At 41.3% G+C, this 121,896-nt stretch overlaps 1 protein-coding gene across 5 annotated transcripts; it reads right to left on the bottom strand.

The window, feature by feature from the left end:
* Positions 1–1,689: 1,689 nt before the first annotated feature.
* On the bottom strand, positions 1,690–72,518 carry SHISAL1 (shisa like 1). Of its 5 annotated transcripts, none has more exons than XM_048301226.1 (6): positions 71,898–72,115; positions 39,684–39,782; positions 33,604–33,817; positions 26,683–27,000; positions 25,080–25,109; positions 1,690–5,590 (listed from the first exon to the last, which is right to left on the bottom strand). In XM_048301226.1, the coding sequence occupies exons 2-6, from the start codon at positions 39,748–39,750 to the stop codon at positions 5,578–5,580; spliced, it is 642 nt and encodes a 213-aa protein (XP_048157183.1). In that variant the 5' UTR covers positions 39,751–39,782; positions 71,898–72,115; the 3' UTR covers positions 1,690–5,577. The 5 variants fall into 5 exon arrangements, with proteins under 5 accessions (XP_048157183.1, XP_048157185.1, XP_048157182.1 ...); XM_048301225.1 differs by lacking the exons at positions 1,690–5,590; positions 71,898–72,115 and adding exons at positions 22,846–23,373; positions 72,435–72,518; XM_048301224.1 differs by lacking the exon at positions 1,690–5,590 and adding an exon at positions 22,846–23,373.
* Between the last annotated feature and the right edge of the window lie 49,378 nt (positions 72,519–121,896).

Genomic DNA, 121,896 nt, shown 5'->3' with positions numbered 1-121,896 from the left:
TTAGCTCTCTTTTCTCTCCCTGTCCTTCTGTATGTGTGAACAACCAGCAAATCAACGAGGTCTCTGCTTTCTAGTAAGAATAAACAGTTTAAAGGAACTGGCTGTGAGGCTCCTGTTTGGTTTTGACTTGGTGATAATGGCAGTCTGTAAGTGACTAGCAGCGTTTTAACATCTTCTGTGGAAATTCCAGAGATATTTAATTTTCTCCTTGGTATATAAAAGCTGTTCCTGCTGAGCATAATGTGGTTAATATAATTCTTACTCAATTACTAGAAGCACATCATAACAATTGTTGAAACTTGGTAAGGGAGCTGTAATAGACCCAATCTGTCGATTTACTTCCTTTGTCTTGTGTATTTAGATGTTTTCACAATTGCTAGTGCAGTTTGAGAAGGGGACTGGGTTGCAATTATTTCTAATTTTACATATTTATGTATTTTTAAAGCTGCTTTTTGTCCTCTTTCTTTCTGCAGTATGTTCCATAAATTTCAGCACAGTGGGATGCAATTGTAGTCTCCTACAGTCACAAACCCCCTAAGAATTACTGAAGTGTTGCTTTAATGAAAAGGATCCTTTTCTACTTTAGAGCTGATGTGCTTTGTTATGGAAACTCCAGAAATAAACCCTGGCACACAAAGTGAGTGACATTGCAAAGGATTTCCCATCCTTCCTTTAAAATTTGGCTTTAAAATTTCTCTATTTGTGACTGTTTAGGTCTATTCCTACAGCACAGTCTCCAGTCTGAGGCTAGTGATCTGATGCTGAAAGGATAATTTCTAATGTGAAAAGGTACCTGCTGTGTATAAATGCCAGAACTTCAGTCAGGTATCAAGGATTTGGGATGAGGACAGATGACAGCAAGTGCTGGACAGGACAACAGGGGAAAACTTAAGCTTGGGAGCAGCAGGACAGAGCAAGAACTGTTTCTGTCAAGGGAAGCAATCTGTCTCAAGAGGTGACGTTGTCAAAAACACTCCTTTTTACTAATGGGACAGTGGAAATTTCAGCTCAGTACCCTCAGTATTTTGGGAACGTAGGCAATGATGCCTCCTAAACAATAGGTGACAAAAGGACTCGAGAGACTGTTTACAAAATCTAAACCTTTCTGGGGAAACTGTCCAAATTCTTCAGCCTGGAAGCCAAAAGCAAATTAAATCTCTTTTCTCTGTGAATTGTTGGTCCTGCCTTTTTGTACAGAGCACGTTAAACTGTGTTTGCTTCAGCTGGGGGGGGGGGGTGGACCTACTACAAGAGCCGTGTGGGACAGAGTACTTTAAGTCTGAAAGACAAAATGTTGCTTTTTTTCTGCTCAGTTGCAGTTTGTCCTTCTTAGCTTACCTTGAGTAGTGGAAAGATTATGTTTATTTCTTAACAGTCTCTGTTCAGTATCCCTCACTCCCCTCTTAAACATCTGGTATTAACAACTGCTGGAAATGTGATGCAGACTAAATGGAACATGTATTGATTTATGCAATGGCCTTAGTGGTTTTCTTGAGGTGTGGTTTGGTTCTTGGGGCCCCTTCCCCCCCATTTCTAAATCCAGTCTTTGTACACTCTCTTCATTTTACCCTTGTACAGACTTTGGAATTCTGGTATCTGGGGATTTCCAGCAGATGGAAAGGAAGCCATGAGTTTTGAAGCTATTGAAACACTTGGAAGCTCAAATCTCTACAGCTATTCCACACAGCATTTGAAACACTAAAGCAAGTTTTATTACAGAGATTAGTTTACGTTACACTCATTTATTAAAACCTAAGGACATCTTTATAAAAACTACTGTGTATAAAGACGAGAGCAGTGCAATAGCAGTGTAAAACACATTTTTGGTTTACTTGGCAATCACTTTAGAAAGACAACATGGTTCATAATATGAAGTCAGAGAATGCTGCAAAAAATAGGACAGGATTAGACCAGAAACTAGATTAGCAAATCACTGGACACTGGCACGTATTGATTTCAAACATCAAGTGTTATGTAAACAGTATTATTGTCAATGTATCAATAAAGAGAAATCACTGCAACCCTAGAATTTCTAGTTAGCTTAATTAGCCTAAAATAGTCCGCTGACTATCGAAATAGACTATTGTACTGTATATATATTACCTTCTTAGTAATTTACTACTTTTGTAAAAGGAGGACTAGAAGAAATGTCTGTTTTACAGAAGAGAACTTTTGAGGCTAAGAAAAGGTGTTTCTTCCCGGCCAGTGGTTGAGGTTTTGTTTTTGTTGCTTTACTTTTCGTACACAATCACAGGTGTGGAATAGAACTGACTTTAGAAAATCATTTTGACGTGTTAACTTCGCTGCTTTTTCAAGTGGACAGTCCTCATACAGAAATTACAGCCGTAGTAAAACTATAAAAAACAGGTCTCTAAAACAGCTGCTACAATATGCTGAATTATACATTAAGAGGCCAGATTATTTTCACTCTGGTTTTTTGTAAAATCGATAACCAGGCACAAAAGATGGTTAAAGTACAACACCAAGTCCTGCACAAGCTTTATAACTTATCTTTTTATGTCCTACGTTATACACAGCAATTACTAAGAGGTTGGACACAGATCTCAGTGAAACAGAAGAGAGGAAGTTAGTTGGACAGGGGAAGAGGCTTCTGGAGCAGGAAGGTCACTAATAGCCACTGAGATAGACAGCTGCCATTGTCGCATAAGGGGTTATAACTTACACACTTTTGTAAGTCTTAATTTTAGATCCCTTATTTTTCCAACCAGATCAGGATGGACATGGAGGAAAATACAACTATTTTAGTCCAGATCGTTTCTTTTAGAGGAAGATTGTGTTTGAACCAGTCTCTTTTGGCAGAAGTAACTGAAAAATTCATTGCAGTTTATCTGGTTCACCGTAATTTTGATCAAGTAGATGCAGGGGGATACCAGAGCACAGCTACAGAGGTGGCTGAGGTGTTCAGGTGGCTGTTTGTGCAGCCAGTGCTCTTCTCCAGTGTCCCAACACCAAGAGAGAAGGGCTGAGAGAAATGGTGGTAGGGAAATTCGTGGTGCACTATTTCCCTTTAATTTAAGGCCCAACTAGCATCAGTCTTATTCAGTATCTTTTATTCTGCTGAAATAGAGAGACTATCAGGTGATTATAACAACACAATTGATGAAAAATTGTTCACTAGCTATGACATGGATTTCTCTCTAAATTAATTGGTAGGCAGAATCAGATTTTCAGCCAGAGAGTATCTACCTTATATTAACTGGCTCTGTATAGAGAACAAAAGAAAACAAACAAACAAAAAGCACATCCATTACCAGGTATAGATGTACTAGAAGTAAAGCATAAAACTGCTCATTAATAACGCACAATTCCCAAAGGGAAAAAAACCCTTAAAAAATACAGTAAGTCACACAAACCAGTATCTAATACAAATTCCTTTATGAACATAAGCTTTTTCCAAAGCTCTCTGTGGCAGTCATTACCTCACAATGAAAGCAGGTGCTGGGAGAAGGTAAAAGGACCAAGCAGTTACTGCAGAGCGCCACACTGGTTACTGTGGATGCTTTTTTGGGTGTCTGCAGGGGTTATGGATCTTGGAGCCAACGAGGAAGTGTGGAGGAGGCATAATGTTGGCATGGATGGCATCACCTCCAGCTATGCGGTTTCCTTTGCTTTTCTTGGGAGTTCTTCCCAGCACTGCCTTACAGCTCATGTCTCCCACCACCAGGAGCATGGATCCTGTCCCCATCGAGCTCTCCTCTTCAAGGAGAGGGCAGCTTGGACTGTCTGCCAGCATCTGCAAGCTACTTACAGCATGTCTTTGCTGGAGGGCCTTTGTGTTCCCAGCTAAAGTGCTTTGAACTTTAGCAGTGCTGATGACATATTCTTTTTAGGAAATGAGGCGAATCTCTCAGGTTCAGCGTGAATCTAAAGAATCTTGACTCTGTTTTATTTGAGGTGCTGTGTTATAACGTGCACTGTGGCAGCTCCCTTAGGCCTCTACAAGCTGGGAGTGTGTGCAGGAGCTTCTGTGATGAGTGAGAATGGGCCAGGCTTCACACTTTCCCGGGACAGGATGGAGTCTAATGCCTGCAAGGTGGCAGTCCCACCCATGAATTTGTTCTGCCTGCCACTACTCAGTGATACCCAGCATGTTTAGTTGCTGGTTTGCAAAGAAAAGGGGCACGTGCATGTTCATATCGTACGGAGATTGGGCTTTATTTGAAGACTGGACTTCCACTCCTGTGGTTTCCAGCTTTGTTGGGTCCTCCAACGCTACTTATTCCTGCATGGTTTTAGTCATGTGCCATCCTGAACTCAGCAGTCACGAATTAAATCACTGACAAGAGTGCCCCTTTTGAGTTCTTCAACAGAAGACTAAAATTTATTCAGCCAAAGAGGTACAAAAGGAACATTTGATTACTCTTTAACAAGGTACTCCTCATGTTGTGGTTACATGGTAAAATACACGATTATTTTAAAGTTACTCAGATTTGCAGGACAGAATATTAGACATGAAGGATTAAATTGGCATTATCATGGCTTTGTGTTATGACTTCCAGATGAAGTCCTCTGTTTGCTTGTCACTGCCAGGTTCTCCATGTATATATCTTAAAGAACTGAATTTCACAGGATTTGCTTATGTAATTGATACTGTATGATTTTAAAATAACCCCATCCCGTGGAAAGTTAAGCCAACTTATTGCAACCTAGTGACCAAGTGCTCCACATCCTTCTGTGGCAGAGTCCTTGCCTTTCTGGCTGCCAAATGGATTCTGAGATTTGAGTGGGGTAAACTCTGCAGCCAGTCAGTGGCTGAGGGAATTGGACTGTTGCTTTGTAAAGCAGAGGGACAATGGTATTATTGCGTTTGAAATATACAGTTTGTTGATTTTTCTTCTGTTTCAGCTTCAAGGAGTATGGGGGTGGAATGGTGTTGCATCCTAATAAAGTTGCCCTCTTCAAGAACCTGAATTTAAGATGGGCTCAGATGTTTGATGTCTTAGCAAAATCATTGCCAGCAATCTAAAACTGTGCATTATGGTTAAAATGATTGCTACCCTGCAGTCTAACTCAATTAAAGGGCTCTGCTTACCTTGCAATGCATAGGACAATACAGTTAACAGTGATGTGAATCACCAGCATCTACCCTATTGCGATAAAATGTTCACCAGAGAACTTTGGAAAAACTCACATTCAGGATTCTGACACTTAGATTAGGCTCAAATGGCAATTGATGGATGGGGAGGCAAAGAAAAGTTATCTACCAAAGGTTTGTCTTGTGGTTGTTTTCCACCTTTGTGTGGATTTGCCAGAGCAACTTAATTTTCCTCCTACTGAGCATTTTCTCAAATATGATGCTTCCTTTCAGAGATAATAGTGTCAGTCTAGAATTAAAATATTGCTTACAGACTACTTTATCCTGGAGACTCTTTCTATATCATTTGCCTGTACAAGTTGTTTGAATGGTGTCTTGTCTTCAGGTGACTTGCTCAATCTCCCTCTTGTAGTCTTTCTCTCTCCTCCTTATCCATAATTTTTTCAGCTCTTATAATTTAGTTGACTTTCTTGAAAGCTGCTCCTTGAAGTCTGGTCTTACCTCTCCCATCTTGAGGCACATCAATATAATTTTCTGGAAGACATAAAGCACAAATGGTTTCCATAATGTTTCAGTAACATGCAACACCGAAGTATTTCTGTGAAGAAAAACTTGTAGTATTCTCAATTGTAGATTTATTTTAATTCAGATTTAGGCATTTTTTGCAGTACTGTCATCCAGGGAGGACCTCCAGACAGAAATATGCGATTTTCTTACAACTCTGAGGGTTTTTAAGCTTTCACCCAAAACTCAGTCACAAACCTGCTAAGGTTTGACAGCTAATTCCTTTCTAACAATCAAAAAGCCTAAACAGCCTTATTCATATTAAAAAAAAAAAAAAAAAAAAAAAAAGGTTGTTTTGCTCTGTCACTGTCCTTTTCCGATATTGGTAGAAATGCATATTAACACAACATGCAAGGCCTCTTGTGAGGTCTGCACACAGATGAAGTTTAAAATGAGTTGTTCATATCGAGAAGAGAGTCTCAGGAGACTTAGCTATAACGAATTAAAAAAACACCTGGGGAGAGAGAAACTGAAGAGTATGAGCACGTATCTTGGCTTGCAGGCACCTCTGTCCTTCACAGCACCTTCAGCTGTTTCTTCCCACTCTTCTGTAGATTGCCACGTGTGGTTCACCTCCTGTGAAATGCTTTACTAATCTGCTATCTGCATAATCTAAATCACTAGACCATTTAACAGGATGCAGTTTCTTTTAGTTATCTACTTGCTTTTAAATAGATGTTTAGAGATGAAGCAGAGCAGGCATTTGTGTGTTCCGGGACAAAATGCAATTTTAAACGTGTTGGACCTATCAGCCTCTTTTCCTCTACCTGAGTGTCCCAAAGTTGCTGCTGGCCAGGTCCTTCTTCAGGTTAATGCAAAATCGAGAGCGTCACCAAGGTGGTGTAAAGTGAGTTACTGGAGTTCCTGGACCCAAATACCATAGCAAAGTTCATGAATATTTGTCTGCAGCACAGAAGCTAAAATAACACTCCTGTAAGTAGCTTGGATTTCCTGCCAATTCCTCTCATCTGTCTTAAGCTATGGGAGAATGAGTGGGAGAATGTGAACAGCAGAGCCAGCAACACATAGACCCCACTCAGCTCTGAAAGCCTCTTGCAGCAAGTAGGAAGTTATCACCCTGCCTTTTCCAAGCTGGATGAGTCTGATGCCGAGTCCACAGCCTCTCCCTGATACTAAATCCTGACAGGACAGTTGCTACTAAAAGGTCCTCTTCCCCTACAAAAAGCTAAGTGGGGCGTGTGCTTGATTGATTGACTGGTGGCTGGACCAGTAAGGTTGGGAGGAACTGCTTCAGATCATTTTGCAATAGCAGGATCCCATAAAAAACACCTGCATTTTCCTAAGAAAGATGAATGCTAATTTCTGTGAGCAAGGGAATATTCCATATGCTATATTCCAGTCTCCCAGCACAGTGCGCTTGGCAACAGAAACCCTGTGTTTGTCACTTCTGGTCACTTCTACAGGATTTTAATGCATGTAGAGCTGAAGGCAGTGCTCTGGAGGTGGCTCAGGTTGCTCCTTTTTTCCTTTGCAGAGGTTATTGTCACTGTACAGCACCCCAGGCTGCCACTGCTGCTCTTCCCAGAGGAGCTGTGGCTGGCCCATCCCTGGAAGTGTCCAAGGCCAGGTTGGAGCAACCTGGTCTAGTGGAAGGTATCCCTGCCATGGCAGGGGGTGGAACTGGATAAGCTTTAAGGTCTGTTCCAACCCAAATCATTCTGTAGTTCTATGATTTTCGTTGCCTGACAAGGCAGCAGCCAACTAAAAGACTGCCTCCTCTTTGACAGCAATAACTGCTTGGTGGCTCAGTTCTGCTGGAATGAAATGAAGGAATGATTCAGAGCCTCTGGAGGAAAGTTTTTTCAGAGATTTCTGCCATTTTTCTGACAAATGAGGTAAACAGTTGCCACATTCACCATTACAAGGCCTCTGGTTAAGTTGGTGTTGACATAAAAGCGCCATTGATCACTGCAGTCCCTTCAGGCCTCAGATACACCCTGGATCCATGACTTACACAAGTTGTGGCTCGTAGCTCCCACGAAAGCGACCGGTATCTGCAACTATTCAGGTTTTACTCTGGCATAAAATGGCACTACACTGATCTGAGCAGACCTGCTGTGATCTGCACCCGTTGAGGTTCTGCTGCAGTGCCTTCCAATCTGGTCAGTGGGAGAAAAGCTTTTGCTCTCTTTGGTCACAGGAAGAGCTGGGATGCCAGGCTAACAAACAGCTTTCTGCAATAAGAAGCCTTTGGTGGCTACACCAGTTGTTACAGGAAATAGGAATGCGCCCTCCTTCCCCAGAAATGAAAGGACAAGGGAGGACAAAGCACAAAGCACTAGGCTTTGTAAAAGCCCCACCAGATTGAAAGGAAGGATATGAGAAATTAATTGCAGGACAACCATTAATTGAAAAGCCATTCAGTTGTCTAAATATATTTCAGACCAGAAAGAAATAGAATATAATCTAACCCCTGTGCCTGTGGAGTCTGCCAAAGAGCAGGGAAATAATTTCCATAGTTTGGCATCTGTAGACTCCTATGGCTATGTTATACAGAGCATGTAACATTGTATCCAAAATAGATACTGAAAGGTTGCTTGGGTTACCAAAATTAATTCTCAAAGTTCCAAAATTTCAAAATGAATGCTGCTGGTTCAAGCTCAATTTGGCCATCTTATTTGCATGAAAGAAAGTGGAAAGTCTCAGACTTTTTAGGTGGGGCTCATCCTTTTTTTTTTTTTTTTTTTTTTTGGGAGAACATCAAAATAGCTGAATGATTCAGGTTTTTCCAATGCAGAGGAAACTTCAACAAGAAAAAATTGCTTCAGGTTGGCTCAGTACTGAAGAGATTGAATGTTTAGGTTTTTTTTAATTGACAAGGAACAATTCAGCATTAAGCAGTGGCCCTGGGTGCTGCCATCTTCAATAAAAGAGCATTAGATTTGCCTCTATTTTCCTCCCCAGGCTGAATAACCTCACTTTTGATGGATCACAAATTCTCATCTGGTCTAGCTGTGAAATGCATCCCGGCACCTGCATGAGGTTCAGATGAGAGGAGGACCTTAAGTCGTGACAAATTAATTTTGTCACAGCCACTGTGTAAAATGACCACCATCACTGATAGCTACCACTAATATTTCTGACTAATAGCTGGCTCGGGGAAGACAGACATCTGGTGCTTAAGAGTTTAAACAAAATTCAGGCACTGGAAATGTTCAACTTGAAAAACAGACTGAAATTTCAACTCCAGTGCTGTTCCTACCATAGCTGACAGTTCTGCAAGAACGGAGAGAAATGTCAAAATATGTTTGAAAGCGAATACCTCAGCATGGTGGTAAGGTTTAAATGGAATGAATGTGCAATACATGCCTGATTCACCAGAGTTAAACAATGTTGCTCTGCAGGTGGAGAGAAACCATTTGGATTATTTGAATTTCCCTTGCATTATGCTTACAGCAGTGTATTTGCTCACGCTGCAACCAGCTAACATCAGCACAACGCCTCTGAGGTCAGACACAAGGTGTGCAGGTCACCTGTCAAGCTGTTCTCCCTTCCACCTGGAAAATGCAGGTGGGAAACAGGCACCTGCTTACTTACAGTTCTCTTTCACAGCAGAATCGCTTGTCTGTGTTAATTATCACCTAAGGTCATCACGTGTTAAAAGGGTGATTGCTGTCAGCTGTCTCAGACATTGGAGCACTGCAGAATGTATTCAACAGTCGCAAAGACTGTTTCCAATGGATTACTAGAAGGGCTTGCTAGAAAAGATCAGCCTGTGAAAAGATCAACCTGTGAAGCAGCGCAATTTTAAAGAACTTTCCATCTGAACAGTTTGTTGTGAGTGCTGGTAAGTCTGCTTTTTAAATTGCTCTCTACATTTCCTAAGAATCTCAACTCTAATAGACCAATTTCAGCTTGTGCAACTCCCATAAGGGCTCGGGGGATATAAACCAAACAGCACATTGCATCACATCACTTCTGAGAGCTGCTCTCTGGATTTAGAGGAACTTTAGAAACTTTGGGAATATTTTGTGCTCCTAAGGGACAGGCTGGCTTGGGCAGAGAGAGCTGCTGGCAGATGTCAGGCAGGTACCTGCTCGCTAGGTCATGCTGCTGCCCTGCAGAGGAAGGTTGATGGGTCAAGGGAGGTGCAGTGTTGGTCTCTGTGCCAGAGGGAAAGACAAAAACTTGAAAGATTTAAACTCCACTGCTGCTTATTTTCCAGATAAATCTAAACCTGAGACCTTCTAATTAGTAACAGCTGTGTCCCCCCGTGTGCAGTTACCCATGAGATTGGGTTATCACACCAGTGGAGGAGCTTTGTTTGCCTCTTTAAATTACTTTTTAATTCAATTCCATGACTTTTTGTTGCTAATACTGAGCTCAGAGATGGTTTTCAGAGGAACACTTTGCATACACATGTGTTTGGGCTTCACACTGGTAGGCCCACAGGTTTGGACTTGTGTCTAGGACAGTACTGTGATCTGGAAGCCAGAGAGCTGGGAAACAAATTTCAACCAGCCAGGAACTGGTTTTGATCAGCCTGGTTTTGGTACAGCCCTCTGGTCACACTACCAAAGATCTGGCTGCTCTTTCAGTAAGTGAGGCTTGAGATCTGCTTGGATCCAAGGCCTGTCCCACAAACGGATGCAGGAGGAGGTCTGGCACTTGGAGGGGAGCCTGGAGAGCTGCTGCAGGCGAGGACTGGCTTCCTCCAGCTCTTTCCCCTGAACTGCGGGTATTAAAACAGCAGCTGGCTTAACTTTTGTTATTAATATGGCTGCCTGGCCAACAGACCAAAGCTAAGAGGGAAAACTGGTTTCCTCTAGAGTCTCTGGAATATCTATAATTGTATGAATTAAATACATCTTTTGTCCCATCAGCTGGGTTGGGTGGGAGAGGAATGAAACCACACAGGATACAATTTTCTCTCTTTTTTACTAATGGCCATCTTTTACAATACTCACTTGCAAAGAGCAGTGATTTGAAACCAGCTGGGTTGCTAACATAAATAAATATTACCTATTGTAAATAATGGTTTCTGAAGTAATCCTATGCTCCTGAAAGTCAAGTATTTTTCAATTAGTAGCAACGTTTTTCACTTGGTACTTCCTGAATTGGTTGATACTCCTGAACACTCTTCTGGAAAGTAAAAACATCCAGGAGAATTTCTGACGTTTGTTTTTATTTTAAATGGAAACATGAAGCATTCAAAATTTGATTTACAAGTTTTGAATGGAGGAACAGATGAAGGTTTCAGGACATAAACGGAAAGATAATCACTGAAAAGCTGTCTTTTTCCTCACTGAAGAGCTGCAGGCTGACTTTTCATGATGTGAAATTCTTCCTCCTAAGGTTTTCTTCCTCCTCTTAAGGTTATTTCAGAAAAATACTCAAAACACCCCAGACCTTCCAAAGAGTCTTAAAAGAGTGGATGACCAATTACAAGTAAAACTGAAAATTAGCTGGACTTACTAATTCTCCAGATATTTATGAAACCCTTGTGTCACTAGGCTGCCTGAATCAGATGTATTGCCTGAGGCTGGAATTCAGTCTGGGTGATTGTTGATGAATTTTCCTGCTAACATGTGGCAGCCATTAAACAGCTGATAAAACCTGAACCAAAATTTCTTTGTACGATTCACAAAGAAAACCCCAATCCCGATTTTGCTATGTAAACAGTTTGAGCTGCCTTCAATTTTTTTCAAGACCCCAAGGCATCATAATGCCAAACTGAATGTGGGTATCATGTAAGGAACTCTAGACTTTCTATTCCACTTGAGAATGTGCTCATTTTCACATATTTTTCAGGTAGCTGGAGTGACCAAATAGCTTTAATTGCACTCCTGTCATAGAGAAAGATATTTTAAAAGAGAGGAACTATTGCTAGAGGCAAGAGAGTATTGTTTTGTCTACTTCTTTAAGGTCCAAGCACGTTGTTTTGGAAAGGAGATTTATTGCTGTGTGTAGTGTAATTTAATGGCATAGATACTCCAAGTGGGTTTCATCCCACCTAACTGCAGACATCAGAATGGTAAGATGGCTTAATTTTGGAGAGGCACCTCAGGGTCCTTTAGAAACAGAAAGCAACAGGCACCTCTGCAGAGCTGCTCTACTCCTCCTCAGGCTCCAAAAGAAACCAGTAGTGCAGGAGCCTAAGAGTCCCAAGCCTAACTTAGGAAATGAGAAGCCCTACTACCCCCAAAAACTGAATTATAAAATGTGCAGCACTAGTACAGATTTCTCTTAACACCATCTTCACTCCCATATTGCCACATGCAAATATACAATTTTGTATGTAAATGTATGCAACTCTGTTTTACAGTCCAGTACCACTAAGTGGAAGGGTTTCTGTAGTTTCCATGTTCTGGTTAGAAACCTTCCTCCCTCATGTTTATTCATGACCAGATTTGATTAACATGTATAACAGACCCATAACATCCTAAAAGATTCTGATGGAGAACCCAAGGCCTGTAGGTATTTCCTCAAACACAGCTACCTCTGGAAAGAGAAGCAGATTCTTGTCCTACATCTACATGTGCAGTCCTAGATGTATTTTTCCCCCCTATCTCACAAACTCAGTGGCAGTAAGGATGAATCCCTGAGGCTCAGGACGTGTCAAGAGATGCTGCATGTTCCTGTGGGTGGGGTAATAGATGGGCACTTTCTGGAGCAGGGCTTGATCCTCCATTTGTTCTTGGTACTGCTGTAAAAGCTTTCCAAAAAATCTGTGAACTTGAATATTTCTGCATCTGTGGTAAGGACTGAGCTATCTCTGGTTTCAGCTCATCCCAATTTCCCAAAAGCTGCTGTCACCAGCTTTCAAAATCTGTTCCTAGAGAGTGGCTCTGACATACCCCAGATACTCAAATATTCTCCATGTTTGCTGAGCTCTTATACAGCAGTGCCAAACCATGTATCTTGGATCCAGGAGAGCACAGTGGAAAGCGCAGAAGGCTTTACAAGAGTGTGCCCTTCTGTGTTAAAATTCAGGTACATGATAGGAGAAAAAGGCCTCTTTTCATGCTGACTGACAATTTAAATTTAACAAATCCACTAGAAATTGAAAGTGAGGTATAAAGAATAAAAAGCAGTAAAACTTGCCATGTGGTTTTTGATGTAGCTTATAGGACACTGCCTTTCCCTGCTTACACAGTCCCCTAATGCACTGAAAATACTGACAGGGATATTTTTAACACCCACAAACACCAAAACTTCGGTTTAACAGTATTACCTGATTCAGAAAGAAGGGCACTTACAGAGCAGCCTGGTAACTTTTAATTTTTTACATCAATTTATTTATAAATGAAGGTCATAATTGAAAAGGCTATTTGTGTAAGCTATACTCAGTATAGCTCAGAGTACCTTTGCTTATGGGGATGGGCAATTCTAAGTGTTGTAACAGGTCTTTGCAAGTTACAGCTGAGGGTAAATGCAGCTCAGTTATACAGGACAATGTGGTTTGTACCTTGGCATTAAATGTACAGAAAAGTTAGTGAGTGCAGGAGAAATGTGGCCAGATATAAGGAATATTTATTATTGTTTATTTATGTATCTATTTATCTGGCCCACAGTTTCTGTATTTAATCTCTGACATTTTATATATAGGTATAGCTTAGCTTCTTTGTAAAATTCAAGAATAATCTACTGAACTAAACAACAGCCCAGGCCAGCCTACATCAGGTGAATATCCTGCTCTTTTTGCCCTAACAGTCTCTGCCATCTTGGCATTAGCAAAATCCAAGCTATTGAAATTGCTGCCTAGCATGTCCTGATGTCAAACAGAGGCTGAACCCAACCACTTTTGTGGAAATTGCACTGCTGAAACATACTGCAAGGGGAAAAGGGGTCAGCCAAATATTAGATTGGACTGTTCTGGTACCATTTGCAAAGCTTTGAGGTGCTGACTTCTTTCGAGGCCCACAGAAGTCAATAAAACTGAAAGCCACTGAGACGTCAGGGGACTTATGTTAGAAGGGGACAAGATGTTCAGGGGACAAGAGTTTCTCCCAGACTCTATTTGAAAGAAGGCAGCAGTGTTGGTTTACAAAGCAGATCAAATTAATATATTGCTTGAACTGGATCCCAGCTGGATCACTAAGAAATACTCCAGGCTCTTGTTCCCCTGGTAGGAAGGTGGGTGCTGCAGGGGCAGGGGGGTAGAACAGCAGAGGAGAAGGAAGGTGCCCAATTCCTGTGCTGGCCTCCAATAACCAGGGAGCCCCTCTGGGTGCTGGAACTGCTCCTCAGCCTCTGCACTTCATCTGACTAAGGAAGTTATTCCCCCTTTCTTTCTTCCATTTCCATTTTTCTCTCCCAAGTATGAACAGTCTTCTGAGACAAGATGCATGTGCTGCTTCCCTCTGCCTCGCCAGAGGCTCAAATTGCTCCAGCTGCAGCACAACCATCTATTTAGGAGGGAAGAATCACTTTCAGCACTTGAACTTTGAATACCAAACCTGTGGTTTAGTCCAGAGTTGCGTATTTACTCCAAGTTAAACTAGCTTTTTTATTTACCCCTGCGCAATACAGGAGATTCTGTCATTTCTGGGAAGAAAATGCATATTAATGACGTGAGAAAAAGTACTTTTGAATTAGTTATTCCTTTTACCAAAGAGCTTTATTTTATGCTCTCACTTTTCAGTATTAAGAGGGCTGGCTAGTCTTCTGACTCAGAGTTCAAGAGAAAATATGTAGTAATTACTGTGTTGAGAGCTTTCATTGTAGGATGAAACCAGTCGTGTTTCCTGCAACTGTTCTTTCTGTGTATGTTTTTCTTTTCACAACTGGATTTGTGTGGCTTTTCTAACAGCAGGAAAATTTGAACTATTTCTTTTAAAATAAGTTTCTGAAGATATTTCAAAAAACAACACTGAACTGCTTTTTAACGTTAACAAAAGTATCAACAGCTAAAACCAATAGGAGTACAGCCTTTGAAATTTAACCTGGTTCCTGTTTGGCTTCCTGTTGTAGATCCAGTATGTGTTTCCTTGCACATAATCATCCAAGCAATAAATAATTTTTAACTTTGTTTCTTTGCAGTCAGAAGCAGAAGGATAACAGCCACAACACCATTGTTGGTTACAGCACTGCACACTGGAGGCAGAAAGGCGGTTTTATGCACAAATGCTTCTTCCCTCTTTCCTCCCCGCCTTTCCTATGTAAAAAAGTGATAGTAGAAATTGAGCTGTGTTGTGATGTGGAAAGAGAAGAGGCCAAGGACCTTGGGCAATTTCAGCAGAGTGCAAAAGACAAGGAAACAACTTCTGTTCCGTGGTTATCTGAGCTGTATGGCTGGTTTTACACAGAAACGTGTTTTGACGCCAGTGCTGGAACTGTGACTGGTTTATTATTTTTATACTGTCTCACAGCCGCATCTAGATATGCGTCTGCTGGGGTATCAAATGTCCTTTGGCTGCAACAGGAACTTTGTGCATGGCTCAGTGACAGTGTATGACCCCTGCAGAGCAGCATTTCTTGAGTCACAGAGAAAGAAAAATGGTGCTTGGCTGGTGTCACAGGACTGAGGAATTCCACTTGGTATGGCATGGTTTGAATGATAATTTCTGAAGCATGGAAATTTTTTGTTGTGAACCATTATGACTGCCAGCTGGTGAGTTATTCTCGTTTTGTTCTACATTACTTTTCATTATTTGCCCTTTTTTTTGCATCTGTGTGCACATCTCCTATTGTGGATCTATTGTACGCTCATTTTTTCATGACAAGAATTTAAGCTTCTTACAGCTGCCCAGTGATAACTGCAGCTATCATGTGTGCACTTTGACACTAGAGGAGAAACAGAAAGGCTGTAATAATTCAGGATGATTAGTTCCACAACAGTTTTTACATGCACATGCTGTAACAGACCCCACTGCTGGATGCTCCTGTGTCCACTATAATCTCACAGCACTTCCACATGAAAATTTGGAAGCCTGTTACATACAAAAATAATCTTTACCACCAGTGGCTCCTTGCACCCCCAGAACCTGACAGATGAGTACTGGGCAGGTGGTGCTGGGATGAGGCTTTGCCCAGAGATTCCCATTCTCTGGAGTGATTATGCAATCACTGCACAGTCGCATTGGCATCAGCAGCTATTATGCAGCAGCTGCATAATCAGGCATTTATTAGAAAGAGGTGGGGAGGAAGAAGGCCACATGTTTGTCCCCTGCAGTCCTGAATGGCACAGGGTGATACAACTGAAGAAAAACATTGTGTGAGTTTTGATGTGCAGCTGCTGGTTTGTGTTTTCTGACTGCTCAGTAAGCATGATGAGCTTGCCATGCTGGGAAAATGGGATGCTTGGGTCTCACCAACCCCCTGCAGCTCCAGGCTGGGGCAGAGGGGCTGGAAAGCTGGGAAAGGCCCTGGGGCTGCTGGGGACAGCGGCTGGACATGAGCCCAGGTGTGCCCAGGGGGCCAAGAGGCCAATGGCACCTGGGCTGTGCCAGCCATGGGGTGGCAGCAGGGCCGGGGCAGTGACTGTCCCCTGTGCTGGGCACTGCTGGGGCCACACCTCAGATCCTGGGGCAGCTCTGGGCCCCTCCGGACAAGAAAGGCATTGAGGGGCTGGAGCGTGTCCAGAGAAGGGAACGGAGCTGGGGAAGGGGCTGGAGCAGCAGGAGGGGCTGAGGGAGCTGGGAAAGGGGCTCAGCCTGGAGCAAAGGAGGCTCAGGGGGAACCTTGTTGCTCTTTACGACTATCTGAAAGGGGGCTGAAAACAGGTGGGGGTCAGTTTCTTATCCCAGGTAATAAGCAATAGGGTAAGAGGAAACAGCCTCAAGTGGTACTAGGGAAGGTTTAGGTTGGATATTAGGAGAAATTTCTTCACTGGAAGAGCTGTCAAGCACTGGCGGAGGCTACCCAGGGCAGTGGTGAAGTCCCCATCCCTGGTGGGATTTCAAAGCCACGTGGATGTGGCACTTGGGAACGTGGGTTTGGCAGTGCTGCTGCAACGGTTGGACCTTAAAGAGTCTTTTCCAGTCCAATGATTCTATGAAAACTGATGTTGGTGTGAGTCTTCTGGGACTGCAGCCTCACCTGTTCCCCAGACAAGTCAGATTTTTGAAGAGCCATTCTCTTAGGGTGCTCAGTTTGGCCAGCTGTGCAGATCTAGCTTCCTGTTCTTCCCACTGTTGCTTATATTCCACAGGCTCCCTTGCCAATTTTAAATTTACAAGTAATGGGTGTTCTGCTGCATCTCAAGACACTTCCTTGACCAACTGCCAACTTTAGAAGAAATGCCTGTTTGGAGGAGATGAGTCTCACTGGCAAATTTCAGCTGGATAAACGACTTCTCTAAACTCATCTTCCAGCGTAATGTCAAAAAAATAAATCAAGCCAGGCTTCCAAGCAATTTCATCCATCTTAAGATAGGTGGAACGAATAACCCCCTGGAAATGCCTCTTTCGATGTGTTAGTGAGGATAACTAGTAGATACAGGACTTTTAGATGGCTACATTGACTGAGTTTAATCCTGCTCTTTATCACCAGTAAAGATTTGTATAATTAGATCATCCAGGTATTGGATCTTTTTCTTTGTTTGCTACAGCCCTCTGCTATCTTAAATCTCCTTACCACGAAGAATTTACAGACTGAGTTAAAATTGCCTTTTAGCCTTGAGCTTCTTAAACTTCTTAGTTTGACCAACTTTTGAGAAGTCATGTAAGCTCTACAGCTCTTTCAGAATGCTGTCCCATCTGTCACTAGGATTTTTCCTGCTACAGGCCTTAGGGAAGGTGGTGTTTCCCTCTAGCAATCTCCCCACTACTCGTGAGACAACAGCTCCCTACTTCGAATTGGCATCTCCTCTCTGTGCACTCCAGAATTCTATTTTCTGGTTTAGCCATCATACTGTGTAAGAAACTGATGGTAAGGAGTTACCTGCTGTATCACTGGGTATTTCAAATAGTTCCAGGATATTCTCTATCAGCAGTGCCTACAACAGAGCACTGGAGAGGGAGCTGTGCTGTTACCCAAACCATCACAAAATTGTACACATATTAGAACAATGGCAGTATTGCCAAATATTTTCAGTGTGGCCCTCACAGATAAAACCAGGTAAGTTCTCCATTTCCTCTGCCAAATGGAAGCACCAGGAGCTGACTGGGTCACCCAAGCACGGTGTAGATAAACACACCACAACCTACTAAGGAGTCACAGACTCCTGTGGTAACAACAGCACTAGCTCCAGCTCCAGCCAGCAGCCTCTGAGAACAATAAAGCCAGACAATCCCCTAGCTCATTTTTACTAAGTTTTTTAAACATTCCAGACCATGTCTGCACTTATTTAACTAGAATAAAAGGAGAAAAATTAAATGGAGGCAGCTATTGCCCTCACAGGTGAAATTTATTGTAACAAACACTGCAAGGTTAGGACTCAGAATGGGAAGATGGGGATTATTCCTCATCATCCCGATGCTTAAGGTGTTCTTTTCCTATTATCTCACTTGTCTCTTAACTCCTTCAAAACCCACCCCTTGCAGCCAAGTATGATTGTTGGACTGCTTCAGGTATTTCTACTTTTGCTTTATGTATTGCCAAGGAAAAGACAGGAAGAGTCAACCCAAGGCTGAACCAACCTTCCATTTTTTTCTTCAGGAGCATGTCAGCTAGGTAATATTTTTAAAACACCCACAAAAACACATTGACAGTTTTTTGTCTTCTTTTAGTTGTTCATGCAAACACTGGGGGTCTTTTTGAGATGCCTATTTTTGTTATGCTCTGAGAGGTTTCAGTGAATATTAAAAAAAAATATGGAGTCAACTCTCAGTTCGTCATGTAATTTCCTTTAAAATGTCTTAAAATGCAAATTAAGCAGGTGTTCTTCTGGTTGCTGTTAACTTCAGCAGCATAAGAGAAGTTTGGGAGGTTTCTGGTGAGTGAAAGGCTGATCTCTGGCTGCCTTCCAGTCACAATTTCTTCAGAATGTTTTTGGTGAAGCAGTGCTGGAGATGAGCAGGTAACAGGTGCTGGGTTCAGCAGCTCCCTGTGACTCACCACTTCCCAAAGACTGAACGCCATAGAAAATTACTTTGCCTCTGCGTGAGTGATTAAAATCTGTACCACTAATCAATGCAGAATATAGTTAATGACTGTTTAATTAATTTACTGTAATTCTTGATGAAGCAGTTCCTTTTCCACGTGACAGCCATGATTTCCAGCAGACAGGAGGGAGCCTGTGTGCCGTGTGCTCAGCACAGCTCAGCTCAGGGATACGATCAGCTCATTAATACACACAATTCCTGTAACTAGGACGACTCCTTTGTGCATAAAATCCTCCCTGATGTACTAGAGCACCAGTCCTTCACGAAGAAAAATTGTAGGTGGAGCTTGTTCCCTTCCAGATTTGAGCCCCACAGTCATTTTTCTGCTGTGAACCACTGTGCAAACACCTTTCCATTGCTGCCTTTAACGTTTACTGTCAATAGGTCTGTCTCCCCCATAATTCCACCTCTGAGATTCCGTGGAGCCTAAGCAAAGTTTCCCACTACCTAGAAACACCAGAAAACAGATAATCCTACTTGCTACTGGGAAGTGAAGTAGCCTATTTCCACGCATAACCACTTTTTACATGTCTTTTTTACCGTCCTGTATATTATGATGGGTGCCAAGTTTCAACCAGTTATTCCTCTGCTGCTGTTCTCTGGAGGCTACAGGATGTTGTGCTGATTAAACTCATTTCCACTTTGAAGGAATGTACCTCACCTGTTCTGCTTTGGGATCATGTTATCACCTGACGTGGGACTAACTTTAGCAGCATTTCTTACTGTGTTCCAGTGACGTGTCACATTCCTGCCATTTCATGTCCTAAGCTACTTTTATCTCCTCAGCATTGCACACTTCTGAGAAACTTTTGATGTGGATTTCAAACTCTCCTCAGAGGTGTTTTTTGTCTGCAGTGAATTGTAGACGCCTGTGCCGTATGTATTTATGACAGTGTTGATCATGTAACTTCCCCAAAACACTTTAAGTTCCTGAAAATTGTTTCCTGATTGACAACAGCATTCTCTCATGTCTCAATGAAGAGTAAAATGACTCAGATCTCAATGGGTCTTGATTTTTTTTTGCTTTTGAGACTGAAACAGCCAAGATATATCTGATATCTTGCTAATAATGAAAAACTGTGTCTAATTTCTGGTTGTTCAGTGAAACATTATTATAAAACCAAGGTCATACAGACATGTTTCAGCACTTCTCTGATGAAATGACTGCTGTGGTTGTTTTCATCATGATCTCATCAGGGGACAGGGACAATAAAAGTAATGATGTGGTAGATTCCTGACCTCAGCTCTCACTGAAATTAATTGTCTGACATTGTTACCATTTATGGTCCTGCCTTGAGCATAATCACGTAAGTTTCTGATGTTTTCATTAAATGCCTGGTATCCCATAATATGCCATCGTTTCACACGGAAATTTTAGCTTACTTAGAAGATCTTTTGCTACCCCATAGAAGGGTTATTTATTACATATGGCTTTTTGTTTAATAATAACTCTGAGAATAATAAATAGGTCAGCACAGGATCTTCAGCTCTATTACCCGTTTGTTCCTCCTCAAGTTTAGGGAGTTACTTGTTTTTTTGACATCCACAATATACATTGGGAGTTCATTCTCCAAGGTGAAAGCAATGGCATCTTACTTCAGAGACTCTTATCTTGTTTTTCCTTCTCCCTTCTCACTTCTGTTAAAAGCACAAAGTGTACATAGATAGTTGTTTTGCAGGTATTTTAAGTAGTTCTCTGGGGCTTAAACTACTGATGATGAGCAATATCCTGCCTATATATTTTTCCTTTTTTCTTTTTGAAAAGTGCTTTCTTTCAGTTCAGAACAATGAATTACACTAAATCTCCTACTCAAAAATCCTGTTGCCACTTTGCATAAAATAAGGCTTGTCCATTTAGATCATTAACTTCAGCTCCTCAACACCTCCCCTTTAATTCTTTCTACCACTGGAAATATCTTTGGCTGATGCTAAAGTTTCTCTGTCATACTTCAGAACCCAAGTGAGGAGGTTATTTTACTTTTCTGTGCATATTTAAAATATGTAAAACAGGTACAGGCTGTTAAAATTGCTATTGAGCATCTGGCACCTAAGAGGATGCAAGGGGCAGGACTTCTATAACTACCAAAATATTTACAGAGTCTTTTCAAGTTTACTGGTTTCTACTGGGACAGAGGAGATGGAATTGGTTGATAGAATTTGGGTTGTCACACTCCTTCCTGTGTGATGGTACAGTGTTGTGACATTATGCAGTGAAATTGTGGGTTTAATTGGAGCCTTCTGATTTCACATAAATTTTATGCTGCTATCTGACACTTCAGTGGTGTCATTCCAGATCTGTATCATGGAGATGAGGTAATGCTCTCACTGCAAAAAATTCTGTCTTGAGTGGATGAGAAAATTCAAATATGGAAGATGTTCAGATCTGGTTTCCAGTAATTTTACTAGATTTCATTTCTCAGTGTGCAGAGTTCATTCAGCAATTATATTCAGATAACCTTTTGGCCTAGTTACTATTTTCTCACAATTCATTACCATAATTAAGTTAAACTGCTTCAACTGTACAGTCCATTTAAAAGAAAGTCTTCCTTGAAGCTGATGAATGCAATAGTCCCAACTCGATGAAAAGGCTGAGAAACAGCTAAAATAGGGAGTATCAATCAGCCTGCATCCCATGAAGCTGAAGTTAGGAATACAGAGAAATCAGTGTGGGGTCTATAATTTATGGAGCCAAAGGAAAAGGAGAATATGGCATGAAATGAACAATATGTACTACATATGTATCAACAAAAGATGCAGTTTGTGCATATCAATGTACACAAAGATTTAGATTGAAGCAGACAAAAAACCTTGCATCTTGGCTTAACTTCACATCGTAACAGTTAATTTCTAAACACAAGGAAGGAAGCAAGCAGGCACTCAGTAACTTGAACTATTTAAATGCAAATGATAGAACCAAAATCACCCAATAATTTGCATGTTGTAGTATCGAGGCAAGCAAACAAGACTCGGAGCACTGCGGATTTTGAGGTGTTTGCTTCCAAGCCCACTGTGTGTTTGTGCTGTTGATTTCCTGCCCTGATGTGCTGGTTTGGGCTGGGGTAGAGCTAATTTCTATTTTTACAGTTATGTAGTTCCCAGCAAGCAAGGTAAGAATATTTAAAAGAAGATACTGCTGAATGTATCTGTTATTCTAACCCAATCGATTCCAAGGGGACTGGAGGCGCACAGATAATGGTAGATACTGCCTCACCTAATCTTTGTAAACAGATTTTCCAGGTGATGTCAATTCCCAGACAGTTCTTTCATAAAAGCACGTAAGTATTCAATTTTATTTCTTTACATCTTTTTAAAAAACCCAAACAAGTACTGGTGCTCTGATTTGCCATATTTAGTCTGAGTATAACATAAAAGTCTAGGTGGGGGCTCTACATAAAAAGTGTGCTTGGCCCTATGATGCAAAATTTTGCATCTTTAAAACAGCACCATTCTATTCCTGTTCAGTGATTTTGCAAATGTAAAGTTGAGATCTTTCTTATTTACTTAAAATGGAAAGAGGCAGCTTTTTTCCCCTTGGTTACTGCAAATAACTTGAATCAAGAGCAGCCCCTGCACAGACTCCTCTGTCACCACAATGGCTCATGATTGTGGTGGACTGTGTTTACAGTGACCCACTGCAGCATCAGTGTCCCATGACACAGGTAAGATTGCGCTCTTAGAAACCACTGAAGGAAGCACTGAAGTGATAGTCTAGATCCTCTTTCAAAATTTGGTATCAAAGCAAATTCTTTCACATAGTCTTTTTAGCCACCGGCAAAATATTTATGTGTTTTTAGTACAGCTGCTGTGGACATGGCTCAGTTACCTAAACTCTGGCTCCTAAACTCTGCCAGTATTTTTATAGGCTTTATTCTCTCAGGTGCTTTGGTAGTCATCTGAAGAGGTGTCAAGAAGCAGGTGAATAGTAGCAAGCTAAAAACTATTCCATTTGTTGTCCAAAAGACAAAGTGCCCCAGAGGAATTCACAGCAAAAGCAGATTCCAGCATTTTATAAGGGAAAGTAAAACAGACTTGCCTTTGCCTAATCCATTCCAGCTGTGTAAAGGAAATAACACGGGCTAACCCTGCTGGGCTGCTACCTTTCCTGATTCTACACAAGCAGCAGGTTTCTGAAACTGGGAGTCACAGAGCACGTGTGTGATCCCAGGCATTGCCTCTGCCTGCTGTGGTGCAGAAAGGCAGGGAACACAGAGGCAGGTGTTGGACTCGGAGACAGTATTTATTCCCTGTGATTTGCATCCTTGATGGAAGGGCAGGAGGAGTTTGACATCATCAGAGCAAGGCAGAGTGATCAGGTCTCCCTCTCACGCTTCTTAATGTGATCTTCCTTTCTAGTCTGACCATTTTAATTACTATTAATTAACAATATTCCCACAGTTGTGAGAACAAGTTGCTTCAGCAGCCAGAATTTCGATTCCCCAACTTGCGATGTTTCGTTTTATCACCGCCCTGGCTTTTACTTTGCTGAGCAGTAGAAATAATTTGCCTGCTGCTTGTTGCAGTTCCATCTCCAGCTGTTACAGCTTGCTCAGGTAACCAGGCTGCAGGTTCTCCCTCAGGCCAGCGAGTGTGGAAGAGCCCAGCTCGTGCCCCTCAGCCCACGAGGGAAGCCAGCGCTGTGTGAGCTCGGGCACGCGCGGGCTGTGACGGCGTTGGGGTTTCAGAAAGTACGTCCACCAGGACCTTCAGCCCACACAGGCCTTGGGCAGCCCTCAGATGCTTTTCATACTAAAGAAGAAATCAGCATTAGTTGGGCTGCACAATCCACACACTACAGGACGAAGCAACATTAGTCCAAACGGGGTTGTATGCTCCTGAGATTAATGATTTTCCTTCCTGTCCTTGCACAACACTGTGAGAGCAGGCAGCAGCTTTGCCTAATGGATTCCAGACCTCTTTACTTATAATAATATTATGGCTATACATGGCTCTCTTTGTCTCAAGTAAACAATGAAGTGATCCACTGTGACAAAATGTTTAAACATCATAGGGATGGTTCTACCCACTCTATACTACTACTTGCTTGATTTTTCTCTCTGACATACCCAATTCATTGCCAAGTCATGGCACTTAAAACTAGGGCAAGGAACGAAATGCTGAAATAAAAAGCAGTTACATAATTTTTAAAACCCAGGGAGATCTGAAAATTGCTTTACAAACTATAGGTTAATCCTGACATCCTTCTTGGGACAGCTTCTTACACTGTCAGTTCTCTGCAGTACTCAAGGCATTTGCAAGAATCGCTTTCCTATTATCATCATGTAGTGTCTTCTAGAATGGGCATATTTTTAATTGTGCTCAGATGAATGTAGTACAGGAAGTTAACAACTTCAACAACATCTGTCATCACGAAAACTGGCAAACTGTTTCGGAAAATGTCTTTAACAGTATTTAAGTTTTTTATGCCTGGGGGTATGTTCATACCTCTCAGGATTAAAAGATCTATTCTGCATTTTCAAAATGCTCATCTGTCCACAGGAACCATTCTTACGGTATGATATCACCTATATATATATATATACACACACACACACATATGGTGTTTGTGAGATGCTAAAGAAAAATGCTTATTTTCTCTTTCAGACTGAAAATCTGGGATAAGTTTAGGACACATTAAAATGGCAACATAAACTGAAAAGTTGATTTTTTTAGACTGGAAACCCGGTGTGTTAACAAAGCAGGTGTCATCATCTAGCATAATGGAAATTCAGATAGAAAATTTAAAACCAGTATTTTAACAGATTCAGTAATTTTGAAAATGGTGATGGAAATTATAAATCCAGTAGGTCCACTGCACTTCATCACTGATAGTATAGTTACATTTTGAGAAGACTGTACTGAGGTCATTCATCAAATATAGACTGCTGCAGAAAATCAGACTCTGAAACAAAGCTTAATTTCTGTAGGTCAAAATTACCATATTTTCATCTATATAACCTGCAGATTATCTAACAGAGAAATAAATATCCAGGCAACCCACTCCCCACTCTTTTAGCAATTGCTGTAGTACACAAATCTGTCATTTTCTGAGGGAGCTGTTTACTCAAAATCCTCTTTTGCATGCTAAACATCTTGCCTGTGATCACCAGTGCCTATTGCTATTTTTTCTGTATCCAACTCAGACTGAATCATCTGTGCTCTTGGTTCATGGGCTCTGAGTTCCAAAAGTTGCAGGTTACAAGAATGAAAATGTGGCACCTCCTGTAGTGTTTTACATGCTGAAATACAGGGGATAAATAGGGTTTTGACAGGGAAACATCTACTTTTTTCTTCCACTGAGCAAGGAGAGGACTAGGGGAAAAAAAAGGAACAATTTTATGGGAACTGAGGAGAGCACAAACAGCTCACTGGGGAAGAAGTGAGTGTTACTGGAGTGACTTATCAATGCTCATCTCCTGCCAATACAGGACAAGGAGCATATGGGATGCGCTCACCTGATCCTAACATACATTGCCCGCTTAACGCTTCGGGAAAAGCAAAGAAACAGAACAACAGGAGTCAGTCATGTGAAGTAACCAGCAATCAAGCCTTCAAGAACATTGAATGGTTTCAATTTACAATGTTATGGCAGACTAATAGTATATAAATTTGCAGATGCAGTCATTTTTGTACATGTACACATACACGTATTAAGCCAGGATACGATTACTTTACTACAAATGTAGTTCTTAACATACATGGCAATTTCAGCTGGAGACTGGGAAATCAGTGTGCAAAAAAGCTGGAAGACTTAGAGGAAAGAAAAAGGAAAGAGGAAGTGAAAAGAAGGATGCTTACAACAAAGCACAAGCAATTCTCTCTCTTAAGTACCAGCCTCAAACTCTTCTGTTTGAGCAAGAGCTGCTGGAATGGCCCTTAAGTCTGATCTCCACGGGATACATCCAGCACTGCCTCCAGTGCCAAGCAACCTCCTCTTTCACCAAATTAACCATCACTTCTTTCTCTATTGCAACAAATCTGCAACTCTATTTGCTCTGGATTTACACTTAAAATTAAGGGGCAAATGATGAAATCAAAGGACCATCACTGTTATCGTCCCATCTGCAACACAGCAATACACAGAGGTTTCAGACTGAGATCAGTGCTGAGGCTGTATGTGCTCCACATCTCCAGGAACTGTCATCATCTTTTTCACCCTGCACATTCTTAGATCACTTTATTTTGCCAAAACTCAAAGCTCAGCCTTCTGGAACTCCTCTAAAATACACTGGTGACTTGGTACTCTCTGCATCCTTCCAAATCCTAATGCTTTCTTGCCAAGAAAAAAGTCCCTGCCTTTCTCGACACCTTTTTCAGAGAAATGTTTAACTCAGCTCTCTCCCTTTGCTTTCCTTTTCTACAGCAAAACCAGTCCAAAATAATTCCATGTCATTTTTTCCCATGGCTATCTGTGTTTAATTTCTTCTATTTATACTGCAGGTTCTGCTTGCTCCCACAGATCTTTCTCCCTTTTGGTCTGAGGGGTTTTTTTTGGGAGGTTTTGTCTTGGTTTCATAGCATTTAACCTTACAGTAGCCTACTTGTGTCACTCTGTCAAATGAGATCAAGCAAAGCTTTTTTGGCTATGCATATAAAAAACTAACCTGGTTTTTATGTTTCTGTGTCTCATGCCACAAATAGAGTGGATTTGTGACATCTCACGTTGGAGCTATTCCAACGTCGCTATTTTTACAGTCTTTTAAAACCAGAGCAACAGATACACATAGCAATCAGTCTTTGAGACCAGATTAAAATGGCTTTTATAATGGTTGATGCAGATTTGTAGTTTATTTGCACTACAGAGTAGTAAAACTGTTTAAGCGCTGAAAGATGGCAGCACCTGTTTCTCTAAAAGGATTAAAAGATGTCTTAATATAGTCCAGAGTCAGACATTACTCCTAAGCAGTAATTCTGTAGGACAGGTCATGATATAATAAAGAATTATGTGCTAGAAATGGTGCTGCTCAGCCTGAATTCACAGGCACTTCCCAACACAGGTAATTGTTCACACTCCAAAACAGCAAAAGAATATGTGTCAGTATGGCTTAGCTTACTTACCAGGCAGATGTACTCTGAAAAGACACCAGGGGTGGGCTTAAAGCATCTCCTTTTAAAGTGTGTACTGTCTGTGATGTTCGGGGCTGGGGCTGAGTTTGAGGCTGTGTCTCTGGCTGAGGCTGTGTCTGTCTTGGGTCCTGAGCAGGGTTAATCCATCGTCTCTGTCCCTGTGTCATCCACTTTCCCTGGATTCCCCAGCGGGCCAGGTAAAATTTGCAAATGTCATAGTTCATTGAAGAGTAATATAAAAGGTCCAGTATCAGTAAGATCACCACAAAAAAGCCATAGATCCACACTCCTAACAGTGCGCTGTAGTTGCTGTGAAAGGAAGAAAAGGGACAACAAAAAAGTTCTCTCAGTAGTGGTCACTGTATTAGTTCATGAAGGTTGTTTGTTTCATTAATTATATATAGATGGCTGAAACAAAATCTTGTTCTAAGCACATGTCTTTTAAAATGAGTTATTTTTTCAATATGAATACTGCTATAGGCATGATTTTTAAAAAACTAAGGCCACCTCTCTTACAAGGATTTTTATTTGTCCTTCTCATCTGTGTATAGGCTTTCCAGAGTGGCTGCTAAAGAGCTCTTAATAAGCTGGTAATAAATTTAGGAAGGAAGAACATTGGCAAAATCGTGTTAGACAATGCATTTCACAGGAAGTACTCATTGAAATGTGTGTGTCAGTGTAGTTATAATGTGTATATATATATAAAGGCCATGAAAATTATATGGTGCAGAGAGCGGTAAAGCTGTGACAGGTGACTCAAGATACTAAAAGAAAGGGGGAGGAACAGGAGGAAAAGGTATAAGGGGTCAAAAATCTGGAAATCGAAAAGGGGAGGAAGTGCTAATACCCTGCTGGAGATGAAGTATTATTAAAAGAAAAATGACTGTCAGGAGTAAATGCAGTTTGGATTGGAAACTGTGTGAGTGGGGAGGATGAGGTCAGAAGTGAGAAGGAAAGAAATGTATAAAAATGAGATTGTTAGGTAGAAAGCAAAAAAAGGCTGATTTAGACCCATGAGCTGATGTGGAAGTACATGTACTGGAGACTGTAAAACCAAGAGGAAGCTGAAGGGATGTTAGTAAAAATGTCATTAGGAAGGCAGTCTCAGAGAAAAAATATATCAGAGTAATCGGTGGGCAACCCACATCTCCATGGAGCTGAACTCAAAACTGAACACACACTCAACCATGCTCTCCTTTCACAGCCAGTCAGAGAAACCAGTCATATTTTATCAGGACATTGATCACAATGGAAGTGCTGCAAGAAGAAAAGAAGGATGAGAAGACATTATACATGCAAGCCAGAAGGATATTTTGATATTTTAAAAACATGGCCCCCAGCCTTGCTGCATCAAAAGATTTCAAGACTCTGCTTTGAACTTTCATTTCTATTTAAACTACTGTATGACTCTTCCATTTTATACTTAAAAAAAATCAGGATTTGAAACAAGAAATCAGAATTTTACTTTCTGAGTTGCTGTCTGTCAGGACTTCAAGAGACTGATTCTTCCCTCCAGGGAATGATTTTTCCACTACACGGCTATAATGCCCTTACATTAAATGAGGTTCCATTTCAAATAACTAAGTAACAAGAAGAACGTCCAAGTTATTAATGGCTCTCTTCCTGTGTAACTTTATGACTATACAAGCCTAGAATTAGAATTAAAAAAAAAATAAATCAGTAAATTTCCAGGAGGATTGGAAGTAGGCAAAATATAATGCTTTTGAAAACCCTTAACTCCAGGTTCTTTGCCTCTGCTGAAGACTTACACATGCAAGCCTAACTTCACACAACAGAGGGTAGACCTTAATGTCATGCACTAAAATCTGCAGTTCAGGCACTTGAAAGTAGAACATGATCTGGTTAATCCAGGTTTCTCAGCAGTGCTGCTCTTGACTTCCAGTAAATTTATTCCTATCGGGGTAAACTCTTCTGTTTTCTGTTAATATTAAACAAACAGGGAAGTGAAGGCTGGAAAAGTCAGGAAGGAATGCACTTGGACAAATCCCATTCTTGCTCATCATTAATGCCAACAGGATCCATTTTGTATACAGGTGAGCTGTATTTGACCCACACTAAGAAAACATTTGTTTCGGCAACAAGGTGAGAGGCAGAAACCTCTTATCATGTTCCTTATCATGAACTCAAAAGAATTTGTTTGTATTTTAGGTATTTAATTTCATCCACCAAAATTTTGATTAGTGAAAATTAGAGCTATTTTGAGGGTTCCAATTAAAAGCAGTGCTTTTTTAATCATGCCAATATGTAAGTTACTCATCTACTCCTCCTAAATAACAGCTGTTCCTCACAAGTACAAAAATGAAAGGCTGCTTCACAGTAACTAACAATGGCACAACAGCACTATCAAAAGGGCCTTGTGAAAAATCACAAGCAAAAATAGTAAGTAGTATGTTCAGTACACGGAAGGATATTCCATACTTGGATGTTTTCTGTTTCTCCAACTATTAAGGTGGTAGAAAACATTAATTTTTCTGATGGCTACTAATTTTAGTAAAATTTAAAACTGTCCTGCAAATCAAGATGTCCTCATTAGAAAACAAACAATCTTATTTACACAGAAAACCAGTAAGGCCAGAAACACAGAACTCGGAATCCAAAAACTTCTAGGACTTGCTCTCATTTCACTGACCTGAATGATTTAATTGTCAAAGTTTATTCTTGCAATCTGGTTTTCCTCTTCTTTTAGGCAGAAGTTCAAATTTTATCAAAACTAAAGTGTGAACAGATTCCAAATTTGCTGAGATTCAAATTAAAGGGGTTTGTTCCATTACAGGGTGGATCAAGTTGCATCTATCTCATTCATTCACTTTTTGAGACAGATGACAAGCTGGTTATGGACTAGCCGATATCTTTTTAGTAGATTTTCTTGAGTTTTATGTGCAGCACATGAACAAAAAATAACTCATTTGGGAATTCAGGTTTGAAAAAAACCAACAAATCTAAACAATTGTGGGCTGAATTCTACAGCTGCAGAGTTTAAATGCGGGCACATGGTCACTGAAATGGTTTCTTCCCGTTCTCCCTAAAAGGAGCTGTTCCTTGGAGGAGTAACAGTAAGTGCTGCCCCTAGGAAATGCAAAGTTACATCCTGGCTACTGAGGAGACCAGTGCAGTTTTTGCATCTACACTTTAAATGAGATTTCCCCCTGCCTTATTTTTCTTTTATAATTCTCTCCAGGCCTTTGTCCAATCCTGAATTTTCCTGAGGAACCTGTTACTGCTCTACCTAAGAGGTCTTCCCTGCCAAATTACATATTTTTGCAACAGTTGGTAGTGGGATTGATGTTTGGTTTGTTGTTTTTTTTTTTTCCCCTCATTCTTGTAAAGATGATGCTCTGAGTGGTATCTAAGCAAATAGTATTCAGTACCATGGTGCTATGCTGTTCTCCCATTGCTTGGAATGAGGTGTGCAAAAGCCATTCCACTATGCAAAACTGGACTAAGAGATAAGGAAAAACACAGATACACCACAGACTACCAGAACATTGTTCCAGTATCAGATTAAGGACCCCTATCATAGCAGTACTGCTAATAATCCACCTAAACATGCACAACAGAAAACCTGACTCTGAAAACTAGATAAAAATAGTATTCACTTGAATCTAGTTTAAGAATAGTTAAACAATTTCTTAGACGGTTCTGAGGGAAAATACTTTGGATTACAGAGTTTTTTCTGTCTGTTAGACATAGCTTGTATTTCTATATTTAATACTAAATGAATCATTCACATTCAAAAAGATTATAGACTGATTAATCTGCATGGTTACAAGGATATAATACTCCCATCTTTTGCTCTTATAAAAACATAGAAATATTGTGTTACAGTAATGGAAAAACGTAAATAAACATGGTTATATTTGCACTGTGGGACTGGTGAAGACAAACATGCCTTTTCAGCTGTGCTATAACAAAGAAGTCACAAGTCACTTCATTAACTTTTTCCCCCAACTGTGTTATAAAACCAGAAATTTGTTTTGGTGATCACAAGAATGGCTAAGGGGAAAAATAAACCAAATAATAATACTGAAATAAACCAAGCAATAATATTGAATCAGTCTTCCCTGAAAACTATAATCCTTTTTTTCAGTTCATTGCTATTCCCATATCTTATTCTCCCCAGCCACAGTACAATTTCATCAGAATTTTTTTCAGTGGTGTGTGAAATTAGATCTAAACAAAGAGCTGACTTTGTCACTGTAAACTGAACCCTGGATGCATCAGAATCCAAACTATCGTGTACATTAAATAAAGTCAGAGTATTAAGTAAGAAGCTTTTTGCAATGTTTTTAATGTAGGCATGTAGGGTTCACTTCTTTCTGCTCCTTCTAAAAATACCAGGAAGTTTTCTACCAAAGTTACTGAGCTCAGGGTGAGGAGATCTCTCTCCTGTCTGCCTCACTCCATTGGTGGAGTTTTACGTAGGAAGCAGCATCTCTTCATTTTCCCGGTCCTGACAGATTTATCAGAAGTGATGTTTGAGGAACAAGGCAATACCAGTTCCATTCCTGAGCTTCTCTACGCTACAGCCCCAGAGGCTTTTTATTGTATCCAGTATGATGTCACACACCTTTGCAAAAGTTCACACACAGCTGATGTCCCCAGGAAATCCTGGACTGGGTGGTAAATAGTCTGCAGGTGGTTCTCAACCACAAATCTTACCAACAAAAACTACACAGGTACCTCTTTCACCATCACAGCTGAATAAGGTGACTTTTAAAAAACAGTTCTACATGAAAACTAATATAATACCTTTTGCTCTAAATATTTTTATCGAAATAAATGCTGTAGTTCACAGAGTATCAAACTCCTTTTTTTTCCAAACTGCTCACATACACAACAGCCCTGTGATATGATGAGCCCTGGATTTGTTTCTCTGGTGGTGTGTGCACATGTGCAGGTGCACTGTGTCTCAGGGCATCTTTTGCAGTCAGCCTGGATCTGTTCCTCTGCCTTGGAAAGGGGCTGGTTGCCCTCCACATTCCAGGTTGCTGGTGAAAGGAAGGGCAGAAGAGCCTTACCTGAGTAAGCTCTGGTCATGACTACACGGAGTAGCTGCTGAGACACTGAGAAAAGCCTGAAGCACTGTCTTTGTGCTTGTCTGAACTGCCTTTGATGGTAACATCCTGACCTCTGTGAGACAGGTTGGTTAGCACTGCTGGTGCAGGGTTTACAGGGGAATAAAACAAGTTTGCTGTGTGCAGGACAAAGACCTGGAAAAGTGTGCGGGCAGCAGCCACATGAGGCCATTCTTGAGGCTCTTTTTACCACTCTAATTGTGCAGCAGATTCTGGTTCTGTCTGTGACTACCTGCAGAGCCCTTATGCTCTGAGAGTCCTGTGAGAACCTCTCTGACATCCAGGGCTGCTGAGGGAGCAGGGTCAGCCCACTACTCAAAGGGGCAGCATATCCTGGTTTTTTAGCATGTGCAGAGTACACATTGTGTGGGAGCACTGGGGCTATAAACTCTGCCAGGTTGCCTGGAGCTATTTATGTGCCAGAACTGGGGAGCTCCAGGTGAGGGTGCTGCCAGTTGCTGGATTGTCTGGACTGCACAAAAGGTGGAGAAAGTGGATGGTCTTTAATCGACTTGGTACTACACTATCTTCCTAGTGTTCTGTGTGATCTGTTCTCATCATGATGTTCCCAGGTGCACTACAAAGTCAAGGCAAATTTCACCTGAAGGACATAACTGCACATAAAGTAACGAGACAGTAGAGATCCACATTGATTTAAAGCTATCTTATTAAGGGTCTAGTCTATTTTTGTCCATCTTTGTGGGTGATTGACACTTAACACCTGTAAATTTAGAGAATGCAACTTCTACATCTATGCAAGACTGAGATTTCTCTGGGCAGGTCTGTGTGAGGAGTGGTTGTTAGGGAAGGCAGTGCTTTGCTGGCTCCACAAGCTGAGCACAGCTGCACACAGTGAGTTAGACCAGCCAGCATCAGTATTCCAGCACCATCGTCTCCTAACAGCCCTGCACCTGCTTCCATAGGGATGAATACAACACCCCAACCGACTGGCACCACAGGAAACACCAAAATCCCTGCTGCAAACAGAAATCCATACACTGTGATTCCTCTTGTCTTTAATCTGCCCCTTCCTTGTCCTGGAGGGGCTGAATACCAGAATAAAATGACAGGGAAAGCAGATTGACCGGAATTCAGCCTTGGGGATTACGCCAAGGGAAATCACAGCAGATTAGGGTGGCCAGGATGTCAAATACTAAATAGGAAACTGACCCCAAGTGAAGATTTTGTCCCAGTAAATAGGCAATCAGTAAGAAAGATCTACTTGCTACTTCCTAGTTCTTTATAAAAAAAACCTTACTGACGTTTTTCTTGGGGGACAGCCCTCAGCCGAACATGGAAGTATCCCAGGTAACAGGCAAGGAGACCACACAGTGTTGGTATAAAAGCAAATACGTTCTGCTCCCCAAGGCCAGTGATTTGCTAGAAGAGATTTAGATCCAAAAACATCAGGGATTCCAAATAATGCATTTGGGTTGATACGGAAAATGTCAGCTCACTCCCTCTCTCACCTACGAACAGCTCTGGGATTTATTTTTACTGATGCACATTTAAACATAGTTTGGATCAAATTAGGGTCAGGGAAGAGACTTTTCTAACTTTTGTATGTAACCTTTTATTTGTCACATTTATATGCAACTTTTACTCTCCTTGCAACGTTTACAGCCCACGTCAAAGCAAAGAAAGCAAAGCTGAAATATTATTTCTTTTAGGAGCCCTGCAACAACAAAAAACCTTTCAGTAATGGTTTTCTGTATCTGCAATTATTCTAATTGCTTCCATCAGTAAGTGCACCTCAGACTATGTTATTAGACCAGGAACAGTTTGGGGAAGAGTATGTTAAAACTCATTTACTTACTTATGCATATATCCATCTGCATTCCCTGTTAAGTTCATCTGCATAACAGTCTGAAATTCTGTCTCATTGCAGCAATATTTAAACACTGTGTTGTTATGGTGACAGCAAAAGATGTAAGATTTGTTGTCAGAGAGACGGGGGCAGTGAAAACCAAAGTGGTAGCGACCTTTGTAGTCCGTGTACGGCTCGCAGACCCGAAAATGCGCGGACAGCACTGTAAAACAAAAACAACATTGGCTTTGTCAGTCACTTCTGTTATCTGGATGTTATCAACTCTCAGTTTTCAAGGCTAAACAATTGTTGGTTGGTTTTTGAAAAACATTAATATTTCAGAACTTTCAATGTTATAACATTTAGTACTTAAAGGTAATAATGTTCAGACTTCCGTTGTATTTTGAATTTTGTTGTTTCTATGTTTCTGATTACCATTGTTTGTTGTTTTAAGGGAAGGGAAAAAATGCCCTCCACTTTAAGAGGCACAGAAGTAGTTAGGGAAATGTTTTCATGCTGCTGTTCTAAATATAGGGATATCCATAACACACAACAATATTCATGTTTGATTCTCCTGGGACGACTTAATAAAAACAAAAAGTCTATGTAGAAACAGCAATAAAAGTTTGATGGCACTTGGTTTACTGTTCCTGATATCTTTTCTTCTTCTCTAAAGGTCAATCTCTGATCAGGAATATTCTATCAGAAACAGTCATTACAAACAGCATAACAAATCCGAACAACTCTGAATTGTAAATAGAACTAATAAAGTACAGGTGCTCCTGGGAGTTCTTATGTTTCTGCTGTAAGAAGTTCTCATGTAACGTGTTTATTACAGCTCTGAGAACATTTTTCTTTTTTACACTGATTTCAGCATCACTTTCACTTGGGGAAAGAAGAAGCTGTTCATAGATATACTTTTATCATCTTAGTTTCCCTGAGTTTTTCAATTGTGCAGAGAGGCAGGATGGAGATTCCTTCCAAAATGGCCATAAGCAACCACATGCAGCTTCCTGAAAGCCTTTTAGGAGACAACATTTGGTTCCACATTCACAGTTTTTGTCATGGTAGGCCTTACAGCGTCATTCAAGGGTACATGTACCCCACAGACACCCCAAAAGGCTTAAAGCTCTGAGGGAAGTGAAATGTAGAAGTAGCGTCTGAATCCTCCTAGCAGCAAAATGTTTTTCCTTTGCAGAACTGAGGCTCAGCAATGCTGTGGGCAGCTGCAGTTCATAAGGTTACACTAATTAATAAATGCTATGTCACTTTGGACTGGCAGAATTAACCCTTGTAATTTGGTGCATGAGTTTTCTGTCAGTTTACCAGTCCAAGAGGTTACACATGATGACTTGCACGGATTTAGCTGAACTGCGCTGTATCCCTCTGCACAGAGCTCCTGTTAATCTGCAATTGCATCTGTGCACCTTATCTGTCTAATTCTCTTTTTTTTCTACCTTGCTTGAAAAACAAAAGCCTATTCCTAACACTTTTATCAATTTTATAAAATATATTAATTTCAAGACAAATTTTAAGGATTATGACAGTGAAGATCACTTCTTTATTTGTGTGTAGAGAGAGAGCCTAGAAAAAGACCCCAAAGTATTAAACTGACAACAAGGTAATTTGTACTGCTCTTTGAGTCAAGAAAGCCCACTGTAAACATTTATGTATGCACACACATAGCTGGCATCTGTACTTTCATGAAAGAAGAAATCATTTTTGTAGATTAATTCAGTCAGGAACTGAAAGTGCTGGAAGACAGCCATTTCTAAAGGAATACATATATTGAGAAAAAGAATTACCTACCTGTTCTTGCCCTACCTGGGAAAAACATGTGTTTAGACACAGGTTTTCAACATCCTCTGCAACTCTTGTAACAAATCTGCATGTTCAAATTCTGTCACAAAATCCACAAAGGATGTAATTGCATAGAGATGAGTTTGTTTGAACAAGTGCTTTGCTGCACCCCTCCTTAATTAACACAGCAATAATGAAAGTGTGCCAGGTTGGATTATGTTGTGAAAAACCTCAATGTTTGCAGTTGGAAGGGACCTCTGGAGGTTATCTCATGCAAATCCTCTGCTCAGGCAGGGCCACCTGCAGCCTGTTGCCCAGAACCGCATCCAAATGGCTTTTCAGTACGTCCAAGGATGGAGACTCCACATCCTCCACGAGCAACCCATGGCAGTGCTCAGTCCCCCTCACAGTGAAAAAGCATTTCTTGATGTTTGGAGGGAGCCTTCTGGGTTGCAGTTTGTGCCCACGGCCTCTGGTCCTGTCACTACCCCTCCGAGGTTAAGCACTGCCAAGTGCTTTATTTAACTGCACATGTGGAAGCGTCCCCTGATCCCTACGTGGTCCTTTGCACTTTTTAAAAAGAAAACAATCGCCAAACTTCTCTGAGAATGAAAACATCATTACAGAAGGAAGGGAGAACTAAGATAACATCAGGTCCTAAGCAAATCCTTAAATAGCAAAATGTGTTGGTGATGAAATAAATGCATGATGTGGGACTGAATCACATTCTCAACTCAGAAGTCAGTGTGTGGTAGGTTACCCCTGCTGGGCAGCTGACACCACACAGCTGCTTGCTCACTCCCCCCTCCAGTGGGATGGGCCAGGGAATCAGAAGAGCAAAGAGAAAATTCAAGGGTTGAGATAAACACTGTATAATAAATAAGAAAAAACCTCACAACACCATCAACAACAAAAAACAAAGCACAAGTGATGCTAAAACAATCACTTGTTACCAGCAGACTGGTGGCCAGCCAGTCCATGAGCAATTTTTGGATAAACTCCCACCCCAGTTTTACTGCTGAGCATCCACCCCGTGGTATAGAAACCACCTTGGCCAGTCCGGGTCAGCAGTGCCAGCCTGTCACCAGCCACAAGAGTGGTGTGATACCAGCAGTGCTTTGGTCACCAGCCTAAAACACAGCCTTGACCCCATCCCAGCCAGACCTAGCACACAGTGAAAACACTTCATCAATTTATTGTAATCTGTGTAATTTCAATTGCTGTCTTTGCTTCTCTGTGGATCAGAGAGCCAATAAAAAAAGTGGGATTTATTTTCTTCCAAGTATTTTTTTTCTGAAAATAACTTTGCTTAAATCCCCAGCTTCAAAGGACCTTATTTCTATAGAAATACTTCAGATAAAAGTATTGTACCTGGAAAAGCCTTGTCTGTTGCAAAGGTGCAGCTGTGTCTGAAGTGGAGTTGCAAGTGCAATTCTCATGCTATTTTTGAAAACTGTTATTGAACAGTTGATACAGATACTCCTCTCTCTGCTCCAACTGATTTCAAGAGAATAGTCTGTCATGCTTCATCATCACAAGACTTGCCTACTTTACCTTAAAAACCACACAGCCAGGAAACATCAAACTGTTTCTTCCCTATCTGGTCGCAGTTAGAGATCTGCCTAATGCACATTTTTAATTTAGATACTAAATTTTTAAAGCCCCAAGACTCTCCGAATGGCTGGTGTTTATGAGCTTTCCATATGGAACCACAGAAATATTCATAAGTATGCATTTTACCACATGTTAACTTGCAGTATGGATGTTCATTTCCTACTTCAAAGAAAAAAATGCTGTAATGTGCAAATAATCTGACAATTTTTGCTTGTTAATATAAGTCTTGTTGTCATCACCGATTTTATAAATATGTTTCAATCTTTTAAATGAATAAGCATCAACATTTGCAAAGCCAGTCTAAGAGTTAGTGGTCAGAAAGTCATTCTTTCAGCATGACTGCATGGTGCTCCTCCCTTTATTATGCATTCCTTGTATGCCCAGTACAACCAGTAAGTGTTCACAACCCCTAAAATGTCATTGTGATCTTGCTGGCACTGAAATAAAATACCTCAAGTTTCAGTATTCTCAACCTAGAAATTGATTACTAAGATTGTGAATCTTAGTATACCAAAGACTTGGAAGTAAAGCAAGATCTTACAGATGGAAGCCTGTAAATCTGGGGCACTCGGAGGAAGTCTTGCCATTAGATTTTCATTTCAGCTCAGGTTAAAAATGATGCTCCTATCATTCCAGTGAGAGTAGCATCCTTTTTTTCCTCCCCCTGTCCTTCCCTACATAAAGCCAGTACTTCTTCTTTATGGAAACTGATCTGTCTTGGACAGAAAAATGACACTGGCTGGCTGAAAAATAATAATAAATTTCCTCCTGCAAAATGTGTTGTGAGTTACCAATGACCTAAACCCATTCCTACAGATGACAGTGGCAAAATTCCACAAGGAGGGAGCAGAGTTTGGCTGGCATGAAAGGCTTGTGATGATTTCAAATTAAGCCTGGACTCTACATGCTAATAATGGCCATCAGATGATAAAATTCCAATAGCCAAGGAGTAACAAAATGATAAGAAACACATTTACAAAGCCGATAGTTATCAACGATAAATTATGTAAGAAGTAAAAGCTGTGTGTAATTGGTTTCAAATAAAAACATTGCACTTCAGAGGCAGTACTCTTAAGAGAGAGAGAAAAAAAATCGTAACAGTAGTTTTATATCTGGGTTTGAGGGAATACACCAGTGGCTGAACACAGCTGTTTGCATACACAGTGCAATCAGAGTGTCCCACTCAACTCCAACATAAGTATTCCTATCATCTTGAGGAAATGGGTTGGAAGAGTGGGATCTCAGGACAGCTCTAGTAGAAGTCCCCTATAAAGAGTGGCAAAGGTATGAAACCTTAAAAATCAACAGAAGAGGCTGGAGCAGCTGGAAATTTTTGTGATGTTTGACCCCTGTTTGATCACTTCATTGAAGACTTTTTGGTAACTGACTTCATTCCTACACCAGGGAGGTAGATTTTTGAAATTTCTTTAGCCTAGAAGACAACAAAGAAGCACCTCCAGCCCCTGTGCCTGATGCCAGTCCATCAGAAGAGGAGGGCAGTTCCATAATTAGGAATGTAGTGCCAAACATGGGGATGTCAGGGGAAGGGCTCTAAAGGAAAAGAACAATTTAACACGAACAGAGGAGTGGTCTAATTGATGATATTATAACACTGTTAGCAAAAGGGCTGTGTCAGAGCTAAATAATGAGCTATCATTAGCAAGAATCAGCTTGAACACTGCAAACAAGTGATGAGACCGTGGGCAACAAAACACATGCTTGAACTGACTGGTGAGGATATGAATATTAATGTTTTATGAATATTAAAGACCTAGACTGAGTAGTAACAATTTTGGCTGGAGCACAAAGATACTTTAAGAAACATGGTGCCTGGTAAAGTTTTTACTGTGGTGGCTGGGGATGCAATGTACTACAAGGGAATAAGGAGCAGTGATTGAAAAAAAAGAAGTCTTTTTGTACTAAAAACTGCTTCAAGAATGGAGGATAAAAGAGATTGAACTGCAAGTTAAACACCTGTAGGACCAAATCTACTTAGACTGAGAACCTTTTCAAATTGTATTTTAAACATTCAATCACAATTACAGAAAACCCTAATGCCATAAATAACTTCTGAAGAACAAATACAACCAATAATCAGAGCACTCAGCTGATTCTCAGTCTAACAGCTGGCACATTTCCACACACACCTTTTTCTGTGTGCTAATAGCAAACATCTAGAGCAGAACTACCAAGCATCAGGAGAAACATCTCTGTTCCAGTCAATTCTTTAGATTCAGGAAAATTACATGGATTGCAAGTTCAATCCTTCAGATTCTCTGGTGTGCACGTAGAAAAACACACAACTGGAACCTGACTTGCTCTGCTTCCACTGGATGGTTACTTGGCAAAATGGATGTATTTTGTGGTGTTAGAGAAATTATTCTTTTCTTTTACGTGAGCTGAAAAAAAAGCATATCAAAAGAAATTAAGCTACTCTTTCAACTTTCCAGTCTGCTTTCTTCTTAAAGTGGATTTTCAATTCCATTTCAAATTCCAGCTTCCAGTTCTTAACTAGATGATCTTGAAGGTCCCTTCCAGCCCTAACCATTCTATGATTTATTTATTATGCAACTAACAATCATTTGGTCTTGTTTGTTTTGTAAGAAGACGGTATTAAATTGCAACTATATTTTCCCTGTGGCACACATCAGTACAAGATAAATTACGCAAGTTACCTGCTGACAGGAGTAATGAGAGCAGAACCATCAGCACATTCAAGGACTGTTGACCACAACTTGTCATCGTTGGCTTTCATTGGTCCATTAGAGAATTACCTGTGGGACAAGATGCAACATCGTGATTAAGTGTCTGCTTCATCTCCTCTCGTCGTTCAAATATTCACTTCCCCACAAAACTTTGGTAAAATGAGATGGCTTCAAACAGTAGGAAAAATATCATACTTTTTTCTGGACTTACAAGTGAAATAAATTCTCCTTTCTATGATTAAAATTCCTTTCTCATTTCACCATGGATATATACAGCTGTTTACATACTTTTCATTAACCCAGAGTAGAGATGAATCATATGAAGTCTTTACTGAATAGTCATACGTCCCCTGTAACCTGCATCCAGCAGAACTGTGCTTGTTTTACTGTCACACGAACAGGCTATTGTATTATATGTGTAGGGGCTGGAAAGGAATAAACAACAGAAAAATAAATTGGCTGCTTTGAAAGTCAATCTCTTTTACCCCATTAGAGGGTGCAGTCGCTCAGAAAGTGGGTCAAGCAACTGAGATGGTTGGAAACACTTCAAAAAAGTCTTTTCATTAGAATCAGAGCCTCTCACGGGATCATTACTTGTTGTTTTCCTAGGACGGGGAGTGAGAAGTGATGCATTTTGGTTTGACTGGCAGCCCTCCTACAAAGGCTCTCCTTGGTGTTTCCCAGACAGGGCGAGTCCAAACTCCTCTTCATGTTGATTCAACAGCAGCAGCTGCAGCAGAGACTGTCCCACGTGTCACCACCAAGGTGAGCAGGAGCGGGTGGTACCTGGTCCTGCTGTCACTGATAAACCCTTCTAACGCTGGGCCTTGGAGGTTTTCAGCATCCTGGACTCACACTGACTTCAGGGCACAACAAAGAGGCAATTTCTGCCTTTGTACACGAACATTGGGAGCTTGGGCCCCAGGCAGGATGGCCCAGGTGGTGCTGCAGCAAGCTGGTGAGGTGAGTCCAACTCCTGTGCTGCTAAAATTCTTCTAAGGTGTTTACAATGGAGCAGCTTGGGGAAAAAAAGGGAAATAGCAATTTCTGTAAAAATTATGCTGCTCCTGACACCTCAAGAGACACATTTTGCCAAATCCTTATGAAATAAGTGCTGTATCCTATAAATATTATGTGGTTTACTAGTTAGTGTCTGCTACAACCTACTGAATCAAGTTAAATCCCCAAACAATTGCACCTGCATGTAACAAAAGGAGGAGGGGGTGAAAATTAACACACCATGAGTAACTGAATTCTGAGTAACAGACGTGGGCACTGGAGGGGAGACACAGTGCTACCTACAACATGTTGAGAGGCAAAAGATTTCTCACAAACACAAAATGCTGTGTGTGGTGCAAGCAGATTCACCAAAAACCATCTTACATAAAAAACAACAGCTCACAAACCTAAAAGTCAGTGTAACTTTTAGAAGACATCATGACAGTTTGCACTGTTTTCTGCAAGCATGATTAACACCCAAACCACTGTATTTGTATCTTTAAAATAAGCCAGTTCCTCCGGAGGAAAATAATTTGAAACTGTAACCCTAAAAAGAAAATAAAAGTGCAGTAAACTAGGAATGCTAAGTAAGAATATTTCTCATCAATACTGTTTGAAAAAGCTGCCTCCTTTTTTTCACAAGGAATATCATATTAATTAGAAAACTAAGCAGACTTAAAAGTTGGAATTGTATTTAAAAAAAGAATAATAATTAATATAAACCAGAGGTTGAGAATGGAGGAGTTTAATCAAGAAAAACAGCTACAAAGAACAAGTTATTGCCAATATTGACAGGAATAAAAGGAACCTGATATTTTCCTGAGTAAACCAAAGCTGCAGGAATTCTGGTGGTGATTCATTACTAAGGGAAATCTTGGCCTTCATAACAGTTAATTAAAAAGAGATCAATAAACACTCCCGTTGTGTATCTGGGACGACAAAGATGTTTGGTATAGCTGAGACTATTAAATATTTCCATACCAAGAATAATTCAGGATGACATTATTGAATTGATACTAAGGTTTGTAATTTAATATTGGCTATTCTGTGCAATTTGTACCTAGTTATTTCAGCAGAGCTGGCTGGGGGATGTGTATATAATTTTTTCAGTTTGCTGGAAAACAATGGCAACTTTCAGATGACCTGAAGAAATATAAGAACATTTTTAGAAGTGACATAATCCAGGTAATCACAAGCTTGTGAGTGTGATGTTGATCCAGACAAAATTAATGGCATGGTTAATATACATTCCAATAAGTAAATAATTAAGGAAATAAATATAATTAATGTGATTACTGTGGGCTTATGGCAAAGTTAATTTTATTTCTCTCAGGGTTGTGTACTAAAGTAGCTTAAAGACAGTCATAATGCAGTAGATGCTTGTAAAATATCTCACTTTAGTAGCATGCAATTTGAGCAGGCAGTGAGAATGACCAAAAAAAGCTTCCTATCAGCTGTGGAAGAATAACTCAGTCTGGAAATCAGGTGCACGTCTTGGAAAGTACAATCCTGTACTAACTGAGTACAGCCTCACTGGTAATTTCTTAAACAGCACTGGAGGTAAAAATCTGGAAGCTTTTTGGGGAGGGAAATTTTACTCAATTATATCCAACAGAAAGGGCAACAACGAAATTGGCATTTTAATCCAAATCATGCAATGCTTGTATTTTATTGAGTGTCAGCTGGGAGGATCAGAGTGGGGGACTAGAACAGCGAGAGCTGCACATTGAGAGCCAGCAGAGTGACAGAACCTGTGTAAATGAAAACACACATACATCTAGGTGTATATTTGTGGCAGTAGGGAAATGCTCCAATTTTATACCTTAATTAATAAGCAATAATTTTATTGCTTCAGTGATCATTAAACAGAGTAAGACCATTTTTCAGGGGTCAGAAATACAAATAACTGTTCACTCCTTTTTTGAGTTTTTTACATGCTCCTGTCTGGCTAAAGCCATCGTATTTCATGCAGTACCATGATGACATCTCTGAGCTATTAGAGCCCAATCAGCCACTGGAAGAGATGTGGAGGACAACAGGTGATATGCTACAAGGAAGAGCTTAAATCATAAAAAGTGCTTCCTGATGTCAGGCCACAATAGAGAGGGCGGAAACATGGTAATTATCAGTGATCTGGATAAATAAATTATTATTTATTACTGATTGAAGACTGATATGATCATCAGAGCATTACATCCAAAGGACAGAGGAAAGGAGGATTTAGTTGCAATTTCTTTTTTTGTATTTTTTAAATAAAATTTGAGGCCCTGCAGGCTGTGTGATTAGGTTTTTCTTCTAGTTCAGAAAACCATCAATTAGAAGGGTGGTCTAATGCACCAGTTTTCATTTTTAATGCACCATTCGAAGCTTATCTGTGATCACTGTGGAGGTAATGATGCTGCCCATCCTTTTCCTTCTCCTTTGAGATTCGTACCTTCACACTACCTCCTCCTTTCTGCTAGAAATCACAATTGTCTCTGCAGCTACACCAGAAAGCAGACTAAAGAAATGGTTGAGGAATTGCATTTTTAGAGGCCTTTTCTCACTGTGTTTCCACATCTTGTCCTTATTCCCCTTAATTATCATTATTATCATTATTATTTTTAAGCAAGCAGCTGCATGGCACTTAGGTGCAGGCTGGGGTTAAACGATGACATGTCTAATCTGGAATGGAAGAAATGGCCCTCACTCATGATTTTGCTATCTTCTCATGGATAAGGATTCTGTTCAGAATATTGCTTTCCCTTGCAGCAGACCCAGCCATGCATGATCCAAAGAGAGCCACACAAAGGAAAGGTGCTGTAATGTTATCATCAAGGAGACTATAGAAATGTATCAGCTCATTGTGCCACACTTTACTTTTCCATGACATTTTAGCTCTCACTCTGTTCCTACGTACACTGCTTTGGTTATCCTCATAGTTTTATCTAGCTGTCTTTTCTTGAAGGGAATCAGTGAATCACTGCAAAGAAAAGCTGCCAAGAGAAACAACCATTTCATGAGGGAAGATTCTGATGAAGAAATTATCTTCCCCTGACTTTGAAGGAAAAGTTATGTTTAGAAGAGATGTCTGTAAAACAATGCACATTTTGCATTTCTTGGTTAGTAGGAAGAACAAAAGGAGCTAGCAAGGGAGTTTATTAAATGCATCAGCACTGCCTGACAAGTCCTCTCTGCATAGAACAGAAAATAGGGCAATTCGGGAGATCATTTAATTCCTTTTTCCTGTCATAGGATTAAGAACATCTAAACCATTCTTAGCAGAAGTTCACAGGATTCCCACCACCAGTGGTTTTCTAAGCTTCTCAGGCAGTTCCCTAGAGTGTTTCTCTACCCTAGAAAGGTTTCCCTATGCCCAGCTTGCAGCTCCTTTGCTCTGCTTTAAGCCGTTCTCTATCAGCGGTGGAGCTGGAGAGTGATTTACCTACAGACACCCTGGTTACAGCTCTTGGCATCAATCTTTGAATTAATACATACAAGTAGTGCTATTGTATCTTCACTCAGCCTTTTCTTAGGCTAACAGCTCACACTTCTTGCAATCTTTCCTAAGAAAACATCCTTGTTACACCTTCTATGCCCCCTCTTTTATCTGCCTCTATCCCTTACAGCAAGGTTGTGCAAGTAACTTTGGTATCATTTTGTTTTCAGTTGCTTGCATTTTCTTAGTGCCCTGAAAGTCCTAATAAACATCCCAACAGCTGCCAGTTCTTCCAAGGTAAATAAAAACACAGCATTACCGAAGGCAGAGAGCCATGGAGCTTCTGCTAATTCTCAGTTACTCAAGAGACACACAGGTAAATCCCTTTTAAACCAAGAGAGGCACATCTACAAAAAACTACGTGGGTAAAAATACATCAGGGTACATGACAGACAATGCTGGTTCATTGTGGAAGCAGTAAGGAGATGAGGAACATGACCAGGGCATCACAGTGGTTGAGAAAGCTGTTTAAAATTAGATGGAAAAGAAGAGGCTGTGATCCAAACCTAACTCCTAGTCCAGCTCTGTTCACTTCTCACATTAACTAGGCCTTAAAAATGCATCCAGTGTGCGCTCATAAATGCTATTACAATGGAATTACAGGCTTATTTCAAAGGAAGCCATATAACTGGCATGAAAGAAAACCTGATTATTAAGAAAACGTGGTTTCACACTGCAGCAACCTCAAGAAAATGTTTATGAAAAACAGATACTAGTTTTCAATCGACAGTTGTCTTGAAACAGCCTATGAAAAGGAGCTGCTGGTAGAAAACCTTCTGGATTATAATGCAGCATTAACATGACTCAGTGCCTCTTCCCTAAAAACATCTCACTACACACATGCTGGAAGTTAGGCATGTGTCAGTCTCTATCCAACAGCAGATAAAGCATTTGCAGTCAGGGCTTTAGCACTGCTAAAGGTGAGCAAATGTATATTACACTACCTAGGCCATGAAATTCTTCCCCCTTATTTTATGAATTTTATAATTGAAAATATGAACTGCTTTTCACCCCCCCAATGTTTATTATTTCCACAGCTGTTCTCCAAACAGTTATGAAGAGACAACATGCATGAATCCTAAAAATAGAGCTCTGAAGTACAGCCTGAAGGTCATCTTGAGAACTTCAAGCTGTTATTAACGTGATGAGGCCAAGAAACCTGTACCTGCCACAAGTGCCAGCTGTCAAAGGCACTCATTCACCTCCTTTTACCTCTCTTTTAACCCTTTCCCCTTTTCACCAACACATTTAGTTGGTCGTTGGGAACTGTCCCACACCACACCCTGAGAGAAACATCCAAGTTGGAAACGGGTTTTAGCAATTCCCACCCTAAGCACGATGCACAGTAGAATCTGATACAGAAGTTAAAGGGTCCCTTTATTACAAGAGAATTAATTTCAGACAGTCAGTGGTGCATTCAGACCTTATAACCACAAAATTTAACTGACGAGAAAGTTCCACAAGAGAGCGCAAACTTTATTGACAGCCAAAGTCCAAACTGTCTCCATAGCACATCTAAAGGTATTAAAGACAATACCATAATGTAGCTGTAGTGCAAATAAGTGATTCATTGCATATTTGCATTTGGTAGAATAAATGTTTGATTTCCTAGATTTACTGCTGATAAAAGTCAGAAAATTTTAGACTGTTGTCTTTCCTACAACTGGCCCTCCACTTTATACATTAGACCTCATTTTGGGGAAAAATACCTGAATTACTTTGTGGAGACAGTCAGCTTTGTAAAAATAACAGCTGCAGTTGTGATGATTTACTGACACTGACAGCTAACTTCAGCTACAAGTTAGTGGCAACTTTCTCACTTGTCATTAAACAAGATTCATTCTGCAGCCAAGAGCAGCAACCTTCCTTAATGCTCTGAAAACACTGAGACTAAAATATTTGTATTTTCTCATTTGCATGTACTTTATCAGCCTGAGCGTAGGCAGCTGGTAAAGGTTTTGTTGTAGTCATCCAGAATCCTTATTTTTAGTGAAATAAGTCAGTTCAGATGTACACCTGTATTACTGAGTCAGCTGAGGGGATTTTGTACAACTCAACATCTATGATCTGTGGGAGCTCAACCGAGTGCTCTGTTAATGAATTCATAAATCTGGCGGGGTGAGACTATCAAACTATGCACGAAACAACACAGTAATCCCAGGAAACTGAATTTTCACTCTGAAATTATGAATGGTCTCGGTGTCCCATGAGGCAGGAATGGGAAGGAAATACACACTGTTGTGTAATAATATTCTAAGAGAGTTTAAGAAAGCCGTGGGATACATTTTTAAGTGATTACAAATATCTACTGTTAATCAAGTTTGGGTTTTTAAAGAAATGCAAGGAAACTTCTACTTGTGTTTTTTGAGTTACTTTCGGTATGGAACCAGAGAAAATGTGCTTTAATTTAAAATATTACCAAGTCTTAAAGCAGTAATACCATTTCTACTAGTTTATGTGAAACAGTTTGTCCAAGTAATTTTAAGGATATTACTAAGAAATAAAATGAGTTTTGATGGTAAGATTAGAGGTTTTATAACAGCTAGGTTTTAAAAAAAACTCCCAGATCTAATCCCTCATCTCTGCTTTACAGTATAGCTCAAAAACTTGAGAATGTGTGTACCTGTAAAAATGGCAGTAAACCTGGCTAGTGTATTTTTAATATCCATTTGAGAAAAAAGTAATATATCAGCAGTTTATCTAGGGAAAAATGTGAGCATATTTTCAGTTTCTCCAATATGCTGTCAGCTGTATATATACAGAAACCAAAAACTACCTACAGTCTCTCTGGGAACATTTTTTGACATGTTTTTCTTTCAAAATGGCCTCTTCTGAAAAATAAACCTTCCTGTGCAAAGTCTGTGCCACCTAAATTTTATTTCATTCTCACATTCTTGAACATCAATTATCAACATCTGCATCTAGTCAGATGGGTTTCTAACCTTCTGTCACTCTGGGCCTGTAGACATTTTCAAATGTTATTTTGTTCAAAAGTGAAAAAATATGAAGAGCAAGTTAAACAAAAAGTGAAGTCAACTCCAAAAAACATTAATCATGTCAAATACAAAGGAAATCAGAATTCTCATAAATACTTTTTTCCTCTTTCCGTCAACTTTAGAAAGGATGTTTCCTTTTATAAATACAAATTATTACTCCATTCCTTTACAATCTAATTAAACATTTCAAAATGCAAAAAAAGTACTTCTTTTTTTTCCCCTCCTAAGGATCATTTAACCACGCCAACACAAAGCATAGCTTGTCTGACATAGATGGATCTGCCCTACAAGTATTTTGGCAGTATTATTCCAACTTTCCTAAGGATAACACTTCAATGTGCAAAAGGTAGGACTTCTTCATTTTGTAAATCTGAAACTACTCAGAGTTTCCTTAAGAGGAAAACAACTCTGAATTCCTGCAAACATTTTGGTCAAATCTTCCTTACCCTCTCATTAAAGAAAATGATGAAAACCATCCACTGGAGTAAACTGAGAAATCACAGAATCAAGATGAAAGGGACCCACAAGCATCAGCAAGTCCAACTCCAAAAGAATTTGCCTCTCCCCTCAAAACATCTGCAAATGTTTCATATGCTGAAATGCTTCTCAGTAACATCACAGATGAAGGTTGTTCCTAAAGCAGACTCCAACAGGAAAAGGAGCTGTCACTGCACCAGCAAAGGAAAAAGGAAACTGTGTGGGAGCCTTAACCAAGGAATGTTGGAAAGAAAAAATGCACAGTAGAAGGTGGGAGTAACTTCCTTTTCACCTGTTCTTTTGCCTCGTTCTGACTGAACACACCAGCCTCACACTGCAGCAGAAAATGCCATTTTTCACTGCTGTACACATAACAAACATATTAAAAAGCTGGTTTTAAGGGCAGTATGTGGCTGTACTACTGCAACCATCCTAGCTCACAGCCGTTCTAATTAAAACCCCTAAATTTTCAACCCCAAGAACACCGGATTGTTAACAAAAACTTAATTTTTAAAGTAACAATGCAGAGGAACCAAGGAAAATGCTAGTGAATCCTTTGTCCTCTCTTCTTAAGCAGAAATACCTGCAGGACAAAAGAAAGGACAATTTTTAGTAGTCAGAACAGCAGGTGTGGAGGTTGCCAAGCAGAAGGAGAAAAAGCATGCAGAGCAACAGAAAAGTGGCTTTCAACAATTTCTCTTTTTCTTCTTTTTTTAAGCGTGCAATTTTTGGAACTGAAAAACCAGGTAAAACAAAGCTGTGCTGTTGGTGGTGACATCACACGCCCCCAAACTTTGTTTCACACCCTTTGTTTTACAAGATGTAAAAACTGCTTATTTTCTGCCTAGCTTGGGGTGTCTGCAGATTTTATGCTGTGCACAGAGGTGGGTGCGAGAGGAGCTGCATCCAAAGGCTTGTACAGAATTCCACAGAGATTCTGATTCTTGGCCTCCCATGGATTGAGCATCAAACACCCCTCTCATCACTGAGCCCAGGGGTGCTGAGCAAAATGGAATATACCAGAAGCATCAGCTGCAGATTGAAGCCACAGACATTTAATATTGATTTGGATATGCTCGGTGGGCAGGTTTACATCCCTCACACACAGCATAATCCAGGGTCTTCCAGCTACTACAATCACTACCACATTTTGGCTCCAAACAGTCCCATCCTTAAAAGTGGCTTCCATCTGAAACACTTCCCATTTATAGGTGTCTAACTACAGCAATACACAGAGAACAATTTGCCAGAACTTTCTGAAATGGTTCCTCTGAAAGTGAAAAGTGACATTGATTTCCCATTTTCCTTAGAAACCAATATATAGAATACCACCAACAGAACCTCTTATGGTCCAAATATTTGGTAAGTAAGGAAGAAAGTCCAGCATGCATCACATACATAACCCAGCAAAGTTATTTACCAGCAAGCAAACTGCAGTCATGAAGTCTGTTCCTTCTCTCAGATATTTTGGAGTCCAAACAAATGGAAAAAAAAAAAAAAAAAAGACAAGTGGAAGGGTGGCACTATTTCTAGTTTACAGAAAAGAAGCTGATGCTCAGAGCAGCTACAGTCATAAAGGAGGACTACAACAGAATTGAGGACTGTACATCAAGTTTCTAGACCTAATGCTTTAAACAGGAAACACGGATTTAAAAAGCCGTGCGGAAAGTGGTCGGGGTGGGAAAAAGAAACATCACCTATGAGAATACAAACTCACTCGATGCTTAAAAGATTTTCATGAAGTTTATGTACAGAATTCCCAGCATGGCTTGGGAATTCTGCTGCACCCAACTTAGTAATGGTCAACTAGTCAACTTTCAAGTCACTGCAAGGTGTAATGATGCCTCTGGATTAGTAAAGCTGAAAAGTGGCAGTCAGAGGTTGATAACAACTTTCTGATGGGAACCAGATACCAGCCACTGCATCTTTGAGATGCACTTACAAAGCCTCTGACCCAAAGAACTGAAAGTTTAATTATACCTCTGTATAATTAAATACACAGCTCAGCTTAATGAGAGGTTGTGGTGAAAAGATACAGGGATACCAACATCCCTTAAAAGCATCCTTGCAGAAAACAACCTTAGATGTCTTTGAAGGATCATACTTAATCTCCTCAGATAGTGAGGAACAGCTCAAAATTAGGTAAAGAAGTAAAATAAGAATGCAGAGTTTTAAATCCCAAGAATTATTTAAAAAATTAGATGTTTTATTTCTGGAAATTTTGGCTGAACAACTGCATTTCCTCTCTGCAATAACACTACATCACACGCATTACCTCATCAAAGTCGACATTAAAAAGCCCTTATTTATATAGGGAACAGTTTCTCAGAGTCTCCTAACGACCCATTCTTTGGGGTATTTTAGCAACATGAAATTAGTTATGTTTGGTAAGCAGCAATTTTATTACCATATAATACAGGTGGTTTTAGCTATTTCCCTTAAATGGGAAGCACAGAAAACTGATCATAAAACATACTAAAAAAAGCCCAAACAAACAAAAAGCTGGAACTACAGCATCTAAAGCAGGGAGGGCACAATATGCTTGCAAATTTTATGAGCAGAGTGTTATTTTAATCCTGGTATCTCAAGGCATTTTCAAGGTCTGTTCCCAAAATACTATATCTATTGTAACAACACTTATTTTAGCCTCTTGCCTATTAAAAATATAATTCTTTTGGCAGCTGCCACAGATGCTCATTCTGCAATGATTTTCTTTTCACTAACCATAAGGGCTTTTACGCCCACTTTGTAATATACTCACCAGTATGGATGAAGTCACATTGCCCAGACAATCAATTTTGTGTCTTGGCACAGTAAACTACATCCAAAATATATTTAATTGTGAAATCCTTAGAACTTCAGTGTAACTGAACTGAATCTAATGGACTCTGTGAAGAGCACAGAAGCTTTTTATATTTAAAATTAACTCACTTCTTACAGGTTACAAAGCAGAATTCCCCACATAAAGAGGCCTAATATGGAGAAAGAAGGACTGGAATCTGCCTTCCTTATTTTACCTGGAATGACAACTCTCAAAGACATCTCTGGACAACTGTAGGGGAAAATACAGCTATTATTTTAAGAGGCAAATGATAGAAATATCTAATTTCTATCTCATATAAGTGAGATAGAAACTGAATGACAGCGTAATGGGGAACAGAGTTCTCCAAGTAAGGGAATGGTAGCCAGATAACCTTATTCTATTCCTTCCCATCCTCTACTTCTTTCAGCTGCTTAAATCATTATTTAGTCCCTCCAGCAAAAATGGTGTGAACAGAAATTACCAGATCTGAAAAGCCCTTCCTGTTCTTGAATTTTATTCTGAATAATTATTTTACTAAAAATCAAAGTCAGCAGTCCATTCCTCAGCTTCCTTGGGAATCAACTGTCTTCTCCACTATTAAACATACTGCTCTGCTTTGTGGCATTTCAGCAAAGCTCATATGTCACTCTCTATTCTCCTTGTTGTCCTATTTTTTTTTCCTCTTCAAATAAATCCTTCTATTGGGTAAACCCCTTATCCCTGAATCCTCATGTTTTAATATCTGGGCTTCAACATCAGTTAAAAGGGCAGGCACAGGCTGCAGCATGGTTTGGTGTAATTTCTATCATGTAATCACCATCTAGGATTAGTGTCCTTTTCAGCAACCAAAACAGTGGCAAATGAGGCTTGCCCAAGGGCTCTTGAAGAGCCAGTGCATCAGCTGTTGGAGCTGCTGTAGATCCAAAATGTAACCTCAAGTAAAACAAACTTTACACTGTCAGTAAACTCTACTTTAAGAACATAATCTGGCCTTACAGTTGCAGCAAAATGTAGCAAGTAAACACAGTCCTCCTAAGAAGGCTTAGCCAATCCAAGGTCTTTCATGCAAAGACATAATTCATTTTTATTTAGCATCTTATACATTCTGCAATAATACAATGCAGAAATTTGATTGTCCTGGCCACAATGAAAGGTTAGGAAAAAACATTGTAAGCTGACCAATTAAAGGAAGTCATCTGCCCAAAAAATGGTTTACATAGTTTTCAAAGGCCAGAAATTCCACCTGCACGAGACTCAAAACATTGGAGTAATCACTGGAACTGCAACAGGGCTTTTTGGTTGGCAAAATTACTCCTTACAGCTGCTAGAACTTTAGTTCATCATCCTAGTTTTCTGCTGACTGGTAGAACGACCAGATGGCTGTACTCTAGTTCAGTAGGTTAGAAGATCCTATCAGTCCAGTCTTCCTCCTGCAGAACTGACTTCAAGATATGCAGGCATGAGGAGAAGTTTGTCTTATAGATAAATTTCTTCTATATTCCTCTAATGAGGCTGAAAATGTTTTGAAGGAAAAAATTCATTCCTGAAAAGTCTTTATGTAATTATCATAGCAACAAATTATTACATTATTTATATAAATGTCTGTTATTCTCCAAAGCTCTTATCAGCATGGATATCTTAATTCAATGACTTCTATTGATCAGCTGTAAATAAATAGTAATTGCTACTGGGCCAGTTTAATATTCTCTTATTCTTGCTTTACAAAAGGGCTGATTTGCCCTTGCTGTATCACTGCTTTTGCATCCCACTTCCCAATAAAGTTTCATTTCTCAGCGTCCTCTTTGGAAAAAGTATCACTTGTCCTGTGAGAAATATGGGAGAAACTCAATAGTCTTTGATTAGGAAATTAAGCTTGGATCATAATCCTTATTTCAAAGAAGCACTCAGAAAATGAAATATTGAAACACCCATTAATTTGAAGAAGCAAGAAAATATTTTACATTAAACCAAAAGGGCAAACCTGCAATTTCATCATTCCTGTAAGAGCTAAGCATAGCAGCTTCTGAAGGCCATTTTGAACAATGAATTTCCAAAGCAAGTCATGCAATCAATCATCTTCCTTGTATTACAAGGTAATTAACAGCAATTGGGAAGGCCATTCTAAACTACAGAAATCTCTCTCGGTCTAAAAAGAAAACTCACCTTGAAGCACAGCACTGATTAAAAAAGAATTAAAGAAAAATCACACTTAGGGAAGCATTTCTCAGGTAGTCAGGCCTTTAGCTTGAAAGTGCAACATTGTGGGCACCAAATTCTGCATCACCCTTCTCAACAAGGTTCATAACCACGCTTGGCATCTGCACTGCGCCTGCCTTCCAAATTCCCTCCTTGTCAAAAAAGGGCTCTTCAACTGAAGATGACTGTAAAATACGCTCAGAGAGGAGAGCAAGATTCGTGTGGAGAAGTGGTAATCTTCTTCAGGGAAGCCAAGAGGTGGCAACCAGAACTGACACATCACAGTGTGCTAAGAATCCCTGCTGCATATGAAAGAGTGAGCCCCTTTGCTTCTCTAGCATGAAAATACCTGGCATTTTCAAACACAGGAAGCAAGCCATCAAGAAACCCAGAAAGCATTGTTTCTTAAAGCAAGCAGAAAGGAAAACTGACTAGGAATGGAGACAAATAAGACAATTAAAGGTAACTTTAATTGTTGGTGCTGCTGGGCAGGGCTGGCACAGCATCCAACATTCCCCCAGCAGTGGGCTGGGGGTGGGCAAGGTCCCACCAGGGGACACAGCCAGGCCAGTGACCCAAACTGACCAAAGGGATATTCCCAACCATGTGACGTTGACTCATACAAAACCTAAGAAGAGGAGGAGGAAGGGAGATCACTGATTATTTACCATGTTGGCCTTCCAGAGCAACCACTGTGTGCTGGAGCCCTACTTCCCTTGGATGCTGCCTCCTGATGGGAAGTAGAGAATAAAATCTTTGGGCTTTTTCCTTTGCTCGTGCATATCCAGCCTTCACTTTTGCTTTAATAAACTTTATCTCATCCTCCTTGTTTTCCATCATGTTTTCTCTACCCTGTCCAGCTAAGGAGTGATAGAGTAGCTGGGTGAGCACCCACCATACAGATATTGGGTTTGCCTGGCAAAGTTCTGGTTTTGGGAGGGCTACAGGGGTGGCTTTTGTGAGGAGCTCCCAGAAGGCTCACCCATGTCCAGCAGAGCCAATGCCAGCTGGCTCCAGGACAGACCTGCCACTGGCCAAAGCTGAGCCCGGCAGAGATGGTGGTGACACCTTGGGGATAATGGACTTAAGAACAAAAGAAAAGTTCTTGCACAGCTGTAACTGGGTGCAGAGAAGAGTGGAGTGAGATGTGATGAACTGCCCTTAACCTCCATTCCCAACTCCCTGTGCTGCTGGGAGGAGAGGAGGGAGAGAATTGGGAATGAAGTTAAGCCTGTGAAGGAGGGAGTGGTGGGGGGCAAGTGTTTTAAGATTTGTTTTACTTTTCATTATCCTGTTCTTTGTTAATGAATTCAACCCATTTCCCCAAGTCGAGTCTGGTTTTCCCACGACAGTGATGGGGGAGGGATCTCTCCTTGCCCCTATCTGAACTCCAGAGCCTTTCATTATCTTTTCCCTCCTCTGTCCAGCTAAGAAAGGCAGTAATAGGGAGGCCTTGGTGGGTGCCTGGGGTCCAGCCAGGTAAAACCGACCACACAACGCCATTCAGCAGCAACACCTTGGCTTCTGAAGGTCTCTGACTGGCTGCTAAACGCCTGAAATACAAGACAGAGAGATGCAGGCACTAAGAAGAGGCCCGTGGGGATATCAGCGCAGTGAACTAGAAACAGTTTGAACTGAACCGTCTCAGCTGCAACTGTGCAACACGGTCAGCTCAGGAGAATGTCCCTGTGAAGGACAAACAAAGCATCTGCAACTAAAACAATTAATTTCAAAATTCAGGGCAGCCGGACTGGTGTAACCACCCACAGACATCTTCCAACTTTCCAGTGATCAGCATGGTTTTGAGAGCAAACATTGCCATTAAAAAGGGAGAACTCCCACAGAAGTACACACAGTAAGATTTCAGAGCATATCAGTGCTTGGAAGTGGTACCAGTTCACCTGAGTAAGATGTTTATTTTGTTGTTTGTCTTAGAGGTGGAAGGGAGCAAGAACCAGCTGAGTTCAGCCTTCCTCCTGATAGGAGCACATCAGTGGCTCTCTGAGGCTACTCAGGGAGCAAACACCAGAACCACCAGGAAGTTTAGTGGAAACTTCCATTTTGTTCTCACAACCAGGGAAAAGCATCTAGATTATCCAGCTTTTCTCCAGCCAGGAAAACAGTTGCATTGTGTTTCAATTTGCTTTTGCATTTGGAGCATGAAAAACATTCTGGAGAGGTTTGTTGTGCCCAAAGGAAAAGAAATAATCAGGAGCATTAAGTATTTATATTGCACTGTATATATATTAATGTCACCTATTTTTACCACTAAAAGCTACATTAAAGCTCTTTTGCTTTTAATAAAATTTGTTATTGAAAATAAAAACTCTTTGTATATTCTGTATAATTCATATTGTTCTATCGTGCAAACATATGGCTCAGATTGCTCATTCACATCAAGAAAAATATGTTTATTCTCCCACTGACTCAGTGCTATGAGAAACTTAATTCACTCAAAAGTTACCCATAATATAACTCAAAAAATGAATATTTAAATCCTTCAGAGCCTTCTTACTGGGAAGAGGTAATCTGATAACTAAAGAGAGCTGATTTTCATCAGAAAAATCAGCAGCTTTACAACAAAAAATAACTACTGGTACAAACATTAGCATTTTCTTCATTGTTACAAATATGATTCAATTTGAATGTGTGCATACAGGTAATTTCCATCTATTTAAGCCCAGTCTGCAGACAGCACCCAACAGCCTGGAGTAGTACTTTATTACTCAGCTGTGCACTGGCTAAAATTTCTATCCAGTTGCTCAGCACTTCACAAGCAACCAACAATTTGGGTCTAAAGCAGGCTAATCAGCATAATAGAGTTATCTAATAACCACCACAGTGCTGACATGCCACTGCAGGCACACCCTCCCCTGCACAAGCACAGCTCTGGCACAGGATTGCAATCCTAGAGTATCAATGCAATCCCCTCTCTTCTTTGCAGAGTAAGAGCCAGACTGCAAAAAAACCAAAGATCCTCCTTCTCTTAATGGACTTGGACCTCTTTGATGTCTCGCTCTTCTAAGATGAAGCTTTTTAAAGAAGAAAGAATTACTCTGCCAATAATTACAAGCAGTATGACCACAAGTTTTACTTTTGGAGAACAAGTGGTGTGAAAGTGATTTCCTTCGTTATTTGAAAGGTTTCTGTTGTGTTTTCAGATAATATACTTTCAGGCATTCATCTTACAAGAAATATTCTTGGATATTCTTTTTTCCTTGGAAGTATTTCTGAAGGGTTTTAAAAACTGACAGGTATATTCATAGCGCCTTAACAAAAAGACTCCTCATGTGTGTGCAGCAGCTTGACTTTCACCCTTTGGATTTTGCAAAGTTATCACTGTGTCAGTCCTTTTGGTCAACCCAGAAGGATTCTGTATTGGACAAAGCCAGAATACATCATGGAAGCAACACCTGGGATCAGAAACTGATTCCAAAAATTTTGAAACATTCCTGGGTTTAACTGCATTACAGAAAACTTGCCTCGAAAGTTTCTTCTTCCACTGTACTTCACACTAAAATGGAAATGGCATTTTGGACTTTTCTGCTTTAACTGTCCTCAGTTTTTTGTGCAAAAATGATTGAAAATGATGTGATCTATGTGACATGATACATAGGATATGATGCCTGTGATGTGTATCAGATGACACATATGACATCATATGACACGTGATACATGACATCTTAGATATGACAATATGATTACACAAATCATATGTTATATAATGGCACATGGCAAATGCAATTTGTGTTATATATGAAATATATAAATATATATATGAAATAAATGTGATATATATTATTAATGGCACATATATGTGATAGGATATATGGCTTATATATATGAGAGAGAGATATGAGATATAACAGGACTTTTTTTTTTTTTGAGGGATCCTCATAAGAACATGTTCCACCAGACTAAGCTCACCCATTTTCTGGATTTTTTGTGTATTTGAAGAAGGAACGAATTTAGAAAAAACCAGATGAGTCACAACCTTGTGCAGTCCTGAACCCCGAATGATCAGGAAAGCAATGATTTTCATTACCACAATGCCCACTTCATGTTCAGTAAAAACTTTAAATATCATATAAGTTCTCCACTTAATAGCTGGATTCTCTGCAATCTGCCTGGATTAAGCTACATTGTCTCAAGATACTAACTGTGACAAATCTAATTTTCAAACCTACTACAATATGTTTCAAAATCTAGTCCAAAAGCCCTTTTACTGCCTTTCAGTAAAAATCACCTATTAACTATGCTGAATCACAGTGCACTGTATAAATGGAAGCAAGAATCTAATAAAAGATAGGATATTAATAAAAATGAGGAGTGGGAAGATGGATCAACAACTGAGAAAGCCGCTTAGCAACGAGAAGGGTGCAGAAATGAAAAGGATGCTGCACACAGGAAGCAAATTTATGCAAAACACAGGCTAGAGTACAACTGAACAAGGATCTGCCTTTGAGTAATAAAAGAGCATTTCTTACACATGTTTAGGAAAAAGTACTTAGTTAAAAAACATTAGCACTTACTACTGGCAACTGGACTACCAGGTATGGGGCAGGTATTTTTGGACACTGCCATGGTGTACATATCCTCTCCCCCCAGTCTCTCATCTCCAGAGAATTCAAAGGTTAAACAACCATGACCAATCAATGTATCAAAAATTTAATGTTTGAAATTGAATAGTTAAACAATGCTGCACATACCTGTGAAGGGCCTTATTTGAAATGTCAGCCTTGCTACTGTCAGGCCGTAATGAATACACAAGGCTCAGGTTTTCTGGGCACTAGAGCTCTGTTGTTTCATTTTCTTTCCTTGTCCAAGATCAACTTCATCAAAGGATGGGATGAGTATTTATCCAATAATTGACACTAATAAGAGAGGGATGGTGGGAACAAAACTTCTGGATAAGCTCACATTACCTAAAGCAGGAGCTGCCTACTGGCCCATGCTGATGGACTGATCATGTGTGGTCACTCTTGTTTCCCATGTGTAGACGCAGCCCTCTGAAGGGCCCAGCTCTGGGGGACAGACTGCTGCACCCTGTGCTTTGCTTTCAAAATCAAGCACAGAATGGTATTCTAGGAAGAGAAACAAAACTATCCAAACCACACCAAAATTGCACCAGGACAAGGAATCTGCTGCCCACTCAATGCCTCTTGTAGAAGAGGGGTGAGTTAAGGGTCCCTAAGCAGAATTCCCCTGGCAGATACTCAGACATTCCTGGGACACCTCTCACCTATCTTTAGAAACATTCTGCAGCACACAGATCTGTATCTATTCTCAGTTCAGTGGAGAGGGGCTTTCCACATGCAAATCAATATGAACATCTCCATTTAGAAGACCAAGGAGGTACTGCTGACTCCACTGGGTGGAGAGAACTCCCTTGTGTATGAATACATCAAGTCCAAAGAGTCAGAGTCACGTCCTATCTACTAGCACTGGGCACCAGCCAAAGGTGAGACAGCCTTAGGAAACCTTATTTCTGGCAGCAGTTGATTGTCTTTTAGTCAAATGTGACAGAGAGGGTTGGCCTCATCATTACAGATAAGTAAGGAACACTGCAGTGACAAGAGACCAGGGAAACACAGCAAGACCACTGGAAGATGCAGCCTTGAACTTTCTTGAGGAAATGAGGATGTGCCAAGTGAAGAAAATCCAACTATACACAGTGGACAGCAACCACGCAAACTGCAAAGAGCCCAGACTATTACCAGCAGAAGAATTCTGATGCTGAAAGTTGCCTGTGGACCTCTGGAGAACTGGGAGCACAATAACTTCCTGCCATGTGAAGGACAGATGCAGGGAGTACAAGAGGATTACAGTGCTTAACAAGAGCACGTGAGAACCAGAGCTTGCATAACATCACTGAGAACCATGTCAGGAGGAGAATTAATTCAAAAGTCTTCTTCTTCAGAGTTACGTACAAGGTTTTAGGAGAAGATAAGCAAGGCTATCAGCCTGAAATTAAACAGGCTGCTTAATACATTTGTGTTTGGCATACCCAAGTCAGCATGGTTAGCCAAATCGTGACCTCCAAACTTAAAGGAAAAGAAAGAAGTTAAACTGAGGTTCAAGAGCACTTTGCTTTTGCCATGGCAGAATACAGAATAAAATGCTGCAGTAAATGAAATGAGCAAGGTGTAGCACATAATGGAGGATTAACTAGCTGCTCACTAGCCAGGACACTCCTGCATACATCAAATTGCTAACCCAGGCTCCAAGGACAATATTTACGTGATAACAGAACAGATCTCAAGACTTCAAGCACTCAGAAGTCTGTGCCTTAAGACACAGACCAAAGTTCTTCTGTCATATAGCTGTTGGAACAACCTGTACAAGCAGAGAGTGAATGCCCCTACAGCACAAAAGGAGGAAGAACTTAAATACTGGCTGAAATGAACCAATCAAATATGTAAAAAGAGAATGAGGGGGAAAAACCTGGAGAGATAAATGACTCCAAATATTCCCTGTATCTTAAGACAGCACAAAGTTATGTATAAAGCTGTTGGTTGGAAGCTCAGAATACCTTTATGGTACCCATTAAGCAAATGTATTCTGTAGATTACTTTCCCAGCAAAGAAGGCAAATAAAGAAAAAGCATAGATATTTTGATGATATAAAAGGTTAATACTAGTAAAGCTTATGTCTTAACCTAAAAGAAATAGCATGACTAAACATGAGTCTGAACAACTCCAGGAAGAACTAGAATTTACAGAGTAAATCAAAGAAATAAGGTAAATTCCCTAAAAATAAAACCAACATTAATACCACATTTGCAAATGGAGGCACCCCAAACTGTTCAGATGACCACAAAGATGTTACAACAAAGGGCTGTTGCAAAAAACCCTCAATTTCCTTCCATATCTGATCTGAGTTGCTACTGTTTGTTGTTTATAATGCTCAGTGATGGTTCTGTCTCCTCGAGATAAACTCACATGAGGCCTACCTGGAGAGCAGTCCTTGTAAGTACAATGGTTAAGCACACTCTGTGACTCCGCAACAAACCAAACTCTTTTGCAACACCAGTAATTGAAACTTTCCTTCCCAAAGAGGTGCTGATTACCCTGCCTCTAGCCACAGTAAGGACACTAGGAGGGAAAATCCCTCAGCATCTGGTGACTCACTGAAAACATGGTTAGTGTCCACATGGACAAAACTTATGGTTTATAGAAGAAGGACGATTTGACAGCCTCAGAGGTTTTTCTTCTTGTTTGGTGAGGAGACACATCTGAAAACTACTTTATATCAGGAACCCAACTACTGCACCCCTGACAACACATAGTTTTAAAGCAGTCTGAATGAACACTGGGAATTTGATCACATTGAAGGTCCCTTCTCTCAGCACCAAGGAGCCCAATTCCTACTGCTGACCAAAACACTGCACAGGGAGCAAAAACCAAAAGCCCTTTCTGTCACAGAAACTTTAAATGTGCACAAGAAACACAGCCCAAAGCCATGGTGGAAAAGAGCTTTAGTGCTGCCACCTGAGAAAAGCCAACCATGCGTGTCTCTGCTGTCAGTGGATCAAGTACCACGGTGTCATCCTGCCATCAAGATGCTGTTTCTGAGTTAATGGATTTCTAGTGAAGACCAACCTCAATCTCTTTTTTGTGATTCCAGGTCTCTTTTCCTGTGCCACTGCTGCCCTTGATGCTGAAAACTAGTAAGGCAGAGCTTCCACATTCCCACTGTTACTACTCCTCTCACAAGCTTTGCCCATTCAGTCCTTCAAGGACTCTATGCCAGAAGGCAAAGAAATGCACAGGCTTAACAGAATTTCTTCACCAAATTTATTTCAGAGAATTTAGGAGTTCCAATTCCTCCAAACTACAACAAGTCCCAAGACACACTTTCCCTTACACTGAGCTGACTCCCTCCTCAAAGCATCCACAGCTTGGAGAACACTTCTTTGCCTTCACCCAGAAATTTTTAGTAGGATCTATCACTCACTGAGGAACTAGGGGATAAAATGGTAAATGAAATTCATGCCGGTAAATGCAAAGTAATGCAGGGAGGAAATCCCTTTCCCTCAGCACCGGGCAGGCTACTGCATCTTAGAGAGAAAGGAAAACTATAATGAAATAATGCACATCAATTCTATGCAGGTAGTGATTTAGTACTCAGTAGCAGAATTTCAGAAGCTGATGAGAAAAAAAAAGGGGGGGGGGAAAAAGAAAAGCTCATTATATCATGGTATGATTTTTCTACATCTCTAGAGCTGGAAAGGGATCAGAAATGACAAGGACAGTAAGAGGTGTAAAATGTTTTCTGTATGCAAAGCATTTGAACAGACTGGGAAGATTCAGCTGGGAAGGAATTTGATAAAAGTCTACAAAAATTTACAAGAAGCACTGACAAACTGAATAGACAGCAATCCTGCATCACTTCTCATAATACAAGAATTACCAGATAGCACTTTGAAAAACAACAAAAGAAGGTGGTTTTCCCACACAGCATGCAGTTTACCTGGATTTCTGTTTATAACAGAAGCTTACTTATCATTCAAGAACAATTAGACAAATTCTATGGATAGAAACTCCCACCAACAGCTATTGAACACAAAACTGTGACTCTGCTGCCAGACAGAATGTACCTGTGATGCAGCCAGCCAGAAGCTGAGAGGGTATATATGGAGAAACACAATTTCCCTATACTTAGATAAAAAAATACCTAGCCCAGCAAATATCAACAAGTGAGAAGAATGCTTAACCTGACCCAAACATCCACTCTTACACCTTTCTCCTGTGTCATCTGCCCAATCCAAGAGTCACACTGGTCTTTAAACTGTTTCTAGGAAAGCAGCTATTCCCTTTTGCTGTCACAATGAAACAGGAATGAGATCTCACCTTCTTTTTTTTTTTTTAAACACTCTAATGTTGTATTTATGCCTTACCCCATCCTGCTGATCACTTGTGTTTTGATGGCTTTACTTTCTGTTGTATCGCGCTTTATATGGTGCAAAACAATGAAGGGTTTGTGTTCTAGTGATCTTCTGTTTTGACCAAAAGCTGCCACAGCATACCATTTAAAAAGCCAGACCATGCAGAAGAATTCATTTTTAAAATTTTAAGTGGCAGTTTGCTACTTCTCTCTTAAAGCAATATGTTCCTCAGACATTATTTCATCCTCCTTATGTGCCAGAACTGCTCCTAACCACTCATATCATTACATTTGCAAAGATCATTCACTTTTGCGACAGAACAAATTTCAGGTTTAGGTGCCGGTTTATGTATTTTAAAGCATTGGCCTTTCTGCTTAGCCCTGTTGGAAATTACGGATCCCCTTGACGGGGGAAGAAGGAAGGCCAGAGAAACTGCCATTCCAATTAATTTCCATTGCATCCATCATCACTTGGTACTTCAAAATTCAGGCTCTGAATTTTTGAGTTCTTGCTATGAACACTTGCTGGGTCACTGTGTTTGTTTTTGGTATATCATTACACTTGTTAGCAGCAGAACACACAGCTTGCTTTACTGGGTCTGCTTTGCTACTCATAGCTAAACAAATTAATTTTGATTACAACCTTCTTCCTGCTCCCCCAAATGAATAAAACCATCATTCTGATGGATTGCACTGCTTGGATACAGAAACAACATGCAAGATAATTCCACCTTACAACTCAAGAGGTATTTATCACAAAATACTTTTTACACTTACTGAAAGAGGATTAAAAAATTTGTGATTCTGTGATAGCAGAGCCATTATGGGCTTAAGAACTGAAGATAACAAATTCCTTGAGGACCATGTCTTAGCTTTATTTTCAAGGAAAGGACATAGGTAATCTACTCCCTTAAGCAAAGCTTTGGGGGTTTTTTAGTGTTTTTTTCCTAAACTCTTCAAACTCTAAGTCTCTGGCTGTTCAATCATGGAAAACACTCCTGTGCAAGAGGACAGGACTTCTGAGGGCTTGCAATGACGATAGCTCTGGAAACAAGCTGATCATATCATGTGCTCAGCATCTCAATTCACAGGAAAAAAACATGTTCTTGTGGAGGGCCACTCTGTGCCAGATACAATTCTCCATAAGGGCCATGCAACTGACAGGCACTTTTTGTTGTTATGGCAGCTGAATAGGAAGAAAAATAGAAAAGAAATTAATGTTGAAGTGGGATAAACATTTGTTTGGTTTTGATGCTTGAAACTAAAACATCAGAACATTTACTTCATACCAGGCAGAAAGGAAAAGGAAAGGAAAAAGCAAGGGAAAGGAGAATTAGGTTCATGAAACAGGAAAATGATTTTCCAAGATCCGATCAGTACTGCCTGAAACAAAACCATTGCTACCAGCCCCAGCACCACTCCATATGGAAGACACAAAGAGGAAGAAGACCCCAACAAATACTTTTGAGGTAGAAGCCTGGCTCATTTTGGAAGTTTGCTGGCAGCTACTGGGCAGCCAGCCCATGCCAGCAGTAAACTGCAAAACACAGTCAATCCCAACTGTGGCAACTATAGCAAATTACAAGATTTCCATCTGTCTGCCTAAGCCCACCCAAAAAAAGGATAAAGGGCTGACAACACAACAGGGAAGGCAGAGCAAATTCAGAAATAAAAGAGAAATTTTAGCTTTGATCATGATGAGTGATCGCACTACAGTTTCATTTACATTATTTATTTTACACAGGGTTTTTAATTGTTTGTTATAATATGCAGGAGGTAGCAAAAACAATGCTTGCTTTCTGAGCCTAATTATCAAAAAAGACAGTAACATAAACACATCCTGCTTAAGAAAAGTGTTGACTTCCTTGAGAATATTGCTCCTCTTTTATCTTTCCTTGAAAAGCAGTTGGCACCAAGAACTGTGACTGGGGCTTTCTGTGACGCATGCACAGTACAGGGCGCTTCAGAAAACCATGGTGGGAGCTCTGGCTTGAGGCTTTAAGGCTGGCCTATAATTATCATTGGTTTAAGACTATTGGTTTACATTTCAGTGATCAAAAGAGAAAAATAATGCCTTAAATGTTTCAAACTGTGAAGCCAGGTGAACGTGTTTATTCTGTACTTTATTTCCATCACTGCAGTAAGTTTGGAGCAATGTTACTGATGCTCAACACAAAGTAATTAATTGCATGATTAAGAGTTCTCAGTCACGTGAACTCATGTTCATGCGACTGAAAATTTCCTGCTGCAGTCCAAACTCAGAAGGTTTAGGGAGAAGCTAGGTGGAGTTAGGGAATAGTAATAAAGGTTAAAAACTGAACCAAAATTTGCCATAAGCATTAGCCTTGTTGCAGCTCTCATCAGAGAGAGAGCAGACCAATAGAAAAGCACAAAATGAACACATGTAACACAAATTAATTTTAAGGAGAGCTATGTGTGCATGTAGATCCATATTTATTTCTCTCATGTTCAATAGATTCTAGAAAAAAAAACCAAAAACAACCCAGCAGCAAACTTCAGATTCCAGCCTTAGGGCTCAAGTGACTAATGATGGATAGAATTTTCCCTGCTATTAATATACTATGAGAAAGGAGAGACTGTCTAACAAAGACTGAATTAATGGACTGCATGACACAAAAGTGTGGAAATCTAATCACAGAAACAGGGAATGGATGGGGCTGGCAGGGACCTCTGGAGGTCATCCAGCCCAATCCCCCTGTTCAAGGGTCACCTGAAGCAAGTTCCCCAGAATTGCATCCAGGTGGGTTTTGAATCTCTCCAGAAAAGGAGACTGCACAGCCTCTCTGTGAAGCCAGCTCCAGTGCTCTGTCACCCTCACACACCCATAAGCTCTTGACTCGTTCTTCACCCTTAGCAGAGCTCAACACATTCCAGTTGCTCTCTCACATAAACAGCAGCTTGGCCACCTTGCCTTGCTGCCCTGGCTTTCCTAGAAGGAGTGCAGCCATCCATGACTCTATTCCCACCATGTCTCTCTGGCTGCAATGAGATCATGGTCCTGATGATAAAGAGCAGAAAGGCAAAAGTAGTACCATTGCTGCCAATTCCCTTCCTCATTAATTTCTCATTGTTATATTAAGCTTACTGCATCCCGATTCCTGCAGAGGGGACTCAGCAAGGGTTTTCTTTCACAATAGCAGCCCTCAGGCACATGGGGCTTGACCCTGCTCCCATTCAAATAAATAGGAATTTGTCCACAGACTTGCAAAAGTAGAATACCTGTCTTGAAGGAGTTATTTCATATTAAAGAAATATTCGAGCCCTGTTCAGTAATTCTTCATTTGTGCCCTTCTACTCTGAAATAAAGGTGAATTGTTGCAAGACATGGTTGTAATTTATCAATATAGTTCTATGTATGAGGCTCCTAAAAAGCAATTATCACCAGCAATGCATGATGTGAGCTGGTTTCTTATGTAAAATTTGTTTCTGAGGAAAACACTCTGGAGTTTCAAGGGAGCTCCTGACCGACCCTAGTTGGGAGATGACAGTGAGAAGGAAGAAGGGAAATGGGAAGCAGAGTGACAGGTCCTGATCTTTGAAGCAGAGGTGAGCACAGTGATTTGTGCACCCTGCTGCTCTTCCAGCAGCAGAGCTGCCTGTCAAAAACCACAGGGTAGAAGCAGAACAGCAGCAAGGCCATGGGACCCTTTCCATTTGCCACCTGCCCTTCAGGGGCTGCAGGACAGGACATGGCTCAATGCCACGGCCCTGGCCAATGTCCCTGCACTAGAGCAGTCCCTCTGCCAGCCCCTTACACAAAAGTGTAAGGTTTCCCACAGGAATTCACAGAGTTGCCCAAACAGGGATGAGAGGGGCTCCAACACAAAGTAATAATTAACAAATCTCCAACTCGTGTGTATAGAATCTCCTTGCATAGCTGGCTCCAGTGATTGTTCACTTTCTGGTTGGAGTCCAGGTTTCTAAATCCCTGCCAACAGTATTTCTAAAAATTAATTTCCAGCAATATCTTAATCAACGAAATGTTGCCACATCACAACACTTTACAGAAGGATCACAATGAATTACTCTTAAAACTCCACACAGTTGAAAGGGATAATGAGCATTATACTGAACTTGCCTCTTAAAAATGGTTTCAGTCCTGAGAACAACCACTCACTGATTTCTGCCATGACTTTCACATTTCAGCCCTGTCAGTGATACTGTCTCCCAAAAAGCCAGATACTGAACCAGTGTTTTATTCAGGTCAGGGCTCCTTCACCACTAATCTATAAGGGGAATTCAATTGACAGTATGAATGTTACAAGAATGAATGTCTTTTTCTCACCACAAAATAGAAATTAAACCTATCCTGTGAAGATGCTGTTCAGTTCCCATTCATTTCCATTCACACATGCTTGACATCTCCCTCCTTTGGGATAAAAAGTTCTTCAGGACCGTGAAATTTTGGGCTACAGCTTTCAAGTAAATCATTCGAGTAGTCTTGTGTTCCAGGTCTGCATTTTGGGATATTTGTACCCTTAGAAATAGAAATGTTTTGTATCTTGAGGATAGGAAGCTTGGTCTATCATCTTGGCAGCTTTCTGTCCAATGATATGCAATGGTCATACTGAAAAAAACAAGACATGAACAAAGAACCCAAACTTAACTCTGGATCTTAATGCATATTGAACATTTATATTTGCCATTCAGGATAATGTGTCTGAAGTGGATGTAATTTCCTTGGAAAAGTTTCTCTCTCTAGAATTTTGTCTACATTTTCACACATTAAAATAGTAATTACCTGAAAAGTGACGTAAGGGGAAAGCATGTAAGCTACATGCTTTACAAGACAAAGGTCTTTTTTTAATTTAAAAACTGTAATAATTATTGGGCAGGGGAGTAAGTAAAGAAGAATTTAACAAATCTTGATGCTGTTAAGATACCACAGGGGAAAAAAAGCATTTTCCCAAAGGTTCACCACAAAAAGAAACCAGTCTAAGATGGGAGACAACCAGAGAAAATGACTACCACAAGCTGAAAATTGTGTGAAGAAGCAGCCCTGAGGCTCTCACGTACGGGAATGCAACACAAATGGCAAAAGCTCTAATCTATATCTTCCCACCACTTCCTTGAACCCTGACAGCTCTATTTGGACAGAACAGTGCCTTTCTAGTGGCAAAATTAATGGAATACATGGATTTGGGAAAGGAAGGAATCACAGATATCTGTGAGTTACATTTTGGAAACCCTAGCCTCCAACAGGCTTTAGGTGATTCATTTTAACCCCTCTTAAAGGAAAAGCCTGTAACTGGAGAGGATTCACTGTTGTGAAACAGCAACACAGGAACGTCAGTAAAATAAGGGCTGGAATGTCTCCACCTTAAAAAAAATAACATCCAAAGGAAGAAAAGGAAAAAAAAGTTTTAGTTAGGAACCAGTCTGGCTAGAGTACAGCAACTCAGAGCAGCAGAATTGCATTCCGAAGTTTTCCTTGGTAACTTCCAAGAGTCTCACATCAGTGTGAGAGAGGACATTTTGCTTCTTCAGGTAAATTGAAATCGAGCTGCCTTTTCTGCTTGAAGTAGCAAATCCTTTGTGCAACAGCTACTACATCACACCTCACAGCTCCTAGAGTTCCACTGCTAGTATGACCTGAGGGGCTCAAATGGCATCCATTAGAATAAGTAAGATTTTATCAGTAACATGCTGAAGCCTCAGTTGTTTCTCTGGGCAGAACGAGAGCGGATAATCCTCCACAGTGCTGCCAGAAGTGCCCTGAGATTTGCTGCTTGCAGTGCTTGGTCTGCAGACATGTTACTGCCAAGAGCTCTGAAGCTTAGAACAATGCTTCATGTTCCGTGTTATGGGAGTCTGGTTCTTTATTAGGAAGTCTCTTTCTAGCTACTGAAGTATGTTTAGGAATACAGCTTGTTCCTATGGAAATCAGAGAGAATTCTGCCCTTGCCTCCAAATAGAGCAGGAACAGACTCCCTGTCTGCAACATCAGACATCTTGGCATAAAGTGAGAAAATTGGGAGGGCCTGCTAAGCTTCACTGGTGTGGAAAGGTCAGCCTACAAATCAAGAGGCTGCAGGATAAGCGGGTAGGCTGCAGCACCTCTCCCTGCCCTATCCCCAGAGAACACCCCAAATCCACTCCTTGGCTTCTTCCCCCTGCACAGCCAGGAGGAGCTGCCAGTCCATCCCGGAGCTGAAGGGAAAAGGCAGAGCAGCAGCAGCATCGCATGGCTGAGGTGCTGCTGAACACAGTCACTCTGAGCAAAACAGGTCTGGGAGGAGCTTGAATGTCAAAGTAATTTGAGCTGATGTCTCTATTTTACAAGTAGGAAACACACCCAGGTCCAAAACTTCCAAAATGACTTGGGAGTTTGAGCATGTGAATTTGCATGTGTGTGATCAGGCATCTTAGAGACGGGGGAGAGGTATCCCTGCAGAGTGCATTTTTTAAAACACAGATTTCTTTGGGTTGTTTCAAATTTGGGCCTTAAAAGCCTAACTAGTTTTGAAATTATTATATACAGTTCATTAAGAATATGGTGAGTAAATGAAAGGTCAAAAAGGAGCTTTTCTACATCTTCACATTTAAGAAGTTTCATTTTTTAGAAGAATAAAATGACAGAAACAGGAGAGTTTTAAATTTCCACTGGTATGTAAAAATACATTAGTTGTTTTATCTTAAGTTTGGCCATTAAATGCTGATGGAAAAGCAGAAGTAAGTCTACCATAGATAAGACAGATCACTTTAGAATTCAGTTTTTCATCTGCAAGCCTTTCACACGAAGCAATTCTGCCTCAATCTAAAAGACTGATTTATCAGAAGTATTGATTATTAACATGATTTGGAAATGAAGACTAAACAAAAAACCCTATAGCTAAATCAAGTACATCACCATTTGAAGTACAAACACTTTATAGTAGTTTATGAAGAACATCATTGAGCTCCCAACTGGAATAACAGAAACATCTCTCATACCTAACACCATTATTTGCTCCTGTCAAATGAAGTTATGTTTTTATAAGCTCAAAAATAATACCTGGAAACTCACCTGCCCAACCTTTTCCTAGAAACACAGAAAAAAATTCCCAAAAACGTTTCACTTTGGATGTTCAGTGCTGGTCTCTGCCCTTCACGAGTCCCTTGCTGCCAATATGCCTACTTTAAATTCAAAACTGCCTTATTTTTCCATCCAGAAAACCAGTACATTCAACCTGACAGCAAACAGGAAAAGCAGTGATGAGCCATTCTTTTGTTTTCAAGTCCTTGGAGTACAGATCTGTGAACTTCTTCTCTGAAAGCTGTTTCCTTCAAATATGCTCAGCAAAACGAATGTTAAGGAACTAGCACTGAAGTTATTCCTCCACAACATCTTCACACTGATCTCCAGCAATCTCACTGCCTCTCAGATCACTGGTGCACAGATGCACAGAGGACTGAGACAAGAAAAATGCTGGCTACCATTTGTTGTTGTGCTGCACTAACACTTTGCTGCTTCCCCAGAGATCTCTCTGGGCACAATATATGCCCACAGCAAGACTCCACACTCCAAATAAGCAACACTGAATGATGATGATTAATGGGGGTAGGGAAAAGTTAAAATAGAGGGGTAAAGGGACCTGTCCAGAGTAGATCAGTTACAGAGAAAGGAGCTCAACCACCTCCTCTAAATACTGCGCCAGTATCTTATTCATCCCAGGTGTGGGACTTCCAGCACCAGAGAAACAAAGAATATTAAATCTATTTCCACATGACAGCGAAGTTTGAGCAATAGGCAGGTTGAGCAGTTTGGAATATCTTTAATATGAACACCACTAGAAGCATTTTTGTTTATGAAAACCAGTGTACATTATAGCCAAGTTACTTTGGTATAATGTTGAGTAAAACACAATGCAAACCAATATCATTATCCCTATTTATAGACTTAGCCTTCATGCCTGTGTACTTTTTTCCCCACTCCCTCAATCAAAACCTCTTTACCAGTGACAGCTCTACATACTCAGATGTTTTCTCACAACCATAAGTGATTATTGTTCTGAAAAGATCTATAAAAGTAATAAGGGCTTGTTACAAATTATCTTTCTTGATGCCTGTTACCAGTCTTAAAAAATAAAACTAAGAATTCCCTCCCCCCCCTCCCCCCCCCCCCCATGGCAACTAGGGTCTGAAAAATGAGCTGGAGTATCTGTTGTTCTTACTACCACCAATAACAAAAGACTGAGCTTTACTGAGGATGTAAAGCAGAGAGTAAAACCTCTATCACCTTCTCTCTACTTGTACTGACTGTGCAGCACTAAGTAGTAAAAATTTAATTGTTCAGCATGGAAATTTAAGTCAATGACATCCAAAGGAGACAAGATGACAACTGAGATTTCTTTTCTTTCTTTCTATTTATGGGATTGTCATAAAGTTGCTCCACTAGTAACGCATGGCTGGTGATGGTCCTCAACTCACAAGAAATATTTTCAGACAGGTATCTTGCTACTGGATTGATAAGAAGCAGAAGACAAAAGTCAAGGTCACAGGCCTTAGGGGTATTTCAGTAAAAGCTTCAAGTGTGATTTGCCTACTCTAATGCATTTGGAATGACGCATATGTTTTAGCACTTTGCTGGACTGAGCTGAGGATAGACTCTTTCTCACAATATGAAAGAGACAGTTATTTTATAACAATTTATTCACTCGGAGTGTTTCAAGAAAGAAAGAATGTGTGCTTCATACAGAAGTTCCCCTACTATTATAACTTCCTACTCCTGTAATCTGAAACAGTCACAACTGAACATCTCTCGGGCAGTATTTCAGAACTGAATATTCTAAAACATTCCTTACACACTCACGATGCTTCTCAACATAACACCATATATTAAACTGTCTCTTGCAAAACTATGAACATTTGGAGAAGAGTTTCAGATGTTTAACCTAACATGTAGTTAAGTTAGAAGTGTATGTTTGCTCATTCTCTCTAAGAAAAGGTTTTAAGTCCCTCTCAGGTTGCAATACTGAGGCAAGTGATTACAACTGTCATTCAGTTTTGCAGCATTTTCTCTCCTTACTCTTGCATCTTCTCACTGGATGTGTACTCTTTGTGACAGTGGTTACTCCTATAAATTTCAGAAAGCTAAAGACTCTTGTTTTTACCTGACTGATGAATTTAACTCAGGAAAGCAGTTAAAAATGGCATTAGAATCACTGTTTTCAGCTGGATAACAACAGTACATATCTTTTGAAGACCAGCAGGACTGCGTCATGTTAAATAAAGGCTGGAGTTAAAAAGGGGGATTTTTACCTCTACCATTAGGGAAAAGGAATGTATAATATATGTTCACTCCTTGTAACAGAAGACAATATACTCATATACTCAGTTTTAACAGTGCTCCATCTTAGATGAAGTGTTTTGCTTGATTAGCTCAGAGCACAGGTGCAAGTGAGTGACATTGTGATATTTCCTTTTCTTGAGCAGAGTGGGGTAGGAAGAAGTTGAAGAGACCTGTCAAGGTCACACCACAGCACGATGACAAAGTTACACACGAAGTCACCACTGATTCCCAGCTCAGCTGTAGCAGACACTGCAACACGATGCTCCTCAAAGGGTTTTGTGTGGCCAAATGACACACAAGCAAAAAGATCCGTAACATCACAGCTTTTAGTACTAACACGTCTCAGGAGTCCTTTGAACATGAGACAAGTCAGACCACGTCTTAGTTTGAGCTTTATAGCTAAACGAGCTAATGCAGCAGAACAACTACTCAGAAACCTTGTATAACCCTCACATTTGATTAATCACATCCACGTATCGTTAACTAAGTCTGGGGAAATCGCTGAGCGTTGGAGGAAAAGCAAACAGGGGCCACAGGATCACGCAGGGTTTATTTGCTTGTTTTCGTCCCCGGTGACAAAACACAACACCAGTACGAACACGAAAAGAGAGAAAATCGGGCAAATAGATAACCCCGAAGGCTGCGAGGGGTCCCGTTGTCATGGAAACAAGTCACCACTAACGAGCTCTCCGCGGCACGAGTGATTAATACCCGAGCCTTGTAAATAAATATTGATTCCGAACCCAAGCAGAGACACAGGCACCCTGCCGCCAGCCGCTGGATCGGGGCGAGCAGCAGCGCGGCGCGCACACGCCGCGGCTCCCTGCGCACAAAGGGGACCGCACAAAGTTTCCCGAGCGCTGCTGCCACCGCGCTGCGCGGGGGAGCGACGGCGGCCGCCGCACAGCACAACGCGGCCCGGGCCGGGCCAGGTGCTCTGCCCCGCTCCGGGAGCCGGGCACGGCGCCCGCAGGTCTCCGGCAGCGAACGGAGCAGCGCGATCCGCGACCGACCCCCGCCCGGCCCCGCACACCCCTCCCGGACAGACCACCCTCACCTTGCGCTGAGTCGCTGCCCGCGCACAGCCACTTTTCCCAACAGTTGCACGGCGAAACCACGAAGGGAAGCGCGGCTCCGGCGTGCGGCAGCGGTGCCCAGGGCGGTGGAGGCACCTCCGACCTCGGGGAGCAGAGCGCGGTGCTTCAGCCGGCGAGCGGGGGGACGAGGCAACGATGCACAGGAGGAGCTGCTGCTACCTCCTTCCCCATCTCCCCCCTCTACGGCTCCCCCATCCCCTCCTGTCCCCGCCCGCTTCTCCACCTTCTCTCTTCCTCCCCCCGCCCCTGCTCCAACCAGCTGCTCTCGCTCCACCTGGGCCGGCTCTCCAGGTGCCTCCCTGCTCCCATACGCGTCCCCTACAGCAGCTGGAGCTCCGGGGCGGGTGCACTTTCCGCTGTCCCGCACGGAAACTTCCCCGGCCCCCGGCGCTCTTGTCCTGTACGGAGCCGGCTGCTCGCCTCGGCCGGGGACATCGCAGCACGGAGCCCTGTCCCGGCTCGGGGACAGGCAGAGCCGCCCGGAGGTGGCCACTCACCTCAGGAAAGCCCCGGCGGCACCCTGCGGGGATGGGGGTGGACGCAGCGCTGGTGGCATCACCGACGGAGGTGAAACCTGGCGGGGGCGCGGGGCGCACCCCCTGCTCTCCCCTGTGCCGCTCCTGCTGCGGGGCTCCCGGGGAGGGACGCGCCGCCCGGGCGCTGCCGGCACTGCCGCCTCTGCGGTGGCCACCGCCCGCCCCCCCGGGCTGGGGGGAGGATGGATGAGGGAGGGGGCGCTGGCAGGGCGGGTGCGGCCGGAGCGGAGCGGAGCCGTGCGGTGCCGCTCTGCGGTGCACAAGGATCGGCTTCCCCCGGGCAGGCCGGGCCAGGAGGCGACAGTGCGGTGGCTTCCCCAGGGCTCCCAGCCCGGCGCTGGTCCCTGCCCGGCTACGACCCGGGCCCGCTCCCCTCTTCCTTTTCTTCTTCTTCCCCCTTCCCGCACGCCGCCCTCCCCTCCCAGTCGTTTACGAGGGCACCGGGGATTAAGTGTACTTTCAGTTTTAAGAGCATTATATTAATAAACAGAGATTCGGTGATTTTAAATTACTCTGCGAGCATCCGGCAGCCTGTTAAGAAGCAATCCCCTCTAGGCACGGTTTAATCGGAAGGATCAGAGCGGGCGCCGCGTCCTCCGGTGCCTCCGGCAGGGCTTGCCCGGGGAGCCGCGGCCGAACGCCCACCTGCTGTGGGGTTCCTTAGGAAAATTCCTTACGGGAGAGCCCTGCCCGGCCCGGGAAGGCGGTACGCGCACAGGTGCCGGCGGGAGGGACGGAGGGAGCACCGGGAGAACCCCGGCCGCCGCCTGAAAACAGCCCCAGAGTTTTGAGTCACACGTCTCACGAGAGACTAGCCCAGCCCGGGCTGGGCAGGGGCTGGCCGTGCAGCTGGAGTTTGGAGCCTGGAGGAAGCGCACGTCTTTAGAGCAGTGGGAGCCTGGTTTTTATACGGCGTGACGCCAGCGGCCACACGGACAGGCAGCGCGATGCGAGCCCTCCTGGCGCCTCAGTGCCATTCTCGAGCTCACCTGCGCACCCGGCTGCCCCTCGCTGCCGCAACAGCACACCTGCGGCTCCAAGACAAAGACTAAAGCAACTCCGAGATGGGAAGAGGAGGATGGACGCTGATTTGAGGGCTCAACCCTCAAAAAATGGCTAAAGCTTCCCCTTCTCCCCCTCCTTCCTTTGGCATCACACCTCCAGAGCCCGACAGTTGGTTATGACCTCAGAGAAGTTCTAAGCTAATCGAAGTAATGTCTATAAATGACTTCTCTCATGAATTCAGATTATAAGAAAAAAATATTTTTCATTTACATTTTAATGCATAAATCATGCAAAGTAGGGAGCTCCAGACACTATTGCAAGAGTGATGAGTCATGCCCACCACATGTACATTATTTATTGTCTGAGGATGGGACCGTGTTTAAATTAGGCTGCTTGATAACCTAATCTGGATGTTCTGAACTGATTCCCTATAATTATGTTCTGGAGAAAGTAAAGCGTCATTTCTTAACCCTAGTCTCCCTGACACATTTTAATTCATAGTCTTGTGTGGAACTACATGTTTTGAATTTTCGAGCAGGTGGAGTGCTCTTTCTGCACAGGCCCTGCACGTGGAAAGGAATGATCACAGATGTACTTCTCAGATCCAGCAGGAATATAAGAAAAGCCATAGTCGGCTTTCTTCACCTTAACAGATAAGAACTGTAAGTTCAACAATTTCAAACAGAAATGAAGATGCCCTGTCAGCTTGTGCCAATTTCTCATACTGGGATGTCTCATTACATGGCTGTGTAAAACTAGGCTTCACCATCCCATTGGGACTAATTCTGTTCCAGACACCAAAAAAAACCTCCTTATGGCTAGGTAGGCTGTTGTTATTTTTTCATAAAATAATTACAGAATAGAGAAATTGTGGACCACAAGTTCATCTGTTTGTTTCCTTCTCATGGTCCTGTACTATTGCTGATTCCTCCATTTTAGTAAACCTTGAGAGTACAAGGGCAACAAGCTGTTCTGTTCCCTATTCTTCATTTGTTTTTTCTTTTTCTTTTCAAGCAGATGGTATCAAGGAAGCTCTTCCCACACATACACAAAGATTCAAAGCCATTCCTGTGAGGAACTCAGGCTTCAGCTACTCCTTTTGTTCTGTGCTTCTCTTTCTGAGAGTGACACACTGTCACCCTCACCCATTTCATTGTTGTGGGTGACCAAAGGAAAAGCAATGGCCAGAGTCTCCTCTAAATATGACACAAACAATTCTGTGTTACTCATGCCTATTTCGTGAGGAGCAGACATTTTCCAGTGGATAAATGTGTGAGTGGAAGGACCAGGGTGGAGGGTGTTTATTTTTGTTCGATATTTTGAAGGAAAGAGGGAAATGCTGGGCTTTTAGTGGTTTGAGCTTTCAACTGGCTTTTGGTCAGATCCCAAACCCACAGGGCTGAAATAGAGCAAACAGTAATAGGAAATGCAAATTAGGACAAGAAATTAAAATCAAATCCTGATCAATGATTCTGTCATCCCATTCTAGTGCCAGATTGCAGCTACCAAATGCTTGTGTCCCAACAGCCTCATCATCATCTGCTTAATGTTGTATGGCTCTTTTTGCAGTAAATATAAAGTAAAACCAATCTTATATTTTAGCGAGTTGGTAGACACTTTTTAAAAAAATATCTTCAAGCCTTCCTGCTCTAGCACTCCTGTCTCATAAAAAACTCTGTTTAAAATCATGACTTCTGTCACAGTGTAAACTTCAAGTACTTCTCTTGGTGTGGAGGGTGACACCAAACAGAAGATGGGTGATTTAAGTATCACTCCTGCCCAAACCAGGGCTGGAACTGGTGTTAGGATTCAATGCCACTGAGTGTGGCAGTGTTCCAAATCAAGCCTATGCTGCTTCAAGGTTTCGAAGTTAAAGCTCTATATAAAAATACAAAAGATGGTTAGAATCCAAGCAGTGATCATTTGCTTAGTGTGGTATCAAGAAACCTTGAATGGGAACCTCATTTGGGCCTCGGGATGATACCACAGTAAATAGCACAATAATGAAAAATAGCATAAAGCTGTTATTCAAAGAATCTTTATTTTCTCCCTTCTGAAGTTAGAGAAAGGCACTGTTTTAAAGTTCACAACATCTGAGCCGCTAATTTGCTATTTTAGCCCTTGCAGGCCAACTCTGCTGGCTCACATAAACTAACTTTTCTCCCAGGGAACATTCCACTGACGGCAGCAAGGACAGGTTCACATCCTGGGCTTTACAGTACAGATCCTGTGCTGAAACAACTGTGTCAGGGGCCAAATTCTGCAATGATCTGCAGGCATGAGTTATACATGAAGATAAGCCTTTGTGGGTCTGACCCCAAATTTCTCAGGTGCTCATCACTAAAGATGAAAAGCCAAAAGCCAACAAGGCCATATTGTTCCATCCTGGGAATTCCACGCACTTTCATCCTCTGTATGACTGTTTAAAATAAAGTTTTTCCTTGGCAACATCAGGAAATCTTGATAATGCATTGTAAGCACAGAAGTACAGCATGTCAGTATCAGATTCATTTTTGAAAAGGCTAATTCACCTTCTAGTGTTCTTCATAGTTTTCATTGGACTATTATGACATGAAATGCACCGTTTCCATGCAGCATTTGGTAAATACTATAAGTAAGACAGTGTTTCAAATATTGTTTCAGTCATCTTTCATAACTCATCTTTAAAGGTCACCTAGGGGGAACCTGCATGGGTTTTCTTTTGTGAGGGACTTGCATGCTGACAAGGTGCATTAGATCCTTCCAGGTGAGAAGTGTTGGCATCTGGAGTGAATTAACAGTCAAAGTGCTGACTGAAAACAGGGCAGTCCAAACTCAGATGGTGTGGATATGGCCCTGGCTACCACATGGTCCTTGGAAATTGCCAAAGATGGTTTTTCAGAGCTAAATGTCAAAGAAATGACTTGGGAGCAGGCCCCACTGTTGCTGTCCAGGCTGTATATGTGTATATAAATGTTCTGTATGTTTTGTTTTCAGGGAAAAAATTATATTTAAAAAGTGGATGAGAACCAAGCACTAGCACATTCTAACTTCTGTAAACATTCTTGAAGCTGTGAGTTTGAAAAGGACTACCTACAACATAAATACTTGGGTATTGTTTCAATTAGCTGGGGTTTCCAAAAAGATAAAACCAGAAAATAACAGAGGCAAAACAATAGTTAATTTTAATAGTGCAAGGACATTTACCTGTGTGATTTGTGCACACATATAGGCACATATACATAAATGTACACATTCATTTTCAAACCCACATCCAGGGGAGTAGGTCACAACACTGCACAGTGCCGATGCCACTCCATGCTAGCTGGTGGTAAGGGCTTGTACTGGTAGATCCACCTCAGAACACACACAAATGTTAATCCTGTTGTCCCAGAGGGAAGGACATTCATACCTCCTCCCCCAGAGCAGCCTACCGTGAATTCAGAATGCTCTCTCCTCCACTTGAATCCTAAGCAAGCCAGACTGCAGCACCTCTCTCCCCCTCACATGCACTCCAGGCAGCTGCTGCTCAGAAGGGCAAGAGGGGAAGGGAGGTGTTTTTGTGTTAGCAAATCAAAAATATTGGTTGCTTCTGTGTGTGGACAGTGGGTTCTGCTACAACAGCCGACATTTAAAATGCATTCACACTTGTCACAGAAATATTACACAGCGTGTGGATTGTCCCTCCCTAGCTCAGCAAGGCCATCCCTCTCCCCACTCTCCTTTAGATGCTTTTTGCTTTTTCTCTTTGTCTGATTGCCAGGGAGAAAAGGTGTGATTGCTCCCAAAAGGTTAACAGGCCTGTGCTGTTAGGCTGTGTTATCTGCACTTGTAAAGCAGAGAGGGATAGCTGGAGTAGCCTCCCAGTCTGACATTAAAAGCAAAGGTGCCTTCACAGTTCTCTGTAAAAAGACAAACCACACTTCTGAGTCATTCTGTGCCCAGCAGAGGAGTTATCAGTTCCAAAAGAGTCAGAGTTGGATGGGACTGGATAACTTTGTGTTGGTAAAGAGAGGAGGGAGGAAGTGGAAAGAAAGAAAGAAAGAGGATTTGGCTCTACAAAATCCAAGTAGATCTTTGTGGCCACAGTGTCCAGCCAAAGCCTCCAGTTATGAAAGAAAGAGATGCAGCTCGATGCAGTATTTGGACTTGGATGTGGAATCCTGAATAAGAGAAAAAAGTGGTGGAAGAACAATTGCAATGTAAGTAGATTTATGCAAACCAAATGGGAAGTTTGAAGAGAAAAGAGAGCAAATGCTGGGGCAAGTTTTATATTCTCCACAATTAAGGTTTAAATTATTGTACAATACATATCAGCTAATGGTTTTCCCACAAGTTCAATTTTGTCACTGTTCACTTTCTGTCAGAGATTATTACACAGGGTTGGATTGTTGAACAGTGGCTACATTTCATTCCAAATATGGCTGCACTTTCAGGGGAGGGATTGTTATTGCTGAATTGTCTCAATTTTTAAAGGACTCTGAGATCCTTGACATGGAAGAAGCTATGCAGACGTGTGATGATTGTATTTTGCTGGAAGATATTAACCAAAGCAGGGAGGAGAGCCAGCAGGGTGGGTTTTCATGTACTCACAGCACAAAGTTCTTGGGAATCCTTTTTTTTATTCCTTCCTGGGTCTTCGACAAGTGGAACGTGTTTTGGTTTAGCTATCCACGACACAAATACAAAAATATCTGGTCTCCCGGATGTGCTGCAGAACATATTGTTTGTCAAGTATTTTAAGGTTCTCCAAAGGAGCAGGAATTTGAATTGTTGCGTTTCGCTTACTAGAAACCAGCAGGAACTTTTCCACAGCCATCTCTGTCACCACAGTGACATCACATTGGGGGGTTTTTGTAGGGTGGTACACGAGAGACACGTGGGACTGACTCATGTTCATGTTTGTCACCATAGATGACCTTTTCAGGACAGACTGGTTAGAAGTTTGCTGGTAATATAGGTTAGCTTTGGGTCTTTCAGTCCTCTTGTAGCTGTAGGACTTTTAAGGATTTGAGTCAATGAGGGAGGAAAGGGAGGCTGCTTTTCGATGAGTTGGAAAAGGTTTTATTTTGATGGGCGTACGAAATGAGATTTCCCTCTAATCCTCTGTGTAATTCGTTGGCGTAATCTCTTTGTAGGTGCATCATATTAATCCTTGTTATTACAGAGAGGACCTCAAACATGGAAAGTTTCAAAACATGCCTCTATATGGAAAAGGCCGAGATGTTGGATCTCCCTACTCTTTATACTATAATAAAGATTTACATCGTTTATGCCTTGGCAGTTCACTGGAAATAGTCCGTGAAGTTAGTATGCACAGAAAAACAAGAAAAAAGGAATAAAACAAGAGAAAGTATTTGAATGAGAAACTTGCCATGTACCATTGAACCATGCCAGCCAGCAAAGGGATTTTTCTCCTGTGTGGGAATGAACTGCAAAAGCTGGGTGTGCTCGGTGGAAAGTCCTCCCAATGTGTTCTGATATTGAAGCAGTCCACAGAAAAAGGGAAAAAATCTGAAATTCCAGGGAAGGAAAAAAAGTTCAACTCTCAGTCTCTCTCTGGAGAAAAAGAAACTGAAAAACTGGCTGAAAGCTGGCTGGAAAAAAAAAAAAAAGTCGCTATCTCTGTGTGACCTTGAACAAGCTGCAAACTGCTTTGAAAAAGTTTTGCTCCGTTTTTCCTTCCCCCTCTCAGGCTCAGTTTAAAGGCACAGAAAGGCACAAGAATTACTTTCTGGGCATAGGGCAGCGATATGGGATACACATCATAAAGTCACCCAAGACACTGGGTGAAAGGGGTTTTAATGTCAGTGGAACCCTGAGACTGAAGCGTAGTTTGCAGAGTTGCTTATGATTTCCTTTATATTCAACTCCATGGGTTCTGTCAGTGTAGAACAGACACACAAGAGAAAACAATCTATAAAACTGTAATGTAAATAGGTTTTTCTTGCACAATATTCCATGGTCACAGGTTTTAGATTGCCATCCTTGGGCTAGGATTTGCATACAGTAAATGCACCTTCATTGTTGTATGGGCATGGCTTATAATGAAAATCCCCTCTGTATTAATAAGTGGTTACATCCAGAGCAGTATTCCATCCTCCTGCTTAGGATTTCTTCCTGATGGACTGTAAAAGGAAATTTTTAACTCCACTGTAAAATTCTTCTCCTGCCTGAAATGCAAACTGGGATGGCCACTTCCCCCATGATGGTGTGCTCCTCCCTCACTGTGCTGCTGTATCCTCCCTTCTACACTTCATTTGTGGCAACCAGCCACAGGATCACGTGTCAAGTCAGGACACCAAACTGCACCACTGAGCTCACCAAGGTCTGGGTACTTTCTGGAAAGTCTCATGAGCTCATACAATGTTTTCATTTCTCTGATATGCATTGTGTTATACTCTCTTCAGCATTTTCTCCTTTGTGAAAACAGAGACATCAGCCATGGGCAGATTGGAGGACACATATTTACATATCCTCCTGAACCATCTCTGTCCATACCCTTAAAGTTATTTAAGCATCAGAGTAACACTGCTCCATATCCTTAAGGACCTGGGTCAGAGATGAATTAGAAAATGTTATCTTCACTTTGAAGTCCAACTTCAATACAAATCTGCTTGCTTCCTGCTGCTCCGTTTCCTCCTGCTTATTTATACCAGAAACCTTTTTGTTAGTGAAAGAAACAAAAATAGGTTACTTGGTATCTCAGCCCCTTAACCATGAATTTTTGGGCCACTCTTTATTCTGAGGAAAATAATATCTCTTTAGGGGTGGCACACCTACATTAAGACACCGCAAATCACTGATGGAAAATGAAGGGATTGTACGTGAGAACTTCTAAAATGAATGTCCTTTTCTGTTCCACACAAACCTAATAGGATGTTGTGGTCCTGCTGTCCCTTACTAAAGGATGGTTGCAAACCTATGATATTCTGTGAACCATGACTGGTGATATTCCTTTTCAGGATGAAATACATTAAACAATATCACTCTCTGCAAGTAGTAAGCACCAGCCATTTGGTGTCATAATATTAAGCTTGCATTTCCATAATCATCATAAAAATAGAAGACTGTTCTCCATGCTGCTTCTTGGGGAAATTTTGATTTCTCTTGGATAAAGTATTTCTTTTTCCTCTTCAACAAATAACACACATGGAATAGTAAGGGAGGAAACAGAAACTAGTGGTTCATGGAATCACAGAATCATTAAAGTTGAAAAAGACCTCAAAGATCATGGAGTCCAACTTTGTGTTGCTGTTATCCCCAGAGAGATGGCGAAAATCACGACATAGGTCCAGGTCAGATGCATATGGCCGAAGCGACCTCGTTTAATCACCCGTACCTTTTATAGCATGGTTTGCAAAAGAGAAATTACATGGTTGGCCTATTGACCCACCACCTCTTAAGGTGATAGGTTGAGCAGTAAGACACCCCTTTCCAAATATTTTTCTTAAAGAAGGAAAATTATTTTCACAGTTCTCATAACAACCTGCAGGTGTAGAAATGTTTACATTCTCTCAAACTGTTGTCCATCCAGTTCACATGAGAACGAAATCTTTCACAGAGAAGCTGTGAGAAGCTGGATTTCTCTAACTGCCCTCTCATGAGGAAGAAAAGTTTCACAGGAAAATTCCTCTGCCAGCCCTTCCTAGCATCCACAACTGTGAGCCACCACCACCTTGTGTCATGTGAGAAGGGGATATTTCCTTGACCCTTAGTGTTTAATTTATCTGTCAGTGCCCAGGAAAGCCGAGATGCTTTGTGCCTGACCAGTCTGTCCTGTCCCATTATGGGGACCTTTTCCCTGAACAGTCCTGCTGGATCAGAGGGTGCTTGGACTGACTTATTCAGGGACACACACCGACAACATCCCCCTCAGCAGGTGCTGTGGATGCAGTCTGTGGCTGTGGGAATCATCGTGGAATAGCTTGTGAGCATTCCAACTGCATTCCATCCAGGGAGCAGCAGCTGTATTTTACCCTACAATTTCTGTGCTGTTACAGGCTGTGTGAGGATGTGAATAGAGCTTCTCAGTTTCCTCTGATTTTACCTCCAGCCATTTTTTCACACCTCATCAACCAGCCCAGAGCACTGAGTGCCATGTCCCGTTGTTCCCTGAACACCTCCAGGGATGGGGACCCAAACACCTCCCTGGGCAGCCCCTGTCAGTGCTTGACAACTTTTTGGTGAAGAAATTCCTCCTGATGTCCAACCTGAACCTCCCCTGGCACAGCTTGAGGCCGTGTCCTTTTGTCCTGTCCTAGTTATAAGGATCTCAGGGCTCCTGTGTAATGTATGTGCATAATTAGAGGGCTGGAAGTCTTTCATGCCAATCATGATGACAGGGACTGTGGCTGCCTCTCACCCAAATGCTTGGTGGCATTTACATGTCATGGTTTCCGAATCCTGTTGTGCAGACTCTCACAGTGAAGCCCTTTCAGGGCAGCCAGGGAACGCCACCAGCATGACTGGTCATGCCCGCTGGAATTCTGGACATTCTCTTGGGACAAAAACATCTGCAAAGAAAAGGAGTGAATAAAAAGAAGTCACGAATATTTTCACAGCTGTTTCTCAGTTTTGAGGATAATATTCAAGAATATTTCTTCTCCCCCTTTCCCACATATCAAGACCTTGTCCCAGACTCCTGAGGATCAGAAATTAATGTGGGAGGAGCTGCAGAGGGTCCAAGTGCAACATAATATTAATATTATTATTGAATACTACGACTACTAATGGTTATTATTAGAAGCATCATTATCATTATTTTTGTCTTTATTTTACACATAAAAAAAATAATTTTTCTGACTCCTGTATTTTTATAGTACTCCTGTATTTAAAAGGATATTGTTTAATCAGAAGGAGTCACCGTTTTCATTATAACAGCAAAATTTGCTCTACAAAGGTATGTAAATAAGGCACACTCACATTCTAATCTAGTGTTTCCACATCCCATTTATTTGCAGTATTCTTAAGAGTCTTGCAAGAGCTGTTTTAACTGTCTCTGGTCTCTTCTGCAGAAGAATCACATTTGAGTGGATTTCTCCTGCAATTGAAGTCAGCCTGACCACCTTCTCTTGGGCTCTTCACAGCCCGTTTAGAGAGGGGAACTGTATCTAGCTGTTCATTTTTGCTTCACAATGGTAGGTTAAAAAATAAGCACACATAATTTTGTGCTTTTCCCTTCATGGCCGAGACTTTCCCAAAGTTTGAATGAAGTGGGCAGAGCTGCTAACAGGAGTACAGTCTCACTTGGCAGTCCCTGCTGTGGTTGGAATCAGCCAGGGAAGGGCCTGAATTTGTTCAAGTGGCAAACAAGAAGACAAGTCTTAATAGCACATTCTAAGAAACCTTCACATGACCAGAAACCCTATCCAACTGTTGCCACCTCTGAAGCACCTCATGCAGTCATGGCAAATATTGCAGTCTTCACACAGAGAAAATTCCCACTAGAATTAACAGGAATTTGTGTGAACAAGGATTGAATAAGTGCAGACTCTCAGCCCAGCAACAAGTCTTTTCTCATGACAGCATCCAATTAAAATTAATGAAGTAACTTGTTCAAGGATCACCCAGGGAAATGATGGGAGAGGCAGGGGTAGAACACAGATTACATGAGTCACTGCCAAGTTCCTTGATGCTAAAAAGCCAAAAATACTTAGAAGACAGAAAGGCTGAAGAATAGTGAGAAATGAGAACCATTAGTTGAAGTGGCTCCCAGGCAATCTGTCAGGGGTGATCAATTTACCTATTTATTGCTACCAAGATATAAACCATGCAATATTTCTCACCTCTCTCACATCTAATTGGGTATTATGGTCAAAATGTGGGAGTATCTTATCTTTTGTAAAGGAAAATAATTATGTCTTAACATCCCAGGCGGTCCTCATCTCTGTTTTCTTCAACTACCCAAATTTCAGCTGACTTCTCAGAGCAGCCCAGACATTTCAAATACAGCTGGCTGTGCCTGATTTTGCCCCTTACCCAGCTCAAACAAGAAAATTATATTCTGCCTGTGACCACCCCTCCTCCTTTCTCTAGCTTACCCTCTTCACTGGAAGCAGCTGAAGGGAGCTGACATCCCTTTGCAGGCCAGCTGAGAAAGCAGCTGTTAAATCAATTTATCATCACCTGTGCTGTTAGATTGGCATGAGGGGAACGGGAAGGGTGTAGGGATTTGGCCTGCTACTTACAAAATAAACAGTTTGGCTTGCTTGTGTTGCAAGTGCCACATGGGAATCAGTAGAAATAGGAAGAGTTTCAGAAATCTAATTTGCTTTTCATTGCGTATGCTGTTTGATTACCTTGCACCGTTCTTTCTGTTTGCAATAAAAGTAGTGACTTCCCAGTCATTTTCATTTTAGGTCTCTCTCTGGCACTCACACACCAATATAACATTTGAATTGCAAATGCTGGAAGAATTTATTAAAGGTAGTCACTTCCTCTGGATTTTATGTGCATATGTGTCTATATCTTCCTAATGTTTTCAGTTGCTGTGAGGGCTTATTCTGTTTTTCAGGTGCCTTTTAACTAGCTCTGTGTCCACGAGGGAGGAAGAAAGGAGGAGCAGTACATTTAATGTACTTCCCTGAAAAACTGTTCAATCACAGTTTTTGAAAGAAACATCTGAGTATTGTGCAAGAACTTCAGTGCTTGAAGAAAGTTCCCCTTGACTGGGCACTCAGAGCAGCCTTGTCTGACACCCATGCAATTTAAATGATTAAATGAATTCAAGAGGAAGATCCTATAATGAAATTGCGTCCTCTCCTATTTTTCCAGCTGCCTGCCCTTCTCCCAGCGTACCTAACTCAAAATGAGGAGATTGCCTGCTGTGGTCCATTACACCCCAAAAGGAACAAGAAAGAGTGTCTGAATGAAAAGTGTAAACCTTGTCAACACAAGTCCACAAACACCATCCAAGTCCCTGAACCCCAGAATGCAATATCCTTTCTCCAGGATCCAGATGGTCATGGGAACAGTACAAGAGGAACAAAAAAAAGCCTCCCCAACATGCAGAGAACAAATTCACACAGGCCACTGATAAAGGTGAAAAACGGTAAGTCCCACATGGGAAAAACAGTTTTCCCAAGCTTCTTCCAGGGAGAATGCGAAGCATTTTTTCCCATTGGTTCAAACACTGTGAACCTTTTCTGGAAAAGGAACAAAGGCCAAGTTGGGTTTTCAGTCCCTTGAGCTGAAGTTGCAGGAGCCTGGGTGGCTGTACAGGTGCTAAAGAAGGAAAAGGCCCCTTGATGATATTGAAACCTCATGGTACAGAAATAAGACCTAGCAGTTTTAGCTTTCTGCTCAGCTTTATGAACAGCATTTCAAAGCAACCTGATATCAACATAAATAACACTGCAATAATGTCCTTTAATTGCTTTCCATTCCTGTATTTTCCCTCTTCTCCTTTGACAAACTAGGAGATAACAGCTACTTTTTTTCCTTAAGTTAGTTGATACAATATTGGTACTTTATGCTTGATGAGCTGTAAACTTAAGATGGAAGGGGTCAAGAATCCAGGTTTTATGTTAATATGCCTAGAGCCATGGGTCTGAGTGATATAACATGACCAGAGCTGCAGATTAAAGTGAGCAGATTATGCTGCTGTGATGAAGTCGACGCACACAGCACATGTCACATTGCCACTTACGATTGCCTCTGGCTGAATTTAGGGGATATGGCATGACAGTGTATGGATCATGAAGCCAAACCAAATTTTGAGTGCCTCAATTTCCTGACAAGCGGTATTTTAGCAGTAGGATTCCCCCATACTCCCACGCCCTTACTGCATTCATAAACTGAAGTCAATATTTTGATTTCAGACTAAATTATGATATTTTAAATTTGAGGTTTCTGTATTGAATTGTCATTAGTAGGATTTTCTCCCTTTTTGTCTCCCCTAAATGATGTCCCCATCTGCCCTTCATGATAAGTTCTCCTAACTACATTTTCAATAACACCAGAAAGAAGGAGGTTTCTGTCCTTTATTACAGAATGTATTTCTAAGGTTCATTTCTTTCCTTTCTATAGAAGATGCACATACAAAGTTGTTACAGAGCAGCACCAATTGAAATACTATTTGAGTTTGAGAAGATCCAATTACTAATGTAGAAGCAGCAGGAAGACCTAGAGGCTATACAAAATCATTATTTTTTATAAGTCATACTCATAGTTCAGTGAGTCTGATGTTTATTTCTAGGAGAGACTTATACCATGTGCTTCATCTAGAGGCAAATCTCGTTGCTGATCTCATTCCTTTTGCTCTTGGCAGTAGCTTAAATTAGCATCACCATGAAAACTGAGACGGGAATTCAACAAAAAGCCATGGCTAGTGCTGGACTTTTCAGTCTCTGAAGAATGTCCATGCTGTTTGTGCTAAATTCAAGTTTGTAGTTCACTTGGCCTACCTATGACAAAAAGCTGCTACGGTGTCCAATTCATCCCCTCATCAGGAAAAAAATAGTTGCTTTGCCAAAATATCAAGCCTAGTACAGACTGGGAGAAAAGTATTGGCAGGCAAACAGAAACCTCAGCAAAGGTTTATGAACAGCAGTCGAAGGAGAGGGGATGGAGAGATGTGGGGTTTTTTGAGACCACAAGGTGGGCAGGCAGTATTTCAAATAACTTTCCATTTTCATTCTTCCCTGTCACACCACTCAGAGAGGAGAGGGAAGATGGTAGGTTGGGTTGGGGATGCTTCCACGTGAATGGAGCGACTTCCCTTCCTCTTACAGAGACAAAATAACCTCATTCCCTCTCATTTATGTAAGATGCAGGTGCATAGTTGCCCAGACTCTGTCAGCAACAGGGTGGTTTATGCTGAGAGACAATCTTAGGTGTCATTGTCACAGCACAGAGGGGGCATTACCTTAAGGCACAGAGAATGAGACCTTCATGCTTGCCTGGGAAATAAGACACCAGAAAGGTGTCCTGGGAGAATCATCCCCTGGCCCTCCTCCCTTCTCCAGAACCTTTCTGCAATTTCTGCTGACCAGCATTCACTCCTGGCTCCTGCCTGAGGGTCAGTATGAGCCATTGACATGTGTGGGACTCTGTTTGGCACTAGAAATGGTTCATTTTTGGCCAAATTGAGCCAAGTGTGCCAATTTTACCTCTACGACCTGAAACACCAGGCACTGTCAGACATAATTAATGACTCAGAAAGAGAAATACTAAATGAAAAAGGAATGTGAAAATATCCTGTTATTACCACATTGACTTTTATAAGGAGCATGACACCATGATAAATGATAATCCAATTCTTCCCTGATACAAAAGAAAAGTTGAAATCCTCCACTGAGTTATAACTGTAGACAGTAACACAGCTCCTTATACATCTTGAGACACTCTGTTGTTTATTTGAGAAAATTGACTCTGTTCTTGACATTTGCTCTTATATTCGAGGCACTAAAGCTCTGGAAATCTGGAGAGACAGTTTCTTAGTAGTTTGGGTTACAAAAAAATCCACGGACATCCAGCCAGCTGTACAGTCCAACCAACAAAAAATGCCAAATTTATTGCTAATTGCCTAGTCTAAGCTAGATAAGCTGAATATCTGCTATTTCACATTTTCACTGGGCTAAATTCATTTTTTAAAATTTTTTTTCCCTAGCACAGGTTGTAAAAGGAATAGTGGAAATTATTGAATGTTTTCACTGACCAGAACAGAAGCACTATCTTTCATTCTTTAATCTCCTCCTTTAAAAAAAAGAAGAAGTTGGCAACTTCAGACTGATTTTGAAGGCAAAAGTTGAAAAATCTTGTTTGAATTCAGCATATTTCTATTATAACATAGTTTCAATTTTTAAATCGTCAGCCAAATCAGTGAAGAGTTGTGACTGTCCAACAAATGCATATTTGGTAAATAAGTAATTAGTAAAATTTATGATTCTGATTCACTCCACTCTAGATACTGTTTGTCGCAATTTCCTAAGGTCATTCTTTGTTTAGAAATATGGCTGACATTCATCTGTTTGTAAAGTGCACATCTAACCTTGAATTACATAAGCAATTGATGAATAGCCACTAACATTTCCACAAGTGCTGCTACAGTACATCCCCTCTGATATGAGGCTCCCACTGGATTAAATTTTGGGCACATAAAGTTAATCTCCCTGTCTGGAATCCCTCATAATAGGAGTGCTTTAAAAAGATGAGAGTTAAAGAAGAAAACACCAAGATCTGCTTTGTCAGAAGTTTAGTGCTGAAACAAAGGCAGAGTGAATGATTTTCTCAAGAAATCTGTAAAGATCAGAAACTGAATCAGCATCTCCCAGGGCCCTCTGTGGTGCCTAACAGGACAATCCTTCCTGGCAAGGCAAGGCAAACCACACTTGTTATTCCATCCTTTCCCAGCTCCCAATGTGGGGAAGCTGCTGAGCCAAGGATCACCTCTGTCCCCATGGGCACAGCGTTGATTTTGGAGGCTGCTGCAGGACAGGACGAACAGCCCAAATAAAACAGCACTTTGAGAAAAGAGTTCATGATTTAGGCACTACTGGTACCTCCCTGGAGTGCTTAAATTGTAGCTGAAATCAGGAGTGTATAGCAATGACACATCATTGCTTTTATAAATAATGACAGGCTCAGAGGCATATGAGGATCTGAGTTATAATATTCTGATGAAAGGGTCTGTATTTATATTCTCATAAAAAAAAGAAATCTCTTTGGAAGGCACTTATCACAATAAGTTCTTTTTTATTTTCTTTTTTTTGTTTTTCCTATTTGGAATGTTGTGTTCTTTGGGAGATTTCAAGTATTGATTTACAATAAAACTCCCAGGAAGAAACTCACAAAGGGAGAAAAAAAAATTTTCAAAAAAGAGAAATTACATGGAAATATGAGAGAAAGAAAATCTATTTTTCTCCTAGCTGGCATTCAAATAGAATGGATATAGTTGTTTTTAAGAATATTTATTTGATAAAAGTAATCCAGCTATTTATGAGAAAAGGAAAAATGAGAGATCATGAGGAAAAAAGTAAGGGATGGACATTTAGCTAAATTCTTATCTTTCATTTTAATTAACAAGAAAATAATCTGGTAGAATAATGGTCTTCAGATTGTGAATCCAAGAACTGTGCCCCCCTTCCCCAAAAAATACCTGGAATTGTTGCTGTCTGCACGGATTGTATGTAAATAAATTTTAACTACAACATATTTTGCTCTTTCTTAAGCAAGCTTTTACTCTCTATAGCAATTTTACTCTATATTTATGGTCTTTGGTACATGATAATGAGCTGAGCCATATCCCATCTAGAGTGACACAGAGAAAGTGTGTGGAAAACTGTTTCAAGGAGGCAGATACTGCTCTTTTAGGCAGCATCTCACACCTTATGCAGCAACTTACTTATGCACCTCACTAACAAAACCAGACCTGCAGTTCCAGCCACATTTCAGTCACCAAGAGCCTTTTCCCAGGAAACAGCAGGAGACTGGTCTGATTAATTAATATTTGACACTACTGATCAACTTTGCTTCCAGCTTTTTCAATGCTTTGTGAAAAGGTGCATACTCATTGAGTATTACAACAGTAGTAGAACCTTAGGAAATGGTCAGGAAAACCCCTTTCCCTTTCCCTTTCCCTTTCCCTTTCCTCTGGTTTCTTTCCCATGGAATGTTTCTCTAGGTGTTTCCAACAGAGCACAAAGTTTTCTAAAGAGGAGAAGAAAGTTGGGTGAGAGAGGAGCTTCAGAATAGCCAGGGTCTGAAAGAGTTTTCAGAATCCTTCCAGCTTCTGGATAAAACCCCTGATTTCAGTCATTCTAAAACATAAACATGTGACCGCCAGGATTTGTAGGAAGACCTGTGCTGGTTGGTGTTTTGTGACCATCTCAAGAGAAAGGGAAAATAACCTGTGAATAAACAGGGATGAGCCTCAGGATTCTCAGACAGGAGTCTTCTCATATGAGAAATGATGATACTTGAACCTTCCAGACAAAGGAAGCATGAAAGCCTCGCTGAGAAAAAATGCCTTTTGGATAAACCTCCTCTGAAAACATGAAGTATATATGAATCATCCCTTCATCAAATGAAAACTGAACTGTAAAATCCTGAGAAATGACATTTAACTCTCACACTGTTTGTGTGGATGCTGCCAAAACTGAAGACTCAAAACTGCTTTTGCTCATCTAATGAAATTCTTGAGGAGAAAACTAAAATTCATAGCAGTATTTTGTAAAGTTCTACTGCCTGTGGTAGAATAATTTTCTAAGTTCTTGCATGCTCCTAGAAGGAAAGCTGAGGTAACCATAGTGGTACTCTGTATTACAAATAAGAATTGCTAAGTGCTCATTTTTCAGAATCCCAGCCCGTTAGATTTCTTACAGAAAACCTCTTTTATGGATCTGCTTTTTTTTTTTCCTAGGAAAATGCAAATTAAGTCATCATGACAACATTTTATTGTGCGCAAAATTAGCTCGATTACTAAATCAGACAAGAATTCCAACAGAAACAGATATAACAATAGTTTAGCAAATAAAATCCTGATGGCTCCTTCTTCCCCTGCTTAGAAAATGAAGAAAGATTAGCCAGATGTTATGGCAGGTCCTGCATTGTTGGCAGTATAGTGCGAAACTGTGGATTTTAAGGGGAACTAAATATCGCCATTCTGCCTATTAAACTCATTCTCTTTTAACCCTGATAATGTTCTTTGTATATGAAAAGTACCTGGAAAGGGAGGATCCCAAGCATCTATCCTTTATTTATCACAGATTTTGATTTTATACCCACGTCACAACAGCTGTGCTGTAGTTTCTATGGATTAGGAATTGGAAAGAGCTGATAACTTTCAGGACAAATGATCATAATTAATCTCTGAAAGGATAGAAGGTACAAGGGTAGTAAATTCTGTTCCTACCTAACTTGAGGCCCTGACAAATTAGACACTTAGCTGATGTGCTTAAATTAGAAACAAGGTCATGTTGGGTTTCCCACATAGTTAATTCATGTTTCCTGAGGGAGGTGCAACCCACCTAGGAAATGAATCACCCACTGGAGGTTCACTGACTGCAAAGGCACCCGCCAAGTGACCTCGATCCAGATATAGATTCTTCAGCCAGGTACTTGAAGTTAGTTTAAAGGAATCCAGGACTCTCTAGGTAGATAGATAAGTTTAGTTTGGAGAGGGAAAAAAGGCAAGATGAAGTGGGAAGTCATGCTGTGTTTAAAGAACCCAGGCACACTTGGTATTTGAAGTCTTGATAAGAAGAAAAATCAAACACCTCAAAGAAGAACTTTGGTCCCTCATTCTTTGTGTCCCGTTTTGGACTCTGACCTTCCATTCTAGAAAAGAACTCAAGCCGAAAATAAACCCCCCACCCTCCTTCTCTCGTTAGGATGGTTGCTTGCTTGGGAATGTAAGACCACCTGTCCTGGGTCAGACCAAAGTTCTTCAACAAAGGCCAGAACTACTTCCCTCTGGTGAAGCACAAATTTGGAACTTTCTGTGATATTCTTCCAGTTTCTAAGAGCCTGTGGCTCATTAACATCCTTTGTAGTTAACAGCCTTCAACTGTGTTTCTCTTACACTGACCTTCCAAATGCCCTCTCTAAACTCGGCCAGCTCTTGTCACCCACACTTTCTTGGGGCAAGGAACTGCACTGCTGAGCTGCACATTAAGCCTTGCCTTTGTTTCTTCTGATCTTGTGATGTTTTCTGTGCCCATTCCTTCTGCAATCAGCACCAGGAAGCCTTGATGGCCCTTCTCCCCTTCAAAACCTCTGAAAGGTGTGGAGGTAACTACTTGGAGCAAACTCCAGAGTGACTGAAAGGCTTTGGGAATGGTGCCACCTTTTTCTCTCTTTCCAGGCTCATGAGGACACAATTGCCTGGCTTGAAGAAGCTGCTAAAACACAAAAGGCTCGTAAACACCAGTATTAGGGAAGAATGACATGGAAGGGAGAACACTGATGATGGATTAAGGGCAAGAGCTTTGTAGGCAACTGAAAATTTAACATAGATTTCTTAAATGCAACATACTGGAGAGCTTCAAAAGAGGTCATTCTGCAACTGCCAGAGTTCCTGAGAGGGCAGAGAAAAGCAGCCTCTGAATCTATGCCTCTGAATCTTCACCTCTACCCACTGCCAGAGGAAGTTTTTACCCTGTTGTATAAAACCAGAAATAATTTCGATGGGTTACTGTCTTCTAAACCAACAGTGAATTCTAAACCTCCGGAACTGATTGGAACATTTTTCAAATTCCCGTTAAAAAAAAAAAAGAGGATGCAGTTAGTCTGTGTTAAAAAAAGAAATTATGTTAGGGAACACAGTGTATTAAGGCAATTATTTTTAAAAATTTAGGCACAAGACGAGCAAGAAGACAGCTCAGATTTTTCAAGGAGATATGCTGAGCAGTGAAGACTATGTATCTCAATGAACTTTTCAGCCCAGCTGCAATTCCAACTCAGTTACAAAGTGCATCTTTTGCAGAAGCCAGAAAAAAGCTTTAATATTTGTACTGGTTTGTTTGTTTGTTTCCCACCAAGCTCATTTTAGTTGTTACAGTTTTCTACTCTACTTGTATACAAAAGCTTAACCAGTGGCCATGACTAACACCTCTCAAAACCTTCTCCCCTCCAAGCACATGCTTTATTATCTCCTGGAATAGGTATAGCAAGTTGGGATGTGAAATGGTCCAGCAAGAGAGAAAAGGTGAATTCCACGGGGTTCTTCTTGAGGGAATGAAATCGTGGCGTGAAGGATGCATTTAAATCTTGTTATCGGTTTCAGGTTCCTCCAGCCGTAGCAGGGAGTTAATGACATGTTGGCAGGCACACCTAACTGGGCAGATCAATAGAGATAATTTGTTTGCAGATAGTACACTGTTATCTGCACACTGAAGTGCCCCAAAGAGATGGTTTCTCTGCAGGAAAGCACTCACTTTGCTTTAGAGAAGGAGTGCCTGTAGAAAACCCTGCTGTGCCACCCTCTCTGGTTTCTCAGAGTCTACAGGCGCTGGTGAATCCACATTCTGGACTCATCAAAGCAAGCTGCTCTTGCAGAATGGCACCAGGTGATGCATGAATAACCTGAATGATGCACTGTTGGGGGGGGGGGGGGGGGGAGGCAGAAAGGAAATAAAGATTTAAAAGGTAACTGAGCTATGAGGTACTGTGATCTCTACCCATCTACAGCTTTTCTTTTTCTTTACTACCTTTAGCTTTCATTTCAGTCTCAGATGCTCCCATTTTGTTCCTGCCCATCCCCTCTTTTTCACAGACTCAGTCCCTTGCCATGTTTTCCCACCTTCTCTCGCCTAGAATTTGAGATTCCCTGTCCCTATTTTATAGTCAGAGCTCCTCAAAAACACTCAGACCTTGAGTATAACGACATGGCACATGACAGGAGTCTTAATAGGAAAGTTCACGATTCAGGGCAATAGGCTTGTTTAAATTCTGTTATTTCTTATGGGAAAGGGAATCATCTCTGCATGTAAAGTCTCTTAGTGAGGATACAGAGCTCCCACAGTGTCAAATGCCTCAGTTCAAGTCTAAGTGTTTGTTACAAGCACTTACATTGCACTTACATTTGCATTTGGCAAACTTATTAAGAGGAAACAATAATTGATAGGAATAATTTGACATCACCTAAAACCCACCAAACTTTCTAAGTTTCCATTTCCCAAATCCCTCCTAAGTCCTTGCTCTCCAAGGAGAAATGCCAAATGATCAGAGAAGGTACTGAGCGTTGGAAAAGCTCCAGACCAGGACATCACCTCTGCTCACCATATCCCCGCCCTGCCTCCGTCTTGAATAATGAGGAAAAAAACAAAAAGTCTATATACACACATTTATCATGTATAGGCCTTTCCAGCTTTTTCCTTTTTAATTGACTTTTTTATATCTATACATTAAATCACACACATGGTTGTTGTGATTTCTTTAGTGCTTTGATTCACTTTCACGGTGCATCTGTCCCCAAACTCCTAAACCAGCCAAACTACAACAATGCTGGAATTACACTGCAAATGTACAGGTCAGTAATACCTGGAAGTTCATATATCCAGTCCATGTAGATTAGCTGTGCTTTTGCCATTTTCTGGGTTCTGTACTCATGCAGATTTCTCTCTGCTTTGCAATGCCTCGTTAATTTTCTCTGTCTCTTGTGTTGCCACGACTGTTTCCTGGGATTGAGCATCTGTAACCCTCTGAATGGAAACACGTGCAGGGAACAGACACCGGGGATTTTAACGTTTCTGCTAGAGACATACTTCAAAAATTTTGCAGAGGAAAAAAGAACTTGCCAGTGAAAACTGAACAAGCACCCCCTCCTATAACACAGAAACTACCAGATATGTCCTAGTAAAAAGTTAAATTAGCATAGAGAAATTTTAGGAGGCCTTCAGAAATAAAAGCAAATGACTCTGTTCCATCTGGCATCGCAGGGTCTATTTCCAGATATGTAGCAAGCTCTGGCTAATAGCAATATGATTTCAAAAAGTACATTCATGTCAGGCTCAATTCCTCTTTATGGACAGGCATTATTTCTGGGAATTAGCTGGAAAAGCAGGCATTTCTCATCTGATTATGGTTGAAAGGCCTGATTAAACAGCCCTTTTGGGTAGAACAGTAGCCCTCTATAATAAGACATGGTAAATTATTAACATCATCCAAAGATTTCTGAGGAAATGAAAGAATTTTTTTCAAGTCTCAGAACACAAGGACCTGCTGGGTTGGACCCCACTGCCATGGGGGGGTTACTTATTCAGAAATTGCCAGGAGCTGTGGTAACACAGCACAGGCACTTTCATCACCAGATGAGAAGGCAGTAAAGGATTTGAAAGTAGGGGAAGCCTGGAGGACTTTTCCTGCCACAGGAATCCACATAGCATTCCTTAAACTTCTTTTTTTAAGAGATGCTTGGAATTTTTTTTGAAGAGTGAGGCTGAGGAAAGCCCTGGGTGGAGCAGGGATGCTGTGCTGTGACTTCAGACTGGGATCTCTTCTCAGCAGTGCTGGCAGACAGATGGTTAGAAACTGATAGGGGCACCATGAGTCTGAAAATGCCTTTTTATTTTTGGATTTTGCATCCAAATCCAATTGGATACGTTAAAAACTTCCACTTATTTGTACTGCTGCATGCAATCCAGTGATCAATGTGGTATTTCGGCTTACACGGAGAAAAGGAGGTTTGTCTTCCACCATCTACAAACTTTAGTGTTTCAGCCTGTGCTTAATTCCAGCATTCAGGTCTTGTACTCTCTCACCAGCTTCTCACATCATGAGCTAAAGGGTCTCTGACACTTCCATTATTTTCAGAGGCATTAAGCCATCATCACATTATTCCTTTTGATTTGCTGCTGAAGCACAAACTTTGAGAGTTCCTCTAGACAGCAGACTTTTCAGTCATCCAAGGGGGAATGAATTAATAGTATATCCTATACCCCAGGACACATACATCCAGCTCTACAAATCATTCTTATTGAAGAAATTCTTATTGAAGAAATTCATTCTTATTGTCGCCTCATTCCCAAAATGAGTCAATATTTGAGTCTGAAATTAATGGCAAAATAATGCGAATTGCTAGAAATCTTCCAGCAGTCATGTGATGGAGAACCTCTCTCAAAGGAATCTCCACAGGGAAATGAATGTAATTAAGGACCGAGGTAATAAACTGCCAAGAAATTTTAACGAGTTAGAGAAGCCTTATTTAAACCCTGAGTTCTCCCAGTGAGGTGAATAGGGAGTGTCATCTGCCTCTGAGCTGCTGCAGAAAGAATTTTAAGTACAAAAAATGAACATTCTGCATAAATGCCTCTGTATTTTCTGTTGCTCCCCTGTATATACTATCCTACCATATTAAAAATAAATTAATAACATTTGTAGAGGTCTCCTGTGCAATGCTGGTTGGCACCCTGTCTATCATTCAAAGAAATCCAAGTAGTTACAGATGAAGTGGAATGTGTTCTCCTTTTCCCAGTGCTAAACACTGTTCTGAATTTGTGCCTTCACTCCTGTAGCAATAATTAAAATTAAGAAATTAGATCAGATACCCCTGGACAGGCCCAGGTCCCAGAAGGCCCTTCAACATTTTGCTAATGAAGAAGTGCATCAGCCTGAGGCTCTTTATGGAAGGAGGTCACCCCATGAAAGGGTCCTGGTGGCAGAGCATGCTGTAATAAGGGATGTTTCTGTGGCTCCCTGATGGCTTTGCAGAAAAATATAAATATCAATTTTATCAGACACACTACAGAGCTGGAGCTGGCAGAGTCCTTTTTCTCCAGTGCCTGAGAGTGCCATAATAAAGAAAATAGGGCAGTGGTTAAGTGTTGCCTGGGACTGTCCAGCAGTTAGGCAGCTGAAGGAGCCGAGAGAGTCACAAGAATAAAAATGGTCTTCAGGAGAAAAATGTCTGTGAACAAATCCCATTTGCTTTGTTTATTTGCTGAACTGCATCACATCAGGTCACCGTGACTCTGGGTTTTAAGAGCTGCAGGGATCGTGCCTGCATGAAGAGTATGGTTTTACAGGAAACAGAGAAATAAGCTTGGGCCCAGAATAGAAAAAAGGGTGTTTGTCTGGGGAAGGAACAGAACAGAAGGAGCAGCTTTCCACCCTAGAGAGTAATGAAACAAATTCAAACCCACTTGGAGAGTGCAGCTCCACACAATTGCTTAAGAGCCACTGAGACTGAGGAAGGAATTTGAGCCCTTCACTTCCCCCTCTGCCCTCGTTCACTCCTTTCCCTATTATGCACATCTCTTGTTATTTTATAACTGGAACACTCACTCTAATGTGTTATGTCTAAGCTGCATTGTCTGGCCTCGTATTGTGTGCAGCTTTGACAAGCTTTCAGATTGCCTAATTGCAACCTTCTAGCTGAGATCCTGGGAATCAGGCAGCATTCGGGAACATGGAGGGGAAAAAAGGTACTTTCTAAAGGTCCCTCTGAAAAAATTTAAAAGGCTTCCCCAAATATGCTAGAGTACAAGTCCTTCAAACAGATTGTGATAAATCTTGTTTATCAGTAAAAAAACAACAGTGTATGCTCTTACACAGCCATCGCAGAGGAATCCTTTGCTTCTGCTGAAAGTGATGGGGAACGGCAGCATAAAAAAAGCAGCATGGCAAGGGCTGGGTCTGGAGCAGAGAGGGGAGCTCAGCTCAGATTCAGCAGCAGAACCTGTACCAGGAGGGAGCTGGGTTTGGCAGCAAGAGGAGGAATACTCTGAAAAGCAAAAGGAAAAGACAAGGAAAAGATGTATGTGCCTGGAAGCAGTGAGATAAGTGCCAGGTGGAGACTAAAGACAATAGTAGGAACTGAGAAGCTGCTCCTTGGAAACAGGGTCATGGGAGACAGGAGTTTTTGGGAAGACAATGCTCTGGAAAATGTGGGACTGAACGAAGGCTGGGAGTGTGGCGGCCAGGACCACGCAGAGAGTAACAAACAAAACCCCCATGTAAAAATAGATGGGTTTGGGGAACAGAAATAGAATTGATGCTTTGGATGGAAGATGAAGTCAGGCCAAAGTGTGCAGTTAAGGAATTTGTGAAAGATTTTGCCAACCCAACGGGTTATAAATCTGAGACTGAAAAAAAATCTTTCTACATACTCAAAAGTCACATATGTGGCAAGAAAAAGTTTATTGTCAAATTAACCATGGAAACATTTTCTGGAGCAGGAGTTCCTAAGTCTGCTGCTCAGTAAAGCCTCTCAACCATCTGAATTCCTTGTGGGTCACCATCTGAATTAAAAACATATTTTATCTGAAAATTGAATTATTTCCTAGACTATTTACCATTGCCTCATGGACCAGTAGCTTGAGAATCAAACCATTTTTGGAGGCATTTTTAGAGGGCACAAGACTGAAGGAAAAGGTTGCAGCAGGAGCTGGGCAGGAATTTCCTTACCTTGGGAGTTCTGCCAGATGTCCCTGTGGTCTGTGAATTCTGTCCTCTTTGTGTCCCTTACCACTGGACATCCTTCTTCCCCAGCTTTGTCAGCCTCCCCCTGGGCTGAGATCACTGAATAGTGTCCAGCTCTAAACCTTAACAAGGCACAAGTAATTTATTTTTTTAACACCTGGGCATCACTTACAGCTTGTTGGCTGCTGTCTGCTCCACCAATTAAATCTCCATTCTTGATTAGGCTTGGAAGTATCAAACAACAAAGAACATCCTTTCTGAAGAAGATTTTACATGTTCAGCACTGTCAGAGGAAAGGTAAGATCTGGGACTAGAAACATGAGGAAGGGAAGATGAAAAAGGGAAAATATTTTGATTTGAGAGACTGAGCTGACAGGACAAAAATGTGTACAAAAGACAAGGGATGGGGAAAGCTGAGTCTAGGTGAGAAAGAGGCAGAAAAACATCAAAATAAGGGAGGGCTGTCTGCAGAGGTTATAGCGGTCTGAATCTCCATGGTGATGCCAACAAACAAGACATTGTGAACTTCCATGTTTGTGATGAAACATGTCCAGTCTGATTATTTATTCTCCTGGTTGCATTCCTTCAGTATATGGATATTTTACTGAAGATAACTATACCAGTACAGGTTTTAAGTACTCACAGAAAATCCAAGCTGGTTTTCTAAATTTTCCCCCTTAAAAATCTCCAAGCATTTGGATGTTTGCAGCAGTGTTATACTGAGAACAGTGTGCTCACACTGTGCTGGGAATAACAGCCCTAAGAGGGCTCTGCCTGGCAGAGAGTTTTGCCCTTGGTACATCTTCAGTGTGAGTGGAGGCTCTGGCATCTGTTTTCTTTCCATATCTGTGTTTTTACTGAAGTTCCCTTCAGAGTGCCTACAGAAAACTAGAAGTCAGAACATCGACAAAGAGACCACTTCAGGCAAATAATTCCTAAATACACAGAAAATATTCTTTAGGCTCTGGCACTGGGAAATCTGATACTGCCCTGCAGTGCTGGTCTGAAATAATGAGCATATACAATATTAAGAGCTGTTAGATGTGTACACTATTCCAGGTCAAGTAGGTGAAAAGGCCACACCACTACTAATTTTTCATGCTCCTACTGAATTTCTGAGTGCTGTGCAGGACACGTGATGGGGATGAGAACAGCACCAACAGAAGTAGCTGTATAGCTGTGACTGGACCTGGAATTGCCTTTGCCTATCAGCCAGGAAAGTCTGCAGGGAGCAGCAATGGCTTTTATCAGAATAACAGCCATATTTTGGGGGGAAAAAAACTAGACAAAGCCATAGAGACCCATTTGGCTTTTTATGTTTATGTCTCTCATGGTAGTAGATTTGTGATTTTTAGATTAGACATTAGGAACTGGGGTTGTGCAAATCTAAACTTTTTCTTTCTTGCTGCCTTTTGAAGGTACTCACCAAAATGAGTCACTTATAGAAGAAATACCATGAATTCTGGATAGGAAAAGAAATATCAGCTCACTAAGGGATAGATACATGTACAAGGATGATTATTCTTAACACAGTTTCCAGAAGTACAAAAGGTGGGAGCTTTAATTAGAACTAAGGTTATTTAATGAGTAACAAGCTGAAGATCGCTGCCATCAGAAGCCATAAATTCATGGCAGCATCAATTTCCTAGATGCAAAGGAAACCCTACCAGAACATCCTGGCTAGAAATACATGGACACTTTTTCTGACTGAATTTAAAATTTTCCATGTTTGTATTCATAACTCAAACTGAAAGGCCAGGCTATTTCATTAAGAACATAACTGCAGATGTGAGGAGCCCATGCAATTACTGACAGCACAAAAACGTAGGGTGAAATCCTGTTTGGATTTAGTTAATCATTTTATTCTACAACAAAACAGTCCTGTGGAAACCTAGAATGCAGAGGATATTTCTCTGCCTGTTTTGAAAGGTTTTACCCCCCTGGACAGTACTGGTTTTGACCTTTGTCCATGGGAAAATTTGCCTAGCCTCTGGGAAGAATTTGAATATCCAATGGTGTGAATTAGGTGATAGAATACTATGTGAGATTATCACAGGGTGAAAAATATAGAGTTTTTACGTCTATTCGCAAAGTAAATAGATAGAAGTAGAAAACCTCAAAATGGAGGATAAGTTGTAGTTAAAAGCTTCTTTCTCTTTCTTCACTAACTCCATATTTTGCAGCAATAGTGGTCTGGGATGATTGGATACAGAATTCTGCAGTTCCTGTCTACGTGATTTAGGAACATGTTGGACACTGGTAAAAAAGTGAAAATATCTTGCATTTTAAGCTTTCATTGGGTAATTTACCTTTAAAAAGGCTGTGAAATCTTGATAAGTTGTTTTCTTGCTGCATTCTCTTCTCTGTGCTATGTCTAAGCCATGCCAGTGGCTTGTATTCCTTAGATAAGAATTAATAAACACCTATCTGGAGACTGAGAAGCATGAAGTCCCATTCGCCTCCTTTTTTCTCCTGGCAAAAACCTACACGTCTTCCCCGTCAGGGAAGACAACAATCAATGATGCGGACAGCGTTAAGTCCCAACCCATTTGGGAAGACAAATGCATGGGTTAAATAAATCTCACTGAGGGAGAAACATGGCTTCATGCAGAAAAATTTATTAGTCCAATCCATAACATGACCAAGAATTCAGGCTGGCATTCAGCAGTTCAGCTGCAGAGCTCTCCCTGCTATTCAATACGTTTGCTAGAGGAGTTCTAGTTCCAAATAAATTAACATAATATAGGTGTTGCCTGCAAAGGAAAGTGGCAGTGGTTTCAGTAGGATTTTTTCTTTAAGCCAATTTCATTAAACATCAAGCAAATCCACGTGTGGACACAGTTCAATTGATTTGCACCTGGCTTCTGTTGATCTAGCTTGATTCAAAGGGTGGAGTTTGATACGGCAGCTGTACATTGATTTGAGTGCTTCTGCACAAGACTGCAGTCGCTGATTTAAACAGACTGAAAATAAGACTTCAGTTAAGCCACTTTTGCAACACTTTAAATAGCAGGTTAGGTTTTACTAAGTAAATACTCACTAAGGAAGTTGACAGCCACTTTTCAAAACACAGGAGTTTCAAATCAATCTGAGTTCAATTTTAAGGAACAGACATGAGGGTTTCTATTTGTACAAAACCACCAAGGATCAACTCAGGTGCTGACCTGAAAATTTTCTTTTTTGACTTATGATCATTGTGTTAGAAAACTGACCTTACTTTTAAAGGGGTTTGATCAATTTAGCCTTCCATTAATCCTCCTTTTTGTCTTTATTGACTCAATTTTTACATGTACTTTCAACATTTTCCCATTGCCACAATGATTGTTGCTTCATACTTATGGAAAAGATATATTAAGTATTCCAGCAGCAGTGGTCATCTAAGCCTGTGAAAGACACTTAAAACCCAGAAGTTTTGATCATCAGGATGCTTTCCTACAGTGCACAGAAGAAAAAAAAAAAGAGATTTTGCTAAGATACTGAATAACTTTCCTTATAGGGATGTTCAAGTCATGCTCCAAAGTCCAGTGGTTCCAGAGGGACCAGGATTTCACCCTGTACCTTCTCTTTGCTTAGTTTAATGTTCAGTGTGCCATCAGTGGTTAACCAGGACAAATTTGATTTGTTTGGTGAAAGCAGAACCATGGTGACAATGATTTCTCTGTTTACTAGCTTTAATAATACAAAGTTGTTGTCACCTCCCTGTCACAAACACTGAAGAAAAGGCCACCAATCTGCAGTCATTTTATGGGGGAAAATGGTCTTCATTTTGATGGTGTTCTTCATAATTCCATTTGGGGCTTTAGACATAAGGGGTAGGGAGCTTTATCTGGGAATCCAGAATGTTCATGTTCTTAGGTAATATGGGATTCCTTTTGCTAGAAATTTTAAGGTGTCATATCATCTCATTTTTCTCATCTTTTTAAAAAAACCCAAAACATTATAATATAATGTACGTCAGGAGGCAAAATATTTTTCTAGCCTCAGAGATAAGTCATCTTTCATGGTCATGATTAAATGATATGTGAAAAGGGGGTGACCTTTGAGGCAAAGCAATTTCCACTTTAAAAAGGGAAATTTTAACAAGATGCTCTTGTGAGGCCCCTTCCAGCATATTTCTGGAGAAGGCTCCTTATGTCATTACCAGTCCCCCAAGGTAAACCACTTGTGCACTAAAGAGGCTGATGCAGAACAGTTTTTAGCTGCCAGCCATGGCACAGTGCTATTGCTGCCCCTTCATGGATCTTGGGTGGCCTCAGGGCTGCTCCAGACTCCACATCCAAGCAGAAGAAGAACAACGTATTTTCTGTCTGCTCAACAGAAGAAAGTCTGAGAACAGTAAAGTGGTGCATGGAGTCTGTCGAATACAGATGAGAAACTAAAGACTAGCTAAGAAGGTTACAGTGAATTTTAACAAACACTGAGAAAAAAGAGGAGGAAAGCAAAACTGACAAGAGCAGAGTATGCTGGATTTCTCTCAGCCTTCTATGGGGTATAGTGATGTAAGTATATTAGACCCCCAAATAATAAAATGTAAATCCTGATTCTACTGAAGTCAACGATAAAACTCCCGCTAACCTAAACATAACTGGAATTACTCTCCCAGCGTACTTGTCACTGTGCAATGTGCTGCTCACTATTTAACTCTGCTGTAAGCATCAAATAAGTGTGATTGACCCTGGGATTTTTTCACTGTTACCCTTCTTGCTTTCACTGAGATGTGATTCCACTTCCCAGAGCAGCACACATAATCTCTTTCAGACTAAGGCAGTATAGATATGCTTGAAAATCAAAAGACACAGAAAATTGTGGCTTAACACTATAGAATGTTGTTCAGACTTTAGCTGAGAATAGTTTCAGGATGTGGCTGAATATAAACACAATAAACTCAAATGAAATAAAAGGTGACTTCAGAGTACCCATTTCTATCTGCAGCCTACAAACTGCTCCAGCACCATAAACTCCTCCTAAAAACCTAGAAAAGACAAGGAAATAAAACATTAATATTGCCAGTCAACATAAATTCACTCTGCTGATGCCTGCACTGGCCATGTGAATTTGTGAGAATCCAAAAATTCAAAGAAGTTGAAAAATCAAATATGTTAAAACAATGTTATTACTAAACTTGATAACAAGATGTCATGAGTGGACGTAGAAAATGAGAATTATCAATATTTATACAAAATACTACTTATAACAAAAACAAAAAAAAAGTAGGAAACCATTTTAACAAGGGACTAGGATTTGGATGCAAATCTATTCATTCATGGTACCTTCCTCAGGCTGAAATCCATGTCCTTTTGATAGACTGCAAACATGTACAAGAATGGATTCTTTGGAGTTGCTAAGACTGGCTACTAAGGCTGGTTCCCTAAGGAGAAGAAGCTTCTTTAATCATAGCTTTTGAGTGCCTGTTTATCTTATCTTTCCACCCGTAACTCCTGAGGGGTCTAAGTTCATCCAAACTTGACCAATAATTAAGTTCCTACAAGTTTTTAAGCACAGTCAGGCAAAAAGAACAAGAGAGTATGAGCCCCTTGGTGAGGCAGAGAAGCTCCAATGTGACTTTTGGTTTGCTTGATGACAGAGAATTCACACAGAAAGCAAACCCACTAAGTGCCATTGTCTTCAGTCAGACCTCAAAATCACTGCAGGACACTAACCCATAAAAATGTCGTTTCTATTACCTCTGGCAGCCCTAGAATTATTTGTTCTGAGAATAGATATAACAATGGACTGTATTAGTGATTAGGAGTTTTGCTGCTGTCTCAAGGGTATTCAGGACTTGAACCTTCCACACAGAGGGCAAAATCCACAGGGCACATGCTCCATTAAGGGCAGATGGTGTGGCCCAGAATTCTTGATCTGTAATCAGGCTGGGGTGACAGGAGTACACAGTCCTGTGTTTTTAATGATTGTAAGACTTGTTGGCTTACCCAAGGGTTTCAATTCCCCAATAACCTTGGCTTTGATTAGGATGCCAGGCTGAAAAAATCTGTGATAATTTATTGGAAAATCTCAGGTGCAGTTCTGGAAAGAATAACACTAACTGCAGTGACTGAATAGGTGTTCACCCTGCTTCAGCCTCATGGGATGACAAGACATATGTTCACTTACTACAATAATACTTTAAAATCATAAAGGCAATCAGCTCATCTCAAGTAGGAGTGATGGGTTTAAACATCTGAGCTGATTGGCTGTTAACAGAATAAACTGGGTTTTACTACACAAATTTTATACTGGGAATAATTTTTAAGCAGCCAGGACTGAATTACAAAACTGTTATTTTTGTTAGGTGAGCTCGACTGGACTGTAGGATCTGAGGAGGTGAGCTAAGTTTTCTGAGCATTTTCCTGCTGGACTGCAGAATCATCTGCTGCACCAGAGGCATCCTGTGGCAGCAGAAGTGCCTGGTGGCACAGCTGATGCCGGGCCCGGTGATGTTGCTTAGCAACTTCCCAGGAATGGCTCTGACAATTAATTCTCTTGTGTGTCGGGTGCGTGCTGGGAGCAGGGAAAAACAGAGCAAACAGCCCTCCAGAAGAGACCCCAGGAAAGCCTCATGTGCCCATCTGCAGCAGGACTCCAGCCAAATAAGCCCTTGTGCTGGAGCTGTTTCCTAAGATTTTTTGGATGCCCTCATTCTTTCCACACAAAATATAGCATAATTTCTAAAAGGATTAATCAATACCAAACTGTGCACACCTGTTACAGAACAAGAACATCTGCATGGGCATTGCTTCAGAAAAGGGCCTTTCCCATTTGTGTTCACACTTGAATCTGAAATTACTCTCAAGTGTAAAAAGCCCTCATTTAACCTGAGCCACTGGTCCAACCACAAAACCACAACATTTTGCCCACCACATATTATTTTTGCTCTTCATCTGAAACCACACTAAGCTGTGCCTTGGTGTGAGTCAAGGTGTCCCAAGATACTGAGAATGAATGACGAAAACAATGAGTTCCCATCCTCAGGGTGCTACAGGGTTGCTCCAGAGCTGGGCCCCAGTCACAGTCCTCTCCCTGGCTTCTCCCTTTCACTTCTCAGGGAAATCCACCTGTGTCCCAGTCTGTTAAAAAAAGACTTCAAAACAGTCACAGATCTTTTATAAGGAAGAAAACCAGCATTTCCTGTGTGCTTTGCAACATGGTTTCTGAAGAACACTGAAAGCCAACATTTTGCAGGAAATTGCAGTGAAGGGAAACTTGGAAGTAAATTTACATTTCTGTAGTTTTAGGAAAAAATCTCTGAAGGACAACCTTTCTTCCTGCAATAATTAAAAGAAGCTACAGTTCTCTTTCAATCAGGATGCAAGAGTTTTAATACACTTTACACATGAACTGTGGAAAGAATTTGATAATATATCTGAAAAAACCAACCAGCTTGTTTTGTAGTGGTCAAAAATAGCTACAGTCTCTTCTGTAATTCAAAATTCAATCATTTAAAACACCACAGAGCTCTTGTCTTCCAACTTTCCAATCAGCTCTTGCACAGGAATGATGCCTTATTGTTGCAACTGCTTCTTTTGTCTGTAGAGTCATGTCATTAAAAAAATGATTTCTTACTGGAAAAACTGTCCTAATGACAATGAATATAATTTTGGAAATTATTTCATTTTGTGAAGGATTTGACATCGTTTATACACTGACTGATTTTTAACATGGCAGTGATTTTTGATCTACCAAAGAAAACACCCAGCAAATGAAAATATTCTGTGAAGACTGTGCATTTACATAATGAGTTTACATTTAATCAGGAGTTGAATATGCATAAGCACAGCCTGTTTCACAGGCTGAGTTCTGCCCACGTATGTCAGCTGTCATGGCACTCCAGACACGCCATTTCCATGCCATCTATCCAGGGGTTCCCTGGCTCCCAGGCCATGGACACTGCTCGAAAACAGCACAAAGCAGCACTGCCCAGGTTCCCAGGAACACACCAAGGGACCAGAAGTCCTTTTACTTTGGGGTTTGGCAAGTACAGCAGCACCACTACTCTCTTTATCATCATGTATAGGCAGAGAGAGAGAGGGAGAAAGGAGTAAATATGCAGCCCTAAACTAGAGTTGATCTGATTATTAATATCAGGAAAGAGCAATCTGACAGAGCAGCTGTGAGAGGTGAGGTATAAGCTGGAAACACCTTGCCTATCTGGAGCTTTCCACTACCAGCACCAGGCTGAGAGACTTCCCACAGCCTTCATTTCCTTGCTTCTGTACTGGTTATTTCCTTGATAAACATAAGTGGGTTTTTTTTCATTGTCTTTTACAGTGAGATTTCATCCTCTCTCAGACATAAATTGGCCAAAAATGTGCAATCTCTCTTGTGGAATTTTCAGCTATTGAGAAAGAGTTGAGTGCCAAGAAGCAGATCGCTCTGTGGACGCACTCAGAATATTCACTTTCAGTTTCCAGGCTGTGGCATCAAAGACACAAACTCCCACCAGCTTTGGGCTGCAGATATTCGACCCAAGCTATGTTTAACAAAATTGATTCTGAAGTTAGTTTTCCAGCTGTTATTAATGTTCTTGTTTTCTAAAGTATTACTTCAAACAGATATGAAAACCTATGTCATTGCCACACATCCATCCTCCCACTCACACACTGTCTATCGAGGTATGTTATCTGGCTGAAAATTGAGTTAATTCCCAGCCTGAACAAAGTTTATAAAACTTTCAGCATAACCGGGCTGGAATTTATGAGCCTGAAGCAGCGTTACAGCTTGGGAATGAGATCAGGGCAAGCTCAGTTTCTCTGGAAATGTTGTACATTCTTCTCTGTCTTGCTTTGAATTTATGAATTTCCTCAACTTCTGTATTAAATATAAGGTGGAAACCTGCTTGAATTCAATAGGAGAGCAACACACCCATGAGACACTCTCCAGTCCCTCGTAGCCCGATGGACACTCGAGATCCAATTGAGATTTCATCTCAGGCTGTTGATTTCAATAAAAATACTCCAGATATCTTAAAGAGTTCTCTTCACCTCTGCTGGTCAGTGTAGGAGGAGTGTAATTAAGTTTGTGTTCTTACTGACATGGAAGATTGAAGGCCTCTTCTCAAGCACTGATGGAATAAGGAGCTGAAAAAATGTTTTCTTTAAATGTATTTGGTGGAAGGGGAAAAAAGGATGTTTTTCAGGGACTATATAACACCACATGGAATTGCAGGAAAGAAACCCAGGCACATGCCTTTTAAAATCTCTTGTGAATGAGTGTTTCAGTCACTCAGATCATAGTGCAGACCAAGGAGGAGGGGGATGCACCACCACGAAACCTAACAAAGGATCACACTAAGGGAAAGAGCAAAGTCTTTTTCTATGCTTCTCAAACAGTAAAAATACTCAGGACTGCATTTAGGATACATGCAAAATATTTACTCTCCCAGCAAATGATGTCCTTTGGGTGTGAAATGCAGTGTATTGGCAGGAGAAGGAAGAGCTCCTACTGTCTCTACTTGTGCATAATGTTACTCCTCCATGAAAGAGAGTTTGGTTTGCACAGCTATCAATTTGGCAGAGTCCTCACACAGAAAACCCTGCTGTACCGCCTGCAGAAAAGAATCTTTTCTATTGCTTTCAATAGCTACCAGGCCCAATTCCTGCAAAACAAACCCAGGAATCAATAGAGTCTCTGAAGTAGCTTTCACCTCTGACTGCATCTTGCACTGTGTCAAGGGCTCTCAAACTGTGATATACAAACCATTTCCAGGTGCTGTGCCTGCATGATGCTGCAGCTGTGGTAGCTGGAATTGAATCCCATTGAATTCATTAAACAGCACCAAGTGAAGTGCTCAGGCAGCTTGGTGAGGCTGCACAGCCCTGCAGGAGGTGTCCAAGAAAGAGCAAGATGTGCTGTGAATCAGGGTTGGGGTAGGTCTCAGCTCCATGTTATGCCCAAACACAGACCTCAGGATGAAAAGGTTTCCTCTGCTCATCTTGTAAAGCTGCTGCCACTGTTGACAGTGGTACCTGTCACTGCCAGGGATGACAAAATCCAGTAAAAGAAAGTTTGGTCAGTATTACTTCTGACCACAGATACAAAATGGAGGCAGCAGGGAAGAGTGGAAAATTAATGGCGAGTCTTAATGAATTTCCACTGAGCACCTTTCATCTCATACTTCACACATTAATGCAGTGTTTAAAATTTTATTTAAGTCAGTAATAGAAAAATTAAATTATCCATTATTAATAAAGTAGCTTGCAGAGGGGCTGCCAAAAAGGTGAACGGAGTTCCCAGAGGAGATATGCAGAAGTTGAGATGGTGATGCTAAACAAGGAGGAAAGTGTTTGGGACCCTTTCAAAAGTGTTTCTGGGCACTCTCAGGATTTACTGCTGGGATGGCAACAGTCAAAGCTGGTGAGAGAACAAAGCTGAGGGTAAACTTGGCTTTGCTGTTCAGAACTGGTCCATGATAACCCCCAGTCACAGTGTGTGTTAGGCAGAGATGGGGCTTATCTAGTAATTTTTAGGTGAAAGAGAGTTCTGTGGGATTCATCAGTGTAAAGACAATTAGACCTCATAAAAACCACACAAAGCACCTGTTGCTGTTACAGCCATGGAGACCTGTAATTGTTTCACCAGCACAGAACTGCTAAAACAGCTCTAAGCCTGTGGTCACATAATCCAAAGCAAATCCAGCACTGAAATGTATGTTACTGCACATCAGCTGTGCACCAGGAGAATTCATAGCCCTTTTTGACCTATGCTGATTGAGAGCTTCATTTCTTTAAGCTGATTTTCCTTCTTGGATGGATTAAGAAGTTCATGAACATAAATGCAAATAGAAATCAGCAAAGCTGTGGTAATTTAACATTTGCAAGTCATAAAGAAATATCCCACTTTTCTTATCCTGTCAGGGCTGGGGTGAGTTGACATTGGTGCCAAAGAAAGAAGATTGCTTTTGCAGACTTGCTGGGGTAGGGACAGGGCCTTGCAGTGAGGTATACACCAAGCCAAAGTCAGGCCTCCTGCTTTACTGCAGTAATAAATAATCACTGAATTAAAACAGAGAAAGGCAATTACCCAGGATCTTGAGAAAGATTATTTTAATATGGAACAGGGTACTGGTAAAGCAATTAAATAGCTTGTAAAAGACCCTGAAACTCAGCAGGATTTCAGCATCTGCAGGTAGGCAAATCTATCAACACTACTTTTTCTGCCATGCTTAAATACTCCTTCCCCCCACAGAACTGTGTGTGCCCTGCCTACCATAGGGAAGGTTTATTCTGAATTGCTGCTGCCCAAGTCCCTTTCATACCCTGCCACACACACTGACCTCTGCCTCCAGCTCAGAGATGGTTCTTCTTGAGCAGGAATGGAGGAGAAGAGTGGAAGTGTGTGGCAGAGTTTTGGGAGAGAGGGAAGCTTCTCTGGCAATCATGACATGGAATGTATAAAAATTATTTCAAAGTGGCAAACCAAGAATCCAACTCACCCAGTGTCAAAATCCTGAAAAAAAGGCATTATAGATTCTGAATGCAACAAAGCAACAAAAGTATACCTTGATTTTGTGCTAGCAAGGTCTTAAGTCACTTATTAAGGTTAGAAGCTTCTGATATTGAACTGAATTTCCTTTACTGTATGGGATACATGTCCTCTCATATAAGCTACGTCACAGAAAACATTTTTCAGTATGTATTGTGTAAAACTTCTTTTTTTTTTTTTTCCAAAATATCTCATATTTGGGTGGGATAACAGGAGATAACCTCCAGACCTGCACAGAGAACACTCATTCCAGTCGAGTCTGTACAGCTTTGCAAATCTAGGAGCCAGAGAGGATGCTCTGTTCCTTTTTTTTTTTACCTATTTATAGAAGAGGCATCTTGCTGAGGGTTAATTAACAATCCAACCTGGGTAAATCAGATATTTCCAAAGAGGTGACAAGAGAGGTGATTTCCCCTCAGGTGGATTTGCTACCCATGTTCAGTTCATACAGAGAGACACAAGTTCTACAGGTGATTGGAGATTGTCAGCCTCCTTCTGATTAAATTTCAAAAGCTTTGAAAGGCTACTGCTGCTTACAAGATTCACTTCTAAACCCTGGATGTTTGCTCTAGTTAACTGTCTCCTCTCTCATACATTTTTAGCGAAGTACACTACTAATGATGGGATTAGTACTAAGCCATTTCACTATAAATGGGTTGGATGTACTGCTACTATCTTGAATTAATCGGCATTTGGCAAGCACATCTCTGCCCTTGTCCTTCTTTTCAAAAGAAATTTAGAATGGCAGCAATAAAATGTCTTCAAGGTGAACCTGTGTGATAGGACTGGATGCCTTTTATAAGAAGGGAAGCTAAGCAGACTTTCCAGGAAACACAGGAATTAGACAAAGCTACAGGGGTTTCTGCTTGCTGCTTTTCCCACCACTTTCTAGTAACTGCAGCAGTTGCTTTAATTTTGAGATCTCAGCGCAGTAAAAGGGCAAAGTCTCACATATTTTCCTTTGGGCTTATCAAATCTAGCGAGTTTGGTTTGTGAAGGTCTTGGCTCTTGGCCACTGCTCCAGCTCCGACCCCAGTGGCCTGGTGACACTGCTGGGCGTGTTCCCAGCTGGTCACCTCAGTCTCCACAGAGCCAGCTGCCTCTCAGCCTGGCACTGCACGTGCAGCAGAGCTCAGTCTGGACCAACTCAGCCCAAAACAAATTCGTGTTTTGCTTTCTGCAAAGTGGTTAGAGAATTGGGCAGCACTAAAATGAGGGGGGGGGAAGGACTTCTGGAACCATCTACCCCTTTGTCACAGAGCCAGTGAAAGGCAGTCTCCAGCATTCTGCTTGGCCTGGAGGCATCTGGAGTTGGGTCCTACGTTACCTGAGAGAGCAGATGGAGATGCTGAAGGGATAAAACCTGCTTCTTCCAAGGAAGAAACTCACCCTCTGAGGGGAGGTCAGGGACAGCATGATTCCCATGACTCACCTTTTGATAATGGTTCAAAAGCAGTGTCTGGGGAGTTGTTATGGACTTATTATTGGCCACATAAGTCAACAAGGGTTCCTAGAACAGCTGAGGGCCTGACCTATTGCCGCAGGCATTATGCTGCCTGGGGTAAAGGGGCACAGGAATTAAGGGACATTACTTTGAGCTTCTGCTTAGCTTTGAGGTGAATTATTGCAGAAAAGGGGGGAGGAAAGTGAAGGAAAAAGGAAAAAAGATTGATTTTACTTTTGACAAATATTTGGCCACCAGGATCTACTCACCTGTCATTTGTCTTGACTTGAGAATTGGCCTTTGCAGAACGAAACAAACAAACACTGCTACACTGTGTGGCATTTTGCAGTGACACATAAGCCTCACTGAGGATAACAGACATTTATAGAGCAATTCATATGACTTTAAAATTATCCACCTTTGCTTTATCACTGTTTAATCTACTAGTTTGCATTTGCTATTTGAAATGTAAGACAGAAAGGTTGTGCTGCTGATAGCTACGTGAAAAGCCTGCTGTGTATTAAGACTTATTATTTGTGTGCATTCTAAGATCCTCTCTGGGACAGGTTTTCACATGGACAATTAAAAGCAGACTGTCTTCCTCCCTTATTCCTTAGAAGGTGCAGAGAATGGCTGCACCCCCACAGATTCCCCAACAGATGCAAATAATTCCCCAGAAGAACCATATACACGACAGTACAATCTTCCACTGCATGGGGTAAGCTGGAAATAGAAAATATAAACGCTCTGATTATACCCACCTTGTTCCTGCTCCCTTGAGGGGTCACTGCCAGTTGCCAAAGGTTGGCAGAGTGCTGCAGCTTCAAATAAAGCTTCTGTGTGGACAGACAAAATTCAAGGACATGAAGGCAGCCTACTCGCACCAAACTCCTTGACAGCTCATCTTTCACATTTCCTGCCACCCACTCACACACAACACTCCCTGCCTTGCCAGCACAAACATGGTGAGACAGGGAATTGGGCTTTAATTGCCAGAAGTCTTATCCTGTGGTACTTTCTGGGAGATAACAACTTCACAGCCAACACCTGTGAAGCACAGAGAGGACTTGGTCGCCACAAAGAGACAGAAAAATTCCTGTATTCTGTTGGAATAACTCAATTCTTGGTGAGTTTTCAGCTAAAGCCCATTATCCTTCAAGAAGAGCAAATTTGGAAAATTAGTGTCTGTATTCTCATCTTCACCATCCCATGCTTGCTTTGCTTCAGTACCACAAAACAAATAAATGGATAATTTGATTTCCTAGCTGAAAACATGCAGAAGAAAACTCCAGGAATAGAGAGTTATTTATGCCTGAATGTAGGGCTCGCAGTCATATTTATGTAGTTGGATGAGCATTCTGACTATCAGGGTTATTATCACATCAAGATTTTTAAAGGCAGCTGATCCAAATAGCTTCTACAGAGATGCCACTCAATCCCAGCTCTCTTCCCTTCTTCTGGGGTCCAGGAAGCCTTCAGCAAGAAGATGATGTACACCTTTGTGTGAGCTAAATCTTGAGAAATTTAGTTTGACACAGAAGCAACATGTTTTACTGACAATCACAAAGCAAATTACTATTTTCACACAAGTTCTAGGCTTATCTCCAGCTTCTGAAGTGCATTAAAATTCCATGCAAATCTGGGAATATGCTGACAATCAGAGCCTCATGACCATACTCAATAATTCTATTGTTACACTGCTCTCACTTGCTCTTCAAGGTTCCAAAGAGAAGACCTTGAGTCCTGGAGTGAGAACAAGCTCAGGTTTACAGTCAGGAGTTTCTGAAAGCTGCACATGCCCCTGCTGCCAGGTGGGTTTCCTGTGAGAGTCTGTGGTGACCTCCACCCTCAGTGGGGAAGTGAAAACACAGCTCAGCAATGCCACACTGAAAATGGAAACAGGGCTCTTTGGCTTCCAAAAGCCTGTTTCAGGAAAGACAGAACAGTTGTTTTAGTTAAATGATGACAGATTTTTCTTTTTTTGTATGTTTTTGGTATATTCTTATATTTTTTTAATATATTTTTGGTAAATATATGAATAGCTCTAACACTACTTTAAGAGCAATTTAGGTTTTTTCCTTAGGGAGTGAGGGCCTTCTATCTCAGGACACAGACATGATTGCTGCAGGGGCAGGGAGGAAGGGAATGTCTTGGTGCTCCTTGGAAGCATTAGACAGCAGCAGTGCCAGAGATGAGGTACCTGACTAAGTGGGCCAGGGGCTTGGTGAGGAGCAGCAAAGCTCCCTGTCCTGCTGAGATCAGGAATTGTACCCGAGAATTTCTCCCAGGCAATCAGTGACACGATGAGAGGAAACGGCCTCAAGCTGTGCCCGGAGAGGTTCAGGTTGGACATCAGGAAGAATTTCTTCATGGAAAGGCTGCTCAGGCACAGGAAGGGGCTGCCCAGGGAGGTGTTGGAGTCCCATGCCCGCAGGTGTCCAAGGAATGACTGGATGTGGCACTCAGTGCTCTGGGCTGGGTGACAAGGTGGGGGAATTGGTCACAGGTTGGACTCGACAACCTGGGAGGTCTTTTCCAACCTCAGTGCCTCTGTGATTCTGTGAGAATTTTGTTTTCAGGCAATGTTAAATGGATTCCACCCTATGGAAATGCCAGTGCCAACAAGGAGTACAAAGACTAGACAAACTTCTGAGCCCAAAATTCAGAGGTGGAAGGCACGGGCTTTAAAGCTGGACACAACTGAGTACAAATGTGAGTGACCAGACTTCTGTGTGCTGGACTAGATGTGTTAATCGTTTAGACAGTGAAATAAAATCTAGTTGGTACCTGAGCAGTGACATTAAGAAAGAGGGACATGTTGAGCTGGGTAAGGCAGCCCAGGGAGGGACAGAGAGGCAGTGAGACCTCCGGTGACAACTCATAGCCCTCCCTTGCTGGGTTTCAAGCAGCGGTGCTTCCTTTCCTGTGCTATGATGCTGTGGATGCCGGAGACTGAAGGATTAAGATATGTGATATTTTCACGGCGTGAGTTTCAAGCCAGCAGGCTCTTAAATCACCAAGTGTCCAAACAGTTTTCATTGTGCTCTCATCCATTCCCAGCTAAGAAAGAGCAGTGGGGGGAAGGAGCTGCGTCCGTGTGTGAAATGAGAACAGCAGAGCACCTGCTGGCGCAGGAACTGTATTCATGAGGCACATAAACCAGGTGACAACAGGAGCACCTTGTAGCTGGTCCTGCAGCACAAACTCTGCTAACACAGCTCTCCCAAGATTGATGAGGTTCACGAACCGGAACGTGGCTATTACGGAAGGAAGCAATATGTGTTGTTCACCAGGTGTACAAAATGCTGGAAAATCGGCCCTTATCTAGGGGAAAACAAATAAAAAAGATAAAAGCAACAAGTTCAGAGTATCCAGAAGGCCTAGGAGACTTGCAGATGTCCATCCATAGGAGACATAAAAAGTGTCTAACCTATGAAGACCAGCCAGTCCCAGCTTTTCCTAGCCAAGGTGCAGCAAAGCATTTTACCCAGGTGTGTGGGGTTGGTTACCGGGAGGAGATATCGCAGGGTCAGATGTGCTGAGCAGTGTCTCCACCAGCATCTCCCTGGAATTCCTCTTCCCAGCTGCTGGAATCAGAAAATGAGGAAGGGAGAGGCTGAGATGCCTAACCCAGCTCTGAGTCAGGAGCAGTAGAGCCACATTAACAAAATACTCCTTTTCAGGGCTAATGAACCTAGGCAAGGCACCACATTAACTCAGCCCCCACCCCACGGGTTAGATTAAGCTTGCCTGATCCTTTATGCAGTCAAAATATGCCCTGAGGTCTCAGAGCTGACCCTGAGCAGGAGGCTGGCCACAAACCTTCTGAATTTCTCCATGATATTGTCAAACAACCCATTTTGAAATGTGGTGGTGACATTGCAAGTTACTTCCTACCAGTGAAAAGGGTGTTCCTGACTTCTGCTGTGGTTTTTTCCCCTGAAGAGAGCATGTCTTCTCACAGGTTCAGGGCAATGTAAAGCCTTTTTATCTAGAAGTCAGATTTTTTAATATACTGTAAACACGTTGCCTCCACGGGGAATTAATGTCATTTTGGTGGGATTACTGAAGGAAATAATACTTATCCAGTGGAAGTGAGCATAGTTTTGACCATTAGTTTCAAAATGACTAAATTAAAAAGATCTAGTGATGGATCATATCAGCAAGTAGACTAGATACAAGCTACAGATCAACAAAATGCTACAGAATTTTAATTGCCAGAAGTAATTTTTGGTTCCAATCAACTTTTTTCCTGTATTCTTCCTTTGTAAAATTTTTTTCTGAGTGTGAACTGGTATATTTATAATGAAAAGTGTCATTAGTCCTTTTCTAGGACATTCTTCAATTAAACTAAATATAGCCATAAAGTCCTCTGTTATATAAAGTAATAGAGCACTGCAGCAACTGTTAACTAGATCTGTTAACTCCTTGAGAGCACCAGAGGGGCTGGAACCTTTAAACCCATCAAGGACAGTAATATATATTAAAAATTAATTAAATTAAAAGAGTGATATAAGAACATATGGTGCAACACCTGCACAAGCATCTAAAGGTCAATATAGCTCAGGTGGGGCTTTTGAAAACAATGCTGATGAACAAATTTGTTTCCTTACTCTTGGAATAGTGCTGAAAATATTTTTGTTTATGTTGGTAGATTCCTGAGTTGAGTTAAATGTCTGATATGGATCACAGGAGATTGTTTGCCTTTGGGAAAGGGTGAACATGATATTTTTTCTCTTGGGAATAGACCCAGATATGGTGGTGGAGCAGAGGGAGTGGGTAAACTCGGCTCTCAGGCTGTTATTACAGCCTTGTCTGCTCAGCCAATGTTTTCTGTTGAACATTATAATTACACTGTTGTCGTTGTGTGGAATGATGCAGTGTGTACACAAAATAGCCTGCACACAGCCTGTTCACTCAGTCACAAGCACAGCATGAAGATGTCAAAAGGAAAGAAAAAGAAAAAAGAGGAATAAAAAGGAAAAAATGGAAAAAACGGAAAGGGAAGAGGAAGGGAAGAGGAATACTCCAGCACAATGAGGATTACAGAGGTATGTAACTATTGCCTGTGTGTTTCTGAACAGGCAGAAGTGAAGGCAGGTGTGGTTCAGGAGGGGTGCAGATCAGTTCTGTCACTCGGCTGGACAGGGAAGCACATTCCCTTCCTGGTAACACAGCCTGTTCCTGCCACACTAAGCCACTGCAATTCCAGCAGTATTTCAAGTCCCCAGCCTAATTTGTCACAGGATGGCTTCATCCAGACCAGTCCTGAACTGACAAATTTGGTCACTGGGAAGAATTTGGGTATGAAGCATCTAACCAACTAGGCAGAGTAGGCACAAAGATTCACCACTGAGAACATAAAATTCTCCTGGGTGCTTCTTTTGAAAAGATGCCAGCTGTCTATGCAGCATTTCTTCCTCCAACACTGACGAGTTTGACTTGATGGCTACCACTGCCATACGTGAGTCAGAATGGTCAGAATCTGACACTCCAAATACACAGGATCACAGGAGAAGCTGGGAATGCTGCAGAGTCAAGCAGAGAAATTTGTGGAGAAGCTTACACAACCTGAGTGCTCAGGATATTTGCCAGCAGATATAATGGATCTGTGTGGATGGGTGTAAGAACAGAGAGTGGATCGTGTGGTGCTTAGCTTGAAAAAGACTTGATAAACCCATGATTACACCGACTTTTCTTTCTGCATTCTGGCTATTTCACTTATCTGGGCTACCAGTTAAATCTATATATAAACAGGAAGAACAGTAGCAGGCTTTGTCTACAGAAGAAACAAGGAAAATCACCTGGATATTAATGGGATGAGCCAGTATAACAGTTTGTGTAGCTGTGCTTGGCTATGCTAACAGATAAATGGGAGGCTTCAGCCTACTCACAGTTAATCCTGTTATAGAAGATGCCACCTGCAAGGTGGCCTTCCATTTGGAAATTTGGAAATTCAGCTGTGATTCCTCCCTTTATGTGGAAAGTGGGAAGAAGCAAAGTGGGAGAGTTGGGTGTGCAACAAGTGATTTAATTGGTAGCACTTCACTGTTTGCTGGCATAAACTTATTCTGAGATGGGACTGCAAGTTGAAGAAGCTGGAATACCTCTCTGAAGTGCATGGATCAAGTGTAAATCACCCTTGATTTATAGTCCACAGGGCCAGCACTTGCATTGCCCCTGTGTCCCAGTATGACTATGGCCATATCTGCACAGTGTAGGCACAAAGCGCCCCAGTCCCACAGATGTGTCCGGATAGGAGGCAAGAGAGCTCTCAAGAAATCACAGTTCTAAACTGCTTTAAGCAATTGTCCTGGGTTGCAGTGTATTCTATTACCATCCCCATGAGCTGTTGAAACCAGGTGGGGCAGTGTTTCCTTGCCTCCTCCCCCCAGACTATCTTTCTGTTAATTGCCCATCATTGTCCTGCCGCCTGACTCAGAGATAACTCCCTCCGGACTATCTTCTGTTAATGAGCCTAATCAACACTTGGCCTCATGACTCATTACCCCGTTGTGAGATGCTCCACCCAGAGGGAGGAACCAAGCATTCCATCCTGGATATAATCTGAGATTCCGACACCTCTTTCCATGGGCTTCCCAGAGGACAGGAGCTACACAGCCACCATTGGACCTTCTGAGGAAGAGCAGGCCCTTTCTACAGGATCACTGCTTTGACAGAACCACATCCACCACTTCAGGAGGACTGCAGTCACCATCTTATTGGACTGCTACTGCTACCCTGACTAGCAGTGTGTCAGGTTGTATCCTGACTCTGTCAGTTTAACCCAGTGTTTTCTGCCTTTATTTATTTTTTTTTAATTTCCCTAGTAAATCGTTGTTCTGACTTGGTGTCTCCCACTGCTTTGTTTTCAAACTAGTACAACAGTGAGGTGACTTTTTTTTTTTTTTTTTTTAAAGGCTAATGTGTAAGGATGAGATATGGGTGTGTCAAAGAAATGTGAGGAAGAGGAGATAAAACAAAACAAGGATGAAGGAAGAAAGAACAGGATGGTAGTGGACTGCTGTGGCTGGCCAGTTCAAAACTGGAAAGCCTGAAGCACTCTGGTAATTCTCTGTGGGTAACCTTCCCTTCCCTCGGTCTACATGGTCAGGGTAACCTGCCCATGTGGTCCCTTCAGAGGAACTTTCATGGGAAGGCTGTAATGGCACAAAAGGACACCTGTGCCACCACCACTGTGACTGGAGAAGGGGACCCTGCAGGCCTCAGAGGCAGCCTCACCTCTATTCGGTTTGCAAGTACTTTGCCTCAGGGTTGTGGTTTCGAGAACAGCTGCCCAAAGGCCCTGTGTGATGAGTCAAGCCTTCTTGGTGCTAATTGTTTAATGCTAATTGTTCTTCCCAGACTTTGGACACAATGTGAGTCCTGCAGATATCTTACTGGAGAACATTTCATGCCGTACATATGCCAGATTTAAGTTGCCTTCTCAAAAAAATAAAACTGTTTATGTAAAGTAGGGTTCAATTATCGTGGCTGAATGTGTCTTAATTTATTTGAATTTTGAGATATCATGCTTAGACACATTCCATTGCTGGCTTTAAACAGCCTTTGCAGCACTTTAGATAGAAGTTGCACTGGAACAGTCCTCAATCGTTATGTCATTGTCATCAAAAATAACAGTGCCAACTTACAAATGCGCTAAATGGCTACACTGAGAGATGTGTACTATCTATGAAGCATTTTTGTAGCTGTCTGATAGTTCAAGATACTAAAACACTTGAGAATCTCTGGGAAGTAAAATTTAATTCAGTTTCTTGGCATGAGCAATTAGTTGGTTGCCTTAGCTACTCCTCAGATGAATCTGTTACATCCAAATTTAAGTTTAAGCCAACACATCTGTGTTGGGTTGTTGGTTAAAAAGGAGATGGAGAGGCCTACCCATTCTTTAAGCAAGATAAAAAAATTCCAATAACTGTACTTACTTTGTGTTAGTGAGAGCTTTATAATTGTGTTTAATACATTCAGCAGTATGAAGACTTTACTCTTTAGTTTTGTTTGCATTCAGGGGTATCAGCTTTTTTTTTTTTTTAAATGATCTATTACACATGGATTTTTAAATCTGGGATATATTGAACACATCTGCTTGGACAGGCTCAGCGATGTCAATTGAACCCATCCAAAGAAGTTTGAAGCTTAGCATGGAGAGCCTGTTTCAAAGATGATGTTAAAAGAATGGGAGATTGGGCTTTTTAAATTCAATTTAATATTGAAATTTTCCAGATACAGAAAGTTCAACCCAGTGAAGTTCTTGGAATAACCTCAGACCACCTGCCTGGGCAGCAGCTGCCACCCCAGGAGAGTTCCTGCCATTATGATGTCCCAGGCAGCCTAGGGCATCACAAAAGCACCAGAGCATTGGGATGACGCATGCCCCAAGATTTTTTCTCCTTTTTATATGTATCTGTAGCTTTACAGATTTTAATATATGGCTGTATAGCTTTTAACTCTTTGTCACTTTTGCATAGCAGTTGCACTTTCTCACATATTATCCTGCCCTCTTGGAATTCTGTTTAGTTTTGCTTTTTAGCCTGGCAAGGACACTTTGTTTTTCCCCATACATGGCAGGCATAATAAAATGTAGGGCTAAAAGATTTGGGGGGAGCTCCAATGGGGCAGAAATTACCTAGCCAACTGCTCTTCTAATTGGACAATACTTTTCAGATATAAATTAATTAATTTAATTGATTAATTAAAATTATAAAAATTGTATGGATCTGAGACTGTCCTCAGGAGTGTGGATGACCCTCCCCAGTTTAATGCAGGTCCTGTGTTCTCCATTTTAACATGTGTGTGGCTTGGCTCCTCTGCTGGAGGACAAGTGTGAGCTGTATGTCTCTCCTGGCTCACACCCCCTGAAATCTGCAATCTGCAGGTCCTTGCCCACACTGCTGGCAGTGCCTGTGCTCTCAGCTGGCTTCAGCTATGCAGAAAGACCTGTCTGTAACTAAGAATGAAGCTCAGATTTCTGCTGACAATATGATAAAAGCTATAAATTGCTCTCATGGATGCACAGTTTATATGTGGGCCTTTGTACCACTTCAGTTATCACAATTTATAAACTACATATTATATAGATATATATTTATAAATACTTATGTATACAAGGGTAGATAAAAGAGCAGGAAAATATTAGGGCTTCAACTGACACTACTTATTTAGGTACACTCATAAATTTTTATCAGTATAAATGCATTCATTTTAAAACACTGAGTAAATTTCTTGAATTATATGGTAGGAAAAGAAAGTTATTTAAAATGACACAAAAATTACACTTAATTTTGGTCTAAAACAGGACAGGATTCAAATGAGTCTGAATGGCAGAGCTCTTCAGTCAGATCATGACTTTTCCCTAAGTCACCTCTCAGATTATAGTTGTACTTTAATTACTATTCAACCCACTTATGTTCCACAGTTGTAAACTGTCTCCTGTTTTTTGAGGTTTTTTTTTTTTAATTGCATAACATTTTGTGGTTTCCAGCTCACATTTCTCCTTGACAGATTGAACTTAAATCAAAAAAACCCTGATGCTTTTTTTTTTTTCCTTTTCTGTGGGAATCTTAGCAGTAACCTGTGCTTGCTTCTTAAGCTCTGCCACTGATAATTACTGGCAAACAAAACCAGTAAGATGTTGACTAGACCAAAGTTCCTTTTCAAAACTACTGTCTGCAGTCAATAGGTAATTAACTCCCTCTATGGATTCAGAGCTCCTGGGTAGAGGGTGGGAAATTAAGTTATTAGCAAGGCTGTTAATGCAAATTTCTAATTTACCAACACTGCTTGCTAAGAAGGACTGCATACTATTAGGGATCTGAAAAATGTTTTGCCTATAAGTTTGAAATATTTTCATTTAGCTTGGGCTTTAATGGCTCCTTACTTCTCAGCCTTGTTACGAATATGCAAGTTGGAAAGCAAGCTTATATAAGCAGTGACCGTGATTTATACTACCAGGAACATTTTCCAGTAGAAACAATGGGATTTGCTGGAATTAAAAAAGTAAGGTACGTGGAGATAAGGAAAAGAAGGCAGCATGAGGAGGATATATTGCAATTTGAATATGTAGGGTTGGATATTCTGCAGTGACAATGAACAGCACAGAAGCTTTTTAAGAAACCACCCTGGAAGTTTCTCTGTCAGCTTAGGTTTCTCCAGATGAATCTCTGCTCTCTGGTGGAAGGAGGCCTGTTCAGAAGCAAAAATTCAAATTTACATGTTCCTACTTATTGTGTGGTCCAGGACCTCTTTACTGACCACGAGTTTTTAGAACATGGTGAATGCCTGAATTCTTAGGAAAGGCAAGGTCTTGCAGAAACACACTAGGCATGTTTAAATTCAGTCACTGAAATTAGTGTCACTCATTGTGGTGAGACTATTTGCTTTCCTATTAGACTTGATTACATTACACAGCAAAGTTAAATTCGTATAACCCATATCAGATAACAGAGACTGAAAGAAGCATTTCTTCTACTTCTCTAAACTCTTTTTAATATAAGAGTGAGTGCTGGAGACAAACAAGAAACCTCAAGAATTACACAGTTGTAGGTAGTGTGTCTGAACACCAGACTGAAACAACACTCAGCACTTCAAGGAACAAAATACTTCCCAGATTTGGGAAAACCCTAAAAGAGCTCATTGGAGAAAGCTGGAGCTGAAATCATTGTTCCTTTTCGGTATCAAGACCCTCATTGCTGCGCTCACTGTGGGTGGCTCATTGCATATTTGAGTGTCTCCATTTAATTAAGCACTGCACGGTGTTCGTACAATTGAGATGTAATCTCAGGCCTCAGGTCCTGACTCAGAGCACATTAATGTCAGTGCAAAGGCTCCCATCAGCTCTGATGGGTTTCGGTTGGGCCATATATGAGTTGAAAATCTTGAAAAAAGCTTCCTAAACTTGTCACAGAATTTCCAAGTCATGAGACAGACAGATTTTTGGTCTTTAAAACACAGAAATGGCTTTTCATTGAAAAGAAATCCTTCATTGTGCTTAAAATATGTCTCAACACTATCCAGGTTCCTTTATCCTCAGTAACTACTGATAAAAGTGAAATATGGAGGAGCAGTATATCTACAAGGAATAGGAAGCAGTTATAAATTGTCGTGTGTCAAAACAGAATGCAAGACTTCTGCACCACTTAAAAAAGCTTTTTCACTGAAGTACCATGTAAAAAAAAAAGTGGCAAAGGAAATAACCCAAATAAAATTATGAACTAAGCCTCTCACATGCATGTTTCTACTCACTCCTATCATGTTCTTTTGTCCCTTTCCCTTATCTGACGCATCCCAAACTTTATCTTCTGTTCTGCCTTCCCAAAGCATCCTTTTCCTTGCTGTAATATTGATTGAAACAACTTGATCCACGTGGCCTGAGTCTCTGGAGAGGGAAGGGAGATACCCTGGAGCTCAGACAAGCCCTTGGGAAGAGGAGAGACCAGGAGAGGAGCGGGTCACAGGGGGCACCTTGGAGAGATGTTTCCCCAGGGATCCATGAAGGTGACAATGTGAATTTGCTGTGGCCTAAGGAGCCACAGAAAGCTGGTGGACAGTGAGCAGGGCCGGAGGAAAGCGCCTGGCCTGCAGAGCCCAGGAGGAGGATGCTTGGTCACAACATGGGGTTTGTTCCATCTACTGCAG

Source organism: Corvus hawaiiensis, chromosome 4, assembly GCF_020740725.1.
Source record: "Corvus hawaiiensis isolate bCorHaw1 chromosome 4, bCorHaw1.pri.cur, whole genome shotgun sequence".
Lineage (NCBI taxonomy): Eukaryota > Metazoa > Chordata > Aves > Passeriformes > Corvidae > Corvus > Corvus hawaiiensis.
This window is presented reverse-complemented; position numbering and strand designations above follow the sequence as displayed.

What these genes read in the sequence shown, in the direction of transcription:
- SHISAL1 (XM_048301225.1), bottom strand. Translation starts at nt 39,750, where the DNA reads ATGACAAGTTGTGGTCAACAGTCCTTGAATGTGCTGATGGTTCTGCTC. An exon ending in CTCATTACTCCTGTCAGCAG is followed by an intron (nt 33,818 to 39,683) that starts GTAACTTGCGTA and finishes TTTGTTTTACAG; the next exon opens with TGCTGTCCGCGCATTTTCGG. An exon ending in TTTCAGAGTACATCTGCCTG is followed by an intron (nt 25,110 to 26,682) that starts GTAAGTAAGCTA and finishes CTTTTCCCGAAG; the next exon opens with CGTTAAGCGGGCAATGTATG.